At 40.5% G+C, this 144,179-nt stretch overlaps 1 protein-coding gene across 1 annotated transcript; it reads left to right on the top strand.

Moving 5' to 3' along the window:
• The first annotated feature begins 129,148 nt into the window (after nt 1–129,148).
• On the top strand, nt 129,149–132,429 carry Pou3f2 (POU class 3 homeobox 2). Its single transcript, XM_028877995.2, has one exon. The coding sequence runs from the start codon at nt 129,344–129,346 to the stop codon at nt 130,679–130,681; it is 1,338 nt and encodes a 445-aa protein (XP_028733828.1). The 5' UTR covers nt 129,149–129,343; the 3' UTR covers nt 130,682–132,429.
• The last annotated feature ends 11,750 nt before the right edge of the window (nt 132,430–144,179 follow it).

Raw genomic sequence — 144,179 nt, 5'->3', positions numbered from 1 at the left:
AATAATAATATATGCAGTGGAAAATGGATTTCACCATTAATTATGACAGCAATTTTCCCATCAATTACAGGGTTTTGTGTTTTCAGTGAAAATTTTACATTTCCAGTTTTATAGGTCAAATAATTTAATAATGGTTTTTTCATATGGTCTGAGTAAATGTAAACACATATTATTCTTTAAATAATAGTAGCTATGCTAAATTTTCATATACATATTATCTAAGAGCATGCAAGGTTTAGAAGAAATTATAAATTGAAGAATTAATCAAACCTGGTTTTGAGAATCCAGTCCACCTACCTACCAGGTCCATGACTTTGCAGAAACTCTTATCTACTCTGAGCCTTTAATTCCCTCATCTGTCAAATAGCAATAGCCATCTGAAAAATCATCACAATGATAAAATAAGAAAGCATCAAGCCACATAAAACACAACACAAATGAACTGCCAGCGTGAGAGGCATTCAACAACTACTAGAAAAGCCCTCCTTCCTTCGACTTCCAAAATGGAAATACACTTGGCTATAAAAACAGTATTCTGAAAGGCAATCTGCAAATTGGTCAAAAATCACCACTAGTTTTCTGTATGAATCAGGGGTGTGTAAGAAAGTGTGAGTGTGTGTGTAAGGACATGTGCTGCATATCACACTGTAATTTGACTTGCTTTTTGACAAATGCTGCTCTTGTTAAATACCTCCCTTTCATTTTTATCTCAGTCATACATTCAGGAAATTTCTTATTTTGTTGCAAAAAGACTGTTTTATGAATTATTAACCATTTAGCAGCTTCATTAGAGTATGTCAGCATTACTCACTCACTGTTTTTAAAATATATTAGCTACCTGAGTTTCTCTGCTCTGACACTGACTGTCAGAAAATTGGAGAGTTTTTCCCTTCTAAATGATTTCCCTATTGTGCTCTTTGGGAGACTAATGGGCAGTGAGTTTCAGCCCTTTCTCATCTGGAATTTTCCTTTAAGACATCCGCTAAGAATTTATATCACGTCTGCAGTGATTTGAAAATCTAAGACTCTAGAAAAAAATGATATTTTAAATGATTTCTACTTTTGCAAAATTGCTTTCAAAGAGTGCACAATGAAAAGAGGAGCAATTACTAACATACCGATGCTCACGAGGCCAATGCTTTGTTTGTAGATTATTTTTTTTTTTTTTGTAGTTCTTCCTTTAAAAAAAAATCAGCCCAGTTTCATTTCTGAGCTTCACTGAAACCCTTAACAAGTTTTTGGTGTAGGCTTTGGCACTTTATATAGCCCTGTTTTGTTCTTTGAGCTCCTGCTTGAGACCTGCAGAGTCCAAGTGGTAGTTGTAACTAGGTGCTCAGACAGTTCCTGCCTTTAACAGGATAGGGAGCTAAAGATGGTCGAGGTCTAAGAAAAAAATTTCAAAACAGCTATTCCTTGGCTAGTTATGTTTTAAATTCTATCTAGTATATAAAAATTAATTTTTCTATCAGTGAAATTATTTTCCAGCTGTCTAAAGTTTACCACTTGTTTCTTTAACAAATAGAATGCTATTTCCTTTCTCCAAGGGGACACTCAATAGCAGGAGCTGGGATAACCATTCTGTGAAATACAGAATCATGCCACCTCCCTCCCATCAGAGTTCTTAATGAACTCACACTGCATCTAAATCTAGTTAATTCCTTTCCAAGAGTTAGTGGTAATATAGACTGAGATTAACACTATGTAAGTCTTCACGTGTCAAGGATCCATACCTTCTCCAACTTCTGGAATACAACACATCTGTGGTCTATTTACTGCAAAGCCGATGTCTCCAAGTGGGCATCTGAAAGGGCCAAGAAGCCATGGAGATGACCAAGAAAGGCTTCCTCGGAACACAAATTGTCAGCATTCGCTACCCGATGGAGCCACAGACGCACAAATACCAGCAATGGCCTAAAGATGTGTTTCTCCTTTTGTCGTTCATTGGTTTCCTGCTCATTATTCAAAATTATTCACCACATTCCCCATCAGTCATGGATTTGAAACAAATTCCTTCAAGCTTGTGAAGCCATCATTGCTGCTTTAACCCATGTTGTACCGACATAAGGAAATGGCACAGATGGAGTAGTGTACAAAGCAGAGAGGGTTATTTTCCCCAGTTCTAAATGTCGGAAAGTTGGAGAACAAGGTGCTTCTGTGTGGTGGGGTTTTTCTGGTCATGTGTTTCATGGAATGTAGAAAGGCAACCACTCACACAAACCCTGTCCATACCAGCAACAATCTAGTTATGAGGGTTGAGCCCTCGTGACCTACAGATCGCCCCAAATTCAATGCTTCTCAGAACTGTTCCATTGAGGGTTAAATGTCAGCATACAGATGTTTGAGTATACATTTGTACCATAAGCAGTTTGAAACCAAGAACTTGCCTGATACACCTAGAAACCTCCATTTTAACAAGATTCTCCAGCATGTTGATGGCATTCATGTTACAGCATATTTTGCAGTACCTCAAACATTTGAATGTTTTTCCTTTCTTTACACATTCTGCTCCCTCTTGAAAATGTGGACAATTCCACTTCTTCTTTTGGGTCTTAGTTCAAATATCTCCAATGCAGAGAAATCACCCCTGGTGGTAGAGGCAATTCCCTCCTCACGTGGCTTCCCTTTCTTCTTCATTCATCTCTAACATATAGATTAGCCTGTGACTTGGCAATGTTTAATTATGAGTGTTCAAGACATAAACAGTGCTTAATTGTGAATGTACAAATGATAAACCACATATCCTCAGTTGTAAATTAAAAAAATACTAAAATTTTATATCCACTAACTTTGCCACCTAATCTTAACATATACCACACAGAGACTGGACATTGCTTTGAATGTGTATTTTAACTACCAGGAAGGTATAAGCACCACACTTTGGGTAAGTCTTCTCAGGACAGGTTGGCAAGTATACACCTCAAACTACAAATGAACTTTCAAGAATCAGACTTGAATAGCCAAGCAAGAGGGATTGAAGTCTTAGACATATATGAAATTCTAGAATTAGAACGTATACTTTAATTTGAATGCTATGAACTTTGCCCCAAGAAGCATTTTCTTTATGTTTATTTTAAGAGCAATAAAACAAAAGACTAGTGTCTCAAAAATCCTCAGTTTCTCTATAGAAGTAAATGTAAAAGAGCTGACTTATGTTAAGGCAATGCTGTTACAAGATTCTTGTATTTCTCCTATGCTTGGGGACATGAAAATGAATATCTTTCTGACTATAAATTAGAAATACAGAGACTTAGGGGACACTGGATGAAACTATGCTGAGGAAGCAAGTAAGGATGACAGCAAAGAGTGAAAGGTCCCCTTGGCTTTCTTGGGGCCCCTGTGTGGTAGATGCCATCATAAATATATGAATATTATATGTGTATTGTGGGACCTCAGCATAGGTCTCTGAGAACAACATGAGAGACATAGCTACCAGATTTGTTAAAGAGCACAACACTTTGGGCACAATGCCCATCTGGGCTGGGGTTGTGGGGAATATTCTTTTTTCCTTCTTGGGAGCAGCAAGTGCCTCAGTCCTCTGACAGTTCTACTTCACATTATTATGCTCTTCAGCTCTTCATTAAAGCACTAGTATGCAAGTGATCATTCCTGATAACAGGCTCTCCACGATTAGAAGTGGGCTTTTTTTTTTCATTTTTCACCAAATTATGAAATAGCTTCCCATTATAACTTATGTTCTGTATACTTCAGCCAAGACTTTTCTCTCATCTTAAAATGCTCAGCTTTAAATGGGCCTCTAATGTATAATTTTATTGTTTGAGCATTTCATTTTCTTTTGTGATTTATGTTTCTTTATAGCTGGTTAGACAGCTCTTTGTGATTTTTTGATGAAAGATTTTACATAAATAAAATTGACTGAGAAGAAGGACCTTGGTGGTGGCCTTAGAGGATGCTCTGTAAGCTGAAGATCGAGATTCACATCTCATATGAAAGATTTGAAGAATTCTTCCACTTTCCTTCTTTATAAATTTATCATAAAATTCAGCTTGAAGTTTATAATTTTATCCTATCCTGGATATAAACTGATGTGCAAATGGGAGTTTTCACCAAAATATATTGAGCTGCCAAGGCTGGGGTGAGTGAATAATCATAATGATTACGCTGATTGAATTCAATACCATTTAGTCACTAAACTTCCCATTTTAAAAAATGACAACACATGTTTTGTATTTAGAACAGTCAAACAAATAGGGGCAGGTCATCCCGGAACAGGCATTTATCTCAAAATTCTGAAATATCAGTTATTTCCAAAATTCTAAAATATTTTTAATATTTCCTTATTTACACCTTACATGTGTTAATAAATAAATACAAAGTAATCAGCTAGTGTGACCTAAGAAAATCTTTCTCCTCACTTCCTGCTCATGTGTTCATGAATAATTTCACATCAGTCTTGTTTTCCTTTCATCTAGCAAACTATTAGCAAGATATGCCATACTTAAAACAGAGAACTAAAGCTTCTTTAGTGAACCTTAGAAAAAGAAAATGTTATCATACATTGTTTTTTTTCTTTCTTCTGTTATAGCAACTTTAAATTTTAGGTAATCATAGACGGTATTACTAACAACTGGATTTTTTAAATTATTTTATTTTATTTTATGCATTTGAGTGTTGTGTCTGTATGTATGTGTGTGTAGCATACACATGCCTGATTTCCATAGAGGCCAAAAGAGATATTGGATCCATCCTCTGGAACTGGAGTTACAGACACTTACAAGCCATGTGTATGGCTATGAGTCCCTCAGCTCATTTACATAGTGATAGTAATAGCCAGTGTTTGTTGAGCATATGCAATGTGTTGGGTAGTTTGTGGTTTAAAGTCATTGCTTCATTTTTCTCAAAGGAAGATATGACATGGAAGTCATATACAAGGAAGTATATGACATGGGCACAATGGTGATCCATCTCAAAGAAGACTCTAACCTAGGTTAGCGTTTGGGTTGGAAAATATCATAACTTAATTTTGGAATATACTGAATGTGAAATATTGGCAAGCACTCTCAGTAAAGAGTTTAAACAGAAATGAGAGGCTCACACAAAAGCATAGTACTTGCTTGGCAAACAAGAAGACCCAACTTCAGTCCACAATACCCATGTAAAACAGAAATTATGATGGAATCATTACAGTACCAGTTCTGGGTAGAGAGCCAGATACCTGGAGCTCACCAGCTTGTCAGCTTTATCAGGGCCTATGCACCCCCTTTGATAGTAACTGCAACAAAAATTGGGTTATGAAAAGAAGTCACAGATTATAAACAAATGAAAGTCTAGTTAAACAACTACAGAGGAAATATAATAGAAAGTCTGGCAGGACAAATTAATTCCAAATAATGTCCCAGAGCTGAGACAAGTGTGGTCACTACAGCTCTGTATCCTGCTTAATTAAATCTTTGCTACATCAAGACAGAGAAAAAAACAGAGACTAGGGTGAATCAAAATCCCACACCTATTTCAGTAAAAGATCAGACACTTTTTATTAGTTGATTTGTTTTGTTTTGTTTTGTTTTGTTTCTGAGACAGGGTTTCTCTGTGTAGCTCTGGCTATCCTTGAACTAGTTCTGTAGACCAGGCTGGCCTCAAATTCAGAGATCTGCCAATCTGTCTCCCAAGTGCTGGGATTAAAGGTGTATGCCACCACTGCCTGGCTTAATTGACTTTGCTTTTATTACTTACCTTTTTTTCTATCCCAGAATTTCCATGGGGTAGATATTTCTGAATTGCCAAAAGTTGGCATAAGAAAAGACTGACATATATTTAAAGACACTTGCCTTTTACAAAGTACTTTTGCATATCTTGTGATGTTTAATTCTCACAATAACTCTATGAAACTGGTTATTATTGTTATTTTACAGATAAGGAAGTTAAATCCTAAGTAGAACTTTGGGACAATCCACTATAACAAAATGATGGCACTAATGGGAGTGAGAACCTGAGCAGGTCCTTCAGTTCCATATCCTACCCTTGCCTGAACATTAGAATTCAGTGTTTCCTCAGATGACAGAGGCTCTTGATGCTATAGAAGGGTGGGTGACTGGACTCTCCTTTGGAGGCCAACAGTAAACAGAAAGGACATTCTGCTTGCTATGAGATGGAAAGGGAAGTCTGAGGGAAAGGTAGGCATGGCAAAAGAGATGAAAGGCAGGACAATAGACAAAACTGATTTTTTCCTGTAAGGTTTTCCCTCTGTTTGATGTTTCCCTTACACACACACACACACACACACACACACACACACACACACACACACACACGCACGCATGCACGCACGCACGCACGCACGCGCACACACACAACCATGAGATATTCATGATATCAAAGAACATTGCCACAAGTGGCTATGAAAAGGACTTTCCATTTTCAAAAGCTTAGATTTTGATGGGACTCAGATCATACCAGAAAAAAAAAGGTAGGGGGGAAAAAGAAGAATTGGCTATGCTATCTAGAAAAAATATATATACATTATATATATATATATATATATATATATATATAGAGAGAGAGAGAGAGAGAGAGAGAGAGTTACTGGGGTCATGGTTCTAAAGGTGGGAAATCAAAATCAGTTGTTATCATTTAGTGAGGGTCTTCTTGCTTCATTGCATACAGCAGAGAAAACCACATTATCAAAGAGCACACAAGAAATACCAAGATAAATATTTTCTAGCAAATCTACTGCAGCAATAGCTAAGCCATTTCTTTGATGCTGTTATTTAAATATCCATTAATAAAGAGGCTTCGTGGCCTAATCACTTATTAAAATACTATTTCTTAACCTATTAAATTGTGGAGTAAATTTTCAAAATACCAACTTTCACATCATGTCGGATAGCTTAATAGCTAGCTCTTCTTTTATTACCTGCTCCTTTCCCCAGTTTTTCTCCTTACCCCCCTAGATTGGTATCTTAGTTAGGGTTGCTAGAGCTGCGATGAATCACCATGAGCAAAGCAACCTGGAGAGGAAAGGATTTATTTCACCCACAGTCCCACATCAAAAACAGTGAAGGCAGGAACTCAAGCAGGGTAGGAACCTGGAGGCAGGAGCTGATGCAGAGGCCATGGAGGGGGTGCTGCTTACTGGCTTGCTCTCCATGGCTTGCTCAGTCTGCTTTCTTATAGAACCCAGGACCACCAGATCAGAGATGGCACCACCCACTGGGGGCTGGGTCCTCCCTCATCAATCACTAATTAGGAAAATGCCTTTACAACAGGATCTTATGGAGGCATTTTCTCAATTGTGGTTCCCTCCTTTCTGGTAACTCTAGCTTGTGTCAAGTTGACATAAAACTAGCCAGCACAGTTGGTGCCTATATTTCCCAAACCTTTCTACACGCAAATGTGTGACTGGGAACCTGCTTCAGAGAAAACTAGCTTAGCAGTATTTACTGACAATTTGGTGATGTATTTCCTACTAGTTAGATTCCACAACAACGTTCTGAGAAAATGATTGTAGAGATCAGAATAATATAGTGTAATTTAATTAAAGATGTGGGAATGGAGGTCAACAAAATTCCCACTCATTTCTCTGGAAGCCAAAGTCTATGATGGTCTGTCTGCTTGGCCATGTGACCATGTGCCTGGTGTGAGCAAGCCTTATGGTCTTCAAACTGCCCTGGAAGCAGTCTCTGAACTCCAAACCACACAAACATGGAAAATCTTTCCATTTGCCTTTGTCAGGTCCCTTATAGAACACAGGTTTCATAAATAAATACGGTTCTTCTATACCTATTACCTAATGAGCCAGCCGTAATTTCCTCTAGGCCTTTGGCCTGTATAGGCGGGCACTTATTTTCATGGCTGATTAATGATTCTGATTAGTCCTAGAAGCAGGAAATCCAATACCCCTTAGGGGAACCCTAAAGATGCAGATAACTACGGATTCAAGGAGGCCTATTCAGAAAGGAAATCAATGGAGAAAGGAGGCAATGTTAACTCAGACAACATCCTACCAGTTCCTCCAGCAAGTGCTCCGCTGGCCAGAGGGGAAGGGGGGCACAACAGAGGCGGTATTCAGAGCTCCACACTACAGTTGCCCTCTCTAAAAGCCAGCTTTAACAACCCCCTTCCCAGCGTGCAAATTTAAAGCTTCCTTTTTGTGAATTTTGACTGGTTTATGGCCCAGAAAGCAAGTTTCACCTCTCACAGAGACTCCCCCTTGGACTGAACTTGTGTCCAGGAGCCAGCAGGGCAGGACTTCCCAGAATGAAGTCATCATCAGAGTAATTTTAAGATCATGAACTTTTTTAAAAAGAGCACTAATTTTACAACACAGCTCATCTGAGCAAAAATACCCGCTTTTGGATAATCATGAACAGTGATTCTCAACCTTCCTAATGCTGTGGCCCTTTAATAGTTTCTCATGTTGTGGTTACTCCAAACCATAAAATCATTTTTGTTGCTACTTCATAACTGTAATTTTGCTACTTTCTGTGTTCATTTTTTCAATACAGGGTTTCTGTGTATACCCCTGCCTGTCCTGGAACTAGCTCTGTAGACCAGAGTGGCCTCGAACTCACAGAGAACCGCCTGCTTCTACCTCCCTAGTGCTGGGATGCTGTGGATATCACTCTATATAAATAAAACACTGATGGCTAATGACCAGGCAGGAAGTATAGGCGGGACAAAGAGAGAGGAGAATTGGGGAAACAGGAAGAAGGAGGGGGGAGACACTGCAGCCACTGCCAGGAGAAGCAGCATGTAAAGACTCTGGTAAACCACCAGCCACGTGGCAAGGTATAGATTTATAGAAATGGGTTAATTTAAGATAAAAGAACAGTTAGCAAGAAGCCTGCCACGGCCATACAGTTTATAAGTGATATAAGCGTCTGAGTGATTATTTTATAAATGGATTGTGGGACTGCAGGGCTTGGGGAACCTGGAGAGAAGCCCTCCAGCAACACTGGGATTAGAGGTGTGCACCACCACCGCCTGACAAATCTTGCTACTGTTATGAATCATATTGTAAATATCTGTGTTTTCTGATGATCTTAGGTGACCCCTGTAAAAAGGTCATTTGACCCCCAGAGGGGTCTCGACCCACAGGTTGAGAACCACTGATCACAAACACTTTTCTAATAGGTTTTTGGTAGAATGGAATTTTCAAACCTAATCACTATAACTCTCCCTTACTCACTATATCCTGTGGGTTAATTCTTTACACATAGAGAGGTAATAAGCACAGCCCTTCCACCGCCTTCTGATGGTCCCTGGAGACCAACGGGAAGGGTGGAAAGAAACAAGGCTTTCAAGGTCAAGATGACAAGGGACAGAAGTTTGGCTCAGTGACTGGTTTTTTCTCTCTCTCCTGTCCCCGACTCGAACTTGAAGGTCTGCATCTTCCTAGGAGTCATTCCTTTGTCTTCTGTAAGCTGTGAAATAGTAACCTAAAATCACAATATTTGCATGTGGCTTACAAATCAGAAAAGTTTACATCTGTATTTTGAAAAATTAACTGATAATTATAGTATCTGATACCTCATTCTATGCTAGACAGTAATTGTAATACAAAATGACTATTTTTCAGTTATATTTGAATAATATAGTACATATACCTGGCTTTTAAAAAATTGTCCTTTCTTGAAGTATCATAAAATTGATGAACAGGGTCTCTCTACCCTGAGTTAACATCAGAAAGGGGTGTGCCTAGAGATCCCTCAGCACTTCGCAATGGAAGGATGAAGAACATGATTCTTTGTTCATAAACCTTTTATAAATAGTACACCCTTTTCAATATGGTAGTCTTTGAAAATAAACTTTCCTAACTTCACAACCACACCTTGCTGCCAAACACTAACAACCTGAGTTTAATCCCCAGAAACCCAGAAAGTAGAAGGAGAGAACTGGCCCCAGCAAATTGTCCTCTGACATTCACATGCAGGCATGTGGCATGTGCATGTAACACACAAGAATTTTAATTTTATTTTAAAGACATATACCTGTCTAATTCAGCTAGGTTCAATGTTGTACCTTGCTTTTGTTTTTTTTTTTTTTATCCAATCATTTATTAGTTCACATAATCTTACAAAGCAAAATTTATCCATCAAAAAACAAAGACAAGAACCAACTTAGATGAGACTAGGAACTCCATATCCAAGTCACTCGAGTGACTAGTCTCTCTTACACACATACACACACACACACACACAGACACACACACACACACACACACACACACATGCACGCACCAGTTTTAGCTTGCAGATGAGACATCATCATCAAAAGAAAACCATCCTGAGTGCTACATGAGACAGTGTATGTAAAGTACTAGCACGCTGCCTGAATAAATGGAAATTTACTAGCTAGACTTCTGTGCAGGTGGACGCATTGTTGTCCCTGTCAGCCAGTACCCACACCAAACATCAAGTTAGGACTGGGAAACAACCCCACCTACGTTCTCAAGACACATATTTAAGCAGCATTAGCCTCATTTCAAGGTCCAAGGACTAAGTCATCCCATGGCTCCTTGAACTAGTGACAGATAATGACCATCTGGGAGAATTATTTTCAGATAGACTTGAACTTTGAAGCATGTAGAATAGAATTGCTACTGCTATCTTTTTTCCCCACGGAATCCCACATGGAAGCTGAGGCCCAGAGGAGAGCAATGCCAGTTGGCAGGAAGAACTTAGGACTCAGTTACCTCATCTAAGCCATGTGGAAGCAGTACACTCTGAGAATCTTCTTACATGAGCCAATTAGATGGCTTTTTGGTTAACCCAAGTTAAACTCAGTCGTTGTTCTTTACAATACAGAGTATATCCTAAACCGTAAGGTGTCTGTGTCCTCTATGCCTCTGGCCTAAACCTGGCATCCATATTTAATCCTGACAATCCATATTTAACCAATGTGTTGGATGTGCAGCAATATTTAGACCAATATTTAACCAATGTGGTGATTATGCAACATCCAAATTGCCAATGCCATTCAATTTGAATGAAATGACTCCCTTAAGTCTCAGGAATTTGAATATTTGCTCTCAGTTGGTGGCTGTTTGAGGAAGATTAGCAGGTGAGGCCTTACTGGATGAAGTATTTCACAAGGATCATGATGTTGGAGTGTCAAGAGATTAGTGCCATTCCCAGTGTTCTCTGCCCCATGTTTGTGGATCAAAATGTGAGCTCTCAGCTACTGCTTCAACCATCTGCTACCTCAGCTCCAGCATCATGGACTCTGATCCCTAAGCTATAAACCCTCTGGTGGTTTGAATGAGAATGGCCCTTATGGGCTCATATGTATGAGTGCCCAAAATCTAGCTAGTCTCAGATTCTTGCCCACCTTAGTAGTGTCATCTATGGATTTCTTTCATCTCATTAGATTCATTCAAAAAGTCACTTTTTTTCTCCCAAAATATTTGAGCCACTATTGTACCAGCACATCCTGCAGGCAGAACTTTAGTGTAGGTCTCAGGGTTGTAACTAGGTGATATCAATGCTTATCTTTCTCCTCTGGTACCACAAAAGGTACCTTCCAGCATCATGAACACCAGTCAGTACAGTGGAAACTTCTAGTTGGACATCAGCTAAATTTCTCCACGATGAATGACATAAATAAATGCTTTTAGCAATGGGGCCTTACCATCACAAGACAGAGAATAACCAACAGCCTTGGCAATAGTGATGACTTGGGGTTGTTCATGAGACAAATTTGGCCAATAAGATTTGGGAATAATTTTAAGCAACTTCAATAATAATCATAATTTATAATCACTCATTAACAAGAAAATAAATCCTGTGATGTTTTCTTTCTACACATATGGAAACTGCACCTAAAATATAAATTTTGAAAATATGTTTCTAAAAATACATTTTTAGGCCAACATGTAAATTCACAGATATATTTTTGTTTTTTCCTTTGAAATTTCATCTTACCCTAATCAGAATGGCAACAATCAACAAAATAGTGGACAAGAAATACTGGAGAGGACGTGGGGGAAGGGTAAACCTAATCCAATGTTGGTGGCATTGCAAACTTCAGCAGCCACGTTGGAAATTGGTAACATAGACCTTTACAAAGCTAAATACAATTCTACAATATGACTCAGAAACATACACCTTACCTCAGCATATGTCCAAAGGACTCAGCATCATACTCCACAGATGCTTGCTCAGTCATGGTCATTGCTGCTCTATTCACAATAGCTAGGAAATGAAACAACATCCTAAAAGTCCTTCAACAGGTAAATGGATGATGAAAGTGTGGGATATACAGACCCAATGCAATACTATTCAGCTCTAAAGAACAATAAAATCATAAAATTGGCAGGTAGGTGTGTGGAGATAGTGATGATCATATTGAGCAAGAGAACTCAGACCAAGGAAGACAGATGTCACATATTCTCACTCATCTGAGGTACCTAGGTCCAGCTGTAAGTCTGTAACCCGGAGGACCTGCAGAATCCAGGAAAGTAAAAGGGGGCAAATGTGGAGGGAAGGATCAACACAAGAGGGGAGTAGCAGAATACACGTGATCTGAAGGGAGGAAGGGGAAACAGGGAAGGTTAATTGGGGACAGGGAGGGTGATGAATAGCAAAGAAGGAAGGACGAGGGGAAAATAGCAGTATGGACATTTGAAAAGGTCATAAGAAATCATGCAATTACTTGCTAAATACCTCTACTTACTTACTTACCTAAATACCTCTAATACTGGTGTGTGTGTGTGTGTGTGTGTGTGTGTGTGTGTGTGTGTGTGTGTGTATACATATATAGCTTAAATGAAAATTTTCCCATCTGGGCTGACAATGCTTTCCCCAAAGGCCATAGATTATCTAACAAAACCCATAATGCCAGACATGAGAAGTCATCTTTTGAGTTTCTAGTCAGGGTTGTCCAGGAGACTCCCAAAATATTACAGGCTATTGCTATTGTTCTTGGTTTCCCCCCAAGATTGAATAAAGAAATTATGTTAAATATAAAAAAGAAATAAACAAAAAAAAAGGAGAAAGCAAAAAAGGAGGAAGGAAGGAAGGAAGGAAGGAAGGAAGGGAGGAAGGAAGGAAGGAAGGAAGAAAGAAAAGGAAGAAAAGAAAGAAAGAAAGAAAGAAAGAAAGAAAGAAAGAAAGAAGGAAGGAAGGAAGGAAGGAAGGAAGGAAGGAAGGAAGGAAGGAAGGAAGGAAGGGAAGGAAGGAAGGAAGGAAGAAAGGAAGGAAGGAAGGAAGGAAGGAAGGAAGGAAGGAAGGAAGAAAGGAAGGAAGAAAAGAAAGTAAGCAAGAGGCCCACCAGGTGGTGGCCCATGTCTTTAATCCCAGTGCTTAAGAGGCAGAGGAAGGCAGATCTCTGAGTTTAAGGCCAGCCTGGTCTACAGAGTGAGTTCCAGGACAGCCAGAGCTACACAGAAAAACCCTGTCTCAAAAATCAAAAAATTAAAAAAAAAAAAAAATTAAAAAAAGCCAGAGGTACAAGAAGTTTGCTTTAATAGTGTGTCTCCTAGAAATGTCAGATAAGTTACATCTATGAAGGTTCACCAACATGCCCCCCTAAACAAGATACCAATAAATATACTATTATGTATATATGTGTGCATACACACACACACACACACACACACACACACACACACACACACACACACACCAAGAATTAAATGAAAAAGGCCGTGAATTTGAAAGGCAGTGGTTAGGGGGGAAGGTTTACACAGGAGGGCTTAGCAGGAAGAAAGGGAAGGAACAAGAATGGTTGATTCTATTATATTCTCAAAAAAATTAAAAAAGTATTAAAAAAATATTCCTAAAGATCAATTCTAGGCTAAAATGCAATTCCACACAAATGTAAATCTTAGTCTAGATAGATAGATAGATGTACATTTATATCTGTTTTGGAAGTTTGCTAAACTGCTATTCATGTAAATAGTGTAAGGATTCATTTTAGTGAAAACAAGCATGTGATGGAAAAGACAAGCCAGTGTTTTTCTCTTTTTCTTCTTTTTTAAATTAACTTTTCTTCATTTACTTTACATATCAACCACAGTTTCCCCTCCTTCCTCTCCTCCCATTCCCTCCCCCTCTTCCGTTTACCCTCCCTCCCCATTTGCTCATCTCCATTCAGGAAGAGACAGGCCTCCCATGGGCTTGAACAAAGCATGGCACATCAAGTTGAGGCAGGACCAAGCTCTTCCCCCTGCATCAAGGCTGGGAGAGGTAATTCACCATGGGGAACAGGTTCCCAAAAGCCACCTAAGCACCACCACCACGGACAGGTCCTAATCTCGCTGCTAGGAGCCTTACAAACAGACCAAGCTACACAATTGTCACACACATGCAGAGGGCCTAGGTCACCGCCATGCAGGCTCCCATGGAGCTCAGGTTAGCTGTCTCTGTGGGTTCCCCCATCTTGACCTTGATACCCCTACACAAGCCAGGTTTTTTCAAACTGTTTTATCCTGCTTATTGGCATACCCATCAGCACCAGCCTCATTCAGAAGCTGGTATCTCTATGAGAATAGGAGTGTTTTTAACCCTGATTCAATGTCTGGATGGGACAAGTCAGTGCATTCCTCAGCCATGTTCAATGAAACCCAGGTCTTAACCTCCATACTCTAGTTACACTAGGCAAAAGAAATTTGCAAAATCAGTAACAGCAGCAACACTAGGGGGAGCAGGCTCAAGTTCCACACCTCAGGTTCAAAACAAGCCATCAACAAACTACATTGTTCAGCCCCAACTGACTCTGCTTAACAACAAACAAGAATATCACAGAGCAGAAGTTCCAATAGAGAAATACAAATCTCATTCTTGCCTTATTGATTCACTGACGGCTTTTCCTAAAACTGGTAATGACATAATACGTTGGAGGTTACTATCTAAGGTACTACCCTTCAATGTCCTGGACAATTTTGTTAGAATATTTAAGACAATTGTTTTCTTGTTGTAATACCAGCACTTGGGAGAGGGAATACAGAAATATCAGACATTCAAAGTCATCCTCTGTTACATAGAGAATGTGATGGCAGCTTGGATATAAGAGCCTGTGTCTCAAAAATTAAAGAGTCTAAGGGTATAGTTTAGGAAGTAAAGTTCTTGCCATGCAAGCATGAGGGCCTGAGTTCAGATCTGTGGTGGGCATGTAATATAATTGAGATTGTGACTCACAACATTTTTCTGGACATTTCTGGAAGGGAAAGAAAATGGGTTTCTAACAGTACAGAGAAAACAGCCAAGGCTCTTTTACCTTCCTCTGGTTAGTGCAATATAAGAACATGCCATTTGGAATGGCTACAGCCATTTCTGCTATCCAAAGAAAGCCAAGCTGATTCCAATACCAACACAAGAAAGAAGCATATAGCAAGTATAACAGACAGAGTAGCAGGGATAAACGTCTGCAGTAGCCACATCAAACCAGGTTGGGCTACAATTATTAAAGTCTCTACTGTACAGATTCTCTCTATAAATAGATTAGGAATATCTAGGATTTTATTTCATGTTTTTCTTCATTTTGAGTATTTTCTACGATTCATATTATTTTATTACCAGTAAGGACAATAAATAGTATTTTAGGTAGATTGTTTAAATGTCCCAAGTTGAATATATTTTTCTTATTTATATTTAAATTCCCTTTGAAATTGAAAAATAAGTCTGCTTTGCAAAATTTTAACATTTGAAGTAATAACAATAATGGCACACATTTGTCTATGACTTGATTGTTTTAAAAATACTTGCCCATTCAATAACCTGAGCAAATCTATGAAATAGGTAAGAAAGGATAACTGAAATCCCACTTTAAGTTCACAAAATGAATTCCCTTTACCCTTTTCACAGATACACAGTGTTTCTTAACCTCCCTGGTACACATTTTTAATCCCAGCACTCGGGAGGCAGAGGCAAGCAGATCTCTGTGAGTTCAAGGCCAGCCTGGTCTACAGAGTGAGATACAGGACAGGCACCAAAACAACATAAAGAAACCCTGTCTCAAAAAACCTCCCTGGCAATGGAGTGATGCTAAGGGTGAGCTCGCCTAAGGGGTACATCCAAATGTTCAGTCTCTTGTTCTGGGTCTAGCCCCTATCGCTATCCCAACAACAGTGGTCTATCATCTTTTATCTGTCTGTGGGCTGATGCAGGAAATCTAGAAGGAAACTTTAATACCCTAGAAATCAGTAAAGAAGAAAGGTGGAAAAAGCTTCAATCTCTGATAAACTATGTAGAATCATGTGCTAACCATTTTAAGGTGGAAGGTAAATAAGTTTTTTCCTTTACCAAGCTCTGTTAGTCAGAACCAGACTTCTCCAGAAAAATAGGAAGCCAGCAAGCTATAGAAAGAGCTGCAGTTAACTTGTGGTAGCATGAGTCTGTCAGAGGTCAAGATAGTGCTGGTGATTGTTTTCTACTTCTTTTTGTTTCTTTTTGAGATGAGAGCTTACCATAAACTGCAGCTGGCCTGGAACCAACAGAGAGCCACCTGTCTCTGCCTCACAAGTGCTGGAAATAAAGGTGTGCACCAACACAACAATATAAATCTAAAGCATTTATATTGTCTGGGTGAGTTTTATCTGGGGAAGGTACTCTGCTTTACCAAAGGTGCCTAATTTCAATGTTGATCTTTTCAACATTCACTGAATGAAGCACTTAGAACAATATTGAACTATGTATATCTGGGATCCATGGCCCAGCCAAGTTAACATGAAAATTATGTGTTAACATAATTATGTGTCACATAAACCAAGCTGTACTTGAATGTAAGTGTGAGCTGTAATCAGGTTGCTGGTGATAGTCCAGGGGATTGCTGTGCCTAAATGAAGAACTGAAGACCAAAGACCAGGCTGATAAATAGGAGAAAGGAAAAGCTGTATTTATCTCTTCAGGGTGGGAGAAGCCTGAGGCTGGAAGTGCAACAAATGAATGCTGGCTTGGATATTTTACAGGGTCCCTGGGTCCTCCTCTCTCCCCATTGGTCCTGTTTAGATGCCCATCCCCATGCCTTCCAACTATTTTGCCCTGAAGAATCTTCTGGGAATGAGAAGTCACCATCTCAGGAGCCTGCCTTCACATTCACTGGCCCCCTATGCATTTTTGGCCCCTTAATAAAAAGGACTCTGGGTTCCAAGTTCTTCTAATGTCCTTTGTTCAATATCCATTAACACAACTGTGTTTAGTCAAGAGTGTGACCTGTCCACTCACCATGGAAAAGAGCAGACACTTGCCCATCATCACTGTGGATGGCCTGTATTCTATGCTTAGCTCCTGTTTTGCAGGACTTTTCCTTGACTTTATTCAGGAAAACTCTACCTTTTCAGTTCATATTTCTTCAAAATAGGATATTCAGATAACTGTCTCTCTATTCCTCTCTCTCTCTCTCTCTCTCTCTCTCTCTTACTTGACCACCCTTGAGAACTCACGGCCCTATTTTTCATAATGTGTTTAAGCTTTGGGAGGGAAGGCTTCTGTGATCCTTCTCCACTCTGTCATCAAAATCCTCAGAATCCAGCTAACCACATTCAAAAAGAAACTCTTCTGTGAAAGTACATTCAAAGAAAGGTTGCCTTGTGTAGCAAAGTAGACTCAGTATAATTTCAAGTGACAGTTTCAAGAGAAGATAATCAAATTTGGAGCTAAGAGCCATATACAAAACTTTCCAAAGCCATAGCACAAATTCTGAAGTTTTCTGTCATTTAAAATGTTTTTTATTTCAATATGTGCACTTGAGTGTTATTTTAATCTTCTTTTCTCTAACATTTAGTGATGCAAATGTCTTTTGTAAAGTGAGATGCAACTTGATCCAAATTGTTTGTCATACAAGATTTAAGCAAATTCCAAGGAGTCGTGTATTTTCAGCTGGCCATTCATTATATCAAAATGAAAATGAAAATAATGTTATTTTCAGAGAAGGAAGTCACTGTTGTGAATTCACCTGTCTGTACCTATCACTCTACAATCTTATATTCGCTCTTCACCTATAACAGCAGAAAGATGGCTCTGACCTCTTCTCAAGGTCAATGAAAGCCTTTAAATTATATGAATTCTGTGCTGAAAATTACATGTTAAAATATCTACACAAAAGCTATGTTATTTTCTTCGTACAACTGTCATTTTTAATGCTACCTTGGTTTTTATATTTAAGATGTATACCGATGTTTACTTTTTTCTAGAATCATTTAAAAACTGTTACAAGCCACTCTCAACTTTCAATAGCAATAGAGTTAGATTTTATACAAGGTTAAACAAAACTGACAATGAATGTTACATTTTATACATGTGGTTAAGACTCTCAGTTTTATTCCTCCATAACCCAGCAGTCCTAGGATACTGTAGTATATTGCTTGTTTATTTTTAAATATAATATTTTATTCATTCTTTGAGGATTTCATACATGTATACAATGTATTTTGAACATATGCCCCCAGACTCCTCCCCTAACGCCTTTCAGTTCAATTCTCATCACCCACCCACTCTGCCAAATTTATGTCCTCTTTTTTATTTATATGTTTTTATTGTCTAGCAAATCTAATTTGTGCTAACAAAATACTTCTGGGTATCCCAAATATTCTTTAGGTGTGGATCCATCAACAGGAATGTGATTGACCTATAGGGACCACATGCCTAAAAAAAAAAAAAACTGATTCTCACTTCCCCAGAGGCCATCAACTGTCAATAGCTCCTCAGCCAGCAGGAGGATGGTGATTGGCTTGATCTTGTGCACATCTTGTGCAGGCAACCACAGCTGCTGTGAGTTCATGAGTGCAGCTGTCCTGTCATGTCCAGAAGATGGACCTCCCTGACCTGTGGTTCTTAAAATCATTCCACCCCTGTTAGATGCATCTAGTTTTTAAATTACTTATTATGTTTATATGTAGCTAGAGTTTTCCTGCCTTGCCCACAGTCAGGACAAATCTTTGTCACCCGCCAGTCCCACAGCCGCTCAGACCCAACCAAGTAAACACAGAGACTTATATTGCTTAAAAACTGTATGGCCATGGCAGGCTTCTTGCTAACTGTTCTTGTAGCTTAAAGTAACCCATTTCTACAAATCTATACCTTGCCACATGGCTCGTGGTTTACCGGCATCTTTACATGCTGCTTGTCCTGGCAGTGGCTGGCAGTGAGTCCCTCTGCCTTCCCGTTCTTTTATTTCTCCTCTCTGTTAGTCCCACCTATACTTCCTGCCTAGCCATGGCCAATCAGGTTTTATCTATTGACCAATCAGAGCAACTTGACATACAGACCATCCCCCAGCACAGCCAAGTGCAGACCATCTCAGACACCTGCACTCAGGCTTGTGGTCCTAATCATCCTCTATGCTGGGTAAAGCCACGAGGAGCCCGAGAACGGGCTCCCACAGCACATACAGAACATCCCACAGCATTTATATGTTACAGTTTTACAACTTTAATAAATTTCCTTAAAAATCATCACTGTTAAATTTATTAAATAATACTTTATCATATAAATTTAATATAAGTAAAACTTTATAATGTTTTGTTCCCCAATTCTAGATGTATGACAGGAAGTTCAACTGAAGTTCAAAAGCACTTTGCCTTGGACACAGATATTCCTTTTTACACAAATTCATTTTCTCTGATATACTTTAGGTTAATTTTGGTAAAAGACTGAAGAAGAAGTTGTTATCATCTGAAAATCACTCAACCTGTTACTTTTTCTCTTCATCCTTTCCTCTCTCACCCTCCCTATCTCAACTGTTTCTTTGAGTCTATCCTCAGCATCTTCTATCTATCTATCTATCTATCTATCTATCTATCTATCTATCTCTCAAAAAAATCTGTTTTTAAGCTTGACCTCCACCCCCTAATCCTCCAACACTGACTTCTCATGTTTGGGGAAATCCAGGATCCACTCCAGTCGAATTTTATTTTATTGTTTTTATTTTCTCCCTTGATAGTCTTCAACTGCTGGTATTTTCTTACACCTCTTAATAATACATTACTTTTATGATTTTTTATGCTGTTGTGACCGTAATCTTTAAATCACTCCTTGGCCAATTCACCTAGACATCGCTATAACTTTCCTAAACATTACTGCTGCAGTTTTTCTTCCATTGGATTCTAAACTGCTCTGAATCATTATTGCATTCTAGTGAAGCCAGCCATTTCAAAGTTTACAAGTTTCTGCTCTGTCTTATTTTACTTTCATTTTCTTTCTGATTTAAAACACATAAAGATTGGGATGACGATTTTGAGATGTCCCTGACTCATTCTGCAGTCAGTCCCCACACACTGCACACATTTCTCAGGCTGAGGTTTCTCCTTATTGGCCGTCACATGCAGTGAAGGAGAAACAACCCTACATCAGAGAGACAAGCATACAGCTGCCTTATCTAGTCTGCTTCATAACACACAGTCCACTCAAAAGACTTTGGTTCTGCTCACCATGGCTGGACCTTTGGAGACTCATGCTATTTTTTATAATGCAGTATTTTTATTTCAGCACATTATGTACTTGCGTGATATATTTTTTAAAGATGCAGACACAGTTCTGTTTTCCAATGCAATTTTATACTATCAGAGTGAGAGAAAATTATTTCCTCTGTCAGGTGCAAAGCCACATGTTTGTCATTTTGCATAATATATTCTATAGATTAATAAAGTTGAAGATGTTTCCAATCTATATCAAAAATATAAAATTGTGAAATAGCTTTCTCCAGGTTTCCACTAGGAAAACAAATGCCTGTTGTCTCTACATTTCTGAAAATAACCTTTTCTCATTTTTGAAAACAATGTTTGTTTCTAATTGAAATAGAATATCATTTTGCCTCTTCACTTTCTTTCCTCCAGCCTCTCCCAGCTTCCCTCCTCAAACCCCTCCCATGTTCCACTTCAAGGATGGAAAGCCTCTTTGTCTTTGATTATTATTGTGACATACATGTATGTATGTGTGTATGTACATGCGCACACACACATATGTATGAGGCAATGAAAAAATAAAATAACACAAAGTGGAAAGGGTAGATTTGGAAGGAGTAGGGGACAAAAGTGATCAAAAATGTTGTATAAAATTCTCAAAAAAATATTTCAATATTTAAAAACAAACAAAAACTGCTAGCAAGAACCATGAGGTCTTCCAAACAGCTGAAAAGTATGTGGCTGGTATATCCTAGCTTTCTATCTACTTTTTCATGTAAGAAACATTGAAATGATGTAGTGTTCAGAAGGACACAGATATACTGTGCAAACAAAGTTACAATGCATCTTGGCTAGACTTTCTATTGCTGTGAAAAGACACCATGACCATGGCAATTCTTATAAAGGAAAACATTTAATTGGGTCTAGCTTGCATTTCCAGAGGTTTAGTCCATTATTATCATACAGGAAGCATGGCAGCATTCAGGCAGACAAAGTGCTGGAGAAGGAGCTGAGAGTTCTACATCTTGATCCACAGGCAGCAGAAGAATATTGTGAGCCACCCTGGGCATAACTTGAGAATATGAGACCTCAAAGCCAGCCTCCACAGTTACACACTTTCTCCAACAAAGTCATACCTACTCCAACAAGGCCACACCTCCTAATAGTGCCACTTCCTATGGGCCTATGGGAGTTATATTCTTTCTTTTTTTTTTAAGATTTATTTATTTATTATGTATACAGTGTTCTGCCTGCATGTATTCCTGCAGGCCCAAAGAGGGAAACAGATGGCATTAGAGATGGTTTTCAGCCACCATGTGGTTGCTGGGAATTGAACTCAGGACCTTTGGAAAAACAGCCAGTGCTCTTAACCTCTGAGCCATCTCTCCAGCCCGAGTTATATTCTTTCAAACCACCACATTCCACTCCCTGGCCCCCAATTAAGAGTTGAGGGGTATTAATTTATAACATGAGACATTAGATAAACTCCAAATATATTTGTTGTGTTTGGCCATATATAAATTACCAATGCCCTGATATTTCTGTGGCACATGAGAGTTGCATGTTTGTCAGGAGAGACATGTTAACAAGATCTAAAATGAGACTTTAATAAAATAATACATAATAATTTAATAAAACCTCTCTAAATCATCTGGAGATTTTACATTTAAAAAATAACCAATTCCATTATTCAGCTATAATGAAAAATGAAATCATACAGTTGTGATGTTGATGCATGAAACTAGACAAGATTGAATTGAGTGAGGTAACCCAGATCCAGAGAGCCAAACACTACACATTGCCTCTTAATTGTGGATCCGAGTTCCAAATCTTTTGATGTTAGTGTATCACCTGGACAAAGAACAGATACCAGAAAAGTAAAGTGGGACCATGTAGGAAATTGGTTGAAGGGGCTGTAAAGAGGGAACAGTAGAATATAGGTGCTATGAAGGGAAATGGGAAAAATGAGGTGGTCCTTTCCTGAAATCGCCAAGAGAGGGCAAAACAAATGACAAGTAGGGAAGGAAGATAAATAGCACTAAGTAGAGCTTTAAAAGCCATAGACAAACATATCATTCTGTGCTTTCTTAAAATCACACATATACAGTATCATCCCCAACTTTATAGCAGAACACCTTCTGCAGTCTACCTTTTCTCTCTGACATCATACTCAAAGATCACAAAGACCTCCTCCAATGTTGCTACCTCAATTTGTCTCTTTTGTGGAACATTTGTTTAACTAGGCAAATATGCATTACATTTGTTTAGGCTGTTTAACTATGTAAGGATGTGTTGCATTTGCTTTAATTACATAAAACTAATCTGAGCTCAGAGAGGCATGTTTAGCAACTAGTTAACAGGAAGTAGCAGGGAGGAGCATAGTGTGGATTTTTCAGTTGGGGTGGTATGGAAAAAGAGAGGCTTCCAAAAATGCCAGTAAAGAAAGTTAGCCAGTTGCTATTCTAACACTGTAAGCTCACAGATGTTCACCTTAGCCTTTGAATCTCAAGTTTTATTGGAAGGTATAAATTTAGTTAAAGCCACCTTTAATGGAAGCAACAGAGCCATTGTCTGGGGGAATAGAATTCCCATCAGGTTATGGCCTGAGCAGCTGGGTGCTAGCAGTTTAAAGCTCCAGCAGCCACTGTGAGGACAAAAGTCCCAGTATCCCAGCTACCAACACCAGCAGGCATTTCTTGTGAACATGACAGCTGAGCAGTCCTGGAAAACAGGTAAGCTGCTTGAAGACCTTCATGCTCCCTCCTCTCCTCCAAACAAAATCCCCAGATTTCATCCACACCTCCTGTGGATCCTACAGACCGTCCACTGCAAACCTGCCTTCCCCTACCCCCCAGCTTATTGCTTTACCCCAGACCCCAACTTCAGCAGGCACTCCCTGTTAACTCAAAGGCCACTGCTACCAGGGAAGCAGGAAGGCTATCTGTAGAACCTTCTGTTCTTCTAGATCCAACCCTCAAGTCTCATCCCCAGATCTACAGCAGACACTATGGGGTAACCTCTCTTCATTGTCTCTCCCTATTCCAAGGAGACAAAATAAACAGATCCTGAATGAACACTCTGGTCTCCTGCCTCTTGTGAAACCAAACAGACTCCTAGCCTGTCCCCATTCCTAAGTGTCAGCTCCCAATATCCAGGTACATATTTTACCTAGAAACACCAGTGTCAACAACTGTCAAGTCCAAAGAAAGTTTCTACCAGGCAACCCACAGCCATCACATTTTCCAAAAACCTACAGAGGAAACAGAAACCAAGGAACAGAACATCAACCCAACAGAGACAAATGCAGAAATCAGCACCTAGACCTATAATCAACCCAATACCAGATGCCTAGATGCCAGTGTAAAAACACAATCAGTAACAGGCAATATGTCTCCACGAGAGCCCAACTATCCTACCATGGCAGGCTGTAAATATTCCAACATAGCTAAAGCAAAATTAAAAGAGCTTAAAAACTCCTTTTATGAAGATGATAATTGTCATTGAAGAGAAAATTATAAAATCTCCTAAAGAAATCCTGAAAAATCACCAAAAAAAAAGTGCAAGGAAATGAGAAAAACTGTTTAAGACTTGAAAATGGAAACAGGATCACTAAAGAAAAAATACCCAAACTGAAGGAATTCAAGAATTGAAATTAAAAATTTAGGAACCTGAATAAAAATGATAGAGGCAAGCTTCAACAATAGAATATGAGAAATGGAAGAGAGAATCTCAGGCATTGAAGATATGATAGGAGAAATGGATACATTGGTCAGAGAAAATGTTCAATCTAAAAAACTCCTGCCAAAAATATCCAGGAAATCTGGAACACTATGAAAAGACAACACCTAAGAATAGTTAGGAATAAAGGAAGTGAAAATCCCAGTTCAAAGGCCCAGAAAATATTTTCAATAAAATCATAGGAGAATTTTTCCTAAACTAAAAAAGGGGATGCCGCCGGGCGATGGTGGCGCACGCCTTTAATCCCAGCACTTGGGAGGCAGAGCCAGGTGGATCTCTGTGAGTTCGAGGCCAGCCTGGGCTACCAAGTGAGCTCCAGGAAAGGCGCAAAGCTACACAGAGAAACCCTGTCTCGGAAAAAAAAAAAAAAAAAGGGGATGCCTATAAAGGTACAAGAAGTAGGCAGAACTCCAAATAGACTGAACCAGAAAAGAAAGTCCCCACACCACATAATAATCAAAACACTAAGAGCACAGAACAAGGAAAGAATATTAAAAGGTGCCAGAGAAAACAACCAAGTAACATGTAATGGCTGACCTAGTAGAATAGCATCTGACTTCTCAATGGAGATTCTAAAAATCAGAAGGTACTGGGCAGATGTGCTGCAGACTCAAAGAGACTGCAAATGCCAGCCCAGACTATTATACCCAGCAAAATTTTCATTCACTATAGATGGATGAAATATCTTAATATTTCATGATAAAGTCAAATTCAAACAATATCGTTCTGCAAATACAGCCCTACAGAAGGTGCTAGAAGGAAAATTCCAACCTAAGTAGATTAGCTATACCCACAAAACCACAGGAAATAAATAATCTCAGACAAGCAAAATCAAAAGAAGGGAAGCATGCATACACATACATACACATACTTACACACACACCACCAACAACAAAAATGACAAAATAAAAGCAACCAACAATACCTGGTCATTAATATATCTTAATATCAGTGGTCTAAATTCACCAATAAAAAGGCACAGATGAACAGAATGGATGCAATCAAAGACTTTCTAGAATTGAATAAAAATGAAGACACAATATAGTCAAACTTATGGGACACAGTGAGGGCTGTTCAAAAAGACAAGTTCATAGCACTAATTGCCTACAGAAAAGAATTGGAGCTATCTCATACTAGCAAATTAACAATAGATGGAAAAGTTCTTAGAACAAAAAGAAGTAATTACACCCAGGAGGAATAAATGGCAAGAAATATTCACACTCGGGGCTGAAATAAATAAAATAGAAATAAAAACAGCAAAAAGTAATACAAAGAATCAATGAAACAAAGTGTTAGTTCTTTGAGAAAAGTCAATAATATTGACAAACACTTAACTAAAGGGCAGAGAGAGAAGATCCAAATTCACAAAATCAGAAATGAAAAGGTGGACATAACAAGAGACACCAAGGAAATCCAGAGAATCATAAGGATATCATCTGAAACCTGTACTCCACCAAATTGGAAAATCTAAAAGAAATGCATCGTTTTCTTCCATAGGTCCTACTTACCTATAGTCACACTTTCCTTAAACAGCTGGCCCACAAATAATGACATTGAAACTTATTATTAATTATGAAAGTTTGGTCTTTAGCTTAAGCTTGTCCCCAACTAGCTCTTATAACTTAAATTAATTTGCTTTTACTAATCTACATTCTGCCACATGGCTTTTTTTTACCTCTCCACCATTCTGTGCATCTGACTTAGTCTGTGTCTCATTGGCATCTCTTCATGCCTATATTCATCTCCTCTTCCTCTCTTCTCATGGCAATCCTGCCTATCCTCTGCTACCTAGCTGTTGGCAATTCAGCCCTTTATTAAACCAATCAGAAGGTGCTTTGCACTTACCAAAGTTAAATCAAGATCAAATGTGCAAATTAAACAGACCTATAACTTCTAATGAAATAGAAGTAGTCATTAAACCCCCCCAAAAAAACAAGGTCTTGAGCACAGAATTCTACCAGATTTCCAAATAAGAGTTGTTGCCAATACTTCTCAAACTATTCCACAAAATAGAAACAGAAGGAACATTGCCCAATTCATTTTATGAGACTGCAGTTACCCCTGAAACTCAAACCATATAAACACCCAACAAAAAAAGAAGAAAAGACCAATTTAACTTATGGATTTTCATGCAAAAATACTCAATAAAATACTTGCAAACAAAATCTAAAAACACATTGAAAAGATCATCTATCATTATCAAGTAGACTTCATCTTAGAAATGCAGGGATGGTTATGGTTCAACATATGTAAATTGATAAATGCAATCCACAATCTCAACAAACTGAAAGACAAAAACCACATGATCATCTCATTTTCATTAGATACAGAAAAGACTTTTGACAAAATCCACCACCTCTTCATGATAAAAGTCTGAAGAGATTCAGGATACAAGGGAACATACCTCAATATAATAGCCAGAGTTTACTGCAAGCCCACATTCAAGTCAACCTAAGTGAAAAGAAACTCAAAACAATTCTACTAAAATCAGGAACAAGACAAGGTTATCCACTTATTATCTACATACTCATTCAATATAGTGCTTAAAAATCTTGGCTAGGGCAATAAGACAACTAAAGGAGATCAAAGGGATGTAAATTGGAAAGGAAGAAGTCAAAGTATCTTTATTTACAGATGATAGGATACTACACACAAGTAACCCAAAAAAATTCTAACAGGAAACTCCTACAGTAAAGAAACACTTTTAGCAAAGTAGCTGGATACAAAATTAGCACAAGCTAGGTGGTGGTGTCCCACACCTTTAATCCCAGCACTTGGAGGCAGAGGCAGGTTGATCTTTGTGAGTTCAAGGCCAGCCTGCTCTACAGAGCGAGATCCAGGAAAGCCGCAAAGCTACACAGAGAAACCCTGTCTCAAAAAAACAAAACAAAAAAAATTAACACAAAACTAAGTACCCCTCATATATACAAATGACAAATGATCTGAGAAAGAAATCAGAGAAACAACGCACTTCATAATAGCCTCAAATAATACAAACTACCTTGAAGTGACTCTAGCCAAGCAAGTGAAAGACTCATATGATAAAAATTTCAATACATTGAAGACAGAAATTAAAGAAGATATCAGAAAACAAAAAGGGCTCCCATTCTCATGGGTCTGTAGAACTAATATAGTAAAAAGTGGCATTCTACCAAAAAACAGCCTATAGGTTAATTCAATCTCCATCAAATTCTAGTACAATTGTTCACAGATCTGGAAAGGACAATTCTCAACTTCCTAACAAAAAAAAAAAATAACAAAAAAGAAAGCAGGATAGCTAAAACAATCCTGGCCAATAAAAGAACTGCTGGAGATGGCACCATCCCAATTTCAAGTTGCACTACAGAAGTGTAGTGATTACAAACAAAAAAAGCGCCACACTAGCACAAAAACAGACATTTATATCAATGGAATCAAACTGAAGACTTATACATAACTCCACACAGCTATAGACACCTGATTTTTGCTAAAGAGTCCAGAAATACATACTTGAAAAAAGATGGCATCTTCAAAAAAATGGTGTTTGTCAAACTGGATGTAGAAGAATATAAACAGATCTATACTTTACCCTGCACAAAACTCAGCTTAAATGAATCAAAGACCTCAGCATAAAATGAGATACACTAAACCTGAGAGAAGAGAAAGTAGGAAATAGCCTTGAACTTACTGGCACAGGAAAAGAATTTCTGAACAGAATACCATTAGCATAGGCACTAGGATCAATAATTAATAAATGGGACCTCATGAAACTGAACAGCTTCTGTGTGGTAAAAGACACTGTTACTCAGACAAAGCAACAACCTATAGATTGAGAAAAGATTTTTACCAACTCCACATCTGATAGAGGGTTAATATCCACAATATATAAAGAACTAAAGAAACTAGATATCAAGAAAACATATAACCCAATTTTAAAATGGGGTACAGATGTAAACAGAGAATTCTCAATAAATGAATTTCAAATGGCTGAGAAATACTTAAAGAAATGTCCAATATCTTTAGCTATCAAGGAAATGTTAATCAAAACTATGTTGAGATTCTATCTTACACTTGTTAGAATGGCTAAGATCAATAATACAAGTGACAGCTCATGCTGATGAGGATGGTAAGCAAGGAGAACACTCCCCTATTGCTTGTGGGAGTACACACTTGTATAGCCATTATGGAAATCAAGATGGCAGTTCCTCAGAAAATAGGGAATTGATCTACCTCAAGACCCAGTTCTACCATTCTTGTGCATAAACCCAAAGGATGCTCCATTTTACCACCATGACACTTATTCATCTATGTTCAATGCAACTTTATTTATAATAGCCAGAATTTGGAAACAGCCTAGATGTCCCTGAAAAGAAAAATGGATCAAGAAAATGTGATGTATTTATACAATGTAGTATTATTCAGACATTAAAAAATGAAATCATGAAATTTACAAACAAATAGATGGAACTAGGAAAAAATCATTCCGAATAAGGTATCCCAGACACAGAAATACACTGTCAGTGCCTTCTTCAGTCATCATCAGAGAAGCTCCCTCTTGCAGCAGATGAGAAAAAGAATATAGAGACCCACAGCATGACAATAAGTAGAGAGTAAGAGATCTTGGAACACTCAGCCCTAAATGGAATGTCTCCATCAAAAACCTTCCTTCAGAGTTTAGTAAACACCACAGAAAAGGTAATGGCAAGAAGGATACCAAAAAAAAAAAAAAAACAAAAACAAAAAAAAAAAAAAAAACAAAAAAAACAAAGCTGTCTATGTCGACATGTGGAAAACTCAGTGAATTCACAGAGACCTAAACAGCATGCATAGGGCCTGCACAGCTATGTAGCAGGTCCTCTGAATATATAGTATGGCTTCCTGTTAGTCTTTTTACAGGATTCCTGTGTGTGCAAACAAGTGAGTCTCTGATACTTGTGCCTTCTCTTGGGTTCTTTTCCTTCTGTTAGCTTGTCATGTCCAACTTCAATATGATAGCTTTTGTTTTATTTTGTTATATATTTTTAAAAAATGAATGAATGAATGAATGAATGAATGGATGGAAACCTAGCCATTATAGTGAAGGTTAACAACTGAACTGTCACTTATACCTGTTAGAGTGTGAAAATCAGTTTTCTCCAATAAAATTGACACTTGGTATATCAACCATTCCAAGACAGGTCTCATGGTCAGGCATCGTTGGCCAACATATAATGGATTCACATTTTTTTCTGCATTCTTTTATTTTAATACAGTTTGGTGTTATGAGAGGCCATGAGAGTCTGTTAAAGAATCTCAAGAATTTATTAAGGTATAAAATGGGGATAATATACTCACTGGTACAGAATAAGGAAGACACCACTGATCCTGCTGGTCCAGCTGCTGCTATCCTGTCCTCCTGCCCGTGAGGGGATGGGCACTAAATGTAAGCTGTTCCATTCTGCCTGACCTGATCCTCGACACCCAAGAGAGCTAGCTACTAAGCAACTTCACCCACAGTTTTAACCAGTCAATTATCCAGAGAAAACCATGCCCTTTGGGCCAGACATCCCAAAAGTCATTGGCTGTATGGATTGAACTAACACAACAGTTTGGTGTTTTGTTTTGTTTTGTTTTGGAGTGGCATTTTATTTTGTTCTCTTGGTTTTGTTAAGTTTTGTTGTTGTGTTGGGTTTTTGTTTGTCTTTTGAGAAACACCTTAAATTTAAAGTTGAGTGGGGAGAGGGAAAGAATCTGGAAGGACTTAACAGATGGGGAGAATATGATCAAAATATATTTGAATTAAAATAAATAAATGGCAAAAAAATATTAATCACATACCGTGAGGAGCATTCATACCTACATAAGAATAATTTGTGGTACTTAAGCCTTATCATCTTATTCAAATAACTAGTACAAAATAATGTCTTATGATACTAATGTTGTCCATAATTTATATTTGCATTGTCTCCAGTTTGGATTTGCATTGGAATCTAGCTAGTGAGAAGCCAAATATCCAAATAAAGAAGTAAAATAATGTTAAAATCTGCCATTTTTCCCATGATTGTGCTTTTTAGACTTGTATTATATGTTTAGGGGTTAGATTAACCATGACAGATTGTCAAGTGCATAGAGGCATCACCTGGCTGTCTTTGGACTTAGCCACACTGGGAAGCAGAGGCCAATGAAGAAATCTGACTTTATCTGCCATTGTGTTCAACTTTGTGCAATTTCCTCACACATCTTTTCATTATAACTTTGAAAGAATGTATCTAATAAACTGTAGTCATCTTTGCATTAGAAAAATAGTTTAATCAAAATATTCCTCATTTGATTGGTGGAGAAAGTTGCAAGCTGAGAACAATTACATGTCAGTTTATTTAACTGATACAATTTTCCCTGCATTGAAAAACATAATCCTATCTTTTTAACTATTTGAACTTGTTCTGATGGCAAACAAAGGTATAAAACACTTTAACATATTCAATATAAAACTTTTTCTTGAAATTAGTTTTGTAAAGTTTTTTGTTTGCATGAATTTCATGAGAAACCTCTGAACGTTCAAGAACACTTAAAAATTTTGATATTCACAAGGTTGATTTTGGTGTAGAACTTGTGCTTTTAGAAAAGCTCTTTTTTAAAACAATATAGTGATTGTTTGGCTATTAAAATAATCATTTTAAAGTGTCGTTTACAATAATAAAAGATAAATTGACATGGGGAAATGCCCTCTAAACTTCTATGAAGAAAAAGATATTCCAGAAATTTAAGCTAAGCAGATTCTTCTTTCTTCTTAATATTTTCTTTCCTTTCATCCACTTTCCTCTGTATTTCCCCCTCCATCTCATTCTTCCTTTCCTCATCAAGAACTGTTTTGAGATTCTTTCCCTTTTCTCAGCTCTCTACCCAAGAGTTGCATTTTAGGTGAAGGCTGCTTCCACATTGCCTAATATTTGTTCCTACTATCACTTTTGCCTGCCTCTGTGGCACCAACTGTACCTATGACAAGCACGAATGGGCTTATGTTTTCAGGCTTCATCTCTTCTTAAATCTTGAGCTTTATTTTAGGACAACTACAAACTCAACAAGTCCCAAAAAACTCACTACATCAGTAAGCAAACTTCCTTTCTTTATATTCATTTTAGTTCATGCCTGGTCTGAGAATTTAGTTGAGGTTAGAAACTGACCCTTTGATCCTAAGTCTTCCCCTAGTATTCCCAGAGATCCAGCTCTGCTACTGCTAACAGTAAATTTCTTTTTCTATTATTGCTTCCTAGTCAGAGGCATATTCAAGAGTAAAACCATCACCAGCTTCCACCTCTGCTTTTGCAATAAGATCTCTGTAACAGGTCAGGGATCATCTTACCTCTGGAAATGTGCACTTGAGAGGCCTGCTCCAGTGAGAGTTTCTTGGAAACCGGCCAAATATGCATCTCACTTCTCCTTGTTCCAGAAGACCTTGTACAAACCTCTGTTACAGTCCCTGTTGAACTGCTTCACAATTATTGTCATATGTATGTTCCCAAATGGACTATTGGCGTAGATGGCCTTGTTCATCTTTTCTTTTCCATCATGCCTTTCACATAAGAAATGTTCAATAAACATTTGTTAAAAGAATGGATTAATTGTGACACTCTTTTCTTGGTGCCATGTTGTCTCAGTACCATAAAAGATTCTTTTTCTGGAAAACAATAGTATTCCAAAGGGAGATTTAATAATTCTGTGACTTGGAAATTAATCTTGTTTGCTTAGGAAGCACGTTCTGCTTTTCCGCTGGGAACTTCTGTCTTGCTGATGTCAGCAAAACTACACGCAGTGTTTTCTGAGTAAAATTAGTCTTGATTAGTGTATATTTGCTTTTTATTTGGAAACTATAAAATATCTAGATCAAAAATTAAAGATGATACTTGCTTCTGTCTTGTATTTGTCGCTGTATTGCTGCCTTTTTCATTCTCAATGTGTTGATTGTTGAGGAAGTTGGTTTCTTTTGGGTTCTAGTCACCTGAAGTCTCTTTGATACATTTGATGCAGCAATTCTGCACTTAAACAAATTTTACAATCTTAAAATAACTCCTTATAAAATCTAAATCATTTAGATTCTATTTGTTTAAAATATTTATTTGTTCCAGCCAAAATCTATTCTTCTAGAAGACAAGGTACAGTGACCATTGCAGAGATGCTTTCCAAGTTCAACTTGTAACCAAGATGATGCTACCAAGACAGGGAGTGTTGTGGGAAGAGTAAATTAAGCTCATCAGCTGTGGAGAAATAGGTGAAAACTTAAAGGCACATCATCAACAAAAATATTATTATTATTTATTATTCTATGTGTTTATTTACATTTATAATATTTTTATGTTTATTAAATTGTCACTATTAATATATTGTTCTATCCATATTTCAAATGAGAGCTAACTCACCCTAGATAATTATTGTAATCAATGACATAGGTAATCATATATATAATTATTTTAGCTCAGCTTTTGTGCATATCAGCACTCAAACCTTTTAGGCACTTTATTAAACAGTTTCCACCTTCTGGTTATGATCAGCTTCCCTTGGGAAGGGGACAAAGGATATATGTAGAAAAGGACAAGACTGTCATTGGGACATAAAATTGATAACATATCCCAGAATGCAATGTGCCCTCATGAAAATGATTTAGAGACTGTAAAATCTGCCAAAGTTAATCAAGGTGTATTAATGGCTTTTTGAAATCCCTTACATTTGAGTGGGTGAAGACAGGGAAGGCATCGAAGAAAAAGGAAGACATTTGGTAACTAACGCTTAGGGGCTGGGATGTTAAAGATTCTCGTGTTTATCCTTGATTATCATCTCCAAACACTGGGAGCTGGCAAAGATTCCTTCCCCTTTACAAAATAAAGTAGTGGAAGTTCAAACTAAAACTAAAACCTATTTATTTGGACTACAAACAGCTGTTGTACAGCAACACTGAAGTGCTCATTCACCCTAAAATAGGAAATTGGGTTCATTAACACACAGGTTTTGATTATTTTTTTCCTTAAGGTAAGCCTTTATTAAATGAAACCCATTGGAGGAATAATAGTTCCTTTTCATATTTGTTTTGGTGGCTTATCTACCTGTCTACCTTTAAAGCACACATCTTTTGGGGGGGGGTATTTTTATTTTTTTATTTAAGAAATTTTTTTTATTCATTTTACATACCAACCACAGATCCCCCTCTCTTCCTCCTCCCACTACCCCTACCTTTCCCCCACCCCAGGCCACCCCCCATCACCTCCTCTAAAAAGGTAAGGGCTCCCATGGGGAGTCAGCAAAGCCTGTTACATTCAGTTGAGGCAGGACAAGCTCCTCCCTCCCCTGGATCAAGGCTCAGCAAGGCATCCTACCATAGGTAATGGGCTCCAAAAAGACATCTCATACACCAGGGATAGATCCTGACCCCACTGCCAGGGGCCCCTCAAACAGACCAAGCTACACAACTGTCTCCTATATGTAGAGGGCCTAGTCCTGTCCCATGCAGGTTCGACAACTGTAGGTTTAAAGTTCCTGAGTTCCTACGAGCTTGGTTCAGTTGTCTATGTAGATTTCCCCATCATGATCTTAAACCCCTGCCCTGCCTTGCTCATATAATCCCTCTTTCCTCTCTTCAACTGGACTGCTGGAGCTCAGCCTGGTGCTTGGCTGTGGATCTCTGCATCTTAAAGCACACATCTTGGTCTGGCGGTGGTGGCGCACACCTTTAATCCCAGTACTCAGGAGGCAGAGGCAGGCAGATCTCTGTGAGTTCCAGGCCAGCCTGGTCTCCAAAGCTAGTTCCAGGAAAGGCACAAAACTACACAGAGAAACCCTGTCTCGAAAAAAATAAAATAAAATAAAAAGCACACATCTTGGCTGATGATGTCAAGAGCTTACCCAACATGTGCCAGGACTTGGATCTGAGGACCTTGGATCAGAACTGAAGAAGCAAAAACAGCAAAGCACACAGCACATGTTGCTTGCATGTTGCATGGCTCTGCAAGTATAATGTGTTTGAGATCCCTTCAGAGTACTTTGGTTAGCTTTAGGTTATGTGAAGCTTGTATATTGTATGTATGTATCCAGGGGAAAGCAGCCAATTGTCTCCTTTGGATGAGATTCGTTCAGTTGAAGAGTTTGTTTGGAATAATGCAGAAAAGTGCATTACCCTGCCCCATCTATTGTGATTTAACATAAACATCCCACCATAAAATTGACTTCATACTATATATTTTTCTATATTGTTTTTCTCTTATAAGTATAATGGCCAAGCTTTATGCATTTCAGTTTGTATTAATGTTAATGGAATCAGATTAGGTGTAAGTACAACTTATAGTTTATTGCAGTTTCTTCATTGAAGATTGCACTATACTTGGAAGGTTGTGATGAAGTGCTCAATTATCATATAAAACAAAAATATGTCCCTATGAAGTAGTATTTAGTGTGAAAATTTAATACAATAATGGATAATGAATATATTTGAATTTACAGGTCAGAAATTTTTTTCAGCTTAAGCAGTGTCATACTACTTGGCATGTATCCCTAGAGTACATACAAGGGATATATTCCATGAGTGAATACAGCTTGAATCCCTTAGTTTGTTTTTGTTTTAGAACTTTATGTCTGTACTTCTCACTGAGAGATAGAGTCTATGGTGGGCTTTTATTTTTTTTTTTCTGCCTGGTTGCAGTGGCACAAGCCTGAATTCTTAGCTACTTGAGTGACTGAAGCCTGGGGATCACTTAAATCCAAGATGTCTGGGTGATAGTGCTCTTTGTTAACTGGACTTCTTCACTAAGTTAGCCATCAATCATCAATATACTCACCTTCTGGAATCAGGGAACTTGCCAGATTGTCTTAAGGAGAGGTGAACCAGCCAAGTTGGAAAAATATTTCTGGTCTTTCTTTTTTCACCTTCTTACCCTGAAGTATTCAAAAAGTAGAATTTGCATTTCTAGACACTTCTTAGGGGAGATTTCCACTGTGGCTGCACTATACTTTGAGACCTATTGGGATAGTTGTCCAGCAAAAAGGCCCTGGTACCACCAGCACTGCCCTGTGTGAACTGGGTAACTAAGAGCATTTCTTGGGGTGGACTATAAGATAAGATGCTGTTCTGCCTACCTCCCTCAGGTAAAATCAAAGACCACATTTTGTGTAAATACAGCAGTGTTATCCTCGACACAAAGTAGGGAATGCTGGCTAGCACCACTGGCTCTCAAGCTATTACTTACCAAAGGGTACTTGGAATTAATTGAGAAGACCTCTATTACAGCATGGGAATTCAAACTTCTAAGTTTTCTGAGAGTTGTCTTAATTTGCATGCTGCATAAATAGTAATATTTGTAGAGAACCTCATGACTCCAATGCATAATCAGGTCAGAGGAGCTGATTGCAGAGACAGTAAATTAATCTTCTTTTAGTACTAATTGGCATTGAAACTTGGTTCTGGTTCTGCATTTACTTAAAGCACCTTCATGTTTTCCTTCTCATTCTTTAATTTGTCCAGAAAACATTGAGCAAGAGCCTATGTGTGCTGGGGGCTGAATTGGGAAGTTACAGTACTTGAAACCTTTGGAACATTTGCTTATAATTTAAAGTGAAACTGTTTCATAGAGGAACGTGCCAATAAGCACTGTGGCAATATAGAAGAGAGAAGGCCTGATTTTGCCTAAAGGGATCAAGGAAGTCTTCCAGTTAATGTTGCTTTCTTTAGAAAGTGGTTGTAGCTGGGCGGTGGTGGCGCACGCCTGTAATCCCAGCACTCGGGAGGCAGAGGCAGGCAGATCTCTGTGAGTTCGAGGCCAGCCTGGTCTACCAAGTGAGTTCCAGGAAAGGCGCAAAGCTACACAAAGAAACCCTGTCTCAAAAAAAAACAAAAAAACAAAAAAAGAAAGAAAGAAAGAAAGAAAGAGAGAGAGGGAGGGAGGGAGGGAGGGAGGGAGGGAGAGAGAGAGAGAGAGAGAGAGAGAGAGAGAGAGAGAGAAAGAAAGAAAGAAAGAAAGAAAGAAAGAAAGAAAGAAAGAAAGAAAGAAAGAAAGAAAAGAAAGAAAGTGGATGTAGAGATATTGTCCAATCAATTCCAGAGTCCCACTCAGTATATCACCCTCCTAATGCAGAAGAAGGAAGAATGGGAGCAGAGAGGAAGTGCAGTAGCTATTTAAGGAAGATAAGCACCTTCCAGGCATTTAGGATTCCTTTCATTTTAAACACTTTATCCCAAGTGTTAAGTATATTCGTTCGTTCATTCGTTCGTTCATTCATTCATTCATTCACTCACTCACTCACACTTCTCCTCAGGCATCAAATCTCCACTTTAGTCTCCTGATTATAAATATTTTAGGGGCCTTCCAAATCTCTTAAAATCTGCTATGCCTGAGAAAACCATGCACAATGCAGCAGTGACGTAGTCACTACCTCCGTACCTCTTGTGCCTTTCCTCTAAACTCTACTGAGCCACACAGTTGATCAAACCACACTTTGAAATTTGTTTCAATGACTTTGTTTGCTGTTTCTCCCACCTGGCTCTTCTCATCCTTCAGGTCTCCTCTGCCAGAGGTTTTTCTCTGCTAAATGAATCTAAGATTCTTTCTGCTTTAGTTCCCCTCTATCCCTCTACTAGAGCATTCTGGTCTAGTTCTTTGCAGTGTCTCATAGGCTGAAACAATGCACTGGTTTGCTCTTTATAATCTACTTCCCTTATTCTGTTTCATCTCCAATATCAAGGACACACCTTTGCATAAAAGAGGTTCTTGGGCTAGAGAGATTAAGAGCATAAGTTTCTCATCTAGAGGTCCTGAGTTCAATTCCCAGCAACTACATGGTGGCTCACAACCGTCTATAATGAGATTTGGTGCCCTCTTCTGGTGTGTAGGTATACACGCGGGCAGAGCACTGTATACATAATAAATAAATAAATCTTAAAAAAAAAAAAAAAGAGGTTCTTAATGCCCATATGAAGAATGAACAAGTGCTTTGAGAATAGCTGTCAGGATTAGAAAAGGAGTTGTCAGTAGCAGGCTTGAGAACTGTTGCTGGCTGAATTGCACAACTCGGGGCAAACTGAATGGCAAACAAGTGCCCAGATTTCCAAGTAGTGAGCTTGGGGTTTCAAAGCTTCTTCCCTGTCACAAGGCTCTCAGCAGGAGCGACTGGGAACTTGCCTACCAAAGCAGCTATTAGGTACTGGCTGTTATCTTTTGCTTCACAGGATTCCCCCTGTAAAAACTGCCACCATAGATACCTAGGACGCTGAGAATTCTACCTCAACGGATACTCTTCTCTCAGGTTAGCCAGCTGACATTGAATTACTAAGTACCCAGAATGCACAGCATCAGAGTAGGCATCAGGGTATTCATAAGTGTCTGAGCATGGTTTGTGTTGACTTAACAGTGTAAAGGAAACAGATTGACCTGGTTCATTACTCTTGCTAACAGGTCGTGCATCCCAAGAGGCCTGTGGCTGAGTGACATGACAGATGCTGAGTGGAAACTGGCAGCAGGTAGAGGGCATGTGTATAAGTGAAGAAGCAGAGTCTAGGTGTCCTCTCTGCTAGACACCCTTTCAGTACCACAAGGCAAGAGGCTCTGCCGGGCTTGTTTGTTTGTTTGTTTGTTTGTTTTTTAATACATGGTCTTGCTTTGTATCCCCAGCAGGCCTCTCAAATTTTCACTCTCCCTGTTTCAGCCTCTAGACTGTTAAGGGCACAGTCATGGGCTATCATGCTGTGCTAGACCCTTCTTCATTAAAGACCTTCTACCTTCTAAATTGTGACCTTAGGACTAAGCATTCAAAACATGAACTTTTGAGGGATAAACCATACAAACTGTAGCTATAGGCAATGTTACATTTCAACCCTGTAAGCACTTGTCAAAAAGAAAATGCCTTCTTGTATATAATAATCTGAGAGGAAATAAAAAGGAATAAAGGGATGTGATATAGATTCCATATCCTTGAGGTGTGTCCAGAGTGACAAGAAATGTGGTGAGGTGATGTGGAATATCCGTTTAACTAGGCAAAGATGTGTTACATTTGTTTGTGTTGTGGAATATTACTTTAACTGTGTAAAGGTGTGTTACATTTGTTTATGCTGCCTTTATTTAATCATGTAAAGATGTGTTGCTGTTTTACCTTACCTGCCTAAGGCACCTGATTGGTCTAATAAGCTGAAAGGTCAATAGCTAGGCAGTAAGGAGAAGGCAGGACTGGTGGGCAGAGAGAATAAGTAGTAGGAGTAATTCAGGCTCAAGAGAATGAGAGGTGAGAGAAAGAGGGAAAAAGAGAAAGAGGCGCTGAGGGCCAGACAGACAGACTTGGAGTAGATCATACAGAATGAAAGAAAGGTAAAAACCCGAGGCAAAACATAGATGAATAGAAACAGATTAATTTAAGTTATAAGAGCTATGGGACAAGCATAAGATAAGGATTATGAGCATTAATAATTACTAATAAGTGCTATGGAATGATACTTCTGTACACTGTGAATATGTATTACTCTCATTGGTTAATGCGTGTGTGCACGCACCGTGCAACACTGGGGAAAAATATTACAATTCTATAGACTTTCTCAGTCCCTACTAAAGGCTAGCTACAGCTTTGATATAAATTCATGATGTTAGATAAAGCAGTATTGTTTGGTGGAATTTTCTGCAATAAAGTTAATGTTTATGTTTTATGATCTATGCTCTACAAGAAGGAGGCCACTACCATCACATGTAACTTTCGAGAATTTGAAATGTGTCTAATACATTTTTATCTAAATTATGTTAAAGTTAAACAGCCACAGAACCCCAGTGGCTACTGTCCTGGACATCCCAGGCTTAAGGCAAAGACTGAATTTGTGTTCAGAGGAAGGTGCAACACAGCCTGTCTGTTTCTGTTAAAAAATATTATTAGGAGGAAAAAACTTATAGGGGCCAGCTCTGTAACATCATAATATGTTCTTATCTTGATAAAGTAATATTTCTGAATATTGTATTGGAATCATTTATATTACCTTTAAAATGAGGTGGTTTATAGCTTATAGTTTGCTCCTATTTTTACAGCATGTATTCTGAAAAAAAATGTACTGTGTCTCTTGAGTTTGCAAACTTTGGTGCTGAGACTTCTATAATTTTCACCTGATTGTGATGACAGAAGGAAAAAGTAATTGGAATTGTGGTTGAAGGGGATACTCTGCAGAATTTTCATCCACTAATTTAAATAAATCAACATTTTCCTTGTGTGTAAAATTTTTTGAAATAAATGCAAAATTGTCTTAAGAAAGGGCTCATAAATATCCATGTACTTTCTGGATATCATTTAGTTAATAAGAGGGAGAGAAATAGAGAGAGGGAGACAGAGGAGGTAACAGAGAGAAAGCACTGTTAGCTAAAATTTCAGAATAAGAAATAGTCTTTAAGGTTAGAGGAATGTCAAAGACAAAATTTACATAATCCATTCATCACAACCCTATCCAACAAGTATAATCCAGATCAATAACCTACCAGAATCTAATCAATACTCCATAAGGACACAATCATTCACCAGCCCTGTCTACTTCATCCACATCTCCTTACCAATCTTGCTTTGACTCCCCAGAATATGGAGCAACTCTGACTCATTGATGTAACGTATTCTTACCTACCAGGATCAACACACAGAACAGAAGCTCTAGGATATTAATAGTTTCACAAATTAGAAACCCAAGGCAACCCACCAGACAAAATCAGGCAACCCAGGCCAAATCACCACTGGGGAAAACCAAGGCAGTTTTACCTGGACAGAATGAAAAACTTCCTTCCTGTCTCCTAAAAAGGGAGTGGCTGGGTTTTAACGAATACTCTTACCATGTAGTTTACAATACATGTCTACCATCGTGTTTCATTGTGTCATGCTTTAGTTTGGTTCCTGTTGCTGTGATAACACACCAAAAAAGCCCAGGTTGGGGAGGGAAGAGTTTGGCTTATACTTACACATAACAGTCCACCTTGGTGGGGAGTCAGGGCAGGGACTCAGCAGAAACTATAGAGGAATGCAGTTTGCTGGCTTGCCCCTGCTTCTGTTGAACAGGTTTTCCTGTATAACCAATTCCACCTTCCCAGGGATAGAATTACCCACAGTAGACTGGGCTCTCCTCAATCGATTAGCAATCAATAAAAATGCTCCACAGGCATACACATAGGCCAGTCATCTGATGGAGTCAATTCCTCAGCTGAGGCTCCTTCTTCCCAGATATGAGGTCACAAACAGGAACTCCCAACACAGGCCAATTTTAAACTTGGGAATAAAGAAGTAAACTGAAATTTTCTGCTTCTTAGAGGATTATTTATTTGAGGATGTAACGTTGCACTATTTTCTTTTTTATTATTTAAAACAATTTTTAAATTTAAATAATTTTAGTCATATTCTTCCCCTCCCCAAAGTCCTTCCAGATCCCCTAGCCCTCCCAATCCATATAAATTTAAGTTCTTTCTCAAAAAACAATAAAACTCCAATAAAAACAAAACCCCCAAACTAAGAAAACAAAATTAAACACCATCCAAAAGAAAAAAAGAAAAAACATAAGCACAATTAAAAAAAAACTATAGAGTCCATTATATGTTAGTCAACTTCTCCTGGGTATGAAGTCTGTCCTGGAGTGGTTGATATCCAGTGTTACTACTTTGGAGAAAACTGATTTTTCCCTCTCCCAGCAGGTAGAAATGACATTTCAATTATTAACTTTTACCCTAGTGACTAGGTTTTCACTCATTCATTCATTTAAAATATAACAAAATAAAATAAAATGAAATACAATAAGAACTATTACATCAAATTTGGACAAGACAAACCAACAGAAGGAAAAGAGTCCAAGATAAGAACGAAGAATCATAGACCAACTCATTCACACACTCAGGAATCCTATAAGGACAATAAACTGGAAGCCATGATGCAAGCAGAGAGGACCTGGTGCCGACAGGAGCAGGCCTTGTGCATGCTGCTGCACTCCCCGGGAGTTCATATGAGCTTTGCCTTGTTTCTTGATGTCTTCCATCCCTCTGGCTCTTACACTGTTTCTGCCTCCTCGTATGCTGGGTTCTCTGATCTCTGAGGGTAAGGATTTGATGGAGACATCCATTTAGGCATAGTCCAAGGTCTCTTACTCTCTAAGTCATTTCTGTGGGTTTCTGTACATATTCCCATTTGCTGCAGAAGGAAGTATCCTGGTGATGGCTAAACAAGGCACTTATCTATGAATATAGCAAAATGTCATTAGGTGGCATTTTATCACTGCACCTTGTATTTATACAGTATTATTTGGTTTTACCCTGGGTCCCTATCTAGTCCCATGTTCTTAATCACTCAATCAGTGTTGTATATGGGCTCCATCTCATGAAGTGGGCCTTAAGTCAAATCAGTTATTAATTGATTACCCCATAAGGTCTGTGCCACTATTGCCCTAGCATGTCTAGAAATTAATACACCATTGTAGATAAAAGTTTTTTGTCTGACTTGATGTTTAATTTTCTCTTTTAATAGCATGCTGAATACCTTCCTGTACCAAAGATGCTCGAAAGTAGGAATGAAGGTTCTATGTAGGCACCATCTCGATATCTCCATGTTCAATGAGTCGTGTGGGTGTTGTCCTCAGCAATGGGGACCCACTGTCAGCTTGCAGGGAGCAATCCATTGACTTGTCAACAACACGGTATGCTTGGGGATTTCCATGGGACTGCCTTAGCCAAAAATTCAATTGAATGCAATCTAGTACGGTACTGAAAACCTCCTTTGGTGACAAGAGATGGCCAGTGGGGACTCTGTATTCCCCATTATTTGGTGATTTTATTTAAATAGCCTTTATATCTTAGGAAGTTTCTACTGTATTACATTTCCATACTACCCTTCATAAGCTTACTTTTAGCTGTCTCTCCAGGTAGCCCCTCCAAATTCCCCCTCTCCCATCTTTCTCCTAAATTTATCTTCCCATTCCAACTAACCCTTCTATCCATATCTATCTATTCTATATCTTTTTCCTAAGGAAATCTATTTGTTCCTTATAGTAAGGGTGCTCTATACCTACCCTCTGTGGTTCTATGGATTGTAACTTGACTATTATTGACTTAACAGCTAATATCCACATATAAGAGAATGCACATGGCATTAGTCTTTCTGGGTCTGGGATAACCTCACCCATATGATTTTTTTCTAGTTCCATTCATTTGCTTGCAAATTTCATCATGTCAGTTTTTTAAGGAAGGGCTAAGTAATACTCCATTATGTAAATGTACCACATTTTCATTATTCATTCCTCTGTTGAGGGGCATCTAGGTTGTTTCCAGTTTCTGGCTTTTGTGAACAGAGCAGCAGTGAACATCATTGAACAAATGTCTGTGTGGTAAGATGAAGCATCCTTTGGGTATAGTCCAAGAGTTGTAGAGATGAATCTTGAAGTGTACTCATTTTTTTCCTGATGAACAAACACACAAATTTCCAAAGTGGCTGTACAAGTTTGCACTCCTACCAGCAATGGAGGAGTGTTCTCATTGCTCCACATCCTCTCCAGCATGAGCTGTCACTTTTGTTATTGATCTTACCCTTTCTGACAGGTTTAATATAGAATCTCAAAGTAGTTTTCATTTGCATTTCTCTGATGGCTAATGATGTTGAACATTTCTGAAAATGTTTCTCAGATATTTGAGATTCCTCTATTGAGAATTCTCTATTTAGATTGTTAGCCCATTTCTAAATTGAGTGTTTTTGTGATGTCTAATTTCTTGAGTTCTTTATACATCTTTATGCATGAGTATGTACCATGGTTGTCTTTCTGGATCTAGATTACCTCACTCAGGATGATCTTTTCTAGTTCCATTCACTTGCCTACAAATTTCAAGATTTTATTTTTTTAACAGCTAAGTAATACTCCATTGTGTAAATGTTCAGTTGAGAAATATCTAAGTTGTTTCCAAATTCTGGATATTATAAATAAGGCTATTGTGAACATAGTTGAGCAAGTGTCTTTGTGGCAGGATGGAGAGTCCTTTGGATATATGTCTGGGAGTGGTACAGCTGGGTCTTGAGGTAGATCAATTCCCAATTTTCTTAGAAACTGTCATGCTGATTTCCAAAGTGGCTGTACATGTTTTCACTCTCCCATCAGCAGTGGAGGAGAGTTCCCCTTGTTCCACATCTTCTCCAGCATAAGCTGTCACTTGTGTTTTTTATCTTAGCCATTCTAATAGGTATAAGATGGAATCTCAGATTCATTTTCAGTTCCATTTCCCTGATGGCTAAGACTGTTGAACATTTCTTTAAGCACTTCTGGGCCACTTGAGATTCTTCTGCTGAGAATTTTCTATTTATATCTGTACCTCAGTTTTTAATTGGATTATTCAGTTTGTTGATGTCTTGTTTCTTGAGTTCTTTATATGTTCTGGACATTAGCCTCTGTCAGATGAAGAGTTGGTGAAAATCTTTCCCCATTCTGTAGCCTGCCATTTTGTCCTATTAACATTTTGTCCCTTACCTTTCAGAAGCTTTTCAGTTTCATGAGGTCCCATTTATTAATTGTCAAACTTAGTGCTTTTTGCTATTGCTGTTCTGTTCAGAAAGTTGTCTCCTGTGCCAATATGCCCAAGGCTATTCTTCATTTTCTCTTCTATCAGGTTCAGTGTAACTGGTTTTATGTTGCAGTCACCGACCCACTTGAATTTGATGTTTGTTCAGGATGATAGATATGGATATATTTGCATTCTTCTACATGCAGACATTCAGTTAGACCAGCAGATGCTTTCTTTTTTCCATTGAATATCTCTGGCTTCTTCATCAAAAATCAAATGTCCGTAGGTATGTTGATTTTTGTCTGGGTCATCAACTGGATTTCACTGATCAACCTGTCTGTTTTTATGCCAATACCTTGCAGTTTTAATTACTATATCTCTGTAGTGCCACTTGAAATCTGGCATAGTGATACCTCTAGAAGTTCTTTTATTGTACATGATTGTTTTAGCTATCCTGGATTTTTTATTTTCCATATGAAGTTGAGTATTATTCTTTTAAGGGCTGTAGAGAATTGTGTTGGAATTTTGATGGGGATTGCTTTAAATCTGCAGAATGCTTTTAATAGGATGCCACTCTACTATTTAATTTTACCAATCCATGAGCATGTCTAATGGTGAGTGGGGTATTCAAGTCTCCCACTATTAATATGTGAGGGTTGATGTGTGATATAAGCTCTAGTAATGTGTCTTTCACAAATGTAGGTGCCCTTGCATTTGGGGCATAGATGTGAAAAATTGAAAAGTCATCTTGGTGGATTTTTCCTTTAATATGTATGAATTTTCCTTCTTAGTCTCTCTTGAATAATTTTGGTTTGAAGTCTATTTTGTTAGACATTAGAATAGCCACACCAGCTTGCTTCTTAGGTCCATTTGCTTGGAAAATCTTTTTCCAACTCTTTACTCTGAGTTAATGTCTGTCTTTGATGTTGAGGTGTGTTTATTAAATGGAGCAGAAGGATGGATCCTGTTTTCATATACATTCTGTTAACCTGTGTCTTTTTATTGAGGAATTGAGTCCATTAATATTGAGAGATATTAATAAATAATTATTGTTAATTCCTGTTATTTTGTTGTTTTTGTTAGTAGTGGTGGTAGCTCTGTGTGTGTGTTTGTGTGTGTGTGTGTGTGTGTGTGTGTGTGTGTGTGTGTGTGTTTCCCTTCCTTTGATTTTGCTGGTGTAAGATTATTTATTTCCTATGTTTTCATAGGTATAATATCTTTGAGTTAGAATTTTCCTTCTAATACCTCTTGAAGGATGTGATTTGCAGATAGATATTGTTTGAATTTGTCTTTATCATGGAATAGCTTGTTTTCTCCATATATAATGCATAAAAGTTTTGTTGGTTATAATAGTCTGGGACAGCAATTGTGGTCTCTTAGAGTCTGTAGAAATCTATCCAGGGTCTTCTGGTTTTGAGAGTCTCCACTGAGAAGTTGTGTATAATTCTAATAAACCTGTCTTTATATGTTATTTCGCCTTTTTCCTTTGCAGATTTTAACATTCTTTGATCTGTATGCTTAGTGTTTTGGTTATTATGTTTGGTTATTATGTGGTATGGGCACTTTCTTTTCTGATTCGATCTGTTTGCTGTTCTGTAAGCTTCTCCTACCTTTATGGGCACGCCATTCTTTAGGTTGGGAAAGTTTTCCCTCTATGGTTTTGTTGAGAATATTTTTCTGGGACTTTGGGCTGTAATTCTTCTCCTTCTTCTATTTCTATTATTCTTAGGTTTGGTCTTTTCATGGTGTCCCAGATTTCCTGGATGTTTTGTGTCAGGAATATTTTAGATTTAATATTTTCTTTGACCAATTCTTCTATCATATCTTCAACACCTGAGATTCTCTCTTTCATTTCTTTATTCTGTTGGTGATGTTTGCTTCTATAGTTTCTGTTCACTCACTCAGATGTTTCTCTCTGGTTCTCTGGCCAGTGTGGCCTGTGATTGAGTAGAGCATCCCTGCCTGATTTGGGGGCTGGCATGACCTCTGGTGGAACAAGGGGCTTCTGATGGAGATGTAGGTCAGGATAGAGTGATGAGAAGAGTAAGAGTTCTTGCGGTTAGTCAGGGCAGGTTCTGGGGAAGTACTGGTGGTCTGTGAGCTGGGTGACTACCTAGTGATATGGGTACTGGCATGGTCTCTATTACAATACAAGTTTTTAATGTATAGTCTTATGATTCTCTGGATTTTCTGTGTGTCTGCTGTTATATCCCCCTTTTCACTTCTGATTTTGTTAATTTGAATCTTCTCCCTTTTCCTTTTAGTTAATTTGGACAAGCATTTGTCAATCTTATTGATTTTCTCAAAGCACCAACTCTTGGTTTCATTGATTCTTTGTATTGTTTTTTGTTTTTGTTGTTTCTATTTTATTGATTTCAACCCTGTGGTTGATTATTCATTGCTGTCTACTCCTCCTGGGTGTGATTACTTCTGTTTGCACTAGAGCTTTGTTAAGTTGCTGGAGACTATTTGGGAAGATACAAGCCACTCCACCAAGGGAAGCAAGGAAGCTAACAGCAGATTTTTGACTCCTTCTGTCCCCTCAAATACAATGTCCAAGTTTCAACACCAGCTCTGCAACAGATCACCTGTTGTAGCCTCCTTTCCCCCGTCAAATCTCCAGTGGAACCCACAGATCTTCTATTTCTAACCCTTGGCTCCCCTTCATTGCTTTATCCCAGCTCCCAGATCTAGCAAGCAACCCACAGCCCACTCTTGCCAGGGAAGCAAGAAGGTATCTCTCTTCCATTTCTCCAAGTTCAGTCCCCTAGTCTTATCCCTAGTTTTGCAGCAATTAATATTTATTAAAGTGTATTAAGTAAATTATGGAAAATTAGCTAATATTTTAAGTTTTGATACTTGAATACTTAAAGTAACTACAGAATATAGAATTTTCATTTCCTAATTTTTCTTGTGGACTTTGACATGGTTTCCTTCATACATGAATCAACACTTGGCTTGTATTTTCAACTAATTTATATTTTCAAACCTATCGCTAAGAGTACCATGCAGTCACACTGCCATTACTATCAGGTCACCCTGTACGCAATATTTTTGGTAATGACAGGTTGTAACCACTCAGGTAATGTAATGTGATCTACATTGTGTGAAATATCATGGTCTGGTGTGTAGAATGGAATGTAGATGTTTGGAAGAAAAGTCAAGACATACAACAGGAAGTTCTTGTACTGACAGAAAATATGGTGGCCTGTACTAGCTTGGAAAACAGCAATGAGGAAAAGTGAAAGTGTCTTTTTAATAATTGACTGCATGCACATATTAATGAACTGGATGTGGGAAAAGGAAGCAAAGGGAAAGAATAGTTGGATGAAAGAACTGGTGCTTTCTAGACAAGGAAAGACCTCATAAGCAGGGCTGAGAAGATGTTATCTTTTGCAAAGTTAAGCTGAAAACATTATGTACATGTCAGTGTTGCCCATGCTAAGGATTTTTAAAATGTGTATTCAAGTCATCCAGAAGACTAGCTAGTGTAGTGTCAGCGCCTGTTTTATTGTTATAAATGTACAGAAAGTGATAATATTATTGGGACTGGAAGTGAAAAGAGCAGAAGTTATTGTCATAGACTTTTGAGTCATCTACAGAGCTTATGTTCAAGTGAGGAAACTCTTATGAGTACCTACCATGTTCCAGGTGTACTGCAATGTACTGAAAAGAGACCAGATGAGGATGACAGTGACAGTGTCTCTGCTCTCACAAATCTTCCAGCAGATTGTAGAAGAGGATTGATTGTCGAAGAACAGAAACTCAGAAGAAAAATAAAAGGCTTTAATTTGGTGAATAGTTTGTTGGACATGAAAGAACACAAAGGATTTACAGAAGGCTTAAATAAGACAGAAAAGAACCAGTATGATGTAACCTAGATATGCTCATCTTCTTTCCCACGAGAGTGGGTATTTCAACAGTGGAGACTTGATCAACAGTATTAACAAGAAAGTTAAAAACGAATAAAAGCTAAGAATCTGTTGGAAGATCTACTTAAAAAAAAAAACACTGAACTGCTAAAATCAATACAGAAAGCATTTAAGAGGCAGTGTCATCTGTTGTGAAGAAGGCATCATAATATTATGGTAAATAAAGGGAGAAAAAATTAAGTTCATCTGAAAGAGAAGAAGCTAATATTTAAGACCCTGGACTAGCAAGAATGGACAGGAAAGATTTTCAACTTTGTTTTCTGAAAGAAGAAACACATGACTTGAACAAAGATCTGGTGCAAAGCAAACCAGGGGAACTAGGAACAGTTACCTAGTGACTTTCTCAAAACTTCACTTTATTTACATAGTCTATATAATTATTTATGAATGTGTCCATATCTGCCTATAAATACTTTTTTGTATTTATACATACCTGAAATTTCTTTCTTAATAATATATTGCAGAAATGTTTCATTGTCAACTAAAGAGAGCCATGGGATGCTGGTTCTTCACTGTTGCCTTCAGCATTAATTGACACATGTCTCTGGATAAGTAACTGAGTCTTTGCAAGCTTCTTTATTCATAATGATTAAAGGTAGTTGGATCTCTTTTACACTTTAAAAAAATGTGTGAGTACCTTAGCCTCATGCCACTCTATGCAGATGAAGAATCTTAAGTTTCTAAAAAAAAAAATTTAGAGCCAAATTTAATCATGACACTGGCAGGTTTTAAAAACTAGCAAAAAGATAAAGACAGACACAGTCAGCTTGGTAGTCAAAAATATTGCTGGGGCTGCTAGGTGAAGTCATGGCAAAAATAACAGAAAAACATGATAGAAGAGAAAATCTTGATAGGGGGTCACACTGTTAATTCATTTATTATAACAGTTGTGCCAATATTGTACCAGGTCACTGTTTTAAGTCACAGGATTTGTAAATAAATGATGTTAATTATCACGTTTCTCTTCCAGTAGTGCTGGATGCACTTTCTATTACCATGAACATTGGACAGTAGGCATGAGGCTCCTAGTTAAGCAGCAGATCAATTTCTCCATGTTGGATGACATAAGTAAGTGTTGTCTTCAACAAGAGGCCCTTACCACCAGGTTGTGGAGAGCAATCAATAGCCTTGAGAACAGCTTGTGATTTGGGAGTGGTCCATGGGACCTCTTTGACCAATGACTCAACAAGATGTAACTACTCCTAGCACTGGAGGTTTTATTTGGCGGCATAAGATGTCCAGTGTGACATTGTCTCCCCTATTATGTGGTGACTCCATTATATTCCTTTCATATATGTCTATAGTTTAGGAAGCTTCTACAGTAGACAAATTCCATAAGGTTTTGCAAATGGCCTTTAGTGTTAGTTGCCCCTCCCCATACTCACTCCTTTATCCTTCTCTCCCATCTTCCTCCCTATTTAATCCTCCTATTTTAATTCCCCCCTTTGTCTTTCCACGATATATTCTATTTCCCTTTCTTTAGGAGATCCTGTCCCTCCCTCGAGTACCTTACTAGGTACCTAACCTCTGTGGTTATATAGATTGTAGTACACATATTGAAAGCTTAAAAGCTAGCATCCACATAGAAGAGAAAATATGCAGTATTTGTGTTTTGGGATCTGGGTTACCTCACATAGGATGAGTTTTTCTAGCTTCATCCATTTGCCTGCAAATTTTTATTTATTTTTCTTAACAGCTGTATAATATTTCATTATGTAAAGGCACCATATTTTCATTATGTTTATTGATTAATGGAAATCTAGGCTGATTCCAATTTCTGGCTATTTTGAATAGAGTGGCAATAAACATGGATGAGGAAGTATACCTGGAGTAGTATGTAGAGTCCTTTTGATATATGTTCAACAGTGATATAGCCGTATCTTGAGGTGGATCAGTTTCCAGATTCCTGAGAAACTGCCACATTGTACAGGTTTTCACTCCCCTGTGCCTGCATCCTTGCCAGCATGTGCTGTCATTTGCTTTTTTGACCTTGGTCATTCTGACTGGGGTAAGATGAAATCTCAAAGTAGTTTTAGTTTCAGGTTGTTCTAAAATCCTTTACATATATTAATCCAGTGCTCACACCACATGATAAGCCCCATCTTAAAGATGAATAAGTTAAACACAGAAAGGATGGTAAGTGACCCAAGGTTGCCCAGCAGCTCTAATGCATGGAAGGAAGCAGTTGAGGCTGACTGCCAACTTTTTGGTTTGACAAATGATCTTCCCAGGAAGTCACAGCAGCCTGGTATATATTGGTGGGACAAATGGCACTAGACTGACCCAGTGGCAGGGTTCTATAGGTATACGGAAACAAGGGGAAAGGATATGGAGCCTGTCAGCAAGGAGACAACTAAAAAAATAAGGTTACCAAATTTGTACTAATTAGGCGAAAAGATGGAGAAGGCAAAAGAGGTGGGAAGAAATCAGAAGTGTCTGGTTCAAGGAACTAGGGGTCCTTATGAGGCCATGGAAGACACACAGTAAGTGAGAAAATAAAAAAAACTGTGAGTTGTAGTCAGCAAGTGGGATATTGAGATATGAGAACTGCAGTAGTTCTGTGCAGCATAAGCTCTAAAGTAAACTACAGTAAATATGGTATTAACCAACATAGAATGGAGAGAAATACCAGATAGGAAGGGTGTTGCCTTTGAGTCAGTGGGCTACTGATCAGAGGGAAGAAGAAGAGCTGAATGGGACAGGGTGTTAGAAACAAAACAAAACAACAACAACAAAAAAAAAAAACAAAACTGAAAACTGTGACCCTTCCTGGGTCCTCTTGCCCACTCCAGAAATTATTCTCCATCCATGACAATAGGAATGTGAAACATGGTTGAGTCTGGATACTCTGAGCAGTGTGCATATGGGTCTTCAGGACTAAGAACCAAGGATGCAAAGGCCCCCAAAGGGTCTTCTGGAAGCCAGAGGCCCTTATCCAGGCCACTACATAAAGCTATAGGCCTGTCAGATGCTGTGGTTTCTACAAAAACAGAGAAGAAAAGGGGGCCTAATGTTTCCTCCCATACTTGCATAAATCACAAAGTCTTTATCCAATCAGCCATTCAAAAACTATTTATTGGGTGCCAGCTATGTGCCTGGCATGCAGCACTTAGAGGACAGATGTCCTGCCTGTCAGAAGCCTAGGCCGTGTCTCTGGGGATTTTTAGAACTACCGTTGCAGCCTGAAGAGTGCTGAATGATGCATGCCTGTTCTAGCCTAAAGAAGACACTGAACTGGCAATGTAAGTGGGAAATAACTAACGAGGGCATTTAAGGAGATGAGCACAGTGTCTTACTTTTAACTCTTTTTTTTCTTTCACTTGAAGGTAAGACGGAAAGTCAGACAACATAAATATGCAAATTATTGGGTGCATGGGAAGAAATTTTCTTCTTTTCTAAATACTCAACACTCATTTTTTAATCATAAAAATAAATCTCTGAGCATGAGTAAAGAATTATAATATGGATATGTAACCCAAATAAGTCATAATATTAACTAAGTAAGTCATCACTTATACAAAATTTTTTAAAATCTGATACCTAGGATGTGAGGCCATGCTTTATTTTTCAGTTCTTTGCCCAAAAATAAACCAACCTGCAATATTAAAAAGAAATTATTTACTACAATTTATTATTTCAAAACAAAACCCTCCCTGAAATTGTTTGCTAGTAGAATTATCCAAAAATTCTCTTCTCAGCTGGGAGGTGATGGTGCACGCCTTTAATCCCAGCACTCGGGAGGCAGAGCCAGGTGGATCTCTGTGAGTTCGAGGCCAGCCTGGGCTACCAAGTGAGCTCCAGGAAAGGCGCAAAGCTACACAGAGAAACCCTGTCTCGAAAAACCAAAAAAAAAAAAAAAAAAATTCTCTTCTCCATTGATAGTGATTTTATTTTAATACATTTATAAACATGTAGTTCATTAAAATCGTTGGTCTCAGCAAAGCCTAGAGAATATCAGGAGAATTTTAATGCCAAAAAGAACACAAAAGAAAGTGAAATAGTTCTGGTAAAGCTGGCATAGCAACAGCACCCTTTAAAGCCACCAGGAACACGCAGCGCTCCCTCGTTACTTGCTTATCATCCTATTTATCAAAATCCAGTTTGAACATACTATTTAGATCAGGCCAACATCATTTTAACGGACCAAGACCTGCTACTGAGGAGATATATAATAACTAAGTTATCCATACAAATAGTAAGAAAGAACCGCCTCTATATATATGTAGACATACATATCACACAATCAGATTTAATACAGGGGTTTTGTTTGTTTGTTTTGTTTGGGGGTGGTTTTTGTTTTTTGTTTGTGGGTTTTTTTGTTTTTGTTTGTTTGTGTTTTTTGAGATGGCAGCGACCTCTAGACAGACCCACTCACACTGCAGCGAATTAAACTTATAGGTGGTTCCACGTGGGCCGGAGGTTGATTGTTTCTTAGTTCTGCTTCAGAACCCCACGTTAGTGTACATGCAATTTCCACAGAAGCGGAAATGTGTTTGCTGTGGGTCAGTGAGCATTCCTTTCCAGGGTGCTCCTATGATGAAGCCCCACGATTAACACAGGGTCTTTAATGAAGGACGAGGGATGAAGCATTCCAAGATTGGCCTGGATTTCTGCCAGAAGGGAGAGAAAGGGGTCTTTGTGTGTGGACATCTGAAGGGCGGGCATAAACATGTTAGTTGATACTTAACACCCAAACCCAGTGCCAAAACCGTTAGCTCCCCTCAATAGCCTACTCTGGTCTCAACTGCCGGCAACAATGGAGCAGCCACCTCCATATACAGGACTTGCTCATCGCAGGACTTGTACAGCCTCAGAAAAGCAGCTGTTAGAAGCAAAGAGACTCTGATTCCCTGACTTAGGCATGCTTTTTAATGTTTTTCTGGAGACAAGTTTCCATTTTTCATACCTACTGGATCTTTGCATTTTTAATAATTACTTTGTATGTTATGTGGTTCCATCCCTCAGGCACTTGCAGAAGAAACCCAGAAAATCATATTCACTTGAAATTGTTAGGTTTTACAGCAAGAGGCCCAGATCATTTGTATGGTGATTTTTTTTTTTCAGACATTTCCCTCCAGTTTTCCTTGCCTGCTATCCTTACTCACTCTCTACCTCATACATTTAAGAGATTCTGAAGAGCCAGCAACAACATCCCCAGAGGTGGATGTGTGGAGATGCCAGGCTGAATTCCCTGCCGAGGAGTCTGGCCATGTGTGTCCCTCAGCAGGACTGTCTCCCCAGGAATCCTCTCTGGGATCTCCCTTCCACCACAGTTGGATCTAATCTCACACCTTCAGTAACTTGTATGCTCTGTTTAGTTATCTGTGTTGTATAAATTGCACTTGAACTTGAGAAAAGCCCTAGCTTTACAGAGAACAGTTGGCCAGGCAGGTTGCCACAGAGGCCCCTCCAGAAACCTCCGTTTATGAGTAGCCGTGTGTAGCCAGATAAGAGAATAAAATGGCATGTGTGAAGTTCAAAGGATTTGAGTCTTTTCTCCCCACATTTATTCATGCAAAATCGTAACTCTAACATAAGAGGCCATTGGGTAATTTCCATATATGAAGAGTCATCCTCTACCTGGCAAATAATAACATATTTTCAAATGAACCAGGGCCCAACTCTGAAACATTAGTTTCCATGCAGCAGCCCTTATCTGACCACTACAGGTCAACTGAACTCAGTGTGGCTGTCTGTAGTCCCAGAAACTTGCTAGTTTCAGCAGTTCTAAGTAGAGAGTAAGTTCCAATAAGGAGTTTGTTTAATGAGGGCAGCTACAACATGTTATTAAATGCAAAACTACTTAACATACTTCAAAACCTGAGTCTCTAAAAACACACTCAGGAGTTTTTAAATAGCAATCTCATAATCTATAACTTGGACATTGTGAACTCTATTAGTCTACCCTTTTCATAACCTCCAATCACCAAACACTGTGATGTATTTTATATAATAATAACTTGTAGGAATTTGTTTTAAAAATCATTTATGTGTTTGGAGTAGAGTCACAGTGATGCTTTGAAAAGTGAGGCACGGATGTCTGAAAGAACTAAAACTTCTGAGAAATGTGGAAACATCATTACAAATTTAACCAGCCTTTTGTACAACCAAATTGCATTAGAATATATTAATATAATTGCATGTTATAGGTTTTATGTATCATTAGCAAGGTCATCATGGATTTGGGTTGAATTGCTGAAGGAAAACGATTGCATTACCAGAGAGCTCTTTGAGGGTCTGAGGATGAATACACTTTGCTTCATTAGGGTAATCTCACTGTAACTCAATATTCTTTCTAATTTTAGAGTAAGAAAAGACCATAGGAGACCTCCATAATCCAAAATTCCCTGTCTACTATTGCACCAGGATTCTGTGTCTCTAAAACACAAAACTAACACAGCTAATAGCTACTAATATACTTGCTCTTCTAATTATGATCAAAGACATCAGCCCTACAACATGGTAAATCATAGGAGAACTCACCCTCCAAACTGTACCATTCTTTATCATCCAAACTGCTGTTTTGTGAGATCTTATGATATTTTCAAACATCACAACTTTATATCCAGGAGTTATTAGTGAATTAAATAAATGACAAGATTCTTAGATATTTAGAGGACTTAAAAACACAAGCCTCAATAATGTCTAATTTGTATTACTTATAGTTGCCCTAAGTGTCTGTGCTTCTTTTACTGATGACAGTTGAGAGTGAACACACACAACAAATCTTGCTGATCATAATTTCATTAGAGTCCTTAATTTCTGCAAAGTTATAATATAGTGCCTTGTCACTTAATCTCCAAATTATACAGATACATCTTTGTGTTTAGCTCTTTTTAGTTACAAAGAACAAAAGCATGGAAATGATCTTCTCCATTGATCTTTATGGATGACCAAGAGAGGAAGCATGATACACTCCTGGAGAAGTGTTACATCACTTCCAGAGCCTTTGAGAAACGAAAGACCTTCCAGCAGTCTCAGGGGGCTGTATTTACATGCCTTAGTTTTCCACTGCTGTCTCTTTCTAACCCAAGGCTTCTGCTTTTCTTCTCAGGAATTGCTTCACTTTGGACCACAAATTTGTTGGACCACAAATTTGGTCTCTACCTCTTTTTTATATTTTTTTAAATCAACAATCCTAAGAGTAAAAATTAATTGTGTGTGTATGTATATATGTGTGTGTGTATATGTGTGTGTGTGTGTATATATATACATGTATAATTGAAAATAGATTCTTTAATCATACAACATACAATACATCCCAACCAGTTTTCTCTCCCTCCACTTCCCCCCCACCTCTCCTCTTCCTAAATCCATTCCTCCTCTTTTCCCAGAAAAAAAGCAGGCCTCTAAGAGACAACAACTAAACAGAACAAAACAAAATACAATAAGGCAAAGCTGACACCAAATCTGGACAGTGCAACATAACAGGAGAAAAAGTCCTAAGGATCCCACACCAGTTCCCACAGATAAGAGTCCCACAAAAAACACCAAGCTAACAGCCACAACATAATACACAGAGGACCTGGTACAGACCTATACAGACCTCATGCTTGCTGCTTCAGTCTCTGTGAGCCCATATAAGCCCTGCTTAGTTGATTCAGTGAGCCTTTAATTCAGTGAGTCCCCTCCAAGGCCTAGAATTCATATGCCCCCCTTCTGCATGATTCCTCAAGCTCTAAGGGACCCGATGGAGACATCCAATGTAGACTCTCAGCCAGCATAATGTTTGAGTGTGGGTCTGTAGCATGAATCTTAAAGAGTCTTATTAATAAAATCAAACCCAGAGCCAAGTATTTGGGTGAAATGCTGGAAGATCAGAGAGACAGAACAAGCCACAGCTAACCTCACCTGGCCAATTTCTCAGCTGATCTTGTTTCCTCAGACTGGAAGCCCCTGTCTTCATATCCGAATGGTTCTCAGCTGAACTGCTGCTCCAAAGCCTGAAAGCTTAACCAGCCAAAAGCTTCACCAGGCCAAATGCTTCTAGTTTCTGGTCCTCACACCTTGTATGCCTTTCTGCTTTCTACCACCACTCCCTGGAATTAAAGGCTTGCTTTCTGGGATTAAAGGCGTGATGAGTCACCATGCCTGGCTGTATCCTTGAACACATGGATTTCTGCCTCTGGAATGCTAGGATTAATGGCGTGTGCTACCACTGCCTATCCTTTATGTTTAATATTGTGGTTGTTCTGTCTCTGACCCCAGTTAAGTTTATTAGCATGCACAATATTTGGGGGAATACAATACCACATGGGTCCCTGCATTCTCTCCCATCTGCTACTGAAGGAGGCCTCTCTGATGATGACTGGACAAGGCACTGATCTATGAATATGGCAGAAGATCATTAAGTATCATTTCATTGACTTGTTTTTAGACCAACCATGTTTAGTCCTACCCTATGTCTCTAGGCTATTCAGCTCCTGTTCCTGGCCATCTGCACAGTGTTGGGCATGGGCTCCTGTAGTGGGTAGCCACTCCAGCTTTGATCTGGAAGTTTCAACCCCCATTGAGGCTTCAGTAACCATCACGCCTACAAGGCGGGACCAAGAGAGGACCCTGAAGACCCAAGATCTGGATGTGCCAACACTCTTGGTTCCTGGAGCCTGGACGCTGGACGTAGACCAAGCAGAGTTCTCCAGAGAACACCGCTGGACTGCGATACACCTTTCCCAGACTCTGTAACCAATCCCTTCACTTGTAAGTTACCCCACAAAATAAACCTCCCTTTTAACTACATGGAGTGGCCGTAATAATTTCACCACTAGGCTCCCTCTCCTTGAGTGGGCCTTAAATTCAATCAGACATTGGTGGCCACTCCCACAAGTTCTGTACAACCATTGCCCCAGCACATCTTGCAGACTGGACAGATTGTTGTTCAAGGGTTGGTGTTCACATTTCTCTTTCATTAGTCTGCACAGTACCTTCATACCAAAGAGACAGGAATGTAGGGGTGAATGTTCCAGGTAGGCTCCAGCTCAACCTCACCATTTTCAATGAGCTGTGCATATGTTGTCCTCAATGGGGCCTCACTGTCAGTTTGTGGAGAGCAATCCTCTGTCCTAGCATCAGCCAGGGTTGTTTGGGAATCTCCAAGGGAACCTCTTGACCAACTCAACTCAATGCAACCCAGTCCTGACACTGGAAGCATTGCCTGGATACAAGAGATGGCCAGCTAAGACTCCATATCCCCCATTACTAGCAGTCCTTATTAGAATCACCATGATAGATTCCAGGAAGTTTCCACTGCACTAGGTTTATACATACCCTCAAATACTCAGAAGTTCCAGCTGTCTCTCCCCACACTTTCTTCTTCCATCCTGTCTCCCCCTGAAACATGATCCCTCCTACTTCCATTCCCACCTACCCCCACACCACCCACAAAATCTATTTTATTTCCCCATCCCAAGGACATCAATGCATCCCCCTCTAGCCATTCCTCTCTTTAACCACTCAGGGTCTATGGATTATAGCTTGGTTATCATTCACTTAGTGGCTAATATTCACATATAAGTGAATACATATCATATTTTTCTTTCTGGGTCTGGGTTACCTCATGAAAAACGATTTTTTCTAGTTACATCTATCTGCCTGTGAATTTTGTGGTTCCATTTTTTTAATGGCTGAATAACAATCCATTCTGTAAATATACCACATTTTCTTTATCCATTCCTCTGTTGAGGGACATCTAGATTGTTCCCAGTTTCTGGTTATTACGAATAAAGCTGTATTGAAAAGAGCTGAGAAAGTGTCCTTGTGGTAGGATGGATAGCTGTGTCTTCAGGTAAATCAATTCCCAATTTTCTGAGGAGCTAACACACAGATTTCCATAGTGGCTGTACAAGTATGAGCTCTCAAAAGCAATGGAGGAGTGTTCTCATTGCTTAACACTCTTGTGAGCATGAAGCAGCACTTGTGTTATTTATCTTAGCCATTCAAACAGGTATAAGATGGAATCTCAAAATAGTTTTGAGTTTCTTTTCCCTCATGACTAGGAATGTTGAACATTTCTTTAAGTCTTTCTCAGCTATTTGAGTTTCCTCTATTAAGAACTCTCTGATTAAACCTATACCACATTTTTAATCAGATTATTTGGTTTTTTGCTATCTACTTTATTGAGCTTTCTATATATTTTGAATATTAGTCATCTACCAAATGTAGAGTTGGTAAATTTATTTTCCCATTCTGTAGGCTGCCACTTTGTCTAATTGACAGTGTCCTTTGTCTTACAAAAGCTTTTCAGATTTGTGAGGTACCATTCATTAGTTGTTGATCTTATTGCCTACACTATTGATGTTCTGTTCAGAAATTCATCTTTTATGCCAATTCATTCAAGGCTATTCCCCACTTTCTCTTCTACCAAGCTCAGTGAATCTAGCTTTATGTTGAGGTCTTTAATCCACTTGGACTTGAATTTTGGTCGAGGTGATAAATATGGATCTATTTGCACTCCTTTACATAAAGTTTGACTAGCACCATTTTTGGAAGATTCTGTCTTTTTTTCCAGTGTATTTCTGGCTTCTTTATCAAAAGTCAGGTGTCCATAAGTGCACGAATTTATGTGTAAGTCTTCAGTTTGATTCCATTGATCAACACATCTGTTTTTATACCAATTCCAAGCAGTTTGTATTACTATAGCTCTGTAGTATAACTTGAAATCAGGGATGTTGATATTGATTGAAATCAGTAGTCGTTGCACTGTTCAGGATTGTTTTTAGCTATCCTGGATATTTTGTTTTTCCATATGAAGTTGAGAATTATCTTTTCAAGATTTTTGGAGAGTTGTATAGGAATTTTGATGAGGATAGCTTTGAACCTGCAGATTGCTTTTGGTAAGATGGTCATTATTAGTATGTTAATCCTACCAATCCATGAGCATGGGAAATCTTTCCATCTTCTGATATCTCCTTCTATTTCTTTCTTCAATATATTACAGTTTTTAATCATACAATTCTTTCACTTGATTAGTTAAAGTAACCCCAAAATATTTTATATTAGTTGAGGCTATTGTAAAGGGTATTGTCTCCCTGGTATCTTTCTCAGTTCATTGGGATTGATATGCCAGAGGGCTACTAATATATTTTAGTTAATCTTGTATCCAGCCACTCTGCTGAAAATGTTTATCAGCTATGGGAATTCCCTGGTAGAATTTTTAAGGTCAATTATGTGCACTCTTATTTGCAAATAACAGAACTTTGACTTCTTCCTTTCCAATTTGTACCACCTTGATCTCCTTGAGTTGTCGTATTGCTCTAGCTAAAATTTCAAGTACTATATTGATTAGATAAGGAGTCAACAGCCTTGACTTGTTTCTGATTTTAGTGGAATTGCTTTGAGTTTCTCTCCATTTAATTTGATGTTAGCTATAGGTTTGCTCTAAATTGCCTTTATTATATTTATATATGTGATTTGCATCCCTAATCTCTCCAGGATTTTTTAGCATGAAAGGGTGTTGGCTTTTCTCAAGCTATTTTGTCAACCTATTAAAATTTGATGAGAGTCAGGTATTGATTTCTCCCACTATCAGTGTGTGAGTATCAATATATGATTTGGGCTGTAGTAGTGTTTATTTTACAAAAGTGGGTGCCTTTGTATTGGGGCATAGATCATAAGAATTGAAATGTCATCTTGGTAGATTTTTCCTTTAATGAGTATGTAGTGTCCTTCACCATCTCCTCTGATTGGTTTTGGTTTGAAGTCTGTTTTCTTAGATATTAAAATGACTACATCAGCTTACTTCTTAGATCCATTCGCTTGGAATATCTTTTTCCAATCCTTTACTCTTAGGTAATGTCTGTCTTTGATGTTAAGGTCTGTTTCTTGAGTGCAGCAAAAGGGTGGATCAAGTTTTCTCATCCATTCTGTTAGTATGTGTCATTTTATCAGGGAATTGAGACCATTGGTACTGAGAGATATCTATTACCAATGGATGTTGATTATGTTTCTCCCTAAACCCAAAATGTGCCTACCATCATGACATCTCTTTCATTACTCTCCAGCATCTGACTCACCCGGTCCCTCATGTTCCCATCTCCCTACCACACCCCCAGTTTACCCAGGAAATCTCTTCTGTTTCCCCTTCCCAGGGAAATCCATGCATCCCTCTTTGGGCCCTCCTTGTTACCTAACTTCTCTGGGGCTGTGAATTGTAGCCTGGTTATCCTTTATTTTACAAGTAATATCCATTTATGCGTGAATACAGAGCATGTTTGTCTTTCTGGGTCTGAGGTACCTCACTCAGGATGATTTTTTTCTAGTTCCGTCCATGTGCCTGCAAATTTCACGATGTCATTGTTTTTTTACAGCCAAGTAATACTCCATTGTGTAAATGTACCACATTTTTCAGTTGAGGGGCGTCTAGGTTGTTTCCAGGTTTGGGCTATTATGAATAATGCTGCTATGAACACAGTTGAGCAAGTGTCCTTGTGGTATGATTGAGAATCCTTCAGGTATATAACCAAGATTGGTGTAGCTGGGTCTTGAGGTAGATTGAGTCCCAATTTTCTGAGAAACTACCACATTATATCCAAAGTGGCTGTACAAGTTTGCACTTCACCAGCAGTGGAAGAGTGTTCACCTTACTCCACATCCTTTCCAACTTAAACTGTCATTTGTTTTTTGTTTGTTTGTTTGTTTGTTTGTCTTGTTTTGTTTTGTTTTTATCTTAGCCATTCTGATAGGTGTAAGATGGTATCCCAGATTCTTTTTTATTTGTACTTCCCTAATGGCTAAGATGTTGAAAAATTCTTTAAGTGTGTCTCAGCCATTTAAGATTCTTCTGTTGAGAATTCTCTCTTTAGATCAGTACCCCATTTTTAATTGGATTATTTGATGTTTTGATGTCTAGTTTCTTGAGTTGTTTATATATTTTAGAGATCAACCCTCTGTCAGATGTGGGGTTGGTGAAGGTCTTCTCCCATTCTGTTGGCTGTTGTTTTGTCTTATTTACAGTGTCCTTTGCCTTAGAGGTCTCATTTATTAATTGTCAATCTCAGTGTCTGCGCTACTGCTGTTCTATTCAGGAAGTGATCTCCTATGCCAGTGCTTTCAAGGCTGCTTCCTACTTTCTCTTCTATCAGGTTCAGTGTAACTGGATTGATGCTGAGGTCTTCAAGCCACTTGGACTTGAATATTGTGCAGGGCAATATATATGGATCTATTTGCATTCTTCTACATGCTGACATCCAGTTATGCCAGCACCATTAGCTGAAGATGCTTTCTTTTTTCCATTGTATAATTTTGTCTTCTTTGTCAAAAAATCAGGTATTCCAATGGAATACTACTCAGCAGTACAAAACAATGATATCATGAAATTTGCAGTCAAATGGATGGAACTAGAAAATATCATCTTGAGTGAGGTAACCCGGAATCAGAAGGACAAACATAGTATGTACTCACTCATAAGTGGATATTAAATGGGAGGGAACGGATGGCCAGACTGCAACCTACAGCTCCAGAGAGGCTAGCTAACAGGGAAAGACCCTAGAAGAGACATATGGATGACCCTGCGAAGGAGAAGTGGATGAGATCTACATGAGTGGACTGGGTGTGGGGGAGTGGCAGATGGCGAGGAGTGGGGGATGAGAACATAGGGAAATGGGAGGGTCAAGCTGGAACAGGGACCGAGTGGGAGGGCAGGGAGGAAGATATCAAGATATATGAGGACATCATGGGAATAGGAAGAGGCAGGATGCTGGGGAGGCTCTCAGGAATCCACAAGGCTGATCCCACCTTGGTCTGCTGGCAGTGGTCCAAAGGGTGCCTGGACCGGTCTAGTCTGGTGACTGGCCTAGCAAATAACTTAGCTGTCATCATAGAGCCTTTGTCCAGTGACTGATGGAAGCAGATGCAGAGATCCACAGCCAGGCACCAGGCTGAGCTCTGGGAATCCAATTGATGAGAGAGAGGAGAGATAGTGCAGGCAAGGGATGTCAAGATCATGATGGGAGGACGTGCAGAGATGACCAGCCACACTGGTGGAAGACCATGAACTGTATACTGGTGGCTGTGGAGCCCCCATGGGACTAGATTAGACCCTCTGGATATGGAAGACGGTTGTTTGGCTCAAACTGTTTGGGGGCACCCAGGCAGGGGATTCGAGATCTGTCCCTGGTCTATGAGCAGGCTTCTGGGAATCTGGTGCCCGAGATGTGATGCCTTGTACAGCCTTGGTGCAGTGGGAAGGAGCTTGGACCTGCCTAGGCTCAGTGTGCTGGGCTCTGCTGACTCCCCAAGAGAGACCTCGATTTGGGGGATGTGGGGATGTGGGGTGGTTTGGGAAAGAAGGCTTGGGAGGAGGGAGGAAGGGGATCTGTGGATAGTTTGTGGAGAGAGTAGAAAACTTCTTAATAAAGAAAAATGAAAAAAAAATCAGGTGTTCATAGGTGTGTGTATTTACATCAGTGTCTTCAATTTGATTCCATTGATCCGTCTGTTTTTATGCCAATATCAAGCTGTTTTTATTACTATAGCTCTATAGTGGAGCTTGAAATCAGGGATAGTGATACCTCTGGAAATTCCTTTATTATACAGGATTGTTTTAGCTATTCTGAATTTTTTGTTTTTCTTTTTGAAGTTGAATATTGTTCTTCTCATGTCTTTATTTGTTTTATTTCCATTTTCAGGTCTTGAACAGTTTTATTCATTACTTTAACTGTTTGTTTTATCTTGGTTTTTTAAAGGGATTTATTCATTTTTTCCAATTGTTTATTTTTGTTTTCATAGCTTTCTTTGAGAAATATATTTATTTCCTCCAATAGTTGTGTTTTCTTGGATTTTTTTTTTTTTAGCTTTTTAATGATTCTTTCTGGATTTCACATCATGCATCCTGATCTCATCCATCTTCCCATCCCTTCATATTTGCCCTCTGCCCTTGCAAACCCCCACTAAAATAAAGTAAAATTTAAAAGAAACATAAAAACTAAAACCAAAAACAAACAAAGAAGTCCCAGCATGAAAGCTGTAGTGTGATGCGATGAGCCACACAGTATACACTTTAGCCCATACATCTTTACTTGTAACTGTTACTGCAACAAGTCATTGGTCTGGCTCGAGACCTCTGGCTTATGCTACACCCTCGATAATGGGCTCTCACTGGGACTTTTCTTGGATATCCTATTGTTGCCTTGTGTCATAGAGATCCTGCATCTTTGGACCTGCAGATCGTAGATGAGGTAGATGTTGGGGGGGAGCAACTTGTAGCCCTGGTTCTGAGCCTGGAGAGTAGCTGGATTGGTCAGTCTACCAGCTTTCCCTCGTCATTATTACCACAGCAAGCTTTCCAACACTGCCCCAACTAACTCATCCACTACAGCAGGCAGCAAGGAGAGGGGCCAGTTCTCCTGCTCTCTCACCCTCAGAGGCAGCTCAACCATACCCACACCACCAGGGCCAGCTCTACTGTTTTGCCCAGGGGAGGTGCAAGGCCGACTCTCTAGCTCTAGTATTTCCCAGGCCAGCTCTCCTCAGGTGGCAAGGGATGGGTCAGGGAAGGCATCTTTCCCCTGCCCATGCTACCACATGGCATGGGGAGATCAGCTCTCCTGCTTTTACCCCCTCAGGGCTGGCTCACCCTCAACCCCACAAACAGGGCCAGCTGTAGTATGCTGCCCAGGTGAGGTGCAGGGTCTGTTTGTTCTCTGTAGTGCTGCATGTAGCCAGTGAGGGGCGGTGCCAGCTCCACAGCCCTATCCTCATCCTCATGGTCCTAGGCAGTAAGAGGAGCCACAGACAACAACACAGACTAAAGCTATGGCAGGGCCACCGACCCAGACATGACTCGGCAGCAGCCCAGGTCCTGGATTCCTTTAAAGGATTTATTCATTTCCTCTATAAGGGCCTCTATCATCTTTATATACTTAGTTTTAAGAGTGTTTTTTAAATTATTCTCTCATACATCCCTACAGCATTTTCCCTTCTCTCCACCCCTCCCAGTCCCACACAACTCCCTTCTTTCATAGATCCACTCATTCTCCATTTCTTTTCAGAAAAGAACAGCTATCCCAGGGATATGAACCTAAGGTCTTTGTCGTAAGCTTCAGCTATGTGGGAATATTCAGGGCCTGCTGTGGTTGGGCAGCTAGACTTTCATGGAGATGTATTCTCCTAGCTGTTATTGATCATGTTCTTATGGCGGTATTGTGTTTCCCAAAATATTGTGTACTCTAATAAATTTATCTGGGGTCAGAGAACAGACAGCCACTAGATACAAAGGCTAGAAAATGGTGGCACTCACACCTTTAATCCTAGCATTCCAGAGATAGAAATCCCTCTGGATCTCTGTGAGTTCAAGGCCACATTGGAAATAGCCAAGCATGGTGACACGCCTTTAATCCCAGAAAGCCAGCCTTTAATCCCAGGGAGTGGTGGTAGAAAGAAGAAAGATATATAAGGCGTGAGAACCAGAAACTAGAAGATTTTGGCTGGTTAAGCATTCAGGCTTTTGAGCAGTAATTCAGCTGAGACCCATTCCGGATGAGGACTCAGAGGCATCCAGTCTGAGGAGACAAGACCAGCTGAGGATCCGGCGAGGTGAGATAGCTGTGGCTTGTTCTGTCTCTCTGATCTACCAGCATGGACCCCAATAACTCGCCTCAGGTTTGATTTTATTAATAAGAACTTTTAAGATTCCTGCTACAGGTGTCTAGGCATCTGAGTTTAGGGTGATTATAGGTCTAGGTCCTAATTTCTGGGTTTTTCTTGGTTGGGTGGGTATTTTGCTTCTTGGTTTCTGTTTCTTCTGTGGATTTTCAGAGAGTGTGACTGCTGTATGTTGGCTTTCTACTGACCTGTTTGTCTGCTGTGTTCACAAGGAATGCCTTCTGGTATTGAAGGCAAGGATATAGCAATGAGTGGATGGAAGGAGGCCAGGAGGAGATGGTCTATGGGATCCATGGGAGATGTGGACAGGTGTGATGGGAGGCTGCAGCTAGTGTTCTGTTGCAATGCCAAGAAAGAGCCTGAGAAATTGTGTCTTGAGGAACAGAGAGAGCAGAGAAGGTCTGTGGGCTACCTACCTGGTCTTCTGGAAGGTATGTCCTGTGGTTGAGCACAATTTCACCCAAGTTGGGAGCTTGAGCACAATGATGAGTAGGGTAAGGGAGTCCAGGAGAGGGTGGTCTGTGGGATCCTTAGGAGATATGGGGGGTGGGGTGGGGAGATTGCAGCTGGTAGCCTGTTGCAGTACTAGGACTGGGTCTGGGGGGAAGAGAGTTAACACAAAAGGTCAGCAGGCAACCTACCTGGCCTTCTGCTGATTCTTAACTAATGTGGAACAACCACAAAGAAATAACCTAGGATGCCATCTCCAAGGCAGACCAAGAAAAAGGCTTTTCTTAATTAAAGTATCTCAGATTCGCAGTGACATCCCAGGAAATGTTCAGAAAAACATTCTTATAAATGGCCTGTTACTATGATATGGCTACCAAGGCCCCATGATTACATATGATCCCATATGCAACTCAGAATACCATCCTGGTACTTGAAACTTCATTTGGTGACAAGAAGTAGCCAGTTGGGATGCAGTCTCCCCCAGTTTTGGCAATTCCATTTAGACTGCCTATGTAGATATGGCAGTTTCTACTGCATTATTTTTCCATACTACTCCTGAAATGGCCCTTAATTTTAGCTGTCTCTCTGTGTGTTTCCTCCCAAAACCTCTCTCCACTTTATCCTCCAATTCCACCCTAGCTTTCATCCATGTCTATCTATTCTATTTCCCTTTCCTAAGGATTTATCTGTTCCCTCTAGTCTCTTACTCTATACATACTCCCTGTGAATAGTAGGTTGATTCTCATTGACTTAACAGCTAATATCCATATATAAATGAATACATACAATATTTGTCTTTCTGGGTTTGGGATACTTCACTCAGGATTATATTTACTAGTTCCATCTATCTGCCTGAAAATTTCACAATGTCTTTTTCTTTTTTAATGATTGAGTAATACTCTATTGTGAAAATGTACCACATTTTTAAAATCCATTCTTCTGTTGAAGGACATCTAAATTGTTTCTAATTTCTGTCAATTATGAATATAGCAACAATGAACATGCTTGAGCAATTTTGTCTGTGGCAGGATAAAACATCCTTTGGTATGTGCCCAAGAGTTGTATAGCTGGATCTTGGGGTAGATCAATTCACAACATTCTGTGAAACTGCCACACAGATTTATTTCCATGGTGGCTGTACAAGTTTGCACTCCCACTAGCAGTGGAAGAGTGTTCATCATATTCCACATTCTGCTTAGCATGAGTTGTCGTTTGTTTTGTTGATCTCAACAATTCTGATGGAGTTAAGATGAAATATCAAAACAGTTTGATTTGCATTGTCCTAAGGGCTAGTGGTGTTGTGCATTATTTCATGTGTTTCTTAGCCATTTGAGTTTCCTCTTTTGAGAGTTCTGTTTAGATCTGTACTTCACTTTTTAATTGGATTGTTCGGTTTGTTAATCTCTAGTATCTTGAATTCTTTATATATTTTGGATATTAGCTTTCTGTCAGATGAGTTGGTAAAAATCTTTTCCCATCTGTAGACTGCCATTTTGCCCTATTGATAATGTCCTCTGCCTTACAGAAGATTTTTTAGTTTCATGAGGTCCCATATATTAATCATTGATCCTATTGCTTGTGTAAAGGTGTTCAATTCAGAAAATCTTTTCCTGTGCCAACAAGTTCAAGGCTATCACTCACTTTCTCTTCTCTCGGGTTCAGTGTATCTCATTTTATGTTTAGTTTGTTTTTTTGGTTTTTTGTTTTTTATCCATTTCAACTTGAGTTTTATGCAGGGTGATAAGTATGGATCTATCTACATTTTTCTACATGCAGACATCCAGTTTGACCAGCAATATTTTTTGAAGATACTGTCTTTTTTTCTGTCCTATTTATCAAAAAAATAAGGTGTCCATAGTTGTGTGGATTTATGTGAGGGTCTTCAATTTAAGTCCATTGATCAACATGTCTGTTTTTGTGCCAATACCATGCTGTTTTGTTTTGTTTGTTTCTTTGTCCCTGTGGCTCTATAGTATAACTTGAAGTCAGAGATGGTGACACCTCCAGCAGTTCTTTTCTTATTTAAGATTGTTTTAGTTACCCTGGGTTTTTTATTTTTTCCATATGAAATTGAAAGTTGTCCTTTCCAGATCTGTGAAGAATGGTGTTGGACTTTTGATGGAAATTGAAAAGAATCTGTAGATTGTTTTTTGTACTTTTTACTATATATTGCCATTTTTTTTTACTATGTTAATCCCAACAATACATGAGCATGGAAGATCTTTCCATTTTCTGATATCTTCTTTAATTTTTATCTTCAATGACTTGAAGTTTTTTTAACTTTTTATTCATTTTACATACCAACCACAGTGCCCCCTCCCACCCTACATCCACTCTTCTGAAAGGGTAAGGTTTCCCATGGGAAGTCAACAAAACCTGGTACATTAGGTTGAGGCAGGACCAAGCCCCTCCCCTGTGCATCAAGGCTGAGCAAGGCATCCCACCATAGGGAATGAGCTCTAAAAAGAAAGCTCATGCACTGGGGAAAGATCCTGGTCCCACTGCTAGAAGCCCCTCAAACACATCAAGCTACACAATTGTCTCCCACTTGCAGAGGGCCTAATTTGGCCCCATGCAGGCTCCACAGCTGTCTGTCTAAAGTTCATGAGTTCCCATAAGCTTGGTTCAGTTGTTTATGTAGATTTCCCCTTCATGATCTTGACCCCTCTTGCTCATATAATCCATCCTGCTTCTCTTTGACTGGACTTCCAGAGCTTGGCCTGGTACTTGGCTCTGGATCTCTGCATCTGCTTCCATCAGTTACTGGATAAAGGCTCTATGATGACAGGGTATTCACCAATCTGATTACAGGAGAATGCCAGTTCAGGCATCCTCTCTGCTGTTGCTCATAGTTTTAGCTGGGGTCATCCTTTTAGATTCATGGGAGTTTTCCTAGCACCAGGTTCCTTCCTAACTCCACAATGGCTCCCTCTATCAAAATATCTCTTTCCTTGCTCTCCCACTCCCTCCCTCATCCAGCTGGACCATCCCATTCCCTCCTGTTCTCATCCCTCATCCCCTCCCCTCTACTGCCCTTCCACTCCCAGTTTACCCAAGAGATCTCATCTATTTCCCCTTCCAAGAGCCATCCATGCATCCCTCTTAAGATCCTCCTTGTAAAAGCCTTCAACAAAATCCAACACCCCTTCACGATAAAGGTCTTAGAGAGATCAGGGATACAAGGAACGTATCTAAACATAATAAAGGCAATTTACAACAAGCCAACAGCCAGCACTAAATTAAATGGAGAGAAACTCAAAGTAATTCTACTAAAATCAGGAACAAGACAAGCCTGTCCACTCTCTCCATATCTATTCAATACAGTACTTGAAGTTCTAGCTAGAGCAATAAGACAACAAAAGGAGATCACAGGGACACAAAATTGCAAAGGAAGAAGTCAAACTTTTGCTATTTGCAGATGATATATGATTAAGTGACCCCAAAATTTCTACCAGAGAACTCCTACAGCTGATAAATAACTCAGTAATGTGGTGGGATACAGATTAACTAAAAAAAAAAAAATGTATATATACAAATGATAAATGGACCAAGAAAGAAATCAGAGAAACATCACCCTTTACAATAGCCACAAATAATATAAAATATCTTGAGGTAACTCTAACCAAACAAGTGAAAGCCCTGTATGACAAGAACTTTAAGTCTTTGAAGAAAGAAATTGAAAAGGATATAAGAAAATGGAAAGATCTCCCATGCTCAAGGAGAGGTAAGGTCAACATAATAAAAATGGCAATCTTATCAAAAGCAATCTACAGATTCAATGCAATCCCATCAAAATCACAACACAATTCTTCACAGACTTTGAAAGAACAACACAACACTCAACTTCATATGGAAAAACAAAAAACCCAGTATAGCCAAAACAACCCTGTACAATAAAGGAACTTCAGGAGGCATCATCATTCCTGACTTCAAGCTCTACAATAGAGATATATAGTAATAAAAACAGCTTGGTACGGGCATAAAAACAGACATGTGGACCAATGGAATCAAATTGAAAACCCTAACATTAATCAACACAGCTATGAACACCTGATTTTTGACAAAGAAGCCAAAACTGTACAGTGGAAAAAAGAAAGCATCTTCAATAGCATAAATGAATGTCAACAGGTAGAAGATTGCAAATAGATTCATATCTATCACCATGCAGGAAACTCAAGTCCAAGTGGATCAAAGACCTCAACATATATCCATTTACACTGAACCCAATAGAAGAGAAAGTGGGAAGTAGCCTTGAACACATTGACACAGAAAACTACTTCCTAAATATACTAGTAGCACGGACACTGAGAGCAACAATCAATAAATGAGACCTCCTGAAACTGAAAAGCTTCTGTCAGGCAAAGGACATGGTAAATAAGACAAAGCAACAGCCAATAAAATGGGAAAAGATTTTTACCACCTCCACAACCGACAGAGGGCTGATCTTCAAAATATATTTAAAAAAATCAAGACACTAGACATCAAAGTATCAAATAATCCAATTAAAAAATGGGATACTTATTGAAACAGAGACTTCTCAAAAGAAGAATCTCAAATGGCCAAAAGGAATTGATCAACATCCTTAATCATCAGGGAAATGCAAATCAAAATGACTCTGAGACAACCATCTTACACCTGTCAGAATGACTAAGATCAAAAACACTAATGACATCTTATGTTGGAGAGGAGAATGTGGAATAAGGGGAACACTGCTCCACTGCTGGTGGGAGTGCAAATTATACAACCACCTTGGAAATCATTCTGGTGACTTCTCAGAAAATTGGGAATCAAGCTACTTCAAGACCCAGCTGTACTAATCTTGGGCATTTACTCAAGGGATGCTCATTCATATCACAAGGACACTTGCTCAGCTATGTTCATAGCAGCAATATTCATAATAGCCAGAACCTAGAAATAACCTAGATGCCCCTCAACCAAAGAATGGATAAAGAAAATGTGGTACATTTACTCAATGGTGTAGTAAAGTGAGGTAACCCAGACTCAGAAAGACAAACATGGTTAGTACTCACTCATAAGTGGATACTGGATATAAAGCAAAGGATAACCAGACTTGAAGTTTTTATCATACAAGTCTTTCACTTGTTTGGTTAAAGTTACCCCAATATATTTTATATTATTGAGGCTATTGTGAAATGTGTTGCTTCCCTGATTACTTTCTCAAACCATTTGTCACTTATATATAGGATGGCTACTTATTTTTGTGTTAATTTTGTATCAGACAACTTTGCTGAAAGTGTTTTTCTGTTGTAGGAGTTTCTTGATAAAAATTTTTTTGGGGGGGCACCTATGTATACTAGTATATGATCTGCAAATAAAGATACCTGGACTTCTTCCTTTCCAATTTGTAAGACTTTAATATTCTTCAGTTGTCTTATTGCTCTATTTAAGACTTCTAAGTACTATACTGAATAGGTATTGAAAAAGTGGACAGCCTTGTCTTGCTCCTAACTTTAGTGGAATTGCTTTGAGTTTCTCTCTGTTAATTTGATGTTGGCTATGGGCTTGTTGTAAAATGCCATTATTATGTTGGGTTATGTCCCTTGTACCCCTAATCTCTCCAGGACTTTTATCATGAAGGAGTATTGGTTTTGGTCACAGGTCTTTTCTGCATCTAATGAGATGATCATGTGGGTTTTATCTTTTAGTTTGTTTTCCTGCTGGGTTATAGTCATTGATTTACATACATTGACACATCCCTGCATTTCCAGCATGAGGCCTACTTGATCATGGTGGGTGATCTTTTTGATGTGTTCTTGTTCTTGTTGGTTTACAAGTATTATATTCAGTATTTTTGCATCTGTGTTAATAAGGGAAATTAGTCCATAATTCTCTTTCCTCTTTATATGGTTTTGTTATCACTGTAACTGTGGCCTCAGAAATTTCTTTTGTGAAGTGTGATAACAAAAGTTTTATGTGCCTCAGGTAAGTATTTCTTGCCTTGTATTGAACTACTATCCACTTGTTCATTTTCTCTTTGGTCACAGGGAAACAAACCTTATACATATCACAGCTATTTTAACTGTTTCTACTTTTGATCCTGACTCTTGATTTATTCCAATTTTCCTTAATCTTTTTTAATGTTTTATATTTGACCATTATTATAAATTAATTTCAATTCCTTGAATAAATTAAGAGTATAAAAGTAATATTATTAAAAAACATATAAAACAATTTTTTAAATGTTTAAAGCTTTTAAATCAGTATATTCTGTGGCTATTTTAATGGGTCAAGAAACAAAAATGTGTTTGATCTTATACTAAATTTCTTTTTTTCTTTTATAGAAAATAGATTTCTTTTTCCTTACAATATATTCTGATTATGGTTTCTACTACCACTATTCCTCCCAGGTCCTCCCTATCTCCCCTCCACCCAGACCCAAACCCTTTCTGCTTGTCTTTAGAAAAAAAAAATAAACAGGCATCTTAGGAATAATAATAAAATAAAGTAAGATCAATAAAAAAACAAACAAATCAGAATACCACAAAAGCACCAAAAAATAAAAATAGCCAAAGAAAAAGCTCAAGAAACACATACATGTGCAGAGACACACATGTTTGCACACACAGGAATCTCATAAAACCCCCAAACTAAAAGTCATAATATACACACAAATAACATGTAAAGAGACAAAGTGGGGAAGAAACACTCAACTTGATATCATGAGACAAAGAACCTCCAAAGAGACTGGTGAGTCAATTTTGTGTTGATCATCTACTGCTGGGCATGAAGCCTACCCTTAAAGAGTAGTTTGTTTCCCCAGGGAGACTCCTTGGAGAAAATTAGCTTTGCATTTGCATTGCCTGTCAATTGGAGGTAGCTTCTGCATTAGAGATAGGGGCCTGTGTCCCTTTATCCTTTTTTCTCTAGGCCCCATCTGGCTTAGACCTATGCAGGCCCTGTGCATGCTGCCACAGTCTCTGTGAGTTCATATGTTGTATCCAGAGGGCCTTGATTGCTGGGTGTCCTCTGTCCTCTCTAAATTTCTAAAAGAAGCAAATAAGGTTCCTGATAACCAACATGTGAGAAATCAGGCACAAAAAGAACAGGTGTCCTCAGCTAGATAGTGAATCTGAGGCTAGCCTGGGCTCCATGAAAACATGTCTCAAAAAGAAAACAGCACCCACCAGAAAGGAAAAGAAGGTGCCTCACAGAAATCTTACTGCTCTCATCCTGGAGTAAGTACCCATTAGTTGAGGACTTTGCTGTTTGGCTGGGTTTGTAAATATATTTTTGTTTCTAAGTTACATAGTAAAATTTATTTTTCAGAAAATGACCACTACGAATGTATATTCCTAAGTATTTTGAACCTTATTTCAGAGATTTTCTTCGAAAGTTTTGTTGTATGCTTATTTAACTGAATGGAGTTTTTGGATGATGTCATGACATTACTTTTCATACTTCAAATAAACATTTTACAGAATAAAAATTATATATATATAATAAAAGTTTATAATAGTTTAAAAATTACATTTATTTATTTATTCTTTATGTCTTTCATATCATGCATCTCCATCCCATTCATTTCCCCATCTCTTCATATCCACCCTCTACCCTTGCAACCTCCCCCCAAAAAAATTAGATAAAATTTAAGAGAAAAAAGAAAAAAAAGAGAGAAAGAGAAGGGGGGAAATCTCATCATGGAAGCTGTAGTGTGACACGGTGAGTCACGAAGCAAACCCTTTCATCCATATATCTTTACTTGCAAGTGTTCATTGCAAAGACTCATTGGTCAGCTTTAAGGCCTCTGGTTTCTGCTACCCTGTCCATGCTGGGCCCTCACTAGAACTCCTCTTGGAGATCCTGCTGTTACCCTGTGTCGTGGAGATCCTGCAGCTTTGGGTCTGTAGGACCCATCTCTTAACGTGCTCTGGCAGATCACAGATGGAGTGGATGATGGAGTGGGCCAACACATAACCCTAGTTCTGGGCCTGGGTAGTTGCAGGGAGGTTTGTCGGCCCGCCAGCTCTCCCTTGTCCTCACCACCAGGGTGAGCTCTTCAGCATTGTCCTAGTAAGTTCAACCCCTTTTGGGGATGAGCAAGGGCCGGGGCCAGTTTACTGCTTTCATGTCCCCAGGGTTGGATCTCCCACACCTACACCTTCAGGGCCAGGCCTACTGTGTTGCCCAAGCATGGCATGGGGCCATTCTCCTGAGTCCTGCAGCTGATGAGGGGCAGGGCCAGCTCTCAAACCAGCCTAGGGCATTGGTGGATGGGGGATGCCGCCACAGGACAGATGAGTAATGGGAACAGCTCTCCCATGCTTACAACTATGGGACCGGCTCACTCAACACCTCCACCAATAGGATTGGCTCCATTGTGCTGCCAGGCGAGGTGCAGGCCCTGCTCTCCTGAGTGCTGCACCTGGGTGGGGGGCAAGGGCAGCTCTCCTGCACTTAGGACCTCAGATCGATAAATAATGGGGACACCTCTCCCAAGCTCACAACTTCGGGGCTGTCTCACCCACACCTCCACCAACAAGATTGGACCCAGATGAGGTGTGCTGCCAAGGTGAGGTGCAGGGCCTGCTCTCCCGAGTCTTGTAGCTGGTGGGGGAAGAGGCTGCTCTGCCTCCCTTATGGCCCCAGGGCCAGCTCTCCCCTGCTAATGCTTCCCCATGGTAGAGTAGCAATGGGGCTACCTTTCCCATGCTCACAACTTTGGGGCTGGCTCACCCACACCTCTGCCAATGAAGTTGGCTCTATTGTACTGCCCAGGTGAGGTGGAAGGCCTGTTCTCCTGAGAGTTGCATCTGGTGGCAGGCAGGGGCAGCTCTCTCACCCTTCTGACCTCAGGGCCAGCTCTCCCATCTGCCTCAGGCGTTGATGGGCTGGGATCTCTTCCCCACCCATGCTAGCATACAGGAGATGAGGGGCAGCACCAGGTCTCCCCATGGTCAGCTCACCTAGTCAACAGGGTCAGCTCTGCTGGGCTGCCCTGTTGAGGCACAGGTCCTACTATCCCAAGTGTTGCAGCTGATAAAGGGATCAGCTCCCTCAACAACTAGGGGTGGTACAGGTCATGGGGGAGGGCATCTTTCCCTCATCCCCACCTCCACACTTTGGCTGAGGGAGGCAGTACCAGCTATGCCCATCTCACATGCTCTGGTCTGGCTCACCCATGCACCTGTCCACAGGGTCAACTCTACTATGCTGCCCAAAAGAGGCAGAGGGCCCATTCTCCTGAGCGTTGCAGCTGGTGTGGGGTTGGGTCAGGTCTTCCACCTGCTACAGGTCATCAGGGGCAAGGGGAGGTGTCTTTCCTTCACTACAAGGCAAACATGACCTGCTCTCCCCTTTTCTCACCCTCAGGGCTAGCTCACCCTTGCCCCTATGAACAGGGTCAGCTTTATTATGTTGCCCAGAAGAGGTGTAGAACCCTCTTTCCTGAGTGCTTCAGCCAGTGAAGGGCAAGACCAGTTCTCCCTAGTGTTATAGCCAGTGGGGGGGGGGACAGGGGGGAGGGCTAACTCTGTACAACCCTTCCTTTCAAGCCTTCAGTGGTATTAAGAGCCACAGTGGCAGATATGGAAGCTGAATATGATTGCAAAAAGGCCATGAACCTAGACATGGGCCCCAGCTTCAGCCTAGACCCAGACATCACCATGGCCCTTGTCTGGCATGCGTCAGCCTACTCCTCACCACTTTCACCTCCTCAGGACATAAACGTTCTGGCTCTCTGGCTCTCTGCCATAGTGCACCATAAATTTGCTCATTATAATAGTGCCTGTCTGCCCAGCATCACGTGTTGGCCTTGTTGCCCACTGTGTCCATCATGGCGCTGGGCAAGACACTGCTTCCAAGAATTATAATGGTGCCCAACTGCCTGGCACCAGAGGCACTGGGCAGGCACGTGGGTGAAATTCTTCTTGACCAAGTCTAGTGACCTGGGGGGATGGCTTAAAGGTTTTTTTTTTTTAAGTGATTGTATTCCGTGTCTTTTATAAGGTACAAGAAAAGAATTTAACTTAATATAGTAAATTTCTAAAGAAGGAACTAAAAGTTCCTGAGACCTATCTGTTCCACTGAGGTAAGTTCAAGTGAACTTAAAATACTTGAAAACTGAATACAGACATACATCAAAAAGATTATCAACAAACAGCAAATATGTTGGCTTTATCCTCAAGATGCAGGGATGGCTCAACATATACAAGTCAATAATGTAATAAATCATGTAAATTGACTTACATACAAAACCACATGATCATCTCAATAGAGGCAGAAAAGCCTTCGATAAATTCCAACATGCCTTCATGATAAATATCCTAGGGAGAATAGGACCAGAGGGAACATACTTCAACATAACAAAACCTACGTGTGAACAGCCCTCAACCAATATCATCCTAAATGAAGAAAAATGTGAGGCAATATCAGTGAGATAAGGAATGAAACATGGATATCCGTGATCCCCACTCCATTTTAATAGTGTGCTTGAAACACTAGCTGAAAAATAAGACAAGGAAACTAAAGGGATTTAAAGTAGGGAGTGTGTAAAACTATCCTTATTTGCAGATGATCTAATAATACATTTAAAGATGCCAAAAATTCTGCCAAAAATGTTTATAAATGATCAACAATTTCAGCAACATGAAAAGATAAAGAATCAACTTGTAAAAGTCAATAAATAGCTTTTTTAATACACCAAGCTTTTCTTTATATATAGCTTTCTCTATATACAGCAAACATGTAGAGAAAGTGATCACAGACTCCCGTTGGCATGTGCCTAAAGAGCTTCCATTTATAATAACCCCAAAGAAAACAAAATGTCTAGGATTAAACCTAACCAATGAGGTGAAAGACTGCTACAACAAAAACTTCAAATATCTAAAGAAAGACACTAGAAAATGAAAAAATGTCCCATGCTCATGAGTTTGTAGAATTAATATTATGAAAATGACCCTTCTACCAAAACCATTTACAGATTCAGTGCAATCTCAATCAAAATCGCAACTCATTCTTTACAAAAATGGAGGGGAAACTATTCTAAAATGCATATGGAAACACAAAAGACCCTGGAGAGCCAAAACAATACTGAGCAAAAAGAAACATTCTGGGGAGATTAGTATTCTAGACTCAAAGATATGTATATGTAGACCAATGGAACAAAACCGAAGACCCAAACATAAGTATGCATAATAACAACCATCTAATATTTAACAAAAGTGCCAAAAATATACACTGGAGAAAAGACAGAATTTTCCACAAATAGTTTTGGGAAAAACATGATGTACACACATGGGAAAATAAAATTAGACCCATATCTACCATCCTGAACAAAAAACTAACTCTAAATGGATCAAAGACATAAATTTGAAATGTCAAACACTGAAAATACTAGAAGAAAGTGTAGGGAGTGCACTATATGATACAGGTATAAAAAAGGAATTCCTAAGTAGGACTTGATATGCCCAATAATTGAGGCCAACAATTGACAAAAGTAAGACCCCATAAATATAAAAACTCCAGCAAAGTAAAAGAAACAATAAATTGAGTGAAGATAAAGTCAACAAAATGGGATAGAATCACTTTCAGCTATACATCTGATATCCAGAATATATAAAGGACTCAAAAAGCAAAGAGTCAAAAAGGAAAATGACCTTTTCAAAAAATGGCCTGGGATATGAACAGGATGTTCTCAAGTTAAGAAATAAAAATGATTAAGAAATATCTCAAAAATGTTTATTGTCCCTAGCAATTAGGGAAATGAAAATCAAAACAGCCTTGAGATTTCAACTTACTCCATCCAAAATGACAATAATCAACAAAATAACCAACAGCAAGTACTAGAGAGGATTTGGGGGAAAGGAACCCTTTGCTAACTATTGGTGGGATTACAGACTAATAGAGCCATTCTGGAAATCGGTGTGGAAAAGCTGAAAATAAATCTATTATATGACTCAGATATACCAATCCTCAGCACATTCCCAAAGGATTCAACATACTACTTCATAGATAATTTGACCAGCCATGGTTATTGCTGCTCTATTCACAACAGCAAGGAAATGGAAACAATGTTTAAATGTCCTACAACCAAGAAATGGTTAATGAAATGTGGTATATATATATGCCCTGGAATACTATTCAGCTGTAAAAAAAAAAAAAATGCAGGTAGATGGATGGAATTAGTCGAGATCACCTTGAGTGAGGTAGCCCAGATCCAGAAAGACAAACATTGAACATTTTCTTTCATCTACAACTCACAGCTACAAGACTTCAGGAAGTAACTGTAGACACGAGGAAATTAAAAGGAGATTGCCGTGGGGGGCAATACAAAGGAGAATAACAATGTAAATGTAGAAGAAGGAAAGAGAAAAGTAAAATAACAGTAAGGATGTCTGACAAAAGTTATAAGGAATCATTTCCTAAGTCTGTGTATACTATACACTTTAAATGAAATCTTCCTATCTGGACTGACACTATTCTCTCAAAGAGCCATAGACTATCTAAAAAAAAAAAGTCCCAACACCAAGCATGAGAAGCCCCTTTTGCAGCTGTTGGTCAAGGTTGTTCAAAAGACCCCCAAAACATTATAGTCTATTGTTGTTTCCTTGGTTGCCTCCCAGGAGCACAAGGTAAGTCCCATGCACTTCAGACATAGAGCCCAGAGACTGAGCTGTATCTGACCTGATAGCTAGGTCATGTTACCAGAAGGTCCCATGAGAGCCTCCAAAGAAACAAAGCAACCAATAGTCCTACTCAGATGTGATGCCTGTGAATCCTAGCAGCTATTCACCTGGGATAATGACCTTTGAGTGCAGTAGTGGTGTATATACCCCGTCAGTAACTGACAGCTTGATAACTGGACTTATAACCTGCTTAACAAGAGGGAAATCATGCCTAGTACTAGAAACCCAATCAACTACCCAGAGATAGTGAAATCACAGATCTTGGAAGAGAACCTTTAACTGCCACTTTAGTAAACAAATAGTTCTGAACTACACTCTAAATATTTGTCTTTATATCCACAGGAAAATGTAGTTCTCAGTGATGAAGGAAATCATTAGAGAAAACCACAACCAAACAAAATGCAGATAACAAGAGATTGTGTGGTAGCCAGTCCAAAGAACCCACAATCCTTGTACTCAAGACTTGAGGGATCATTGAAAGAGAGGATGAGGAAAGATTGTAAGATTCAGAGGAACAAGAAGTTGGCTGTGATCCCGACACTTAAGCGGAAGAGACAGGTGAAGCTCTGAGTTCAGGGCTAACCTGATCTATAAAGTGGGTTCCAGCACATCCAGAACTACACAGAGAAACCCTGTCTCAGAAAGCAAGAAGAAGAAAGAGGAAGAGGAGAAGTAAGAAGGAGATAAAGTTTGCAGTGAGGTGGTATCTCCCAGAAATATCAGAGAAGCCACACCCGAGGTGCCTTATCAACATGGCTGCCTAAGCAGTACCTGAACAATGGCAACACCAACGGACATACTAACACGAAAGGGGGAATCTCAGAAAGATTCAATCCTGCACAAAGAACTATAGACAACTGGGGGATGCTGAGAGCAGGAGAAATGATCTTCCTCGGGGAAAGAGCCCCTAATGGTCAGCCCTGAGATCATATACATGCAGGTAACATTTTACAATCTGAGCAGGTTGCATTTATGTATTTAGTAATATGTGTATGTATTGTTGTGATATGTGTGTGTGTGATATAATCACAACAATTGAGAACAAAAGGCCATGAATTTGAGTGAGAGCAAGGAGGTACCATTAAAGTGGTTGGAGGAAGGAAAAGGAATGGGGAAATGATGCAATTATAATTTAAAATAAATATGTGTTATACATTAAGTGCTTCAAAATTCTACTTGTATTATTCTGTAGCTCAGTAAACTACAATAAATAAATAATTTTTATTCTGGTGGGATATACAATAAAATAAAGTTATCATAGGATATTTCTCCAGTGTTCTTCAATAGTTTTGTCTGTTAATATTATACTCTTCATCCCTGTGCGAGCATCTATCTCCAACGACATTCCAGGCTCAAGAATAAAAGAAAAGTTCTAGTCATGTGTCGATCCAAGAACAGAAACTCTCCTGGTTGATCTAAACAGTCATCCCTGTCACCTTTCCAGACAGTCTCTTTGTAACTTGCACACATCCCCATAAGTCTTGTTTTCTTCACTATACAAACTGAGATCATTTGGCATATCTACTAATCCAGATGGCAGATTGCCTCACAAAGCCAGAGAAGAATGATAAAGTTACAGGTTTTCATTCAAACTAAAATAATTTTCCATGGTAAAGAAGACTCATAAGTTTCATATTTCCCTGTAATAAAGATGAAAATCATGTTAAACTCCAAGTACACTTATCTAATTACATCAGGAAATACTGTTCAGTTGCTGATAAAATGTGTTGTTGTGCTCACAGAGAGCCAAAACAAAGTGAGGATGCAACATTCTAATTACAAAAAAGGCAATCGGTAAAATGGTTGTATGCTTTGAACTGCAATAAAAATTAATAAAATTATGTAAATACAAACACAGTTAGTGAAAATATGGTACTCTAATTTTAGAGAAACCATGGAACATAATGACTCGAGAAACTTCAAATCATTTTTAACCTCATTCTCCTCACAGAGACAAGACTAATGAGAAAACGTTTGTCTAAAAGGCTAATATTTGCTTTAATAGATTTACTTCACTGATCTAGTCTGAAAGCCACCCCATTTCCTTTTGGCAGTGAGGGTAAAATCCAGACTAAATGAATATGTAAGCACAAAATTTCCTTTCATGAGCATTTTGCAATCTCCCAGATAAGTCATTGTTGATGCATTCATAACTGTTGTAATGGCCTTACTCTACAGAATCCTCTTATTATGCAAGAGCCAGAGGACATGCGGAACCCCTTTACTGTATGCAATCCAAGTTATGAGAAAAAGGATGCACCACCCATCACTATTTACACAGAGAACATGATTTGACCTCTGTGATCAAGTCCAGGCTATAACCAGGTGCCTTGTAATAGGTTATTATCATAGCTGGTACTTAGTGATTCTCCACAGTGGGCTTTGTCCTGTACTCATTTTTCATCCTGAAATCCCTTCATAGCATTTGTGTTGACTCAAGAAATTCAGTGTCTTTAAAATTAACCTTAGGAATATATATTCTATTAAGTTTTTGTATAATTTAAACATGAAACCCATTATTAAAATTCATATAACCTACCCCTACACTTTAATTCTTTAAATTAATGTTTTCATTGGCTATGACAGTAATCAGTAAGACAATAAGCTTTCTAACTTTCATCACTTAAGATGTAAATATGGCTTTAAACCAGACAAGCAATCTCAAAACCCTTCAAACATTGTATCTCTAAATAATCTGAATAAATGCCATATTCTTTACCAAGAGTCTTCAATGATAAATGCACTTATTCTCAATACACTTACTCAATGACTCATAAAGAGACCAGCGATGATTTTTAAAGGTCCTTACTTGCTTTAGTACACAAGAAAAAAGAAATGGAAGAGTAGAGTATATCTTCCATTTCATTCTGATTATTTTTTGTAATCTACTATGGGTAAATATAAGGGCATATATTTTCTGTGTCTCTCCATAGAGGAAGTCTCCTCTAAGGATTACATAAAAAGTATACCAGATGCAGGGGATGTGAATTTACTCCAGCAAATTTGTAAATGAATACACAATAGAAAATATATATGTAATTTTTGGAATGAAAATTGGAAAGATTTTTATTTTCAAACTTTTTTCAGGATGCAATTATGTCAACAGTGAAGGACTTAACACAAATGTATAGTCATTTTATTTTTATTTAGATGTTTCTTTTAAAATATCAAATATCTAATGCATAATAACAAAATTAGAGTCATTTAAAACACCCCTATTCAACATTAGAATGATAAATATTGCATGGCACCACACATCTGTCCTTTGTAGTGTTTTCTTGTAATGCAGGACAGTGCTGCATCTCAGCAAACCAATTCAAACATGAGATTTTCTACAGAGCAACAGCTCTTGTCACTGTTTGTGATTATCTAATGGTATATGGTCCAATCATAAAGGACAGCTGACAGGCTGGTATAAGAAATGGATTTTCTTCCTCCTCCTGACACATCAGTGTAAAGCCCCCTGCTGTAATGTAGAAAATCTTTTATGCAAAAAGAATACACCATCTTTCAGCACATGATTACAAATCAGAAGATTCTGATTAGGTTTTATTTTAAAAAGAAATACTCATACAAAATTGCACAGAGCAAACTAGATCTGGGCTTATGCTATATCATCCTCTTTTAGTCATTCTGTAGCTTCAGACAAACTTTCTTTTTCTGAAATACCTCATTCACCATCTTTGAAATGGGGTTGGAAATTATAAAATGATAAGATGAAAATTAATAAATACTCATTAAGAAGTTTGTCTATGAATAGACATAACATCACTCAGGGTGATTTCAGGAAATAATGTTATCTGGTCAAATGTTAAAGAAATGATCACCATACTAACAACCCTAATCAAAAATAAAGCAAGCATTGTATGCAACGGGTAATATTTCAAATACATATTGAAATATTGAAGAAATGTTGCCTAAATGAAAACATTTTTGTTCTCCTTGGTGAAAAGAGATCAAACAACCACTCACTGGCAAGTCCATGAAGAACACCACCTGTAGCAACAATCATCCACGAGGGCCCATTTCTCATCTGATGCTCCCAATTTCTCTGTCAAGTAAGCACTATTATTAATACACGAGGAAGCTGGGGCCTAAAGAGTGTTTTTACAGTTTGCTAATCAATACAGTTTGCTATTCAGGGGCAGAAACATTCTCCTAACATTTTAAGAACTCGGGTTGCTAAAACAGAGGCAACTTCCATTTGCACCCTTAATGAGAGTACTGCACTATTACGTATTTATTTATTTGTGGAGGTGGCCAATATGTATGGGAAAGGGGGAAGTGTGAATAAAAACAGAAATTTTTTAAGCTGGAGAAGAGACAAAAGATCAGGACAGCTGGGACAAGCTGCCTCAGTTCTCTCCATAAAACACAAAGGAGAGTGACTGTAATGGGAGAGAGACACTTAGGTGAGTTGAGGGGCAGGTGGGGAGGGATTGTCAGAGCAGGCAGCAGGCGGTCCTGGGCCTCACTGAAATTGGTGTGAGAATCAAGGAAGAATGAGAAAAGGATCAGGCAGGTGGGCTTCCCCTGGGAGACCCAAGTACGATTAGACCAATAATAGAGACAAGGCAGAGGTTGGAAGGAAAGCTGGAGGCACGCTAGTCACCTGGGAAAGGGACCACAGAAGGGAAGAGGCACTAATGAATGTGATTTATGTGAGTTCATGTTCATGAGGCTGTATAAATGCAAGTTGTTATTGCTTGAGGAGTCTTCATTCGCCAGAAAGAGTTACATAAGAGAGACCTAGGAATAAGATATTCTGTGCAAATTAACTGAGGTTGCTATTCTGTGGCTAAGAACATCCTACCTCTGTATCCCATTACCTACTCTGAGGTGGTCAGAGAATGGATTAATGATACTTTTCAGAAGTACAGAGAGAAATCTTTTCAGTATACCGTGACAGCATCAAAAGTGATATTGAGGTTTTTAAGAAATAAGGAACTTCCTCTGCCTCCTAACAAGATGAGGACGCAACAGGAGTTCTAAAATGGAGCCTTGAACTAGAGGGGAGCCCCAGGAGAAGCAGGTCTGGATGGGAGTGCTCATATCAGACACATTTGAGTTATTCATTGAGGGCACCACAGTTGAATAAAATGCAAAGTTTTACTCCTTGTATGCCTATGTTTCTTGAACTGGGGTCCACAGTTCATTTCCAAGAATCTGAGCGTTTTTGTTAATAGGTACTGAAATCCTTTCAGAGGTTATTCAATTCTTTGTAAGAGAGTGCATATGTCCAAAGGCCCTCCTGTAAAAGTAAATTGTAAAATTATGAATAATAAGTATATATGAATGTGAATAATTTTTGTTGTACCTTACAAAGAGAAGAGGACAGATAATGAAGAGTGGAAAGGATAGAGCAAGAAGGATTGAATGAGGGTGGGTAGAGTACAGGGAGGGATAAGTAATGCTAAAGACATTTGAAAAAAGCCATTTAGAACTCTATCACTGTACAAGGTTCCTAAAACTCTATACATGCACATACAGCCCCCAAAAAAAGATTTTAAGGAATAACCTTATAATTGGAGAAACAATGCCTTTCTCAGACACTGTAGGCCATCGAATAAAATACATAGTGCCAGAAATGGGCTACCTCTTTTGGAGTTGTTCATCAATAAGATCCTGTAGGCTCTCAAACCTTACAAACTCTTGCCATTGCTCTTGGTTACCCTTCTGAATTTGGGAGTAAGACCCAATTGCTGAAAGCACCCTGTACTTGACTCATATAACATGGAGAAATCAAGCTGGTACTCATCTGGAAGCCTCGGCCCTACTGGACAGCTTTCCCAGTGATAGAAGGTGGTAGATATGCTACCAGGAAAGATAATCAATCACCAATCTCACCCCACTGTGAACCCTGTCAGCTACAATAATGACCAGCCTGGCAAGACATGCCTACTGGTGCAATAGTGACATGAAAGTTCTGAAAGTAAACAACTACCTTATCCTTGAATTTAGTGCCCATTCCACAAAATGGAGCTCATGTCTGTCACCATGAGGAGGCCAAGAACCAGAGACTAGGTAGGTCATGGGCTCTATAGGGGAATATAGTATTAAACTGTCTCCTAAAGACTTATTGTTATCCATAGATTAGTGCATCTCTCAATGCTCATCAGAGAGTTTCTTGTTACAATAGATGTTGATCAGCACAGAGTACATAATCGGCTAACATTCGGTGAATAAAAGTGAGTAGTGGTCAGCCCTAAATGGGACGTCCATATTATATTCCCTATTCCAAAAGTTCAAAACTCATCAAGGAAGACTGAGAGAGTCAGAGATGGTGGACAACTACAAGGAAGCAGCATTTTCCAGACACAATGGGGCAGTTGTGCATATGACCTCACCCCAACTATGAGTGCCTGCACAAGACTTGCCCAAGATTGAGCCAGAAAAAATTCCAGATTGGAGGAGGCAGGTGTCCAAGAAGTCTCATCCATAGCTAGGGAGCTATTAACAATTAATGGCTGCTGGAGAAAGATTATATTCATTAAAACATAATCTGTCTTTAAAGATAATGATAATAGCCTGATTCAGTTTTGCTACTTTTCTGTGGAGTATGTTTTTTGTTTTACAGTCTCTCAATGACCCTGTGCTGGCTACTTTTTTGTCAAACTGTCACAAGCTGGAGTCATCTGAGAGAGGAGAACATCAATTGAGAAAATGCCTCCATAAAATTGAGTTGTAGTAAAACCTGTCAGGCATTTTTCTTAATTTGTGGTTTATATAGAAGGTCCCAGCACATTGTGATGGTGCCACCCATGGCAGATAGTCCTGGATGAATAAGAAAACAGGATGAGTAGGCCATAAGGATCAAGGCAGTGAGCAGCACTCCACATGGCCTCTGTATCAATTTCTGCCTCCAGGTTCCTGCTCTCCTTGAGTTCCTGTCCTTACTTCCCTCAGTAATGCACTGTTATCTGGAAATGTAAGCAAAATAAACCTTTACCTCCCCAGATTGCTTGTGTTATGGTACTTTATTACAGCAATAGAAACTCTAGCCAAGACAGAAAGTCATACCAAGTCATGGAGTATTGCTATGATAGACCTGAACATGTGCTTTCAAGGTGATTATGGAAGTACTTTGTAACTTTGGGCTAGAAGCCACTGATATTCAGACTTGGCAAGCTATTGTGGGAACTTAGGGGCCAATGTTGAGAGCAATACAGATAATAGAGCCCTAAGTGGTGAGGTTTCAGAGGGAAGAAAAGACTCTACTGGAGCCATTTGTGTAATAGTTTGTGTTAAGAAACTGTAATATTTCATTAGCAGAAGCTGAATAATCAGCTGTAATTAACAAGAGATCAGCACCACCACTGAAGTAAAACATTTTTTTTACTGAGACCATGAATTCTGGTCACCTGCAGAGGAGAATCAGCTGTGATTAAAAAGAAACCAGAATCACTTAGGCAGAAACTTCCCAGGAAGTGTTTCCTTGGGGTCAACACACAGAAGCTGCAGATCAGAGGCCACCATCTCTATACCTCATGATGACTATGAAATTTGATAAGTCTTCCAGGTGGTACTGGATTTGAAGTCATGAAGAGAACCTGGAGAGCTGCTGAGGTTTCAAACCATGAGAGTCCAAAAAAGGACATTGGTGAATGTAGAGACTTAGTTGAAGTAGAAGCTTCAGGATCAATGGGAGGCTTGGCACATATAAGAGTTAGAGTTCCTGAAGAGAGCCCAGGGGAGATTACTGGTGAAAGTGTAACCCAGTCACAGCAGAACACCCCATAATTTTGGATATGCCAATACCATAAGGTTGTTGGCAAAGACAGAAGCAGCCATGGAGTAAAGACAGTGTATTCCTAAGAAACAAGATGCTTCTACTTTGGGTGGCAGAACCAGAGACAAGGAACTATTGTGGAAGTTCTCTGGAACTCAAAGGATCATGATAGTGGTCCCAGAAGTTCAAAACTGGACTTTATACTCTTAGGCTTTTGTTTTGCTTGGGTTCAAATATGACTGTGCCCTGATTCTTCCCTCTCAAAGTAATAAAATATGTAACATTTTTTTTTTAATTTGCAGGAGCTCACCATTAAGAGACCTAGGATTTTTCAAATACATTGCAACTTTTAAAGAGAGTTGGAAATTTTATAGAGACTTTGGATATTTTAAAGGCATTGGATATTTTAAAGAGACTGAAATTGTAAAATGAATGAAAACATTTTTCAATAAAAAATAAAAATAATTTTAAATTAATAAATAAAGCATTTGAATTTTAAAAATGAAATTTTTTAAGTTATGTTATTTTATATTGTGATATTAATCTGCCATCTTGGGGACAAATGAGAAAGGAAAGGTTATAGTTGAATAGCTATGTGTTCATGTGTCAAGTTAATAAGAAGTCAATTGTGTTGAAAAGTCTGTTGACAACATGACATAATCTAAAGTAATATGAGCGAAGGAAACTTCAATTGAGAAAATATCTTCACAGTATTAGTTGTCCCTCTCCATATTCCTTCCTCAACATGTTCTCCCAGCCTCCTGTCCATTTAATCCTCCTATTCTAGTTTCCCTTTTATCACTTTATAACTCTATATTCTATTTCCCCTCCTTGGAAGATCTCATCATCCTGGCTATTTGCTTACTAGCTTCGTAAACTCTATGATTATTCAAATTTAATTGCACAAATATAAAGCTTAAAAGCTAACATCAACACATAAGAGAAAACATGCAATATTTTGGGGTTTTTTGGGGGGGGCTCTTGCCTCACTCAGGATAACTGTTTCTGGCTCCAGCCATTTAACTGAAATTTTCACAATTTTCTTTTTTCTTAAGAGCTGAATAATAGTCTATTGCGCAAACATACCACATTATTATTATCCATTCATCAGATAATGGACATCTAAGCTATTTCCAATTCATGACTATTATGGATAGAGTGGTGATAAACATAAGCAAGTATCTCTGTAGTAGGATGTAGGGTCATTTAGGCATATGACCAAGAGATATAAAAACCTACTATTATAGAAGCTTCCTAAAATATATGAAAGGAATTTAAATGTAGTCAACATATAATGGGGGAGACAATGCCCCAACTAGACATCTTACACCACCAACTAAAACCTCCAGTGACAAGAATGTGTTATATCTTGTGGAGTCATTTGTCAAACGGGTCCTACAGAATCCCCAAAACATCAAAAGCTATTGTCAAGGCTATTAGTTACCCACCACAAGCTGAGGACAAGACCCTGTTGCTGAAGACACCATATGTTTATGTCATAGAACATGGAGAAATAAAACTAGTACTTAACTGGAAGTTTCAGCCCTACTTACTGGTGTTCCATAGTACTATCACATGCTGTACATGCTACCAGAGGAGAAAAGCAATCTTGAATCTCACCCAGCTATAAACCATGTGAGCTACAAGAATGACCTACCTGCAAGATAGCTCAGGTACAATAGTGATACATATGTTTTGGATGTAACCAATCACTTTTTGTTACTGATTTAAGGCCCATTCCATCAGATGAAACCCATATCAGACACTGGAAAAAGTAGTCAAGAACCTGAGACTAGCTAGATTGTGGGCCCTAAGGAAAAACCTACTACTTTTATTCTTCTAAGGAAATACAGAAATAAAATTACTTCTAATGATATATTGCTATACCCATAGACCAGTGCATTGCTCAGTCCTCACCCAAGAAGCTTCTTGCAATAGATGGTAATTATCACAAAGACCTACAACTGGATGATGTGCAGAGTAAGAGACTTTGGAACACTAAGCCCTAAATGGAATGTCTTTATAAAAACCTTCCCCTCAAGGCTCAACAATCTATGCAGAAGAGGATGTAAAAAGATTGTAAAAGTCAGAGGCAGTAGATGATTCCAAGAAAACAACACCTTCAGTGCAAGTACTGATAAACATATGAACTCATAGAAACTGTGGCAGCATTCACCAAACCTGCACTGGTTCAAACCAGAAAAAATCCAAACAGCAGGAAAGGGAAGTGACCACAAAGCACCACCCTTAGCCATGAAGCTATGTGCTATTAATACCTAATGGAAAAGGGAAAACCAGTTTTCTCCCATGGAGTGTCACGAGGTATATCAACCACATCCCAGGGTAGTCCTTATGCCCAGGAACAGTTAACCAACACGAAGTGGACTCCGTGTTTTGTGTAATTTTTATGTTATTTTGAATTGGTTTAGTACTTTTACCTTATTATTTTTGTTTGTTTTGATTTTTGTCATTTAGCTTTTGTTTTTAGAGAAAGAAAGATCGAAATAACATGAATTTTTGCATGGGGAAGTAGGAAGTATCTGATGATTTGAAGAAGAGGAAAAATATAACAAAAATTAAATAAAAAAAGAAGCTAATCATAAAAACAAAACAAGAAAAAAAAGAAAGAAATATCTCCATAAGATCAAGCTATTGACAAGCCTGTCAGGCATTTTCTTACCTGATTGATGCAGGTGAGCACAGGTCACTGTGGGCAGTGCCATCTTTGAGCAAGTAGTCCTAGGGTGTATAAGACAGAAGGCTGGGCAAGCCATGAGCAACAAGTCAGCAAGCAGCATTTTCCTGTGGCCTCTGTTTCAGTTTCTGCCCTGACTCTCCTCAGTGGTGATACTTTTACCTAGAAATATAAGCAAATAAACCCTTCCCTCCCTAGGTTGCTTTTGGTCATGTTGTTTTATTACAAGAATAGAAACCCTAACTAGGGCTGGAGAGATGGCTCAGTGGCTGAGAGCACTGACTGCTCTTCCAGAGGACCTGGGTTCAATTTCCAGCACCCACATTTGTCTGTAACTCTAGGATCTAATACCCTCACACAGACATACATGCAGGCAAAATGCAAATGCACATAAAAATAAGTAGATTATTTTTAAAAGGAAACCCTAACTAGGACAGTCTATGACCAGAAATCAACATGTCCTTAAGTGAGAAACATGCTCATAGGCACAGTACTTTCTCACTAATACTTAATATGCTGTTCCTGACGCTCTTCATTATTTTAACTTCAGAAAAAAAGCAAAAATTACAAGAAAATGTAAAGATAAGTCTATGAAGCACGAATACAACAGGTTGTTAGAACTGGTCCTTACAGCCAAATAATAACCAAAGTAAATTAAAATATTCCAAGAACAATAACTTGAATTGACTAGATTCATCTGCTGTGTTAAGAAGTGCTAGAAGTCTGATTCATCTCCAGGTATCTTCACTGAAACCGGGATGATAGCCAAAGAAAGAACCCATTATTATCTAAGTTTAAAGTCTCCTCTGATGTTTCAGATAATTTGTATATATTCTGGAGAAAAAAAAATGTTTTGAATCTTTAAAGAGATCCTTTCAAACTTAATACAGAGAATTGGGAGGGTCAAGGTTACACATAAAACATAAATCCCAAATTAAGGAAAGTCTCCTATAACTGGGGCAATTTCAAGGTTCATAAAAACTTGGGATTATAAAAATATGGGTCTCCTTGAGAAAAGAAATTAATTATTAAATAAAGGTATACACAAATGTGAATACCCTCAAATGATGTTAGTGGGGTCCAAGAATATGAAAGGCAATGAATATTAAGCATCATTTGCTTCACAATAAATTCAACTCTTATAAGGGGCTAGAAAGTATGACATCTATCATCATTTGATTCATACAAAACAGGGGCCTCCATCTTTTTGTGAGAGTAAATTAGAGGACTTCTCATAATTAGGCAGCAATTAAGAGAGGTTACGTGGCATTAAAATTGATGTATCATAATAGCCTAGCAGTGATGGTGCACACCTTTAATCCCAGCACTCAAGAGGCAAAGACAGGAGAATCCCTGAGTTCGAGTCCAGTCTAGTCTAAAAAGTAATTTCCAGGACAGTTAGGGATACACAGAGAAACCTTGTCTTATAAAAAGAAAAATGATGTATCAAAATTATTCCTACAAGCATCTAAGTGCCATGTACAAAAATCAGTCAGGAGATAGGGATAAATCCTGTGTATAGTTTACAAATTTAATGAGAAATTTATTAGAAAATTAAATGACCCTATCCTATAAAGTTAAACATTTAGTTGTTATACAGTGTGTGTGTGTGTGTGTGTGTGTGTGTGTGTGTGAGCGTGTGCACGAGTGAGCGTGTGTGCTCGCGTGCGTGAGAGAGAGACACAGAAAGAGGGAGAGGAAGAGGGGGGGTATGTATGTTTAGCATGCACAATTTTGTTCCTAGATATAGATGGGTATGCATATGTCCATATGAAATAAATTTTCACTGGTCCAGAAGGAGACATATAATATAAGTACTGGAAGCCATGTTATTTGGAATAGTTAATAATAGAAAAAGCATAAATACCTACCACCAAAACAGAAGTAACTGATTCATTCGCATAGGAGAGCATTAAGCAGCATGGAAAACAAAATATGGTTCTTTTTGTAGAACTTCCTACACAGTAGGATATGTCCACATGAAGCTTCCTTCCCAGGCAGTGGCCATCAGAAACTCATTGGAGTGAACAGTGAACACAAATTTGGAACTTTCTGTGAGAAATGTGTAGCCACAGAAGTAGATGCTGATATTCTGAATGAAGAGTGGAAAAGTGGCCTATATCAGCAGCAAAATGACAAGCAAGGTCTTCCCATGAAGCAAGGTCTCTTGACCCATGGCAGTGTGCATCTGCTATCAAATAACAATCATTCTTGTTACAGACCCAGGAGAACTGGAGAAAAGAAGTGCAAGTCTGTTTGCAGATGCATTGTGGATGCTGAGTGTCCTCAACTTGATTCTCTTTTTAAGTGTGGGAAAGGAAAAGGACATTCCTGCAGTGATAGGTACTACTGTACCTCAGTGGTGGGAGACCAAAAGAGTTAGCAGAATCAAAGAACTTCTCAATCTCTCTAAAGAAGATGATGCTCACCCAGTATATTGGCAGAAAATCCTTGAACAAAGAAGGTAAGAATCCCAGGACCAAGGAACACAAGATTCAGCATCCTGCAACACAAATGTCTGCATGTTGCTCTGAAGAAACAATGGACTAAGAAAAATGGACAGGCTATAGAATATGCTTAACTTATGGCCAAGAGAATGAAGAAAGTCAAAGAAAAGTGTCAAAAACATTGTCAAGATATATTGACTATCCTTGATGAGAGCTTCTCCTTCAGCTGTTGAATCCCATTTCAGAAAATCCTTACCCGTACCTATATCTTCAAGTGTTTCCTCTTTGCATTCCTCTAGCAATTCCAAAGTTCCTGGTTTTGGGTCCATTTTGAATGGTTCAGAATCTCGTTTCACTCTTCCACTTGTGGTATCAACTTTGTTCAGTACTATTTGTTGAAGATTATTTGTTTTCTTCATTGTATGATTTAGGTGCTATTATTGGATATCAGGTGATTATAACTTCATAGGCTTTTTTATGGGTCCTCTGTTATACTCCATCAGTCTATGTAGATATTTTGTGCCAGTATGCTGGTTCTGAACTAATGTGGTATCTCCATCACTTTTTCTTTCTGCTCTGGATTGTATTGAAAATGTGGTTTCTTTGTGCCTTCATGGCTGCTTTTTATTTTCTTCTATTTTTGTGAAGAATGGTATTCAAATTATTTGTCTCTTAACGGTTTCTTACATTTATCTAGTTACTTTTAGTCTTTCCACCCCCACTCTCCTCACTCATCCCCCACCTTCTTCATGCTGCAAACTTTTTTATCAACAAGCTCCCCATATTTTGTGTCTTGTTCTTTGTGTGTGACCCAATGAGCTTAATTAGAGTTTCTAGCCTAAACATGGGGGAGAGGTTATTTACTGGAGCAAGGGCAACATATCTATGACTGTAACACTGAAAAAAATGACAGCCCTCCCTCAAGAGTCACTAAATGCCAATCATCCCTCAGGAAAGAATGGACCCTACTCCCTCCTGAAAAGTTGGCAGCTCCAATCTTACAGATAACCACAGCTGTAGTGAGTTCATGAGGACAAAAGCTACATCATATCCAAAAGATGTCTTTTGCTGCACATCTTCCCATCCTCTGACTTTTCCATTCTTTCCACCTCTTCTTCAATATTCTCTGAGTCTTGGGAAATGTAATGTAGCTGCCAAGCACTCTATCATCATGTATTCTTTAGATTGTGGCACCAGTTTGGATCTCTGCAGTAACCACCTGTCTGATGTAGTAAGGAAGTTCTGTGATAAAGACTGGGCACAGCACTAATCTATGGATAAATACTAACATTTAGAAGGTAGTTTGATAATATAACCACTTAGAAAATCAAGAATAGTAGGGTCCCTTCTAAGGTGTATGACCTCTGCAGCCATAGGCTCATTACAAAGCCAAGTATAAGTTCCCTTCTGTGGAGTGGGCCTCAAGTGCATCAGAAAGCAGTTGGTTAATCCCATAACAGTCATGCCATAATTGCACCAAAGGGCACATCTTGCCTAACAGGTAATTATTATAGCTCACAGGATTCATAGCTGGGTAGAACTGTTGGTGGCTTTTCTCCCCTAGCAGCCTGCATAACACCTTCTGACACTGTGAATGCTAGCTAGAAAGCAGAGAGAAAACTTTAGTTCACCTCCATCTTGATTTCTGTGTTCCCTGCTACCAAAGTGTCTTCAAATAGAGTCTTATCATTTTTTCCTATCTAGTGAGAAAAAGAAGAGCAATGGCACTATTCTATATTCTGTTGGGGGCTCTGCAGCCTCCCTGGCTGACAATCCATAGGGAGGTATCCTGTACCTGATGCTGAGATGTTCATTTAATGACTCACAGCTTCTTAGAGAGCATTATCCATCCATGGAGGTTACTTTTGTTCAAGATTTTTTATTGAAATTACAATTTTTAATAAGCTTATGAAATAGTATGTATCCAAATGGCCTTTTCCATATATTCTTGATTTGCTGACCTCTCCCTCATATTTCCCATCTATCACCTCACTTTCTGTTTAAGCTCATGTTCATTGTGTTCATCATCTCCCTCCTTTAAGTCCTCTGTCTCCTGCCCTCCCTCAAATTGTTCCTTTCTATCATTCCGGCAATTACTATCTGTGGTGGTTTGAAAGACAAGGTAGGACAGTCCTTCAAATTTTCCTGCTTCTCATAAATGTCTGTCAGATATGCTAGGCCTATGGGCCAAAGATGGATGGCCAAACGTTACAGAAAATCCTAGTGTGACTGTCCAGGAAGCCAGATCTCCCTGTTGTTCGATAACATCTCACCCTTCTGGGTCTCTGATGGAGTTGAAGACTAGATAGTCATAGTTAAATTTTTCCTTAGTTATGATAAAGTAGAAATTGGTATAAAATTTTAGAGTCATAAAAATAAGATAAATAATAGAGTATTTTCTGTAAATTTGTCAAATACAAGTGAACTGGATACTGTAACTATAAATCTTACTTAGTAACTGTTTTTTATATATAGTTTTACTATCTATGTTAAAGTTAAAAACAGGCAGAAATGCTATGGAATAATCCTTCTGTACTCTGAATATATATTACTCTCATTGGTCAATAAGAAACTGACTGGCCAGTAGCCAGGCAGAAAGTATAGGTGAGAATACCTCCATAAAGAAGTTGAAGAGATTTCATACTAGTAACTTACAGTATACTTGAAAGCTCTAAAACAAAAGAAGCAAGCATACAAAAGAGGAGTAGAAGCCGGGTGGTGGTGGCACACGCCTTTAATCCCAGCACTCGGGAGGCAGAGCCAGGCGGATCTCTGTGAGTTCGAGGCCAGCCTGGACTACCAAGTGAGTTCCAGGAAAGGCGCAAAGCTACACAGAGAAACCCTGTCTCGAAAAAAAACCAAAAAAAAAAAAAAAAGAGAGAGAGGAGTAGATGGCAGAAAACAATCAAACTGAGGTATGAAATCAATAAAATAAAAACAAAAAGAACAATACAAAGAATCAATGAAACAGTTAGTTCTTTAAGAAAATCAACAAGATAGACAAACCCTTTCTAAATTATCTGAAGGACACAGAGAGAACATTCAAATTAACAAAATCAGAAATAAAAAGAGGGGCATAACAACAGACACCAAAGAAATCCAAAGAATCATTTAGTCACACTTTAGGTACTGTACTCCACAAAATTGGAAAATTTAAAAGAAATGGACAATTTTCTCAATAGACACCACTTAGCAAACTTAAATCAAGACCAGATAAATCAATTTAAATATGAAAGTTCAACATCCTTAGCCATCAGGAAAATGCAAATCAAAACAACATTGAAATTTCATTTTATACCTGTCAGAATGGGTAAAATCAAAAACATAAACGACAGCTCATGCTGTCTAGGATGTGGAACAAGGGAAACACTCCTCCGTTGCTGGTGGGAGTGCAAACTTTGAAAATCAATATGGTGGTTTCTTAGAAAATTGAGATTTGATCTACCTCAAGACCTCGCTATACCACTCCCTGGAAATGTACCCAAAGGAGACTCTATACTGCCACAAGAACACAAGCTCAACTATGTTCATAGCAGCTTTATTCATTTTAGCCAGAAATTGGAAGCAACCTAGCTGTCCCTCAACCAAAGAATGAATAAAGAAAATGCAGTACATTTGCACAATGGATTATTACTCAGCTTTTAAAAAAAAAAAAATGACATCATGAAATTTGCAGACAAGTGGATAGAACTAGGAAAAAATTATCCTGAGTAAGGTAAACTAGACCCCAAAAGACAAAAATGGTATTTTCACTTATAAGTGGAAATCAGCTGTTAAGTAAAATATAGTCACACTACAATCCACAGACCCAGGGAGGCTAAGTAACAAGGAGGCCTTAAGGGTTGGGCAATGCATGGATCTCCCTGGTGAAGGGAAACAGAATAGATTTGAGGGTTGACTAAGGGCAAGTGGGGATTGGAACAGAAGGAATCAAACAGGTATAGGGTGGGATGCAGGGAGAGAGTACTGGAAGAGATGGCTGTAATTGGAGGGCATTTCGGGGGGTACAATGTGGAAACATATTGCAATAGAAACTCCCTGGAATTTTTGAGACAGACCCTAGTGAAGACTACAAGCAGTGGGAGATATGGAGCCTGAACTGGCCATCTTCTGTAACCATGCAAGGCTTCCAGTTGTGGAACTGGAACATCAACCCAGCCACAAAACCTTCGGCATACAACTTGTCCTGCACTTGTGCTGGGCAATAGTGGTGCAGAACTTGACGGAGTGGTTAACCAATGACTGGTCCAACTTGAGGCCCACGAGAGGGAGCCAGGCCTGTTACTGCCTACGAGGCCAGAAACCAGAGAATGAATGAATAAATAAATAAATGAATGAATGAATGAATAAATAAATAAATAAATGGATGAATGGATGAGTGCATGAATAAATAAATAAATAAATAAATAAATAAATAAATAAATAAATAAAACAAATTTTAAAAAGTCAATGAAATGATTTCTAATGATATTCTGCTATACTCATAGACTGGATTCTAGCCCGATCATCAGAAAGGCTTTATTCAGTAACTGTGGGAGCAGATGCAGAGATCCACAGCCAAACACTAGACAGAGCTTGGGGAAACCTGTAGAAGAGGAGGAGGAAGGATTGAAGGAGCCAGAAGGGTCTAGGTTATCACAAGAACATGGCCCACAAAATCAACTAACCAGGACTCTAGATGCTCACAGAATTTGAACCAACAATCAGGGAGCCTGTGTGAGTCTGAGCTAGGTCCTCTGCATATTTGTTATGGTTGCGTAGCTTGGTATTCTTGTCGGACTCCTAACAGTGGGAGTGGGAGTTGTCTCTGACTCTTTTCTCTGCTCTTAGGACACTTTCCTCTCCTACTGGGTGTAGTGGGTAGCCGTTCCAGCTTTGGTCTGGAAGTTCCAACCCCCATTGAGGCTTTGGTAACTATCACACCTACAAGGCGGGACCAAGAGAGGGCCCTGAAGACTGGATGTGCTGCCCTCTCTTGGTTCCCAGACCCTGGACGCTAGAGGTAGACCGAACAGTTCTCCAGAGAACACCGCTGGACTGTGGTATGTCTTCCCCTGACCCTGTAGCCTATCCCTTCATTTGTGAGTTACCCCATAAAATAAACCTCCCTTTTAACTACATGGAGTGGCCTTAATAATTTCACCAATAACTGGGTTTGCCTTATCCAGCCTTGATATGAAGGTATGTACCTATTCTTACTGTATCTTGTTACACCATTTTCATTTGATATTCCTGGGAGGACTTTTTTTTTTTCTGAAGGTAAAAGGAAGAGGAATGAATCTGAGGGAGAGGAGAGGTGGGGGTGGGAGGACTTAGAAGAATGGAAGGAGGAGAAACTGTGATGAGGATGTAATATATGAAAGAATAAAAATAAAAATGTGTTTTACGAGAGATCAAGTTGTGGGAGGGACAGATGGGAAGAGTACTGAGGGGAACTGCTGGGGGGCAGCATTTCAAGGTCCAGCAGAAGACTAGCACAAGGGAAACTTCCAGAAGCCTATAGAGACAACCCCAGCTTAGGCTCCTAACAATAGTGGTTAAGTAGCCTGAACTAGCCTTGCCTGTGACCAGATTGGTGCCTGACACAATTGTCATCAGAGAGATGCCATCCAGCAACTGATGGAGGCAGGTGCAGAGACCCACAGCCAAACATTAGGTGGAGTTCGGGAATCCTGAGGAGAAGAAGGAAGGGGAGGAGGAGAAAGGAATGTAGGAGGCAGAGGGGTCAAGGACACTTAAGGAAGGCTCGCACAATCAGCTAACCTGGGCTCATAGGGGCTCTCAGAGACTGACCCGACAACCAGAGAGCCTGCCTAAGACTGACTTAGGCACTCTGCATATGTTACAGTTGTGTAGCTTGGTCCTCTTACAGGACTCCTAACAGTGGGAACAGGAGCTGTCTCCAACTCTTTTACTGGCTTCTGGGATCCCACTTCTTATACTGGGTCACTTTGCCCAGCCTTAATACATGGGAGGTGCTCAGTCTTACTGCAACTTGATATGCTGTGTTTTATTGATACTCACAGGAGACATGCCCTTTTCTGGATGGAGCCAGAAGAGGAGAGGATTAGGAGGTAGGAGTGAAGGATGGGAGAGGGAGACTGCAGCCAGGATGTAAAATAAATTGATGAATAAAAAAATAAAATAATAATAATGTATTTTAGTTTTACTTTATTTATTTAGTTAGTTAGTTAGTTAGTTAGTTAGTTAGTTAGTTAGTTTTCTATTATCAGCTTGATACAGTATAAATTCTTATCCTATTAGTGAAATGTTTGATTGAGGCTTGCTCAGTAATTGAGTAAAACCAAAACTTATTATAAGGTACAGTCATCCTAGGGTCCCCCCTGCTATATAGCCTCCCTGGTTCTGTGGGTTGCAATCTGATTGTTCTTTGCTTTATATCTAGAATCCACTTATGAGTGAGTACATACCATGTTTGTTCTTCTGTGTTTGGGTTACCTCACTCAGGATGATATTTCCTAGTTCCATCCATTTGCCTGCAAATTTGAGAATTGACTAAGTTTAGGAGTGATTTTGCTTTTTTACAGGTAGAAACTTGGACTGCTGTTTTAAGTCTAATTCTCTCTAGTAAACTCAATTTACCTGAACCAAACTGTCTCCACACATTCTTCTAGGTGTGCATTTAAACCATCCTAAACCCAGTCAGTAAGTCTTTCTTCGTGCTGAATGTGTGACTAGAGATTTTACTTGAAATATAGGACAAGGGAATGTGAAAATGATAAGATACCATGTGACAAGAAAGTAATTTATATCCTAAAAAAGTATTTGTCCACTTTAAGAAAAAATTAGTTTTCTCCATTGGAGACTCATTGGGCAAATTAATCACAGTTCAGGACAGGTCCCATCTCTAGCAGTAGATGACCAACACAAAATGAATTCAATGGTACTTTGGGATTGGGGGGGGGGTTGTTTGTTTGTTTGTTTGTTGTTAGGGTATTAGTCTTACTGGTTCTTTTGCACGTATACTTTTTTTCCCCAACTTTTGGGGTTTTTTATGGGTTTCATTGTGTGGGTGCATGTGTGTGTGTATCTGTGTCTGTGTTTTATGTGTTTTTTTTTTTCTTTATTTTTTTAATTCTGGTTTATTTGGGGTTTTGGTTTGGTTTGGTTTGGTTTGGTTTTGTCTGTTAGTTTTCTAAAGAAAGAGATGATGAAAGGTTGGGTAGGGAAGTAGGGAGGATCTGGGAGGATTTGGGGGAGTGAAAACCATGACCAGAATATACCATATGACAATTTTTTTCAATAAAAAATTAAAAACTGGGGTGGAGAATGATTGAGAAAGACAGCCGATATTACCCTCCTGAGTCCATCTACGCATGTGTGAACAAGTGCATCTTGGCACATATGTCAAACTCTACAGTTGTCTATATTGCCTAAAACACACACACACACACACACACAGGCATTTTTCTGTTTAACGAGAAAAGTTTAGTCTTTACAATATTTTCATTTTATAATTAAAGAAGTTATATTTGTTATATTTAATATCACTTCTGAAGATGATTTGTCTTAGTGTTACTTTTTCTAATATTACTTAGCCACTTCTGGTTTTGTTTGATTAATGTGGAATGTGTTTCACTTTTTAATCATTCCTATTTTTTGTGTTAGTGCATGCTTTGTGTACATGATGTACTCCTGGGCTTTGTTTCTTACTGCATTCTGCCTTTAAGGTCAAGGAGACCACTTATAGTGTGCTTACTAATATGTGGTTTAACTCTACCCCTTTGTATTTGTTTGATATATGTCCTATATTTTTGACAGTTTCTCTATCCTGATTAGATCTGGGTACTCTTCACAATTTTATTTTATCTCTGTTATTCAAGATCAATCGATAAAGCTCTTTGCTATGTAGTTTTAATGACTTCCTTAAAGTTCATACCATAACTTTTCACAGGCTACCTTTGAATGACATTATACCACCTCTACAAAGCAGTGACCATTGTGGTAGTATGCTTTTATCTCTGTTCCATGAATTCCTTCTTTTTCCTAAATCATCTTACCTATAATTAAATCATAAGCTCCCAAAATACATTAATATTTTGCATTGAATGGTTTTCTTACAGATATGTAAATAGCTTGCATTTCTCTAAATAGTAACTTACTTAGCCCCCTCTCTGCCTTCTCTGTACCCAGATTCCCATCTGTTATTATTTTCCTTCTGCCTAAATGTCTTCCATAAACATTTTTTACAGTCCAGATCTACTAGTGATGAAGTCTTCCAGGTTTTACACGTCTGAAACAGTCCACAGTTCACCACTGTGTTTAAGAAATATTTTCACTGTGTGTAGAGTTAGATAGACTGCCAAAACTTCTCTTAAATTTCTCACCATCCTGAGCTATGGCCTGGAAACTCCCTTGAAGAAGCAAGCTTGAGCAGTTGTTGGTCTCAACTGAGCTCCTGATTATCTGATCTTTCAGAAATTACTGTCCTTTGTCACCTGATTTCAAAGTCTGGAAATTTGTTATTTACTTTTTGTACATCTTTGTCATTGTTTAGGAAAGGAAGCGTAGCTCACTCCTCAGGGGAAAAAAAAGATAATATTATTTTAAGTGACCACTTAGACTTATTCTCAATTGATATCCTGTTAAACAATGATCTAGAGTAGAAAAAGGAAATAAAATTTAGGAATTGTGTTGAATCTTCTTTTAAAGAAAACACTTCTCATCTCATACTTTGCTAGCTACAATACTGTCAATTGATTCTTTCCATTTCTACTGTAAATCAGAATGTGAAGTCAAAGAGGAGAAAGATGATATGGGACTATATTAACTAAAGGGCCAATATTATATTCTTGCTACATATTTCTAATCATGTATTTTCAAATAAAACTATAAAATTCTGTACTTTTAATACTATAGATTTATTTCCTTTAACTCTAGGACTTAACTGAGTTATTCAGCTTTTAAAGTTTAAAATATACAAATTACAGTATAATCTACCTATATACATTAGGCAGATTATATTAATCCTCCTTTGGAATGTAGGTGATGGAATGTAGTAGTAAAGTGTAATATAAAAATGACAGTATCTTCAAATATTAACCAATCAGAAAGAATAAATAAATCCATTGTGGCAGTTTGAATAGGAATGGTTCCATAGGCTCATATATGTGAGAGTTTGGTCCACATGTTGGTGGAAATGTTTGGGAAGGATGAGAAGTGCAATCTTGTTGAAAGAAGTGTGTCACAGAGGGTGGGCTTTCAAGTTCCAAAGCCCATACTATTGCCCAGTTAGTTGCTCTACATTCTACTTGCAGATCGGGATGTGAGCTCTCAGCTATGGCTCCAGTGCCATGCCTGCTTCTCTGGCTGTATTACCTATTATTATCATCATGGACTCATCCTCTGAAACTATAAGCGCCAATACACTCTTCTATAATTTGCCTTGGTCATGGTGTTTTGCCATAGCGATAGAAAACCAAGACACTCAGTTAAATACATTTGTATGTCTATGATATAGTGACTTTGAGTTTGATTGATTATTAATACTAACCTCCCCAAGAAATAAACACTTTTTAGCAAAAAAAGTTGCAGTGGTTCTGGTTTCTAATTTGTTCTCAAAAAAAAAAAAAAAAAAAAAAAAACCCAAAAAGTGACTTCCTGAGATTACAAAGTAATAATGAAAGGTGGTATGTCTGTTGACTTGAGACAGAATTATAACATAACAATAGCTCATGTGTTTGTTGAGAATAAACTCTGCTATTAAATGTATTTTAAATATAGTTACATTTTAAGAAATGTGAATTTCAATAACAGCAAATTAAGAGATAGTAGAAAACACATGCTACTAAATTAGAACTGTAAAACTAAATTTATGAAATAATTGTGTCTGTAAATACTGCCTTTTCATGAGAGGTGATGTCATCCTGCATCTTTGTTGCAGAGAGGACACCAACTTCACCTGCACAGCGTATCTATAGGCTTTGAAATGCAAATTTGGAAAGATAACAGAGAGATTACATCACCAGTAAAATATATCTGATCAATGCTATGAAATTTTCAATAAAGGTAGGCATTTTAATATTTAAAAATTCTTCAAGAATGTCTTTTTAATTAATATATGTGTACATACATATTAAATTCAACAATAGCGGAATTTCTAGAGAATGGAGAGCAAGGAACAATAGGTTTAGTAACTATTGTACTTAAAATTGTTAGTAAATTCTGGTCTTTTTCTTTAGGCTACTTTCTACGTTGTAAGTGTGGAAGTAGACATGAAAGACATTCTTTGATATAAATTAAGCTAAAAGATACTTTGGCCTCAATTATCTAGATATTTTGAGGAAATGCCAGATGGCTTCCTCATTTTTCACTTCCTTTGCAAGAAACAAACAGCCTCTGCCTCCTTTTCAGGAAAAAAGTTAGCTTTTATTAAATCCCTGACCAATCTCAAAAGTATAAAATGGCTTAGAGATGAATCATCATGGTCAAGAGACTAGAGATAGAAAATAATTTCTCCTCAAAGATGAACATTTGCTGACTGGAAAAGGAAGTTCTGATCCTTTCCTCTCTGACCCCATTCCCAGTGGATCACAAAGACCTTCTCCTCCAACGTTCCCTCCCCTAACTCATCCCAGTATTCCAGCCCCCAACACCAGTAGGCACACCACCTGAGCAGGCCAGGAAAACAGGTAGGCTAAGTGAAGAATTCCACCACTCTCTCCCTCCAAATCAACCCCCCCAGTCTCATCCTTATCTCTTCAACAGAACAGCTTTTGCAGCCTCCCTTCCCCCTCTGCCCACATCTCCTGTAGATCCCACAGAACTTCCCCTCCTAACCCATCTCTCCCCACTTGTTGCTTTATCCAAGATCCCAACTCCAGGAGGCACTCCCAGCTAAACCACAGACCACTCCTGCCAAGGATATAGTTTGGCTGTCTGTAGATCTTGCCCTCTGTTTGTGGTCCTCTAGATCCAATCACTCCACACCGGTTTTGTCCCTGGATCTATAGCAGACCCTCTGGCATGACCACTCTTCAGTGTTTCCCTCCATGCCAAGGGGACAAAAACAGTTCCTCGTGGAACACTCTGCTCTCCTCCCTCCTGTGAACTCCTTCAGACACTTAGCCTAACCCCATTTCTAAGCATCAGCTCACAGTAACCAGAAACATATTTTACTTAGAATGCCCAGTAATCACAACTATCAGGTCCATAAATGGGACACAATGAAAACAGTTCTCAAAGGCAAGTTCAGAGCAGTAAGTGTCTAGACTAAAAAAAAAAAGAAAGAGAAGAGAAAAAAGAAAGAAAAGAAAAAGGAGAGATCTCATACTAGCAACTTAGCAGCATGCAAAAAGAAGCTCTCAGGAAAAAAAAAGAAAGAAAGAACAGCAAGCACACCCAAGAGGAATAGATGGCAGAAAATAATCAAACTGAGGAATGAAATCATAGGAACAAAGAGAACAATACAAAGAATCAATGAAACAAATAACTGGTTCTTTGAGAAAATCAACAAGGTAAACAAACCCTTATCCAAACCAACTAAAAGGCAGGGGAAGAATATCCAAATTAACAAAATCAGAAATGAAAAGGGGTGTATAACAACAGACACTAAGGAAACTCAGAGGGTCATAAGGACATATTTTAAAAATCTATACTCCACCAAATTGGAAAATCTAAAAGAAATGGATAATTTTCTCGATAGGTATCACTTACCAAAGTTAAAACAAGGTTAGACGAGCAATTAAAACAGACCTATAAACTTGAATGAAACAAAAGCAGTCATTAAAATCTCCCAAGTAAAAAAAGGCCCAGGGCCAGATTGTTTTAGTGCAGATTTCTACCATACTGTCAAGGAAGAGTTAATGCCAACATTCCTCAAACTGTTCCACAAAAGAGAAAGAGAAGGAACATTGCTGTGCTTATCATGATACCCAAACCACATAAAGACCCAATGGTGGGGAACCACAGACCAATTTCCCTTATGAACATATATTCAAAAATACTCAATAAAATACTTGCAAACCAAATCCAAGAATACATTGAAAAGATCATCCACCATGACTTCATCCCTGAAATGCAGGGATGGTTCAGTACACAATCCACCATATAAACATATAAACAAACTGAAAGAAAACACTATATTATCATCTCATTAGATGCAGAGAAGGCCTGTGATCAAATCCAACAACCTTAATGATAAAAGTCCTGGGGAGATTAGGGGTATAAAGGACATACCTCAACATAATGAAAGGAGTTGACAGCAAGCCTGTAGCCAACATCAGATTAAATGGATACAAACTCAAAGCAATTTCACTAAAGTCATGAAAAAGACAAGACTATCCACTCTCTATATATCTATTCAACATACTTCCTGAAGTCTTAGCTAAAGCAATAAGTCAACTCAAGGAAATTGAGTGGATACAAATTGGAAAGGAAGTAGTCAAACTTTCACTATTAGCAGATGATAGGACAGTATACATAAATGACCCTAAAAATTCCACCAGGGAACTCTTTCAGTAAAGTATCTAGATACAAAATTATCTCACAAAATTCAGTAGCCCTCCTACATACAAATGCCAAATGATCTGAGAAATGAGGGAAACAACAAATCTTACAAGAGCCTCAAATAATATAAAAAATACCTTGGGGTAATTCTAACCAAGCACGTGAAAGAGTTGTATGATAAAAACTTCAAAAATTTGAAGAAAAACATTAAAGAAGATATCAAAAGACAGAAAGATCTCCTGTGCTCATAGATTAGTAGGATTAACATAGTAAAAATGGCCATCTTACCAAAATCAATCTGCAGATTCAATACAAGCCCTATCAAAATTTCAAAAGAATTCTTCACAGATCTTGAAAAGATAATTCTCAGTTTCATATTGAACAACAATAAATCCAGGATAGCATAAAACAATTCTGAATGATAATAGTACTGCTGGAGTTCTCATCATTCCTGATTTCAAGTTTAACTGCAGAGCTATAATAACAATAACAATAACAACAACAATTAATAATAATAATTTAAAAAAACATGGTATTGGCATAAAAATAGAAAGGTTGATGGATGGAATTGAATTCATGGTCCATACATAAATCCACACACCTATAAACACTTGATATTTGATAAAAAATTAAAAAAAGAAATCTGCACTGGAAAAAATGACAGTATCTTCAAGAAATGGTTCTGATCAAACCAAATGGCTGCATGTATAAGAATGCAAACAGATGCATACTTATCACCCTGCACAAAGCTCAAGTCCAAATGGATCAAAAACCTTAGCATAAAACCAGATACCCTGATCGTGATAGAAGAGAAAGTGGAAAATAGCTTTGAATGAATTGACACAGGAAAAGATTTCCTGAACAGAACACCAATAGCACAGGCACTAAAACCAACAACTAATAAATGAGACATCATGAAATTGAGATACTTCTCCATGACAAAGGGCACCATCATTTGGACAAAGCAGCAGCCTACAGAATGTTAAAAGATTTTTTTTCCGACTCCACATCCCATAGAGGACTAATATCCAAAATATTTAAAGAATGCAAGAAACAAGTGAAAATTCATACTGGTGAGAATGTGGAATAAGGGGAACATTCCTCCATTGCTGGTGGGAGTGCAAGCTTGTACAGCCACTATAGAAATCAATATGGCAGTTTCTCGGAAATTTGGGAATCCATCTACCTCAAGATCCAGCTATTCCACTCTTGAGTATATACCCAAAGCACATTTCATCCTACCACAAGGACACTTTTTCAACCATGTTCATTTCTGTGTTATTATTAACAGCCAGAAACTCAAAACAAACTAGATAACCCTCAAAAGAATAATTAATAAATAAAATGTGGTATATTTATACAATAGAAAATTATTCAACTGTTAAAAAAATGACATCATGAAATTTGCAAACAAACTAATGAAACTAAAAAAAAAATCTTCCTGATTGAGGTAACCCAGGCTCAGAAAGATAGATATGGTCCATATTCACTTTAAGTGGATACTAGGCATTAAGTAAAAGATAACCAACCTACAGTCCATAGACCCAAACAGGTTAGGTATAGAGGAAGGACTAGGGTGAACAGATAGATCTTCCTAGGAAGGTGAAATAGAATAGATCATCAATGAGGAATTGCAGGGGAAGCCAGAAAGAGAGGATCAAGAGGACAGGCTGAGGGAAAAGAGGAACAAGGGAGGAAATGCAGGGAGAGGCAGCTGAAATTGAGGGGCATTTGAGGGATGGAATGGAAATCTAGTGCAATGAAAACTTCCTGAAATATATGAAGATGATCATAGTGTGGTATCTTAATAATGGGCGAGACAGAATCCCAACTGTCTATCTCTTGTCACTGAATGAAGCTTCCAGTGGCAGGACTGGGTTGCATTCACTTGAGGTTTTGGCCCAAAGTGTCCCATGAAAATCCCCCAACAACCCAGACTGTTGCCAAGACAATGGATTGTTCTCTACAAACTGACAGTGGGAACCCATTGCTGAGGACAACTCCCACACAACTCATTGAACACAAAGAATTCAAGCTGGTGCCTCATGGAGCCTTCATCCCTACACTCTCATATCTTTGTTATGGGATGGTACTCTGTAGGCTCCCAAAAGAGAAATGTAAACACTAACCCAACAACTTCTGGCCTGAAGTCTGTCCTGCCTATAAGATATGCTAGGGCAATGGTGGCACAAAACTTGTGGGAGTTGCCAAGCAATGCTTGATGTGGCTTAAACCCCACTCCACTATTGGGAACCCACACCTGACACTGCTTGGGTAACTAAGAATCAAAGACTAGACATTCCAGAGACCTAGGGTAAAACCAAAGACTACTGGCCTAAATATGTTTACATGTGTGTGTGCGCGCGCGCTCACGCATGTGTGTTTATCTGGATGGATGGATGGATGGATGGATGGATGGATGGATGGATGGATGGATGGATATACATACATGAATATACCAATAAAATGACTCCTAATGGTATTCTGCTATACTCATAGATCAGTTCCTTACTCAATCATCATCATAAAAGTTCCCTCCTGCAGCAGATGGGAACAGATGCAGAGACCTGCAGCCACATTAAGCAGAGAGGGAGACCTTGGAACAGACAACTCTAAATAGGATGTCTTCATCAAATCCCTCCCCCTCAGAGTTCAGGGAACCCTGTGGAAGAGGAGGAGGCAGAATAAGTTTAAGAGCCAGAAGAGACAGAGGACACCAGAAAAACAAGGCCCTCTTAAAAACTGAGCAAGGTTCATATGAACTCACAGAGACTGAAGCAGCAAGCACAAGGCTGATTGCATACATTATAGCTGTCACCTTAGGAGTTTAAAGAGACACCTGAGTGTGAACGAGTGGTTCTCTGATTATTGTGCCTGGTTTTGGACTCTTTCCTTCTGCTGGATTCCATTGCCCAGTCTTGATGTAACGGTTTTTGTTTTGTATTATTACATTTTATTCTGTCATGTTTGGTAGTTATCTCTTAGAAGCCTGTTCTTTTCCAATATGAGACAGAAAGGGAGTGGATCCAGAGGAGATGGAAGGTGGGGAGGAACTGGAAGGAGTAGAGGGCGGGGAACCTGTAAAAGTAACATGAGAAACGGAAGAAACAAAGTGCTAGAGAGGCCCACAGAATCCACAAAGATACCCCCATAACAGACTGCTGGCAATGGTCGAGAGACAGCCGGAACTGACCTACTCTGGTTATGGGATGGCCAAACACCCTAATAGTTGTACCAGAAACCCCATCAAAAGACTGAGGGATCTGGATGCAGAGATCCATGGCCAGGCCCCGGGTAGAGCGCGGGGAGTCTAATTAGCGAGAAAGAGAAGGGTTTATATGAGCGAGAATTGTTGAAACCAAGGTTGGATAAAGCATAGGGACAAATAGCCAAAGGAATGGAAACTCATGAACTATGAACCAAAGGCTGAGGGGCCCCCAACTGGATCAGGCCCTCTGAATAGGTGAGACAGTTGATTGGCTTGATCTGTTTGGGAGGCATCTAGGCAGTGGTACCGGGTCCTGTGCTCATTGCATGAGTTGGCTGTTTGAAACCTGGGGCTTATGCAGGGACACTTGGCTCAGCCTGGAAGGAGGGGACTGGACCTGTCTGGACTGAGTCTACCAGGTTGATCTCAGTCCTCGGGGGAGTGGAGGGGTGGGCTGGGGGGAAGAGAAGGGGGGCAGGAGGGGGGAGAACAAGGGAATTCGTGGCTGTTATGTAGAACTAAATGGTATTGTAAAATAAAATAAAAGGAAAAAAAAGAAAAAGGAAGTTCTGATAGTTTGAATCCCAGGACAACAGTGTGTAACTCTCTGCTGGGTGGAACTTCTATGTCTAACTAAGGGAGCCTGGCCTGGGTGTGGCACTTGTCTTGGTTTGCCAGGCCTTCTTTCCCACTGCTCATTCAGCTTCCCAGTCCCTCTCTGCAGTCTGTCTATTCTACCTTCATTGGCAGACTGGTGCCTGGTCACCCTCGTCATGTTCTCCTTGGTAGGTTTCTATGTTAATGGCATTAACGATGTAAAAGGAAGGAAAATGGAATCCTAGGAATGCTTCGGGAGCATTCTCTCCTCACTAACATCACATGCTGAGGTTTAGGAAACTGATCATTGCACGTTCAGTTTGTGCAAAGCAAAACCAGTTTGACCAGAGTCATTGTGATGTTCGCTGTAGCTCTTATATGCCAAGTGTCTCTTGAAACCACATATTTGAGGAGGAAAAAACACAAAAAAAATGTAATTTTTTAAAATAAAAATTACAATTCCATGTCGATTCCTCCAACCTTTAATAGATTAATGTGTGTGTGTGTGTGTGTGTGTGTGTGTGTGTGTGTGTACAATTCATTCTATTATTCAATTAAGATGTTTTACACCCCTGGAAATCCCATCAAGATGTCTCTCTGGTAAATTCAATGGAATATTTTAAAACTACAATCATCTCTTTCATAATTCTTGGGGAATTTTAACCAAACTCCATGCTAACCTCCTTCTAAAGAAAACCTGTACTTCTATCCATGAACTACCAAGCTCACCCTCAGAAAACAAAGGAGCTCCTTAATTTTGTTAATCAATATGCTCATGGCCATCTCCTAGTTCAAGGAGAAGGCCTTTAGCCTTAATCCACAAAGAGCATAACTAATGGACTCTAAACTTGATGAGATCACCTCAGTATGTTGCATACACACTCTGATCAAAACCCCAACAGACACATTCAAGAACACCCATCTTCCTGACTTTTCTAGAGGTATAAATTCTAGCCTTAAGTCATATTAAATACTGAAAGATTGCTTGGGTGACTTTACTTGAATGTGACCCTTTATAAAGGGTACTACAAGAATGACCCACACTGATCACACTTTCATATGGGTGATGAAACAGTTACAAAGGATGTTTGCCCTTTCTTTACCAAATGTTACATAGTCATAAGGGTTAGATGCATCCACTAATGCTCTGCTCTGTCTTCCTAGTAATGAGTTAAGTAATTTATAGCATTTGCTTCTGCTTTGGCTACACAGCTTATTCTCTTAAATTTCTTCGTCTCTTTCCTCTTGTAAGAGAACTTAATTTGCTTTCTAGTAAAACTGAAAAATACATCCCTGCCCTAGCACCAAGTCTCCTCCTCAATGCATACAAAGGAGCAGCCTTTGGCATCTGCAGCAAATGTCCTTTTTCTTTATTATTTCCAGTTTTGTATGATCCTTTCTGCACATGAATGTGCAGAAATATTTCCAATATGAATTGGAAATCCATGCTTGGTTCCAAATATCCTATCATTGGTACAAATAATTTCACATATAAATACAATTCAATCTGTAATTCAATTTCATCTGTCTTTTTAATATTAAAACATCTCAAAAGAATAGTGTAGGAATGGAGAAATGGCACAGCGTTTAAGAACATTTGCTGGTGCTCCAGAGGACAGTGGGTTGGTTCCTAGCACCCACATCAGGTGGCTCACAATTGCCTATAACTCCAGCTCCAAAGGATTCAATGCCTTCTTCTCTTCTCCACAAATACTTGTACCCATGTGACACATACGCATAAGTAAAAATAATTCATTTTAATAAGAGAGCAGTGTGAATGTGCTGTGTCCAGTTCTATTCCCATTGTGTCTTGAACTCAAACTCACTTGCATGTTTTTATCCTCAAAACACCACTGAGCCAGCTCTTGCCAGTGTCACATATGACTATGTAGAGTGAGATACATGAAGCACTAACCTCAGGTATAAGTTTTATGGGGTGCCAAATGCTCAGCAGCAAAACACATGTGCTGATACAACATTTAAATGAAAATAACTACAACAGTTTACAATTTAAAATTCTGTTCTGGAATTGTTTTTTAATCTCTACTCTAACTCTCTCATTTTATATATGACCATTAACAATTTATATTTACTCTGTCATCAAAACATGATTAGGATTCAACTGCTTTTCCCCACCATTCTAACACAAATTACCATCAGTTATTGATCATATTACTATAGTATTCCTTAACTAAATTGTTGTTTTATTTTTATTTATTTATTGTTTTAAAGTACGAAGCAAGTGTGATCATTTAAATAAATATTCATCAAGCTCCTGTCCCAGGTCCTGGGGCCCTGGGGCAACAGCCAGAAGACACTCAAGCAGCCCCATGGTGGGCATCACTATGATGAGGGAATATATGATAGAGAGATGGGAAGGATGGAGTACTTGGTGGAGAGATGGGAGAGAAAGCAAAGCAGAGCGGGTCATGCACCAGGGGAAAAGGTGGAACTAGAGACATGATGGCAGTGAGGAACAGGATATGAGGGGCCTGAGCAACCACCTGAGAACATGATGATGTCTGGGGAGTATGTTGCCACCAGGGGCCATGATGATATCCTGGCCTGGGCTTCCACTGAGTTCATGCCTGGGTCCATGGTCCTTCTGCAGCTAAGGTCTGTGTTGATGTCTGTGGCCTGAGTTACCACCAAATGCCATGCAGATATCTGAGGTCTGGGCTGCCACCTGAGACCATGCGGATGCCTGTGGGCCATGCTGCTACCAGGGCCATACAGACATCCGGGCCCATGCTACCACTGGGGGCCATGGGCCATATCAGGGCTCATGGTCCTATGGCAGCCAGGGTCTGTACTGATGTCTAAGGCTCATATTTCCACCAAAAACCGTGCAGATGTTTGTGATCTGGGCTGCCACCTGAGGCCAGGTTGATGTCCAAGCACTGTACTGAGCTGGTTCTGCCCCTCATCAACCACCACACTTGGAAGAGTTGGCCCTACCCCTCGTGGCATGGGTGTGGGAGAGCTGGTCTTGCCTCTCACCGCACAATGCAGTGGCATTAACAGTGGCATGGGCATGGGTGAGCTGGCCCTAGCCCTCACAAGCAACCACACAGTGGGAGAGAAGGTCTGGTGGAGTCCTGCACTGACCAATTCCGCTACTACCCAAGGAGAGATCCAGGGCCCTGAGTTATCCCACGCTAACTCCTATCCCATCTATGAGCTGCTGGAGTATGTGAAGGGGCTGCTCCATGACTCTGGGCAACAGTAGGATGACATCAAGGAGTCCAGGTGAAGGTATCACTGGTACCCCAGAAGCCAGAGGCCTTGAGCCAGACCAATGACTCATTTCAATGAAAACTGTTTGAGCAAAAGGTATATAGCATGACTCACCTCAGCACCCAATGCTACTGCAACAAAGGAGTTTGTGATGGAGAGGCAGAGAAGGTGGAAGAGAGGAGAGACACAAGCACACCAGCTGCTGTGACTGGTGTGAGAGAAGGCTGCAGCTCAGAGAGGAGCAGGCTGATGCCCGGAGGGGTCAGCAAGATGGGTTTTTTTTTTTTAATTTTTTATCTTAATTTTTGATTGTTTGTTTGTTTTCTTTTGGGAGGGTTACAAGAGTAAAGGGCAGAAGGACCAGCAAATATGGGCATGATCTGAAATACACAAAGAATCAATTAAAAAATATGTTCAAAAACTAAATAAATAAATATTCATTAGGCCCTGTGCTTAAAAATGCCCCAATGGAGCTGGGTGGTGGTAGTTCATGCCTTTAATCTCAGCACTTGGAAAGAAGAGGCAAGTGGATCTCTGAGTTCAAGGCCAGCCTTCAAACAGAGCTGTTACACAGAGATACCCTATTTCAAAAATAATAAATAAATAACCCCCCCTCAATGGTCCCCATTTCTCTCAGGCCACTACAAAAACAATATTTAAATGAGCTTTAATCTGGCTTTCAAACTCCAACTGTGACAGTTGCAAAACCAGCTGCAGGCAGGTTAAAGCAAGGGTCTCTGCTCGCCACCAGTGATGTTTCTTATTAGAGAAGCCTGAGGAAGTGAGTCCTAGTAGTTTGCATTTTAACAGGTGTCTAGAGGATGCTAACACTGATGTTACTGGTTTGGGTAGTTTTAGTCTATCATGCCCTAAATGCTGCAGCCCTGTTGTTCTCTGATCCCATCCCTGACTTCCCTTCTTCACTCTGCTCCAATAGTACCACCTTTCTTTTTCTTGTTTCCTTTCTCATTTTCATTATTTTAGACATGGCCCCTCTACATACGTCTGGCTGTCCTGGAACTTGCTCTTTAGCCTAGGCTGGCCTCGAACTCACAGAGATCCACCCATCTCTGCCTCCTGAGTGCTGGGATTAAAAGTGTGCACCACCACACCCAGCATGCACTGACTTTCCTGACCTACAAGCAAGCTCCTTGTGTTACTCTGTCTTGCATCTCTACAGCCAAATAGCTATCAAAGACAACTAAAGGGAGAAAAGGTTTATTTCGTCTCATGGTCCCAGAAAAGTTTTAGTTCATCATAGTGTGGACGGCATGGGAGTATGAGCATCTCAATCTGTGGCAGAGAAGAGTAGCAGGGGCTGTGAATACTCTCAGCTCCGTATACCAGGAAGCAAGGAAAGCAGGCCAATATAAGAAGCAGCACATAAAATGTAAAAGGCCTGCCCCTGGTGACCTATTTTCTCCAACCATGCCTCACTAAACATCCCAAACCCTCCCAAAATAGCACCACCAACTTGGAAGTGGGTTCTCAAAATGTGAGTCTACCGAGGCTGTTTCAGGTTGCTAACTCCTACTATAAGGCGGTTTCTTGCTGTTGTTAGTGTTGTCTTGTGCTGTTGGTGAACGAACCTATGGCCTCGGTGAGCATACAAGGCAAGAGTTCTGCCACTGAGCTATGACTCCAGACCACAACTTTTAAATTTCTATTTCCACTGTCTAATGCCTTCCTCCCCTCTGGAACCTTATAGCTGCTCCTTCCTTTGATGTCTAGTCAAATTCCCTTTAAATAAACTCCATCATGAACATATAATGTATAAATAATGTAAGTAAATTTACATGCCTGACTGTGTGTGAAGAAAGTCTCACTTAAGATAGCTGAAAATAAAAGACTTCTACTCTTTTGCGACTTGCTTCTAATAGCTGTAAGTCACATCTGCTGTGGAGAATCATCTCTTGGTTTTATTTCCTTGAACTAATTTTTCCCTTCCTCTTTCTCCCCTACATTGTATCCTTCACAGAGCAACTACAGTATGTCCAGCTTCCAACCATTCTACCTACCCATCCTCCTTACCAGGAAGAAATATTCTTCTGCTTGTCACTGTTATAGCCCCACATAATGCCAGAGACCACAACAATCATTTTTTCTCAATCTGAGGGAAGCTAGCCAAGGATGAAGCTGAGAAAGAAATCGTGTTCCTAATGAAGCAATGAGCCACTGAATCAACAACACTGGGGGTACCTTGTTTCAGGATTTCATGACGTGTAGGATATCTTGGGGTTCAATGGCTGTGATGAAACACCATGACCAAGGTGACTTATAAAAGGAAGCATTTAATTGAGGGTGTGTTTACAGTTTCAGATGGTTAATCCATTATCATCATGGTGGGGAGTATGTCCCCAAACAGGTAGGCATGGCACTGGAGCAGTAGCTGAGAGCTTATATCCTGATATGCAAGATATGAAAGGAGGCAGAGTGGACCTGGAAGGGGAGACTGGACCTGGAATGGGCTTTTGGAACCTCAAAGCCCACCCCCAGTAACATACCTCCTAACCTCAGAACCCACCCCATTGACACACCTCCTCCAACAAAGCCACAACTCCTAATCCTTCCTATTAATTTACCTTCTGAGGACTAAGTATATGAGTAAATGAGCCCATGGGGCCATTGTCATTCAAATCACCACATGGGATAATATTGTTAAGACAGTTGGGTTCAGAATGGAAAGTCATTACTTGTATTCTTTCTACTACAGAGAGGTATACTTGATTACTCTTTTATTATATAGCAATGTTTAATGATATGGAAATGTTAATTATCTTGACCATTGTGTTCTGGCCCTAAGTATCAAAGCATAACATTATACACCACAAATGAGTACAACAGCCCAGTTTCATACATAACTTGTATATAAGACAAGCTGCATGTCACATATTTATCATTATGACCTAGAACAACCATTTCCAAACTTCATAAACTGCTTCCTAAGAAACAAATGCCCAAAGTAGGGTGCCTCACACTTAGAGATCTCTGTTAAAACTAAACATGTCCTGGTCTCTCTGAGATACAAAGGCCAGTCATGTGTTACACAACTACAATCTCAGCACTCTGGGAGTTGTGGTAAAAATATCATTCAAGGAAATTTCAGACTATAGAGTGAGACCTGTCTAAAATACAAAAGAATATAAGAAGGCAAAGAAGATAGAAGGAAAAGGGGAAGAGAGGGGAAAAGAAAGAGGGGGGAAGGAAAGAAGTCTAGTTTTTCTAGCTCATAAAGAAACCAATTTACATACATAAACCTATGGATGAAACAACTAAGTCTAGTCACATACAGACCAAAAGCAGAAACCACTGGTTCTTAGTTATATAAAATGAGATCTTGAGTTTTGAAACACCATTTCATACAATCAGTTCAACAGAATATCATAGATACAAATAAAAATGCTACAAGACATTTCAAGGAAACCCTACAGATAACAAATACTTTGGATCATTTGACACTTTCAAATTTGAGACATTCTGAAATCTCTGAATCAGAGGCATTGTAATAAATATTTCAATGAGACTTTTAAATGTTTTTTCTCTCATTAAATATTTGCATTGGTGAGAATATTTTAATTCATTTTAGAAGTTGAATCTCCCCTGGAATCTCTTGTTCTCACTAGATTACTGTTTCAGTCTAGTGAAAATAGTGAAATTCTTGTTTATTTTTTGCTTTTTGGGTCAGTTCCAGCTCCCACCTCATTTTAGCCAGAACTGGGATGGGGTGATGTTTCCAGAATTTGGTTGCAACAGTACTTTCCTTTGGGCCACCAGCTAACAAATAACAACACAGAGACTTTTTATTAATTTTGAAAGCTCAGCCTAACTAGCTCTTATAACTTAAATCAACCCATTTATATTAATTTACATTCTGCCATGTGACTCGTGGCTGATACCTTTCCTCATGTATATCCTGCTTGCTCTGCATCTTCTGGCATCTCCACCATTCTTCTTCCCAGAGTTCTCTCTGTCCCCAGAAGTTCTGCCTAACCTCTTCCTGCCTAGCTATTGACCACTCAGCTCTTTATTAAACCAATCAGAAGGCACTTTGGCAGAGATACATCTTCACAGTGTAAAAAAAAATATTCTACAACATTTCCCCCCTTTTTGTCTAAATAAAAAGGAAAAGGTTTAACTCTAATACAGTAATACTATATATAATAAGAACAATTGTCAGGAAAAATTACATTTACAATGTCCAGTCTATTTTTATTTGACAATTTTGGAGAAAATACTCTATTATCTTTTTATGTTGATGAAACTAAAGTTTTATACTTAAGCCACTTTTTATCATAACTTGTATTACCATCTTAAAAATATCTTTTTTTCTTTTCCAATTTATACATTTCCTGCACAGCTTCACTGATGTATAAAACATCAGTACAAAATGTTGATAAGTTATTTTGCTTTTTGCCTATGTATACTGTTTTATATGATGAGCTGGGATGTTTTTCCACAGGCAAAAGTTTTCCTAAAATAAAACTATAAAAAATAAGATAGAATCATTTAAATAGAAACTTTGCATTCATATTTTTACTGCTTCCTGCATAAGAGGATGCTGTCAAGTCTCTGGAGAGGATATTTTTGAAAAAGTCTGAGGATAGTCCATCACATAACATGTGCTATACATGTCAACATTTTATCATTGTGCATCAGATTATCAAAGAGGTCTCTATCCCACATTTCAGTGTTTATTTCACTAGTCTCGTTTTTTTAGGTTAAAAATAAACCACATAAGCCTAACCATGACAAATGGTTATTATGAAAGATATAGGAATCATAATGCAAATTGCCTTATAACAGGTATCTGGTCCAAGTAAATATTCTGAGAATATAAATGTGAATATTTTAATTTTGATTGCTATGATTTTTCACTTGAAAATATTTAGAATCTGATACAAGGAAAGTTTGTATATTAGAATGTATGGACACATTATGGATTTTCTTATAAAAATAATGAAAAAAAACTGGTCCCAGTTCTTATCTTACCCTTTTATTGAGAGGCATAATGTGGCAGTTTAGGTAAATCTAAGTTTATACTTTGGAACTATTACTCACCAATCTATGATTCTACAAGCACAATAGCAAAGGTTCCTGTTAACTGAAAGTTGAGAATTGCCACCTGTCAATTATGGCCAGATTGTAAGCTCCTGACAGCCCTGGGTCAAAAGGCAGAGAAGGGGATTACTCTTTGTATTGGTTACCTTTCCCACTGCTGTGACAAAATCGTGACTAAATAAAACAACTTAAGGAAGAAATGATTTGTCTTGTCTCACAGTTCACATCATGGTAGACAAGGCACAGTGGTGGCTGCTAGAGGAGGCCATCATAGCACATCTTCAGGAAGCAAAGAGAGATGAAAACAAGCACTCAGCCAGCTTTCTCCTTCATGCAGTCTGATACCCCCACCTAGGGAATAAATTCTAGTTGCATTTCTGTTGCTGTGAAAAATATTCTGACAAAAAAAGCAAGTCAGGGGAAGGGGGGGGTTTGTTTGGCTTACAATCCCAGGGAATTATCCATTACTGCTGGGAAGTCAAGGCAAGCACTTAAAGCATCACATCCAGTCAAGAGCAGCGAGCTCACGAACACTCACTTGCTTCTTGCAGCTTATGCCCAGTTAATTTTCTTCCCTCTTATATGGTGTAAGGCCCAGCCCATGAAATCATGCCATCCATACTCAAAGTGGGTCTTCCTACTGTTATGGAATAATCTTATTGTACACTGTGAAGATGTATCTTTGCTAAGACACCTTCTGATTGGTTTAATAAAAGAAAAAAGCTGACTGGCCAGTAGCTAGGCAGGAAGAGGTTAGGCAAAAGAGCCAAACTGAAAAGACACTGAGAAGAAGTGCTGAGTCACAGGGAGTCATAAGAAGATGGAGAGAGAAGCAAGATGAATATACCATGCTGGAAAATGGTACCACGATGTGGCAGAGCATAGACAAGAAATATGGGTTAGTTTAAGTTGTAAGAGCTAGATAGTAACAAACCTATGCTATTGGCCAAGCATTTATAATGAATATTCAGTCTCTATGTGGTTATTTGGGAACTGGCCAGTGGTCTTTTGAAAAACTCTGCCTACCTCCTACTTTAATTAAAAGTCAAGACAACTCCCCACAGACATACCCACAGGCCATTCTGATCTTGATAATTCTTCATTAAGACTCTTTTTCAGTCTGGAGCAATGGCTCAGGGCTTTAGAGCACTGGCTGTTCTTCCAGAGGACCCAGATTCTACTCCCAGCACCCACATGGCAGCTCATAACTATCTGTAACTCCAGTTCCAGGGGATCTGACATCCTTCCACATACATGCAGGCAAAACACCAATGCACATTAAATAAAGTTTAAAAAAATTAAAAAGACACTTTTTTCATGGGTGATTATAGGTTGCTTCAAGTTGACAGTTCAAGCTAACTAGCACAGAATGATACCACCCACATTTAGAAAGGGTCTTCCTGCCTCAATTAACCTAAACAAGATAATCTCTCATGGGCATGTCCAGAGATTCATCTATGAGGTGCTCCAAGATCCTACCAAGTTGACATTCAATAAAAACCATCACACATCACAGTACTGGAGATATTGTTCAGGGTTAACAAGGAGAACTTGACCAGTGCTACTCAGTACAATTAAAGGAGAAGGAGGAGTGGGAGGAGGAAGAGAAAAAGAGGAGTATTAAAACATAAGAAGTGGAGGAGGAGGAGAGAACACATTGGTGTTCCCCTCGGAGCTTTCATCTCTAAAATTAATCAAACAAGAGTATGGGTTAAAATGTCACATAATTGAAGTATGGACCTTTGGCTAGGTAAAAGGGAGAAGTGATGACTGAAATACAAAGGAATATAGAATGGGTAGTTTAAATGCTTACAAACATCAACTATAGCCTTATGGCCAGTTCTTGAGGCATATTTTCATGTGATTTATTATTTATATTTCTATTCTTCTTTCCTTCTAGTTGTTTTGTGTAAGGACTGATGGTACTTATAAAATTCCTAATTCAGGGAGATGGTGGGACCTTCTGTAAAATGGCTCAGAACATCCCTCCTGGTATAAAGTTATTACTGCATAAAAAACACAGAGAGATGTGGAAACAAGCTATTAAGCTATTTTCTTTCCAGTCAAATCCATCTCTATTCTCTCTTCTATACATTGCTTTGTTCACCTAGTCCTAGCATTCTTTGTCCTCTGAACTTCTTTTAAATTTTGATAAAATAGTCATAGCTACTTCAATGTCAATCATCTGAAACTAAGTTTAACAATCAGAAAGAGAAATGTTATACCCAAAAAGTTCAAGAGTAGACTACACACATTTGAATCCAAGGTCTTAACTGACTTTTATTTTTCTCTGAATTGGTTTTGTTCTAGCATATTCTCTCACAACAGAGCATCCAGGAGATGAAGTTCATAACAGTATAAGATGAATAAAACCATTTTCACTTTAGCTTCTTATTCTGTCTAACATTGTAAGGTTAATGCTCATTCGGCTTCATTGATCCACTTAAGCCAAGTGCCTTCCCTGAAACAATCACAACAGGGCTCAACAATCTCATTGGCACACCATGGGTCATTTTCCCTCAACTAGGGTCAGTTCCATTGGAAATGGTACTTAGAAGAATTAAAATAAATTCATCAATATACCAACAATCCCAGTAAAATGTTCACAGTGCCGCACAATTATCAATAACAATTCAATGGCACTATTTTTGCAGTAGAAATGTCATATCTCAGCAGCTCACAGAGGTAGAAAGCTGGTCTTAAAAGAGAGGACAAAGAAGGTGACTCATGGCCATGTGGTTATATTTTAAGAAAGCTGCAAACTCCTTCTGCCTAAAATATCTTTTCCATCTGCCAACTACAGTCTGAAGCTCCAACTGCACTACAGAGATTGTTGTTTGGGGCCTTAACGTGGACCCTTGAAGCTTCTTTGGAAAAATAGGCCAAGCCATTTTAGCATTTCTCAGCTTTCGACACCTTTATATTGATTACCTTATCAGGTTGGTGATAGGGAAGACAACAATGAGTTGTCCTTCCAAGGAATATGTTTAATTCTTGAAACTCCCACAAAATGAAATCTATGTGTCCAACATGATAAGCAAGAGAAAAGAGAAAGTGGCAGGTGATAGAGCATTTCACATGCAGCCTTTCTGCTTCAAGATCTCTCGTGGTGATAACAGGCCCCACATCATCTCCTTCGTACATCTCAAGAATCTCGCCCCATTTCTCAGGAAGACAAGTTCCTTATTGAAGACATGACTGTACAGTGACATCTGTCCCGGTCTGCAGGATGAGAGGATATTGGTTAATGATCACTAGGAAGAATATCAGTCTATAAGAATTCACTAGAAGTGTCTCCATCTTTTGTTGTCAGTACTTAAGCAACTGAGTCTGCAGTACACTTGTTGATCTCTTTGATGACATGGAAGGGACAATGTCTAATGCAGCTAGGGAGACAGAATAAGACCGCAAAGTTAGCTTTCATATGATAGGGCCCCAGGTATTGGCCTTTCTTACACTATCCTACTTTTGAGCTCGTTTTAACTAAGATTTTATTTCATCTGGCATTATTTTCTTAAGTAGGAATTATAACAATATACAGCAATAAAAATCTACCCCAAAGTTTAACAAACAGATGACCAAGGAAAGGGAAAAAAGAAGACAGGAGGGGAGAAACCCACTTGAATTAACAACTGTTTACCGTGGGAAAGGTAAAAACACTTTTTAAAACTTTTGTATATTTTATTGCTGCTTAACTTTGCTTACAGTATTATATATTTGTGAATATTTTTTATTAAAGTTTGGGCCTTAGTAAAATGTCTACTTGATTTTGCTAACATTTTGTCCTTATATTTGGAATTGGAGTGGGAGTGGGGTAAACCATGTCTGTGGCCCAGTTAGATGCTAACCGCACGGGGTGGGGGGGGGGGGAATGTACTCTAAAAGTCTCCACTGCCTGACTTAAGCTTAGGAACAACGTCCAAATGATAGAAAACCAAGCAAAATAAAAGTGAAAAATATTCCAATTTTTTTGTTATATTATTTTTTATTCCCGCAAAGAATGAGCTACTGCTGTTTTTCAAAGTGTCATAAAGACTCGGCCGGTTACTGCTCCGCAGGACGGTTTTCCTTCGGTGATAAAAGGTTTTCTGGGCGGTTTGAGTCAAAGCTCTTATGTAAATAAGGAGGCTTACATAATGCTCTTTAAACTAAAACTTCGAAGGCTGTCCGCAGTAAGCACAGAAAGTCTGTCTGTGCTGCAAATGCCCCCCCCCCCAAAAAAAATCCAAGACTCGTTTAAGAAAACAGGAAGGGTAAACACGGTGCAAGCTTCCTTCAGTTCATTTGAACTCCCAGTACAAAGAGCAAATAAGAAGTGTGTCTCCAGACCCGTACACCGCCTTCCGCACGGTCTTTTGGGAGCGCTCCCTAGAGTCACTTGTTTTCCATTTCCCTTAGATGCTAAAGGGCCGAAGCACCTAGGGCCCTGAGCGGGTTTGGACTCCTCCCGATGACTTTCCATAGTGCGTCCTCTCCCGGAAGATGCTGAAATAGTATTGATTCTGCGATTTCTGGAGTTAGCCCAGTCTAACATAGGCACGCTCTGGGGTGCAGGAGCGGAGGGGGCGTTTGCGGAGCAGATCGCTCTTCAGACCGCCTGCCTCTGGACTGCGGAGCCGGGGCAGCCTGGGAAGCCTCAGTTTATGAGGAGCTGTAAAGTTCTATCCACCGCCGCTGCAGCGGTGGGAATCTGCGGACTTGGGAAGAGAGAGGCATCTTTCTGCCAAGGTCTTCCTTTGGGAGATATCGGGAGTATTCGAGGATGCTAGGCGGTCGGTTTCCTTTGTGACCTTGTGCTCTCAACTCCACTTGAGCATCGACCTGCCGCGAGCAGGAGTGAGCACTAGGTCCCCAGCACTGCTGCGGTCCCACCAGGCCCCGCCCCACCGCTTGCTGCGGGATCTCCCGGCCGGGATTTGACAGCTCTCCCACACACACCCTCTTCGACACCGGGGAACTAATTTTCAGACCCATTGCCACCCCGGAAAGGTGCTCCGCCCGGGACGGGGCGTTTGACCAGCCACTGTCAAGTCCGAGGGTGCGCTGGGCGTTGCACGGGGTGGTAGCGGTCGCTATCCTTTTCCAAGTCCACTTGGACTCTCGGGACAGTCCCACCTGGCTTAGCCTGGGGCCTGGAGCAAATCTCCGCCCCGACCGCTCGCTTTCTTCGCTCACCCCTTCCCCAGTCACTGGGCCGCTTCGAAGCACGCTGTCGCAGGCGTGCCCTTTACCCCCCAGAAGCCTGAAGGTGGCTGAATGGAAACACTGACACGTGAAAACTCTATTCTGAGTGACTTAGAATTGGCTGCCTTGAGGTTTTAATCTTGCCCCTCTGGTCCCGCCCAGCCTTAAGAGCAGCTGTCCTAATGGTCTACGGTCCTTGTGGAAGGTGAGGGTGTTGGGAGGCGCACCGGGACCTGATCGACCCGGACCATACACTGTATCTAGGAGAAAACTCCACAACCTAAAGGAATTTAACTCCTTGTGTATTGTTTCCAAACCAGATTCGCACGACAGCTTTCTTCTGAGGCCTGGGACCGGCAAGTCCCGATTTAGAAACCGAGAGAATGAACTGGCCATCACCAGCCATCTGCCGGTGGTGTGTGGGAGGGTTCTCCCCCTCCCTCAACCTGCCCTTTTTCTGCTGTCTCCCTCTCAGCAACTGGTTTTTGCCTGATGGAAATGTGCCCTGCCCCCTACCCCAACTCAACCAGAGGGCAGTCACCAGGGCCTAGGCCAGGTCAAGCAGAGGCAGACGTGGCCAGGACAGCATGGAGTACTTGTGGTCAGCAGAGGTGATTTTTGGAAATGTCAGTGCACCACAGACTTCTAAGCCTCTCCGGAAGAAACTGGGCTCTATTGTGCGGGCTTTTGGTTGCCTCCTCCCCCTTAGGAAGACTGGGTGCGTCTGTTTACCGTTGTTTATTGTTTCACCTTCATTTTGAACCAACTTAACGACCTTTCACTTCAAGCTAAGAGATTGCTATTCTTAAAGAGGGATCCATGATGTTTGTTGGCTGGAATTTTGGGACTTTTGCCACTTAGTTTTGCTGACCTTGAGAGACTAGCTGCTGACCCAATCTAGTTTTTGGCTGTTGCAAAGGGGACCCTCTAGTGCTCCAGGTCCACCTGTCAAACCCTCTGCCTTCCAACTGCCACCATCAACGCAAGGTCAGAATGAACTTAGCTCTGTTTCCTGTGACCTCCATCCAGTCTTTTGATGCTCTGCCAGTGAACGTTTGAAAGGAAAACTGACCTCAGTTAAGGAAACACTTAGCTGCCCCTGTGCACTTACCACTGTATTCCTGAAACTTGGAAATGAAAATAGAAATCGTTTGATGTATGAGGAGATGTTATCTAATTAGGGTGTAAGAAATTTAATCTTTCTAGCATGCAGGTCATATAATTAATGTTAATTTAACGCTCAAACTCTCAGTCATTAATTTTTATTCTCTTAAATGCAGTTTGGCAGGGGCCTCTGATCCACGGCAATGGATTTCACTGGATGTGAGAGCACTCTTGGTATTAGGAGTGACTCACTGCAAACCTTCCTATCCCAATAACAAGATCACATCATGTATGCATTATTAAGCTACATAATTGAACAGTCTATAGTTTGCATATCAGACTATTAAAATAATGTGTTTTGCTTTTCTCTGAACACGTATTGTTCAAGCCTCTGCGAATATGTGGTGATTCTGATAATTATCACCAAATTACTGCAAATGTTCTCTTCATTAACATGATTTCTTTCAAGCATTTTTAAAATGTGAATATCATTATGAATTAAGGGACTTCTTCCAAAGTTGTACGAACTTTCTATTAAAAAAAAAACTTGTCATTAGGAGAGAAAGGATATATTTTAAATGGTGGAAGTAGAGAGACACAATTAGACTTTAAATGCCTTCCTTGGATCCAATAAAAGTTTTCTAAGTGGCTTTTAGTGAAGTTTCTAGAGTAGTGACAGAGAGAAGAAGAATGGAAGAGAAGAGGAAGGAGGCGAAAGATGTCAAGCTTTAGAAGTTACTGTAAGACTTTTGTTAAAGCCTCTGTTACCTCACTCCTTTGGTATAGAAAGCTAGCATCCCAAATGCTTATCTGCCCTATCATTACCCGTGGCTCTCGTCTGAAAAAGTAGAAGCTCAGAATTTTTTGAAGCTAACAATTTACAAATAACTAAATATTATTATTCCCCTTTCTACCAGGAGTTGTACTGTTGGAGAAGTGATACACACGGGAATGAAAACAAAGACTTCACTGCAGCCCTTCCTCACAATGTATTCAAGGCTGAATGGCAAGGCTTGTTTCGTTTGTTGTTGTTGTTGTTTTTTAAACTACTGCAAAATAAAAGTCTTTTTAATGTGAAAGTTTTTGCGTGGTCATCGACTTTACTTTTCGAGCCAACTTTTCCTTTGAGTGACTCTAAAGCTCTCGTAACGGAGCAGTGTGACCCAGGTATTACCGCTGCTTCTCAGCAGGTTTTGAAGCACTTTAGTCCTTCTCAGATGCGCCTGCCGTGTCATTCCCGCAGGTCAGTCCCGGTGGGGAGGGGTCTTCAAGCACACGGAACATATTAGGAGTTTGGGAAAGTTGTAGAAAAAAGTTCCCCCAAGTAAAATAAGGCAGGAAAAGAGTGGGCTGGAGTGGGGGGCGGGGGATTCTGTCTGAACCCTCAGTAACCTGTGTGGCTGCTCCTTGCCAAAGGAACCCCTTTCTGCTCTATGCTGTGGTCCCCGGGGCCCCTCTTCTGGAAGCTGCAGACAGCTCTTTGGTAAAAAGTGCCAGGCCCTTGGCGGCACTTTTATTTTGGCTGAGAAGAGGGAGCCCTGGTCCCAGGCCCAAGGGGAGCTAACTGAGCCCTTCTGTTTGGATTTCCCTGCTCGCTATAGCAACCAGCAGCATCAGGACAAAAATGCGCCCTCCCTGGACAATGGCCGGGCCTCCCGCTTCTCGCCCTTGTCTTCCTTCCCGGAAAGCAGCCAGGACCTGACTCGGCGCTCGGCAGCCAGGACCCTCCCTCTTCTACTCCTTCCCTAGCAGTCTCTCAGGAGGTCGGAACTCCGCTCTCCAGCCGCCACAGCCCCTTCCCCACACCCCTGCTGATCACGCGTGCAGGCAGTGGCCAGGACTGCAAGATTCCCCCCACCTCCCTGTCCCTGGCCGAGATCTAGTGCTCCCACTGCGAACTTCTCAGCTAGATTTGGGGGGAGGGGGTGATGATCCTGTGGAACAGAAACACGAGGGTTTTTTTTTTTTTTTTTCAGGATTAAAAATTAATTGGGGTAATCCATGAAGTAGACTTCACCTGTATGGCAGGACGCGCGCACGCGCGAACACACGAGTAAATACAATCATCCTACGTCTGGTCCTAGGCATGATTCCTCCACTTTCTTTCACTCTTCCAAGGTTAATTAAGTTCCCTTCTAAGAACTAAGTTCCAAGCCTATTCATTATTCTCTCCTTTTGACCCAGGGCGCTAAAATGATCGGGCCTGTGACTCTGCCTCATCTTCTTTCTCTATTTTGCATGCAATGCCAGAGCCAAGGCTGCCCTAGATTATCATAGAAATTTCTCAGAAAAAGCGAGCAAAACAAGGAAGTCTCATTACTCCCTCTATCTAAGGCTTCTTTTCACTAGGTCTTTTCCAGGCAATGCCAAACATTTACAGACCAAGGAAGCACATTCTGAAAATTCTTCCCTCGAAATAATTTCATCCTTAACTTTATGATGTCCAGAGAGGCATGGAATGACAGAACTGAAACTCGGGGACCTAGGGTGAAGTCTTGGCAATCAGTAACTACCACTGTGGTTAACTGCTCTCAAGAAAACACCTCTCCCTGACACCACCCCTCTCCTGCTGGCTGCAGTTACCAGTCCTGACGACACAATTGCAAAGTGTTCTTGTACACTTTGGAAGGGATTTGCATTCATGCTTTGTGCTGCCAGAATAAGAGAACAGAAACCTAACTTCAGCTGAAAACAGCCTGTTTCTTTTAGGGACAAAGAACCAAACCCCACGCTTGGCTTCAGTGAAATAACTGATTGCCCGTGAGCAGGTGTGCTGGTGACCTGGCCTGCCTTCCACTTCTCAGATGGGTCCAGAGGATGAAAAGAGGCAAAGGCTGCACAAGGCCCTTATCTCACAAGGTTTCCAAATGCCTTAGAGCTTAAAGGGTTTCTGTTCAAGTCACTTTAATTCATCAAAGTGTTGCCATCTCCTCCTGGTGGCCATCCATCCACCTGCCTTAGGGTAAAGAGAAAAACACACCTTTAGGTTTCATTGTTGGGAATTTATTTAACCTCTGGTACTTTGACAATGAAATTTCAAGGAAGTGAGCTAAAAACCACAAAGACCATCATGTTCAGTTCCTGAGATTTCAGCTTCTCCACACATGATCTATCTGGCATGCTGCTGAAATGAATCCTTCTTCTGGCCTCACATTCAACACTCAAAATTTAGCAGGCTTCCTTTGATAAATTACTCAAAGTAATCCCCGAAACAACTAGACTGCCTGGGTGGTGTGATGTTAGAAGTCTTCAAGCCATGCCTGCTTATAAAATATTCACTTTGGGACTACAAAGAGTGGGTCACTTTTAATGATGAGATCCATATCTTAAAGAAGGAAAATATTAATACCCATGAATCCAAATAATTTCATTTTAATTAAAAATGTTTCAAATACCACTGCACAGTATATTTCAGTGGACTAGTTGGTAGTTAAAAATAAACAGAATTGTGTGTGCCCAAGCCACCAACAAACTAACTTGCCAAGTGTAAGAGTTAAGGTGCTTCAACTTTCAGAAACCATATGCTTCTGCTTCTTCAGGTTTTTTCTTTTCCAGGCACATAGGGACAGATGAACATTTAGGAACTGGCAAAATGTATTTATATATGGAACAGAAAATTTTAAATGGGGGATCTTTATTCAAGAGACAATGCATAGCTACATAATTAAAATTAATTTCTTTTATATTTTTTTTCGGGTAAATTTTATTGTGTATTTCCCAAGAACATGCAGCTTGGAAATGCATTTTCTCTGCTCCTTATGAATGCAACCCCCAAGGCTGCAGTTCTTCAAGCTTAAAGGCAACCAGCTGCCTCTTTGTGTGGAGTGGTCCTTAGAGCTGTAGCCTCAGGTTTGACTTTCTGTGGACCCTGAGCAAAGAAGTTCCATTCAGATGTGGAGAGAGGAGGTCCCCATCAAGCAGCTGCTGGGGCTGAAGGAAGGGCAGAAAGCAAGGAGGGGAGGCGGAGAAGGGAGTAATCCCACCCAAAGGTGGACGTGCTTTTTTAAAAAAGCAATGGTCACTTTTACATAATTTTAACCAGTTGCCATGTCTACTCCTCCAATGGGCAGCTAAGAAAATCCTCTTTGTTTTCTGATTTCTACTTTCCTGAGATTGCATAATGAAGAAAAAATTAAATCTATCAAAGATATGCCATCTCTCCTGCTATTATAACTAGGTGTTTTCAGTTCAATGTACGGGAATGGTTAGGTGCACCTTCGGCCAGTTCCTAACATAAAGAAATACGTAAACGACATTTTACGTAGGACATGAGCGTGTTTACTAGTTAACAAGCTAGAGTTCAAGTTACAGAGCTTGGACTGCTCTCCTAATTGCTACTCAAGTGAAGATTTAGGGATACTCGAGTCAGGATGCTGTTTGCCGCTTTCCAAAGCTCTGCACAGTATCTCAAGGAGCACGAAATGCCGGTAGGGTTTTGTTTGGTTTGGGTTTTTAGCGTTGTGAGACTATCCAGGTTGTTTTCTCTCTGCTCGGTGCATTCTCACCCAACGGAGCCCACACCAGTTCAGACCAGCGCAACCACAGTACCGAAGAAGAACGCCTTTCCAGAAGATCTGAGAGAACCTGAGGTGCAGCCTAAGAGAAGACCTCTCCATTGTGCCGCCAGCCTACTCCTGCTGTAGGGGGACCTGGGGGTTGGGCAGTCCTGGCCCCAGGCAGAGAGGCCAGCACCAACTGCTTGCTCAGCCATTGTCCTAGCAAGTGCTCTGGAGGAGCTGTGCTAGAGTGAGGCAGATATCAAGGCACCTTGTCAGTTCAAAGCATTTTAGGCTTGTTTGAAATCCTCTCCACGTCAGCGTAAGCAGCCGCAGTATTTGAACAGCTGCTTTGAACAGTGAAAAAGAACAAGCTGAATCAAAATCCGAAGGAGTCTGCCGGAGACACCTTCAACGCTCTGTGTTTCAGGCGGAGACAGGCAGGCAAACAGGCGGTCTCTTTCCTGACTGGGTCAGTAGGAAGAACCGCGCTAGTGACCGTGGGACCAGAGATAGGCCCCCATTTGAAGCCTAAAATCTTCCAGAGCCAAGGTTTCTGGAATCCCCGAGCTGCTGCAAGCAGAGAAGGCGCGCGGGGCGGGGGGCCGGACTCCCAGATGCTCTGAACCTGGCATTCGAGCCAACCAGGCCCCTTGCCACAGGCGGAGGCGGCCTTGGCTCCTAGAGGGGTGGAGAGGGGCGGTGCTCCAAGTGGAACTGCGCTCCCAACCCGGCCCTCCCCTTCACTGGCCCGACACCCGAAGCGGGGGTGGGGTGGGGTGGGGTGGGGAGCTTTGGCGGGACACCATTTAGTATACTCCCGGGATTGAATAAGCATTCTAAGCCCGGTATAACTCTCCCAGCTAGACCAGTTGGGAAGCGTTCGGACCAGTCCTTTCGATCGCCAGCGAATGAGGCGGGGCTGGGGGGTGGAGTGCAGATCTGGGACGTCAAAGTGGGGAGGATCTGCTGGCATTAACGGACAGTAGAGTCCCACCACAGTTAAGTGCTGATATTCACGTGCTGCCAATTTCTGCCCCCTCACCACCACCACCACCACCACGCACATGCACTTAGCATCCAGTGCCCCGGGTACCCATTTGGGGGGGGGGGATGGGCAGGATATCGAGAGGAGGGGCTCTTACAGAGACCTGGGCAGCCACAAATCCCTCGGAAATATATCTGGAAACTTAATTCTTCCCTTGAAGGTATCATCCTACGGGCTGCAAAGATTCTTGTATTTTTTTTTTTTTTTTTAAAAAGTGAAATTAACAGGAGGACACCTGCCCTTTGGGCAGGGAAAGGAGACGCTCCACACATTGCCTTCAGTCCTTCCAGGCAGCTGAATTCTTCCGCGGGTTGGAGCTCTGAACTCTAGGGAAGGAAGGAAGCAAAGCCAGAAGGGCTGAGAAGGAACACTGCGTGGGGGAGACCTGCACGATTCCCAAAAGAGCCAATATCTTACTGGGCACAGAGGACCCGAGGCAGGAGACGGGAGGAAGTTGCTTCTCCGGCTGCCCCCCACCCCACCCCCGCCCCGAGGAGCGCGCAAACCAAAAACACCCTCTTCAGCCGCTGAGTCTGCGCACTGAGAAGGCTGGAACTTTTCAATGTTTTATTGGCCCGGGGAAAGTTAGTAAATTCCTAACAGCCCCCGGGTGCGCGGCCGAAGTGTCTGAGCGTTCACGCTGGAATACTTCGCCACGTGCTTGGTGTGAATCGTAGCCGAGCGGGTGCGCGCGTGCAGGTGAAAGTCCGTCCTGCTGGCTGCGGGTGGGCTCGCCCCTCCCCTAGCCGTTTCTGACTCCTCCATACATGTTCATAAACACCGGACACGTGGAGATTCTCAGCCAAGGCTCCTGGCCCAGGCCAGTGCTCAGCCCTATTGATTTATAAACAATTCAGCCACTCCCGGATGAGCATCGCTCCTCGTTAGTCATGACGAATTTTTCTGGCCCGCTCTACTCTGCCGTCTAGATTAAGATGCTCCGAGGTCCTAAAATGCTCCCTCTGAGCGTCGATTTGGCCGAAAGAGCCAGCGCGAGCTCCACCCGGCGCCGGGCCAGTGGGGAGAGGTGGAGAGGCCATTCATGCTCCCCGGGTCTTTCCTTTACTAGCAATAACTTTTGATTCGCTGTGTCCGGTCTGCGTGTGCACTCCAGACTGTGCCCACCAGTGCCGCCGCTCAAGCCCGAGTTTGAGCTTGGGTCTGTGCTACCCAGCTTGCAGGCGCAGAAACTGGCAACAGCCATCTAGCTCCTTAGGAATTGGAAGCGCGATGCTCTGTCGTTGGTCAGATCCCTTGCCGTGGGTGCACTCGTCCTGGGTCTCACTAGAGAGTTTACCGCTACAGAAGGCTTTAACTAGCCAGGACCTGAAACACTAGACTAACCCCGGCCTCTGGCGCCCGCTGAAGTTGCTGCTTAGAAAGGACTCCCTAGCATCAACGGATTCGCCTATTTTCCTCCCCCTCTCAGCAACTAACGCGAAAGTTGCAGACAGGCCTGGTGCCGGATGAAAAACGCGCTCAGCTCCAGCAGCTGGCTTTCCAGAGCCACACTGGGCAGCTCCACCCGTCCTAGGCTGCTCACTCTTCTCAGAGACTCCCGCAGGCTCGCACAAGGCGAAGGTCTACTTAGGAAAGCTCCTGGTTCTCTGAACCGTAATCTCTGAGCGCACCCCAAGTGTCAGTGTGACACACACTTCCAGAGTTGTTGGGGTTTTTTTGTTGTTGTTGTTTTGTTTTGTTTTTGTTTTTTTTTTCCAGTTCAGAGCGCTGAGCTGTTAGAGTAGGCAACACCGTGTAACTGGAGTTGCTCAAAATCCAGGGCGTAGGTTGAGCCTCCCTCTCCCGGAATCTTTTAGAAAGAGACTGGGATAAAATTGGATCTGAAGCTTAAGGGATCTTTGCTACTGGGGTGAAGGGGAAGGTGAAGATCTTTATTTGAGGACAAAAGTATCTAAACGCCCGAGAGCACGAGACACCTGTGCTCCGTAATTCTAACCATAGTGGGAAGTTAAGGCTTCAACGGGAGATATTAGTCTGGCTTTGGCTCTGGCTCTAGGTTTAAACGACGTTGAAGCGCGCGCGCGTGCACACACACACACACACACACACACACACACACACACACACACACTCGTGTGTGTGTGTGTGTGTGTGTGTGTGTGTCCCTAGAAGAATGAAAATCGGACTCCTGCTGACTCGGTGCGACCCAGCCTTTCTCTTCCACCGTCCACGCCCCCCCCCCCCCCAAAAAAAAGACCTATTGGGAAGAGAAAGTAGACTCCCTCCGGTGCAAGTCTTCGGAGCGGCGGTAGTCTGTACTAGAGCTCCTGGACCGCCCGGCTGCCGGGCTTCTCAGCTTGGGAGACAGATGGGGGGCGGGGCCCATCCGAGAGGGGCGGTGGAGGCCAGGGACAGAGGAGGAGAGGGGGGTGAGAACTAAGAGAATCTGAATCGCTGGGCTGGGGGGGGGGGTGTCAGAGGAAGAGCTGAGAAGACTGGGGGCCCGAGGAAAGAGGAGGTGGGGTGGAGCTCTGCACCAATCAGTGGCGCCGGCCTGGGAGGTTGCTAGCGGTATCCACGTAAATCAAAGGGCGCAGAGCCAATGGGAGGGGGTGGAGGGGGCGGGGCCGAGGCGCGTGCCGCTGCGAGCGGGCTCTGCCAAGAGAGCGGGAGAGAGCTTGAGAGCGCGGGGAGAGGGGGGAGCGCCCAGCGAGTCAGAGAGTGAGCGAGAGCGAGAGGAGGGAGAGGAGGAGAAAGAGCGAGGGCGGGCGGGCGGGCGGGAGGCAGCGCGGCGGCAGCAGTAATAGCAGGAGCAGCAACAGAAGGCGTCGGAGCGGGCGTCGGAGCTGCCCGCTAGGGGAAAGAGAAAGAGAGAGAGGGAGAGAAGCGGGGCGAGCAAGGAGAGAGAGCCCTAGGCGGAAAAGTAACTGTCAAATGCGCGGCTCCTTTAACCAGAGCACCCAGTCCGGCTCCGAGAGTCATGGCGACCGCAGCGTCTAACCACTACAGCCTGCTCACCTCCAGCGCCTCCATCGTGCACGCCGAGCCGCCCGGCGGCATGCAGCAGGGCGCAGGGGGCTATCGCGAGGCGCAGAGCCTGGTGCAGGGCGACTACGGCGCGCTGCAGAGCAACGGGCACCCGCTCAGCCACGCTCACCAGTGGATCACCGCGCTGTCCCACGGCGGCGGGGGCGGCGGCGGCGGCGGCGGTGGAGGAGGCGGGGGCGGCGGCGGGGGAGGCGGCGACGGCTCCCCGTGGTCCACTAGCCCCCTAGGCCAGCCGGACATCAAGCCCTCGGTGGTGGTACAGCAGGGTGGCCGAGGCGACGAGCTGCACGGGCCAGGAGCGCTACAGCAACAGCACCAACAGCAGCAGCAGCAACAGCAACAGCAACAGCAGCAGCAACAGCAGCAGCAGCAACAACAACAACAGCGACCGCCACATCTGGTGCACCACGCTGCCAACCACCACCCCGGGCCCGGGGCATGGCGGAGTGCGGCGGCTGCAGCTCACCTCCCTCCCTCCATGGGAGCGTCCAACGGCGGTTTGCTCTACTCGCAGCCCAGCTTCACGGTGAACGGCATGCTGGGCGCAGGAGGGCAGCCGGCTGGGCTGCACCACCACGGCCTGCGGGACGCCCACGACGAGCCGCATCATGCAGACCACCACCCGCATCCGCACTCTCACCCTCACCAGCAACCGCCCCCGCCACCTCCCCCACAAGGCCCACCGGGCCACCCAGGCGCACACCACGACCCGCACTCGGACGAGGACACGCCGACCTCAGACGACCTGGAGCAGTTCGCCAAGCAGTTCAAGCAGAGGCGGATCAAACTAGGATTTACTCAAGCAGACGTGGGGCTGGCGCTGGGCACCCTGTATGGCAACGTGTTCTCGCAGACCACCATCTGCAGGTTTGAGGCCCTGCAGCTGAGCTTCAAGAACATGTGCAAGCTGAAGCCTTTGTTGAACAAGTGGTTGGAAGAGGCAGACTCGTCCTCGGGCAGCCCCACCAGCATAGACAAGATCGCAGCGCAAGGGCGCAAGCGGAAAAAGCGGACCTCCATCGAGGTGAGCGTCAAGGGGGCTCTGGAGAGCCATTTCCTCAAATGCCCCAAGCCCTCGGCCCAGGAGATCACCTCCCTCGCGGACAGCTTACAGCTGGAGAAGGAGGTGGTGAGAGTTTGGTTTTGTAACAGGAGACAGAAAGAGAAAAGGATGACCCCTCCCGGAGGGACTCTGCCGGGCGCCGAGGATGTGTATGGGGGGAGTAGGGACACGCCACCACACCATGGGGTGCAGACGCCCGTCCAGTGAACTCAAGAGGGGGAGGGGCAGAGCGTGGGGCTCCCCCTCCCTTTCGGTTCATGGTCCTTCCCGGGACCTCTATTCCCCCTCTAACTTCTGATCTTTCTTTTTTTTTTAAATTTTATTTTTTATTATTATTTTCCCGGTCCCTTAAAAAAGGAAAAAAAAAAATAGTGAAAATAAGGGAAAAGGAAGGAACGAAGACACTGGACTGTCCTATAACAGGTAGCAGGTGTAATGATGGGTTTTGACCTTTGCAAACAAGTACCCAGAAAAGGAAGTGGAATGTCTCTTAGTGAGAGAGAAGGGTGGTGTGTGAATGTGTGTGTGTATGTGTGTGTGTGTGTGTGTGTGTGTGTGTGTGAGAGAGAGAGAGAGAGAGAGAGAGAGAGAGAGAGAGAGAGGAGAAACTAAATAAATTACCAAAAAGAAAAAGAAGTCCACCAAACCATACAAAACACAACACTGCAGCTTCCCAATGCTCACAGTTGACACGTGCTGCTGTGTTTATTTAACATGGGTCCCCATCAGGAAAGAGGGAAAAATACACTTTTTTAAACATAGGCAAATTTTAACCACACAAATTTGCACTGCAAGAAAATTGAAGTTTACATGAACAAATTCAACATTTTTTTTTCTCAATACCCACTGCTAATTCTGAAACCGTCCTGTTCAGTTTTGTTTTGCCTTACCCAGTGGAGAGGACAGAAGCCAGTTCTTGGCCACCCTCCTTTTCTAGTGTTCTGATGTCCCTTGTTCTTATTGCTTGTGAACTTTGGCTTTCTTCAAGTCCCCCAGACCTGGTGTAACATTTATGGCTCTTCACCCAAGTGAAGTGATTGGCTTCATATAAAATAAATAAATGTTTGCATTCAGGAAATGTGTATGGTTTGCCCGCTTTATGCAAGGCAGGAATACTGTTTGCAATATATATGTAAGAGTCGAGCACTGCTTTTTGTAAACTACAAAGTAAACTTCATTTTTAGGCAGTATTTCTGGGTAGAGAAGAAAAAGAAAAATCAATAGTGAGTGACCGGTCACTTCATTTTATCAGGCAGGGCCGTTGTGAAAGAACTCAGAAGAAACGCTAGGTTAAATATATTGCTAGAGTTGTCCAACAGAAAGAAACTGGGAACTCTGAAGAGAACTTGGAAACACACTGTGTAGTTCTCTGCTTTTGGGTTCAATAACTTAATTATAAGGGATTAGTTTTGATGACAGCAGTGGTTAAACTTTGTCCCTCTACTAGGTCTTTTTTCTTTTTTAACATAGAGAAAATAACCCAGGAACTTGATAACATATGCATAGGCTGTGTTTCTTAGCACACAAATGCATACACCATACATGCATATATATACATACATGTGCATATATGAGCGTATATATATATATATGTGATAGGCAGGTTTTGTCTTCAACAGTTCATTTGTTTATCAAGTCATATTTTGGGTCTTACATCATCTTCCCCCATAATTTATTACAGAAAACTATCAGTTCAGCTTGGGCAGAGTTCTCCCCCTCTTTCATTAAGGAGGACAAATGAGGGGGGAATTTTCAACACTTCCTTCCTCCCCCTTTGTTAAGAATTTTTCAGTGCATTTTTTTTTAACCTTGTCTCAATGGGAAATGGTTTACTCCCAACACAATAGAATATTCTGGAAGGTATAGGTAAAATAAAAACAACCAAAAAACAAAAACAAAAAAAGGTTATGACTATATTAAAATTAACACCACTAAACTGTGATCAGTTAAAAAAATTAAATAGTTATCAGCACAAAAGGGCGCTAAAAGGGAAAATACTTTTTTAGTAACCTTAAATGTTTGGGGTTTTATTTCTTTGATAGGTGTTAGATAAATGTTTATTTTTAAAAATTAAATTCTCACTACCGTAAAAATATGGTTCAACATAAGATTAGCATTGCACTCAGTAGTTAAGGTTTTAGGAAATATGCTTTATCCAGAATTGTCTTTTCAAACACGTGTGGTTGTTTCATTTTCAATGTTTTTGCAAGATAAATGGTGACTTATAATGGGCATATTTATTTGCCTGTATTTCATTTCCCCCAATGAATGTCACAGGAGATGGCATGGAGCTATTTCAGGTTATATCACACTGCTTGCCCCTGAAGCGTGGGGACTAGTCTTCAGTGAAGCTATCCAGAGGAGGGCAAATAGCCAATGGTAAAAGGAGGAAATGAATTTGCAGACACTTACAAGTAGGTAAGGTTAGAAGCTGGGGTTCCAAGGATGTGTCTACAGCTTCTCTTGCTTTCATGGGCTTATGGAATTGAAAGTTACCACTGAACCTTACCATATGTATATATGTTTAATATCTGTCTTTTGAAATGCAGAAATAGTTTAAATGTTTCTTTGTCTATTTTTCTTTTTTAATGCTACCCAGGGATATATTTTCATATCGTTTTACGTGGCCTGCCTCAATGTATATTTATTTCTTTTGGAGCAAAAGGTTCTGAAAACTGGTTTTCTGTAGCTTTAAATGAGTAGGTAGCAAGATCTATATGGGATGTCATTTTTTGTTCAGTTTCTTTTTTTAAAAAATGCTTTGTTTTGGTACATTTGATTGTGCTTGTGGGGAAAATAAAAGCGCAGAGATCCTTATATATTTATGTTAAAGTAATATTTTATTATTACATAAAACAGAAATGCACAATACCTTCATAGTTTGTTCTAATTATTGAAATATCTTTATTTTATTTTTAAAGATAGTGCCAAGTTCTAAGAGGTAGAGAAGCCCTACCTAGACCTTATGCTTACTGAGCTGAGTTGTGTATAAAACACTTCCCTTCCTTTATGCTTCATAAAGTTTTGGAATAAATTTTATGCATATATTGCCAGCTTTCATGCTTCTAACTTCCAGAGACATTTTCTTGATTTTTTTTTTTTATGAAGACTACTGTCCAGACTTTTCTTTGCAGAAACTACCACAACCATGGGTCCCAAATATTTCCTTCACTGCCTTATAGCGTTTATTCAAAGCAGTCATTGGGTTTGAGCTTCAATTCGTTTACCATTTCCAGGGCCAACAAAAAACATTTGCCTTGCAAATGCATGCCCATGTCCCTACACCTTCCTTCCAGGTTAGCTGCACCTTGGCCAATGGCATCAGTGGCACTACATGAACTTTAGGCTCTACTCAAATGTACTTAGATAATTTGGGATCTTCAGAAAAGTGAGGCTTAGCTAGAAATTACTCTTCATAATTAACAAAAGCTTTCAATAACAAAAATGCCATTTATGTATTTACAAAATGATTAAGAGTAGATACTATGTATTTCTCATCTTAGATTTACACGGAAAGATACTTTTGCAAAGGTTTTTACAACAGTGTTTCTTTCTCATCAGGCAACAACAACAGGCTTCAGATTTAAAGAGGAAGGAAAGAATGTATTGAAGAGATTCAAGCCATAGTACTTATGGTTTGTTTCAAGTGTTAGAGCACTGCACTTAAAAAACAAACAAAGGAACAAAATAGCTTTTAATGTTAGTGAGGTGTTCCAACAGTGTTGGGTTAGTTTGTAAGTTTGTTGGTGTATTTAAACTCCTCCCTGAAACACTGACTGAAAATATAAATGTCCATTTAGGAAAGTAGTTTCTGGGCTTATTACCTCTGATCATCCTTTCTAATTCCTAGTCAATATTACATGGGTCCCAAACAGATTCTGCTAAATGATCTTATCAATAGCCTGAACAAGAAGTGACAGAAAGAAGAAGTGTTTTGTGACCGCAGACATGCTGATGGGTAAAATGTTTAAGCTAGGTATGGATTTGAGTTCTGGGTCAATATCCCTCCACTGAAGACAGAAAGCAAGCCGCATCTGCCCTCTGCAGGGCATTTTGGTGGACCTTGAGAAGGCATTTTTGTTCTTAGCCACAAGAAATGACAGACTGGGAAACGTCGTGTATTAAACAGACATACTATGTTCTGAACTCATGTTGGCTAATCAGGTCCAAATGATGCTCTAGTGCCTTCCATGCCAGTCTTATAATGTATTGCCCAACTACTTTAAAAAAAAAAAAAAAGTCAGAGCCACTAATATAAATCAATGGGGCAATTGTAAGATACTGAGAAGCCATCTCTGTCCTAAAGACAAAATGTAGTATTTGCATTTGCTCAAAACATGACACATTTTAGACTTATTATATATATATATATATATATATATATATATATATACATATATATATATATATATGTATTTATATATATAGTGGGTGAAGAAATGATCATATATGAAAAAGTATGTGAAGGTCATAGGGAAGGAATGGGCTCAAATAGTGATATGCTTTGTGGTTCTAAACATTCTCAGTTTAGAAGCGCCCTTTATGTTTCAGACAGCAGCAGCAGCACCTCTCTCTTCCCTCCCATCCTGCTCCTATCGAGGAGGCCACACAGGGGTTGTCAGAGTTTTCTGGTGAAACGGTTTTGATGAAGGCACTCATCTATCTTCTTATTTCTTCAAAAGCAACTAATAACACAGCAGAGCAGCAGCGGTGGGGGTGGTTCCTGCATGCACTGGTTGGTCTCAGACATGGGCTGTCTTCACTCACACTTTAGTTTCCTTATGGAAATAGTGCTGGGGAGCCTGATGAGATTATCCTTTTATTTCTCCTCTCTTTGCTTTGTCTTTGTTGATTTTTCAGTCAATTCATGGAACTGTGTTCTAGATTCTATTGAATTCCCATACAAATTAAAGAATGAGATAAAGGATGGAGTTTGTACAGAAAAAAAAAGGGGTGGCGAAGTGGAGCGTCTTTGGTTCTCCTTATGTATTTCAGTGGGTAAAGAAAAGGAATGGTGTTTATTTCAAATGAAAGGGGGACCTGCATCAGGAAGTACCATGAATCCGGACAATGTGACTAATGGTTTATTCATCTGGGTTTTAGATAAATATTTTCTCTTTAGGAAAGTTTACTTTTTAAAATGATACATAGTCTCTGGATGGGATCCAAATGGCAGTGGAAGGGCACTGGGGCTTCTCATGGCTATTTCCACCTCTTGATTCAGGAGAGGAAAAACCGAAAGTGGCAGGGCCTGCCACCCAGCTCACAAATTCCTGGCCTCAACTGGCCCACATTTCCAGAACTTGGGCCAATATTTTTTCCACGTCTGCTTATCTAGAGACAAGTACTGGAGCAGTGGAAATGGCTTTCAGCTGCTTCAGGGCTTTGCTTGGGTGTGGAGATAAACAATCAGAATGTTTTCATGTTGTTCTAGCATTTGTGTGGGGGGGAAACAGAACATTTATTCTCTTCCTTAAAAAGTTAATCAACTTTATTATATAGTACCTTTCCTGGACCTTAATGACACTGCTGCTCGACTTAGCTGTTAGAGGTTATTAGAAACAATATCACATCCCATCAAACACAGTCTAGTCTCTTATTGTTCCTAGGATTCTGATTGTTGGTAACATTAAGATGTATTTCTTTTTCTAAAAAAAAAAAAAATGTCTGCTATGTTATTTAATACACCAGTAAAAGTGCATCTATCTCTTAAAGTCCATTCTTCCCGTCTTTTTGAGTTTTTATAGCTCTTTGTCTGGAATGGGGGGGGGTCGACAAGGGAGCTTCCATAAGTGGTTTGTGTCTGAAGAGCCTGGGCTCTGCAAGGGTCTGCAGTTGGCCCAAAATATCTCCCCTTGCTTAAGAATTGGGAGGGTGGGTAAAGACACACACACACACACACACACACACACACACACACACACACACACATGGTGTCAAGGATTTTGGAAAGACAGGGAGTGTTAGGGCCCTATCTGAGAAAGCTGGAGGGGATTTTGATTGTTATGAATTAACTCTCCGTGAACCATATGCTTCAGTAGGCAACTTCGCTGTGGAGTAAATTGGAACTTGAGGTCTTTTTAAAAATTGGGGTCATATATTTTCCCTCCCACCAGTGCTTCTTCTGCCTTTGTTATTTAAAAATGAAAGGGGAGTGTTTTTTGTTTTTGTTTTTGTTTTTAAAGCTCCACAGACCAAAACACAGGGCCACAGAGTTTGGCAGCAGAATGGGGAAAAGAAAGTTTCTTGCAAATTTGTAACACAAATTAGCCATTGTAATCCAAGGGCTTTAAGGTTCAAGCAAATCCATGGGCAAAATGTGGGAACTCCTTCCCTCCTCCTCCTAAGAAATCTCACTCTGTCAGAGGAATTTTTCTGTGACCTTTTATGTTCCACAGCACACGATTCTGGAGAGAATTATTTGACATTAATAACTTTTGTTAATGTTGTTTCCCCTAACAAATATTCCTTCAAAGTTCTTACAGCTACTGGGCAAGGCTGGGAAGGGCGCTGACTGCATGGCGTCTACTGTGGCTCAATTGCGGCCTTAGGGGACCGTGGCAGCAGACCTGAGCACCAAAGGAAGGTGTGTGAGGGGAGCTGGTCATTCCCTGTCCGCCCAGGCCTGGCTGAGGGATGCGGCAAATCGGGGATTTTTCTGGTCTCCAAGGGCAGCGAAGTCCTGACCTCCGTGGGAAGGGCGGTCGTCGAGGTGGATCCCAAGCCTCTCTTCTCAAGGGAGGTCCGTAGGGGTGGGCGCTTTTTGGGACTACTGACAGATCGGCCTGTCAGAGCCTGAGGTTCGGCTGCTGCTTTGAGTACTGATGTATGGGGTGTATGACGTTCGCCGCTGGGCAGAGAAATCCAAGTACCAGTGTAGGCTGGCCCTCGCGACAGGCAGCGGGTGGCAGGGACAGAGGTGCCTGGAGTACTGAAGTGGCTGGGGAGTTAGTGCAAAGAGTGGATCCCCACAACTGTCTGCCGGCCATCCTTTACCCTTAGACTCTGCAAAGTCCCAGGACAACGATCAGCTCGGGAGAGGGAGAAGCGATTGTGAGAGACGGTGGCCCCAGAATAAAAGGAGTTGGGCACCACAGCAGGGAAAGTGGAGGCGGGACAAAAGGCTGCCTGGGAAGTCACTTGGGCGTTTCCTAGCTTTGTGGAGGTTGTGCATTGAAGGAGAACCGCCTAAAGTTGAGAAACTAAGTTCTAAACGTGGGCTCCTCCGGCTCCCACTCAGCAAACTTCTGAGCTTCTGGCCTCAGTGGCCAGCTTTCAATGGAGAGGAACCTTCTCTTCTGAGCGCAAACACAAGGAAGAAAAGGGTTCTCTAACTTGCAGAAAACGGCCACTCACTTATGAGCCTAAAGCCCAATGTCAGTTACTCCGAGACAAGTGCTGCGGGAAAGAACCCCTGGGTGCCCTGTGCTTCTGAGTCAGAGGGGAGTCTCCAGAAGCGCCCGGCTGCGCTCCAGGACTGGAAGCCGGATTTCCATCTCCTGGGCCCCCGCCACTCACTCTCAGGCTGGGTGGATGCTTGCAGCCCACACCCTTCCCCAACCTCCAGAACAGTTTCCACATGGAAAGAAACTCTCAAAAAGCCTCGCAGAAGGGAGTTGGGGGATGCTAGGGCCTTTCGCCTCTTAGAGGAAAGGCCTCTTGGGGCGCGCGGGGCGTGGGGTAAGGGGGGTAGGTGGGGGTTGGAACTCTGAGTGTACCTCAGGCCTCCTGATTGTAGAGCGGGGAGCAGGCTGGCCGCGGTAGGGAAGGAGACCAACCACCCTAGAAGGGGCTCCGGCCGAGTGCTGCTCTGTGCAGGCACCCGGCCTGGTTCAGCCCCCCGGTGCTAGAGCGTCCTGCTTGCTCCAGCCACAGCTGCCTGTGGTCACTCACCCGGCCCTGCGGCCAGCCGGGGCAGGGTCGCACACAAACAGGGATGCTTCTATTTACTCGCCTCTGCCTGTGGATTTCTAAGACATTCAGCAGGCACAATCATTAAACTAATTTGTATTTGATTGTTTGGGCGGACGGACGGTAGTTTTATTGCGCTGAGCATTCAAGCAGGCACGCATCGCTGATTACCAGTATACATTAAATAAAGTTGTTTGTACACATTGTCTTACCACATATAGGCAGAGGCTTATTATTCTAATTACTCTAATTAGTGCATTGAAATGTTTTCTACTTGATTTGAGGAGACAGTGATTACTTCTATTACTTCTTTTAACTCGTATTTTATGGAAAACTGTTGATGCATGTTCAAATCACTTTATTTGCCCCTCGAATATAACGCTGACCCAAACTCAGTGAACTGCACCGCCCTTCTGGGGCCCCAACTTTGATGTGGGCCACGGCTTGGAAGAGGCTTCGCTTATTTGTTGTTTTCCTTCTCCAGCGCAGACCCCTGCCCCAGATGCGCTCCCGGCCAGGGGCCGAATAGGACAGACGCGGATTCTAAACCTTCTCGGATACAGCATCTCTGGCCGGCTGCCCCTCTACTTTTCTAAGCGCGATTACTTTATAAAGACTCCCTTAAGCATATTTTCTGTGACTCTGTTTCTGGAGCCTTAACGTTACTATTAATTGATAAGATCAGCTCATCAGACATACTATTTCGATAGGGTGTTGTAATTAAAACCTTAATCCTGTTTGAGACTTTTTTCCCTTTAAATTCCTTTTTCTTATGGAAGGGGTACAAAGTTCACTATAAAAAAGTATTATAACAGGGAGATTAATTCGTTATCTAAATAACAATCTTTGCTATTGATCCAACGCACTTTTCGCCACCTTTTGTGTTGGTCCGGGAAGACCTTAAAAAGGAGAATCTGACAAAGCAAAAGATTTGGACCGAACTCGAAAGTCTGAGATCTTTCTGGGAAAGCGAGGGGGACTGAGGCTCTCCCCTTTCATCACAGCGGGGCAAGCCGTCCAAGTGGGTCCCCGCTGCCCTGATGGTGCCACTAGGGTAGAGAAGTGCTGGTGCACGCGGGCCGGTCTCCTCAGAGTCCTCTCCCCTCACAAAAAGAGATCGGCTTGGTCTCTAGGTAAATACTCCACTGGTTCTGATTTTACTTTTAATATTTAAACTCGGATTACCGTGTCTCTAAAAGCGCGTTCCTAACCTTTGCGGGTGGCTGGGATGTAATAAACCCTGGCGGGCGGGCGGGCGCTCAGCTTCTGCTGGCCAAGGCCGCCGCCTCCCGCCCCGCCCGCCCGCCCTTGGGCCTCAGCCCCCCGCCCCCGACAGCCCCAGCCGCGCGGGAATGAAATCAGCGCCTCCCGGCAGCTGACGGCTGAGCATCCAGGGTTCTTGCAGGCGGGGGGAGGCCGCCCTTTATCCCCGCTGCAGAGTCCTCGGGGGGCAGGGGGGGGGGGGCTGCAGGAGGAGACGTGCAACCCCGCGGCGTCCCTGTGGAGAAAGAGCCCGGCTTCGTGGAAGCAGCGACCCCAGACATGGGAGGGGCACCCAGAGGCGTGGGAGGGTGGGGGTGCAGGATGGGCAAGGTCGCTGGTTTGGTTGGGGGTGGGGTGGGAGTGGGAGGGGAGGACCCTGACCAAATCTAAGCCGCCTTTAAAAGAGGTCGTGGGCCCCTGTTTGAGAAGAAGCCAAGGAATTTCTGAAGCGAAGAGGACCGTTTGTGCTCCCAAGTCAGCTCAGTAGTCCCGAGATTTTCCTCAGTTGTAAGAGTTTACCCCCACTAACACCCTCCTCCATCTCTAACAAAGTCTTCTTTCCCCCCCATGCACAGACTTGTTATGTAACAAAGTCTCCCAGGCTAGTTTAACAGGAGAATAAAGGACACCCTAGCCCCACCCCTCCCCCCTCCCCCAGTGCATCTGCTCTCACCCCAAGAAGAGCGCAGGCTTTAGCCGAATAGAACTTTGGCGCCCCACCGTGGCCTCAGCTTGCAACTACTCTAGATTTTACAGTCTAATTCTCCCAAATGTTGAGTTTCAGACTGCAGTGTGTTTCCCGCCTCTCCCCACTCTACATTCTTTGCCTAATCCCTCGAGAAAAAGTTATGAAGGTGACTCCATGCACATGACTCACACAAAGGTTTCTAAATGTCCAGTCTGGATTCCCGAGGAAAGGTCTGAAGTTTCACTGTAGAGGACAGCACATTTTACACCAAAAGTTGCCCCTACAAAGAAAGACAAGAAGAAAGGATTGCACCCCAATATTTAGTTCCTACAAGTGTAACTGTAATAATTATTCCATGTGCCAGAGAAACCACGGATTCTCATAGAAATCAAGATGAGAATGCCCATTTGGAAGCCGCAGTCGATGGTGAGGAGGGCCCAGAATACTCTATTTTGACCCAGGGAAGATTTGACCTCAGACATCTTTTTTATACAGTATGCCTGTTTTGTTTTAGAGTTCAAATGTGACTTTATCTAAGGGAGTCACTTGAGCAGAGACACGTTTATTGAAGAATTTTCTAGACCAGGGAAAATATCCCCAAATTCACATTAAAACTTATTTCCTCTCAAATTCATCTGTGAGGCCAGCATTTGCTTCTAGGAGTCTATTAAACTGTGTGCCATTTTCTCCGCCAGTCTGTCTTCTTCCTCTGCCTTTATCCCAAGTCACGGGAGGGAGAGGGGCCGACACAGACAAGAACTGTAGGTAGCTCCCATTTGTGGTTCCTGAACCAGACAGGCTTGAGTCGGAGCACCTGAGTTTGTGTGCTCTTCCTGTACTTAACAGTTGGCAAACACGGGGAAATCCAGTGGTGTTTCCAAATCCGTTTCTTCACGTGCGCATTGTGCATACAACTTCTTCGAATTTTCCAGTCGCGTTTAGATAACACGGAAGCACTAAATAAAGTGGAAGTCTGATATGCAGAGTGGTCTTACAAACTCTAGGGGAGGCCTCCGCTGTGACTGCCCTGCAAGAAATCCTACTAACCTAAAAATAAAGATACCTCTTTGTGTCTACTGGTGTGGGAGAAGGAAATGTAGAGACACACATCTCAAATGCACTACCCAGGAATAATTCCGACGAGCTGGCCTGCCATTCACTAGACTTGTACTTTCCATGCCCAGGCCTGAGGTTGTAGTTAACACCAGCACCATACTCTAGTAATTGGAATGAATGTGGCCACTGTATTATGCCAGGGAGGACTAGTTTGGTACTCTGCAAAACATACCATTTCTTTAACACCATCCAGCTTCTTGACATTTACAGCATCCTTCTCTGGGTATCTTTTATTGTAGCCCGAATAAGTTGCAAAGAGAACACTGGGTTCATACACGCAAAACCAAGCCAACACAAGCATCATCACTGACAGCAACAACAGCATTGACGATGATGCTGATGGTCACATCCTGTTCTCTGGGTTTGGAAATATCCAGGGTTTGGCTCACACAGGAACTCTCAACACACTGAGTTCCAGAAATGGCCCCATGGGGGTGGTCCCATTCCATTCAGGAACTCTGTTCCCCTCCACAGGGACCCTTACATAGAGCAAAGGAAAGCAGTGTCCGCTGCCACTTGGGAAGAGAGAAAATGTTCCTGGACAGTTCTTCTCTCCTGGCAGCAGAGTTTCCAGTTTTTCTATCCGAGAAGCCAGATGGTTTCTATGCCACTTGTGGGTGGTCGAGAGGAGTCTGCTCAAGCTCCTTTGCCAGCGCTCTAGCCACAAGTGGATAAAGGGATTCCCTTCTGCTAGAGGTTTGGCACGTCCTGGATCCTTCACATTAATGTGGTAGGTTTGCTGTACCAGATAAAGATTCTTCTCTGCCGACATGGGATGTGGAAGGCCAAAATCAGGGGACCAGGCCACCCCACTCCAAACCTGTGCATACTTGCATGCAGTGAGCAGCTGGAACTCCTAGTCGACACCATTCAGCACTCTTGGGAGTGCTAAACCACTTGGATGAGACCCAGAAGAAGCCCTGGCAGGAAGAGATCCATGTCCTATCATCTCCTGTCACACAATAACCCCAGCAAGCACCACAGCCAGTGTTCCTCAATTGTCTCTCACTAAATGACGGGTCGAGGAGAGGGGTAGCTGTGGTGCCTAAGGCCCCCAAAACAGTAGTACATCTTCCGCGGATGGAGGGTAGTATAGTCAGGAACCAGGACTTCTAGAAGTACACAGAGTCAACACGATCTAAAAAGTCTTCTCACCAGAAACACTTTGAATTTGTATGGGAATGACAAAATCACCAGCCCAAGGAGAGCAGGACTTACCAGTCACGTAGAGACTCTTAAACTAACCAGAGTGAGTGCCAGTCCCAGGCTTTGCTGACTCCCCATGGGAGCCCTTACCTTTTCAGAGGGAGTGATGGGAGTTGGGGGGGGGGGCTGAGGGGGAGCAGGGAGGAGGGGTGAGGGGGGGGATCTGTGGTTGGTATGTAAAATGAATAAAAAAAATTCTTAAATAAAAAATTGAGAGAGAGAGAGAGAGAGAGAGAGAGAGAGAGAGAGAGAGAGAGAGAGAGAGAGATGATGCAGGGCCCTCCACATCCATGCATCTGGTAAAGAACATCTTGGGATTCTTTGTTGGCATAATCAAAGCTAGAAGGAGGTAACAGTAAACACGGTTTAAACAAGCAAACAAAACAGGAGAAAGAATGCTTTGGCAGAGAGAGGTTGAATGTGCACTATAAGTAGGAGACAGTTGACCCACCATGTGCCATAAAAGCAGAAGGCAGGGAGGGTGGGTAGGTTTGTCACTTAGGACCACGGACCAGGAGTCTCACTCCAAGGCTGCCAAGGGAGAGTGCCTCAGGGTAATTGCTAGAGGGCTCACGGAAGTTTTAATTAGATTGAAAAGGCAACTGGGAGTCATTGCCAAGGGGAGATTCAATGAAAATAATGCTTCGGGGAGAACCAGAGCTGGCATAGTGCAGGAGACAGGTTGCTGTGGGCTGTAAGAGTGACAGAAGCCAGATGAGCTAGGAAAGGTGGGCAGAGCTCACTAGAGTCTGTGTGGCCAGCCAAGAAAGTCTGAAAGAAAGTAGTGGGAGTGGTGTTACAAGGGCTGAAAACAAGGAAAGCAGAATGGAGGGACCATGACCTTATTTGGATGAATCAAATGGAAAAGAGAGAGGTGGGGGGGGGGGGAGAAAGAGGGAAGTGGGATGGAGGAGGAATTGGAGAAAATCTGTTTAGGTTTGGATGTGTTATCCAATATGTTTCTGTTGCTCTGTTTCTGTTTTCTGTCTTTTTGTCCCTCACTCTCTCCTTTCCTCTCCCCATTCTATCTTCTCCACACTCTACCTACACATATGCACACACACACACACATACACTGAAGCCATTAAGACAACATGAAACCTACTCAAAGACTGACACTAATCAAAATAACAATTTCAATTCAAGAATATTTTATTACATACCTACTATGCCGGCTGCAGTCCTAATCAGTGTCTCGGTGACTAAGAAAGTTTAAAGGAAAGGAAAATGAATATTACCAAAGGCCATAAAGTTTCCATTACCCACAGTATCAAAAAATCTCTGTAAAAGAATTACAGCCAGCCTTCTAGTAACTTCCTATGAAGCTAGCTTGATATTGACCACTTTTGTTGCATAAATCTCCTGTCTTATTAGTTTCCAATTACTTTTATTAGAGAGTCAGCTGGGTATAGCCCTGTACTCCAAACTACTTGGGAGGCCAAGGAAGGAAGATGAGACCAAGAGCTTAGACCAGCCTGGACAGCATAAGGAGATTCCCTTCCCACCTCCCACATCCTGAAA

This window comes from Peromyscus leucopus, chromosome 2 (genome assembly GCF_004664715.2).
Source record: "Peromyscus leucopus breed LL Stock chromosome 2, UCI_PerLeu_2.1, whole genome shotgun sequence".
Lineage (NCBI taxonomy): Eukaryota > Metazoa > Chordata > Mammalia > Rodentia > Cricetidae > Peromyscus > Peromyscus leucopus.
Note: the sequence above shows the minus strand (reverse complement) of the source record. Positions and strands in the feature narration are given on the sequence as shown.

Excerpts from the sequence above, each read along its gene's own strand:
- Pou3f2 (XM_028877995.2), top strand. The coding sequence starts at position 129,344 with ATGGCGACCGCAGCGTCTAACCACTACAGCCTGCTCACCTCCAGCGCC.